The 144,179-nt window shown below is 43.3% G+C and overlaps 5 protein-coding genes and 1 long non-coding RNA gene across 12 annotated transcripts in view; 3 read left to right on the forward strand and 3 right to left on the reverse strand.

The window, feature by feature from the left end:
• Nucleotides 1-38,070: 38,070 nt before the first annotated feature.
• irf8 (interferon regulatory factor 8) lies at nt 38,071-96,458 on the reverse strand. The gene is made up of 14 exons (XM_065011981.1): nt 96,209-96,458; nt 92,271-92,304; nt 91,408-91,490; nt 90,766-90,815; nt 77,813-77,887; nt 77,552-77,723; nt 45,214-45,387; nt 43,073-43,256; nt 42,176-42,279; nt 41,830-41,938; nt 41,076-41,123; nt 40,559-40,963; nt 40,263-40,378; nt 38,071-39,419 (listed from the first exon to the last, which is right to left on the reverse strand). Exons 1-14 carry the CDS (start codon nt 96,227-96,229, stop codon nt 39,222-39,224), a joined length of 1,773 nt encoding a protein of 590 aa, XP_064868053.1. The 5' UTR covers nt 96,230-96,458; the 3' UTR covers nt 38,071-39,221.
• A 464-nt stretch (nt 96,459-96,922) lies between these two features.
• Nucleotides 96,923-106,831, reverse strand: LOC115120964 (cytochrome c oxidase subunit 4 isoform 1, mitochondrial-like). The gene is made up of 5 exons (XM_029649952.2): nt 106,739-106,831; nt 101,376-101,452; nt 100,841-101,005; nt 98,418-98,549; nt 96,923-97,238 (listed from the first exon to the last, which is right to left on the reverse strand). Exons 2-5 carry the CDS (start codon nt 101,449-101,451, stop codon nt 97,102-97,104), a joined length of 510 nt encoding a protein of 169 aa, XP_029505812.1. The 5' UTR covers nt 101,452; nt 106,739-106,831; the 3' UTR covers nt 96,923-97,101.
• Nucleotides 102,967-104,905, forward strand: LOC135565370 (uncharacterized). Its single transcript, XR_010461582.1, has 2 exons — nt 102,967-103,088; nt 104,037-104,905. It is a non-coding gene; the product is annotated as an uncharacterized LOC135565370 (long non-coding RNA).
• A 1,621-nt stretch (nt 106,832-108,452) lies between the features above and the next one.
• On the forward strand, nt 108,453-111,234 carry LOC115120965 (ER membrane protein complex subunit 8-like). Its single transcript, XM_029649953.2, has 5 exons — nt 108,453-108,975; nt 109,319-109,395; nt 109,491-109,560; nt 109,659-109,753; nt 110,209-111,234. Exons 1-5 carry the CDS (start codon nt 108,757-108,759, stop codon nt 110,366-110,368), a joined length of 621 nt encoding a protein of 206 aa, XP_029505813.1. The 5' UTR covers nt 108,453-108,756; the 3' UTR covers nt 110,369-111,234.
• Nucleotides 111,235-129,754: 18,520 nt separating this feature from the next.
• LOC115117391 (uncharacterized) lies at nt 129,755-139,346 on the forward strand. 7 transcript variants are annotated; one of them, XR_010461583.1, is made up of 6 exons: nt 129,758-129,941; nt 134,062-134,246; nt 134,344-134,413; nt 134,577-134,727; nt 135,303-136,683; nt 136,815-139,346. XR_010461583.1 is itself a non-coding variant. In XM_065011987.1 (5 exons), the coding sequence occupies exons 2-5, from the start codon at nt 134,081-134,083 to the stop codon at nt 135,798-135,800; spliced, it is 882 nt and encodes a 293-aa protein (XP_064868059.1). In that variant the 5' UTR covers nt 129,755-129,941; nt 134,062-134,080; the 3' UTR covers nt 135,801-139,346. The 7 variants fall into 7 exon arrangements, 6 of the variants coding, with proteins under 6 accessions (XP_064868059.1, XP_064868060.1, XP_064868056.1 ...); XM_065011987.1 differs by having other exon boundaries at nt 129,755-129,941; nt 135,306-139,346; XM_065011988.1 differs by having other exon boundaries at nt 129,755-129,941; nt 135,309-139,346.
• Nucleotides 139,347-139,506: 160 nt separating this feature from the next.
• LOC115124129 (genetic suppressor element 1-like) overlaps nt 139,507-144,179 on the reverse strand; it is a 464,233-nt gene continuing 459,560 nt past the window's right edge. Inside the window, 3 exon segments of the mRNA XM_065011982.1 lie at nt 139,507-142,307; nt 142,760-142,863; nt 143,780-144,100. Coding sequence (XP_064868054.1) covers nt 142,167-142,307; nt 142,760-142,863; nt 143,780-144,100 — 566 coding nt within the window. The 3' untranslated portion in view covers nt 139,507-142,166.

The following is a 144,179-nucleotide window of genomic DNA, read 5'->3' on the forward strand; positions in this document are numbered from 1 at the left end:
AGGGAATTCTCACACTCCAAAAGCTGAGGGAACTCTCACACTCCAAAAGCTGAGGGATTCTCACACTCCAAAAGCTGAGGGATTCTCACACTCCAAAAGCTGAGGGATTCTCACACTCCAAAAGCTGAGGGATTTCTCAACTCCAAAAGCTGAGGGATTCTCACACTCCAAAAGCTGAGGGATTCTCACACTCCAAAAGCTGAGGGAACTCTCACACTCCAAAAGCTGAGGGAACTCTCACACTCCAAAAGCTGAGGGAACTCTCACACTCCAAAAGCTGAGGGAACTCTCACACTCCAAAAGCTGAGGGAACTCTCACACTCCAAAAGCTGAGGGAAGTCTCACACTCCAAAAGCTGAGGGATTCTCCCACTCCAAAAGCTGAGGGATTCTCACACTCCAAAAGCTGAGGATTCTCACACTCCAAAAGCTGAGGGGATTCTCACACTCCAAAAGCTGAGGGATTCTCACACTCCAAAAAGCTCCAAAAGCTGAGGAACTCTCACACTCCAAAAGCTGAGGGATTCTCACACTCCAAAAGCTGAGGGATTCTCACACTCCAAAAGCTGAGGGAATTCTCACACTCCAAAAGCTGAGGGAACTCTCACACTCCAAAAGCTGAGGGAACTCTCACACTCCAAAAGCTGAGGGAACTCTCACACTCCAAAAGCTGAGGGAACTCTCACACTCCAAAAGCTGAGGGAACTCTCACACTCCAAAAGCTGAGGGATTCTCACACTCCAAAAGCTGAGGGATTCTCACACTCCAAAAGCTGAGGGATTCTCACACTCCAAAAGCTGAGGGATTCTCACACTCCAAAAGCTGAGGGATTCTCACACTCCAAAAGCTGAGGGATTCTCACACTCCAAAAGCTGAGGGATTCTCACACTCCAAAAGCTGAGGGATTCTCACACTCCAAAAGCTGAGGGATTCTCACACTCCAAAAGCTGAGGGAACTCTCACACTCCAAAAGCTGAGGGAACTCTCACACTCCAAAAGCTGAGGGAACTCTCACACTCCAAAAGCTGAGGGAACTCTCACACTCCAAAAGCTGAGGGAACTCTCACACTCCAAAAGCTGAGGGAACTCTCACACTCCAAAAGCTGAGGGAATTCTCACACTCCAAAAGCTGAGGGAAGTCTCACACTCCAAAAGCTGAGGGATTCTCACACTCCAAAAGCTGAGGGATTCTCACACTCCAAAACTGAGGGACCCTCACACTCCAAAAGCTGAGGGATTCTCACACTCCAAAAGCTGAGGGATTCTCACACTCCAAAAGCTGAGGGATTCTCACACTCCAAAAGCTGAGGGATTCTCACACTCCAAAAGCTGAGGGACTCTCACACTCCAAAAGGAATTCTCACACTCCAAAAGCTGAGGGGGAACTCTCACACTCCAAAAGCTGAGGGAATTCTCACACTCCAAAAGCTGAGGGATTCTCACACTCCAAAAGCTGAGGGACTCTCACACTCCAAAAGCTGAGGGAATTCTCACACTCCAAAAGCTGAGGGAACTCTCACACTCCAAAAGCTGAGGGACTCTCACACTCCAAAAGCTGAGGGATTCTCACACTCCAAAAGCTGAGGGATTCTCACACTCCAAAAGCTGAGGGATTCTCACACTCCAAAAGCTGAGGGATTCTCACACTCCAAAAGCTGAGGGATTCTCACACTCCAAAAGCTGAGGGATTCTCACACTCCAAAAGCTGAGGGAACTCTCACACTCCAAAAGCTGAGGGATTCTCACACTCCAAAAGCTGAGGGATTCTCACACTCCAAAAGCTGAGGGATTCTCACACTCCAAAAGCTGAGGGATTCTCACACTCCAAAAGCTGAGGGATTCTCAAAAGCACTCCAAAAGCTGAGGGATTCTCACACTCCAAAAGCTGAGGGATTCTCACACTCACACTCCAAAAGCTGAGGGATTCTCACACTCCAAAAGCTGAGGGATTCTCACACTCCAAAAGCTGAGGGAACTCTCACACTCCAAAAGCTGAGGGATTCTCACACTCCAAAAGCTGAGGGATTCTCACACTCCAAAAGCTGAGGGAACTCTCACACTCCAAAAGCTGAGGGAACTCTCACACTCCAAAAGCTGAGGGAACTCTCACACTCCAAAAGCTGAGGGAACTCTCACACTCCAAAAGCTGAGGGAACTCTCACAGCCCCAAAAGCTGAGGGATTCTCACACTCCAAAAGCTGAGGGATTCTCACACTCCAAAAGCTGAGGGAACTCTCACACTCCAAAAGCTGAGGGATTCTCACACTCCAAAAGCTGAGGGATTCTCACACTCCAAAAGCTGAGGGATTCTCACACTCCAAAAGCTGAGGGATTCTCACACTCCAAAAGCTGAGGGATTCTCACACTCCAAAAGCTGAGGGACTCTCACACTCCAAAAGCTGAGGGAACTCTCACACTCCAAAAGCTGAGGGAACTCACACTCCAAAAGCTGAGGGAACTCTCACACTCCAAAAGCTGAGGGAACTCTCACACTCCAAAAGCTGAGGGATTCTCACACTCCAAAAGCTGAGGGATTCTCACACTCCAAAAGCTGAGGGATCTCTCAAAAGCACTCACACCAAAAGCTGAGGGATTCTCACACTCCAAAAGCTGAGGGATTCTCACACTCCAAAAGCTGAGGGATTCTCACACTCCAAAAGCTGAGGGATTCTCACACTCCAAAAGCTGAGGGATTCTCACACTCCAAAAGCTGAGGGAACTCTCACACTCAAAGCTGAGGGATTCTCACACTCCAAAAGCTGAGGGATTCTCACACTCCAAAAGCTGAGGGATTCTCACACTCCAAAAGCTGAGGGAATTCTCACACTCCAAAAGCTGAGGGATTCTCACACTCCAAAAGCTGAGGGATTCTCACACTCCAAAAGCTGAGGGAACTCTCACACTCCAAAAGCTGAGGGATTCTCACACTCCAAAAGCTGAGGGAACTCTCACACTCCAAAAGCTGAGGGAACTCTCACACTCCAAAAGCTGAGGGAACTCTCACACTCCAAAAGCTGAGGGAACTCTCACACTCCAAAAGCTGAGGGAACTCTCACACTCCAAAAGCTGAGGGACTCTCACACTCCAAAAGCACTCCAAAAGCTGAGGGATTCTCACACTCCAAAAGCTGAGGGATTCTCACACTCCAAAAGCTGAGGGATTCTCACACTCCAAAAGCTGAGGGAACTCTCACACTCCAAAAGCTGAGGGATTCTCACACTCCAAAAGCTGAGGGATTCTCACACTCCAAAAGCTGAGGGATTCTCACACTCCAAAAGCTGAGGGATTCTCACACTCCAAAAGCTGAGGGAACTCTCACACTCCAAAAGCTGAGGGAACTCTCACACTCCAAAAGCTGAGGGAACTCTCACACTCCAAAAGCTGAGGGAACTCTCACACTCCAAAAGCTGAGGGAACTCTCCACTCCAAAAGCTGAGGGAATTCTCACACTCCAAAAGCTGAGGGATTCTCACACTCCAAAAGCTGAGGGATTCTCACACTCCAAAAGCTGAGGGATTCTCACACTCCAAAAGCTGAGGGATTCTCACACTCCAAAAGCTGAGGGATTCTCACACTCCAAAAGCTGAGGGATTCTCACACTCCAAAAGCTGAGGGATTCTCACACTCCAAAAGCTGAGGGATTCTCACACTCCAAAAGCTGAGGGGATTCTCACACTCCAAAAGCTGAGGGAACTCTCACACTCCAAAAGCTGGGAACTCTCACACTCCAAAAGCTGAGGGACTCTCACACTCCAAAAGCTGAGGGATTCTCTCCAAAAGCTGAGGGATTCTCCAAAAGCTGAGGGATTCTCACTCTCACACTCCAAAAGCTGAGGGATTCTCACACTCCAAAAGCTGAGGGAACTCTCTCAAAACACTCCAAAAGCTGAGGGAACTCTCACACTCCAAAAGCTGAGGGAACTCTCACACTCCAAAAGCTGAGGGATTCTCACACTCCAAAAGCTGAGGGATTCTCACACTCCAAAAGCTGAGGGATTCTCACACTCCAAAAGCTGAGGGATTCTCACACTCCAAAAGCTGAGGGATTCTCACACTCCAAAAGCTGAGGGATTCTCACACTCCAAAAGCTGAGGGATTCTCACACTCCAAAAGCTGAGGGATTCTCACACTCCAAAAGCTGAGGGATTCTCACACTCCAAAAGCTGAGGGATTCTCACACTCCAAAAGCTGAGGGAACTCTCACACTCCAAAAGCTGAGGGAACTCTCACACTCCAAAAGCTGAGGGAACTCTCACACTCCAAAAGCTGAGGGATTCTCACACTCCAAAAGCTGAGGGATTCTCACACTCCAAAAGCTGAGGGAACTCTCACACTCCAAAAGCTGAGGGAACTCTCACACTCCAAAAGCTGAGGGATTCTCACACTCCAAAAGCTGAGGGAACTCTCACACTCCAAAAGCTGAGGGATTCTCACACTCCAAAAGCTGAGGGAACTCTCACACTCCAAAAGCTGAGGGAACTCTCACACTCCAAAAGGATTCTCACACTCCAAAAGCTGAGGGATTCTCACACTCCAAAAGCTGAGGGATTCTTCCAAAAGCTGAGGGATTCTCACACTCCAAAAGCTGAGGGATTCTCACACTCCAAAAGCTGAGGGATTCTCACACTCCAAAAGCTGAGGGATTCTCACTCCAAAACTCCAAAAGCTGAGGGAACTCTCACACTCCAAAAGCTGAGGGATTCTCACACTCCAAAAGCTGGGATTCTCACACTCCAAAAGCTGAGGAACTCACACTCCAAAAGCTGAGGGAACTCTCACACTCCAAAAGCTGAGGGAACTCTCACACTCCAAAAGCTGAGGGAACTCTCACACTCCAAAAGCTGAGGGAACTCTCACACTCCAAAAGCTGAGGGAACTCTCACACTCCAAAAGCTGAGGGATTCTCACACTCCAAAAGCTGAGGGATTCTCACACTCCAAAAGCTGAGGGATTCTCACACTCCAAAAGCTGAGGGATTCTCACACTCCAAAAGCTGAGGGATTCTCACACTCCAAAAGCTGAGGGATTCTCACACTCCAAAAGCTGAGGGATTCTCACACTCCAAAAGCTGAGGGATTCTCACACTCCAAAAGCTGAGGGATTCTCACACTCCAAAAGCTGAGGGAACTCTCACACTCCAAAAGCTGAGGGATCTCTCCAAAAGCACTCTCACACTCCAAAAGCTGAGGGAATTCTCACACTCCAAAAGCTGAGGGATTCTCACACTCCAAAAGCTGAGGGATTCTCACACTCCAAAAGCTGAGGGATTCTCACACTCCAAAAGCTGAGGGATTCTCACACTCCAAAAGCTGAGGGATTCTCACACTCCAAAAGCTGAGGGATTCTCACACTCCAAAAGCTGAGGGATTCTCACACTCCAAAAGCTGAGGGATTCTCACACTCCAAAAGCTGAGGGAACTCTCACACTCCAAAAGCTGAGGGAACTCTCACACTCCAAAAGCTGAGGGAACTCTCACACTCCAAAAGCTGAGGGAACTCTCACACTCCAAAAGCTGAGGGAATTCTCACACTCCAAAAGCTGAGGGAATTCTCACACTCCAAAAGCTGAGGGATTCTCACACTCCAAAAGCTGAGGGATTCTCACACTCCAAAAGCTGAGGGATTCTCACACTCCAAAAGCTGAGGGATTCTCACACTCCAAAAGCTGAGGGAACTCTCACACTCCAAAAGCTGAGGGATTCTCACACTCCAAAAGCTGAGGGATTCTCACACTCCAAAAGCTGAGGGAACTCTCACACTCCAAAAGCTGAGGGAACTCTCACACTCCAAAAGCTGAGGGAACTCTCACACTCCAAAAGCTGAGGGATTCTCACACTCCAAAAGCTGAGGGATTCTCACACTCCAAAAGCTGAGGGATTCTCACACTCCAAAAGCTGAGGGATTCTCACACTCCAAAAGCTGAGGGAACTCTCACACTCCAAAAGCTGAGGGATTCTCACACTCCAAAAGCTGAGGGATTCTCACACTCCAAAAGCTGAGGGATTCTCACACTCCAAAAGCTGAGGGACTCCAAAAGCTGAGGGAACTCTCACACTCCAAAAGCTGAGGGAACTCTCACACTCCAAAAGCTGAGGGAACTCTCACACTCCAAAAGCTGAGCTGGGAACTCTCACACTCCAAAAGCTGAGGGATTCTCACACTCCAAAAGCTGAGGGATTCTCACACTCCAAAAGCTGAGGGATTCTCACACTCCAAAAGCTGAGGGATTCTCACACTCCAAAAGCTGAGGGATTCTCACACTCCAAAAGCTGAGGGATTCTCACACTCCAAAAGCTGAGGGATCTCTCCAAAAGCTGAGGGATTCTCACACTCCAAAAGCTGAGGGATTCTCACACTCCAAAAGCTGAGGGATTCTCACACTCCAAAAGCTGAGGGAACTCTCACACTCCAAAAGCTGAGGGAACTCTCACACTCCAAAAGCTGAGGGAACTCTCACACTCCAAAAGCTGAGGGAACTCTCACACTCCAAAAGCTGAGGGAACTCTCACACTCCAAAAAAAGCTGAGGAACTCTCACACTCCAAAAGCTGAGGGAACTCTCACACTCCAAAAGCTGAGCTGGGAATTCTCACACTCCAAAAGCTGAGGGATTCTCTCCAAAAGCATTCTCACACTCCAAAAGCTGAGGGATTCTCACACTCCAAAAGCTGAGGGAACTCTCACACTCCAAAAGCTGAGGGATTCTCACACTCCAAAAGCTGAGGGAACTCTCACACTCCAAAAGCTGAGGGATTCTCACACTCCAAAAGCTGAGGGAATTCTCACACTCCAAAAGCTGAGGGATTCTCACACTCCAAAAGCTGAGGGATTCTCACACTCCAAAAGCTGAGGGAATTCTCACACTCCAAAAGCTGAGGAGGGATTCTCACACTCCAAAAGCTGAGGGATTCTCACACTCCAAAAGCTGAGGGATTCTCACACTCCAAAAGCTGAGGGACTCTCACACTCCAAAAGCTGAGGGAACTCTCACACTCCAAAAGCTGAGGGGAAGCTCTCACACTCCAAAAGCTGAGGGAACTCTCACACTCCAAAAGCTGAGGGAACTCTCACACTCCAAAAGCTGAGGGAACTCTCACACTCCAAAAGCTGAGGGATTCTCACACTCCAAAAGCTGAGGGATTCTCACACTCCAAAAGCTGAGGATTCTCACACTCCAAAAGCTGAGGGATTCTCACACTCCAAAAAAGCTGAGGGACTCTCACACTCCAAAAGCTGAGGGATTCTTCTCCAAAAGCATTCTCACTCCAAAAGCTGAGGGATTCTCAAAACACTCCAAAAGCTGAGGGATTCTCACACTCCAAAAGCTGAGGGATTCTCACACTCCAAAAGCTGAGGGAACTCTCACACTCCAAAAGCTGAGGGAACTCTCACACTCCAAAAGCTGAGGGAACTCTCACACTCCAAAAGCTGAGGGAACTCTCTCACACTCCAAAAGCTGAGGGAATTCTCACACTCCAAAAGCTGAGGGACTCTCACTCCAAAAGCTGAGGGATTCTCACACTCCAAAAGCTGAGGGATTCTCACACTCCAAAAGCTGAGGGATTCTCACTCCAAAAGCTGAGGGATTCTCACACTCCAAAAGCTGAGGGATTCTCACACTCCAAAAGCTGAGGGATTCTCACACTCCAAAAGCTGAGGGATTCTCACACTCCAAAAGCTGAGGAACTTCACACTCCAAAAGCTGAGGGATTCTCACACTCCAAAAGCTGAGGGATTCTCACACTCCAAAAGCTGAGGGATTCTCACACTCCAAAAGCTGAGGGATTCTCACACTCCAAAAGCTGAGGGAACTCTCACACTCCAAAAGCTGAGGGAACTCTCACACTCCAAAAGCTGAGGGAACTCTCACACTCCAAAAGCTGAGGGAACTCTCACACTCCAAAAGCTGAGGGATTCTCACACTCCAAAAGCTGAGGGATTCTCACACTCCAAAAGCTGAGGGATTCTCATTCTCACACTCAAAAGCTCCAAAAGCTGAGGGATTCTCACACTCCAAAAGCTGGGATTCTCACACTCCAAAAGCTGAGGGATTCTCACACTCCAAAAGCTGAGGGATTCTCACACTCCAAAAGCTGAGGGATTCTCACACTCCAAAAGCTGAGGGATTCTCACACTCCAAAAGCTGAGGGATTCTCACACTCCAAAAGCTGAGGGAACTCTCACACTCCAAAAGCTGAGGGAACTCTCACACTCCAAAAGCTGAGGGAACTCTCACACTCCAAAAGCTGAGGGAGCTGAGGAACTCTCACTCCAAAAAAAGCTGAGGGAACTCTCACACTCCAAAAGCTGAGGGATTCTCACACTCCAAAAGCTGAGGGATTCTCTCCAAAAGCTGAGGGATTCTCACACTCCAAAAGCTGAGGGATTCTCACACTCCAAAAGCTGAGGGAACTCTCACACTCCAAAAGCTGAGGGAACTCTCACACTCCAAAAGCTGAGGGATTCTCACACTCCAAAAGCTGAGGGAACTCTCACACTCCAAAAGCTGAGGGAACTCTCACACTCCAAAAGCTGAGGGATTCTCACACTCCAAAAGCTGAGGGATTCTCACACTCCAAAAGCTGAACACTCCAAAAGCTGAGGGATTCTCACACTCCAAAAGCTGAGGGAACTCTCACACTCCAAAAGCTGAGGGATTCTCACACTCCAAAAGCTGAGGGATTCTCACACTCCAAAAGCTGAGGGATTCTCACACTCCAAAAGCTGAGGGATTCTCACACTCCAAAAGCTGAGGGATTCTCACACTCCAAAAGCTGAGGGATTCTCACACTCCAAAAGCTGAGGGAACTCTCACACTCCAAAAGCTGAGGGAACTCTCACACTCCAAAAGCTGAGGGAACTCTCACACTCCAAAAGCTGAGGGAACTCTCACACTCCAAAAGCTGAGGGATTCTCACACTCCAAAAGCTGAGGGATTCTCACACTCCAAAAGCTCTCCAAAAGCTGAGGGATTCTCACACTCCAAAAGCTGAGGGATTCTCACACTCCAAAAGCTGAGGGATTCTCACACTCCAAAAGCTGAGGGATTCTCACACTCCAAAAGCTGAGGGATTCTCACACTCCAAAAGCTGAGGGATTCTCACACTCCAAAACACTCCAAAAGCTGAGGGAACTCTCACACTCCAAAAGCTGAGGGAATTCTCACACTCCAAAAACTCTCACACTCCAAAAGCTGAGGGAACTCTCACACTCCAAAAGCTGAGGGAACTCTCACAGCCCCAAAAGCTGAGGGAACTCTCACACTCCAAAAGCTGAGGGATTCTCACACTCCAAAAGCTGAGGGATTCTCACACTCCAAAAGCTGAGGGATTCTCACACTCCAAAAGCTGAGGGATTCTCACACTCCAAAAGCTGAGGGATTCTCACACTCCAAAAGCTGAGGGATTCTCACACTCCAAAAGCTGAGGGACTCTCACACTCCAAAAGCTGAGGGAACTCACTCCAAAAGCACTCTCCACTCCAAAAGCTGAGGGATTCTCACACTCCAAAAGCTGAGGGATTCTCACACTCCAAAAGCTGAGGGATTCTCACACTCCAAAAGCTGAGGGAACTCTCACACTCCAAAAGCTGAGGGAACTCTCACACTCCAAAAGCTGAGGGAACTCTCACACTCCAAAAGCTGAGGGATTCTCACACTCCAAAAGCTGAGGGATTCTCACACTCCAAAAGCTGATTCTCACACTCCAAAAGCTGAGGGATTCTGACACTCCTCCAAAAAGCTGAGGGAACTTCTCACACTCCAAAAGCTGAGGGATTCTCACACTCCAAAAGCTGAGGGAACTCTCACACTCCAAAAGCTGAGGGAACTCTCACACTCCAAAAGCTGAGGGAACTCTCACACTCCAAAAGCTGAGGGAACTCTCACACTCCAAAAGCTGAGGGAACTCTCACTCCAAAAGCTCCAAAAGCTGAGGGACTCTCTCCAAAAGCAGGGAACTCTCACTCCAAAAGCTGAGGGATTCTCACACTCCAAAAGCTGAGGGATTCTCACACTCCAAAAGCTGAGGGATTCTCTCCAAAAGCTGAGGGAACTCTCACACTCCAAAAGCTGAGGGAACTCTCACCTCCAAAAGCTGAGGGAATTCTCACACTCCAAAAGCTGAGGGATTCTCACACTCCAAAAGCTGAGGGATTCTCACACTCCAAAAGCTGAGGGATTCTCACACTCCAAAAGCTGAGGGAATTCTCACACTCCAAAAGCTGAGGGAACTCTCACACTCCAAAAGCTGAGGAATTCTCACACTCCAAAAGCTGAGGGAACTCTCACACTCCAAAAGCTGAGGGATTCTCACACTCCAAAAGCTGAGGGATTCTCACACTCCAAAAAAGCTGAGGGATTCTCACACTCCAAAAGCTGAGGGATTCTCACACTCCAAAAGCTGAGGGATTCTCACACTCCAAAAGCTGAGGGATTCTCTCCAAAAGCTGAGGAATTCTCACACTCCAAAAGCTGAGGGAACTCTCACACTCCAAAAGCTGAGGGATTCTCACACTCCAAAAAAGCTGAGGGATTCTCACACTCCAAAAGCTCTCACACTCCAAAAGCTGAGGGACTCTCACACTCCAAAAGCTGAGGGATTCTCACACTCCAAAGCTGAGGGGATTCTCACACTCCAAAAGCTGAGGGATTCTCACACTCCAAAAGCTGAGGGATTCTCACACTCCAAAAGCTGAGGGATTCTCACACTCCAAAAGCTGAGGGATTCTCACACTCCAAAAGCTGAGGGATTCTCTCCAAAAGCACTCCAAAAGCTGAGGGACTCTCACACTCCAAAAGCTGAGGGAATTCTCACACTCCAAAAGCTGAGGGAACTCTCACACTCCAAAAGCTGAGGAACTCTCACACTCCAAAAGCTGAGGGATTCTCTCACACTCCAAAAGCTGAGGGATTCTCACACTCCAAAAGCTGAGGGATTCTCACACTCCAAAAGCTGAGGGATCTCACACTCCAAAAGCTGAGGGATTCTCACACTCCAAAAGCTGAGGGATTCTCACACTCCAAAAGCTGAGGGATTCTCACACTCCAAAAGCTGAGGGATTCTCACCTCCAAAAGCTGAGGGATTCTCACACTCCAAAAGCTGAGGGATTCTCACACTCCAAAAGCTGAGGGATTCTCACACTCCAAAAGCTGAGGGAACTCTCACACTCCAAAAGCTGAGGGAACTCTCACACTCCAAAAGCTGAGGGAACTCTCACACTCCAAAAGCTGAGGGGATTCTCACACTCCAAAAGCTGAGGGAATTCTCACACTCCAAAAGCTGAGGGAATTCTCACACTCCAAAAGCTGAGGGGGATTCTCATTCTCACACTCCAAAAGCTGAGGGATTCTCACACTCCAAAAGCTGAGGGATTCTCACACTCCAAAAGCTGAGGGAATTCTCACACTCCAAAAGCTGAGGGAATTCTCACTCCAAAAGCTCCAAAAGCTGAGGGATTCTCACACTCCAAAAGCTGAGGGAATTCTCACACTCCAAAAGCTGAGGGAACTCTCACACTCCAAAAGCTGACACTCCAAAAGCTCTCACACTCCAAAAGCTGAGGGAACTCTCACACTCCAAAAGCTGAGGGAATTCTCACACTCAAAAGCTGAGGGATTCTCACACTCCAAAAGCTGAGGGATTCTCACACTCCAAAAGCTGAGGGATTCTCACACTCCAAAAGCTGAGGGATTCTCACACTCCAAAAGCTGAGGGATTCTCACACTCCAAAAGCTGAGGGATTCTCACACTCCAAAAGCTGAGGGAATTCTCACACTCCAAAAGCTGAGGGAACTCTCACACTCCAAAAGCTGAGGGAACTCTCACACTCCAAAAGCTGAGGGAACTCTCACACTCCAAAAGCTGAGGGAACTCTCACACTCCAAAAGCTGAGGGATTCTCACACTCCAAAAGCTGAGGGATTCTCACACTCCAAAAGCTGAGGGATTCTCACACTCCAAAAGCTGAGGGATTCTCACACTCCAAAAGCTGAGGGATTCTCACACTCCAAAAGCTGAGGGATTCTCACACTCCAAAAGCTGAGGGATTCTCACACTCCAAAAGCTGAGGGATTCTCACACTCCAAAAGCTGAGGGATTCTCACACTCCAAAAGCTGAGGGATTCTCAACTCCAAAAGCTGAGGGATTCTCACACTCCAAAAGCTGAGGGACTCTCACACTCCAAAAGCTGAGGGAACTCTCACACTCCAAAAGCTGAGGGAACTCTCCAAAAGCTGAGGGATTCTCACACTCCAAAAGCTGAGGGATTCTCACACTCCAAAAGCTGAGGGAATTCTCACACTCCAAAAGCTGAGGGAACTCTCACACTCCAAAAGCTGAGGGAACTCTCACACTCCAAAAAAGCTGAGGGACTCTCACACTCCAAAAGCTGAGGGATTCTCACACTCCAAAAGCTGAGGGATTCTCACACTCCAAAAGCTGAGGGAACTCTCACACTCCAAAAGCTGAGGGAACTCTCACACTCCAAAAGCTGAGGGAACTCTCACACTCCAAAAGCTGAGGGATTCTCACACTCCAAAAGCTGAGGGAATTCTCACACTCCAAAAGCTGAGGGAGCTGAGGGATTCTCACACTCCAAAAGCTGAGGGAATTCTCACACTCCAAAAGCTGAGGGACTCTCACACTCCAAAAGCTGAGGGAACTCTCACACTCCAAAAGCTGAGGGATTCTCACACTCCTCTCACACTCCAAAAGCTGAGGGAACTCTCACACTCCAAAAGCTGAGGGATTCTCACACTCCAAAAGCTGAGGGATTCTCACACTCCAAAAGCTGAGGGATTCTCACACTCCAAAAGCTGAGGGATTCTCACACTCCAAAAGCTGAGGGATTCTCACACTCCAAAAGCTGAGGGAACTCTCACACTCCAAAAGCTGAGGGATTCTCACACTCCAAAAGCTGAGGGATTCTCACACTCCAAAAGCTGAGGGATTCTCACACTCCAAAAGCTGAGGGATTCTCCAAAAGCATTCTCACACTCCAAAAGCTGAGGGATTCTCACACTCCAAAAGCTGAGGGATTCTCACACTCCAAAAGCTGAGGATTCTCACACTCCAAAAGCTCTCACACTCCAAAAGCTGAGGGAATTCTCACACTCCAAAAGCTGAGGGAACTCTCAACTCCAAAAGCTGAGGGAACTCTCACACTCCAAAAGCTGAGGGAACTCTCACACTCCAAAAGCTGAGGGAACTCTCACACTCCAAAAGCTGAGGGATTCTCACACTCCAAAAGCTGAGGGATTCTCACACTCCAAAAGCTGAAAGGAGGAACTCTCACACTCCAAAAGCTGAGGGATTCTCACACTCCAAAAGCTGAGGGATTCTCACACTCCAAAAGCTGAGGGATTCTCACACTCCAAAAGCTGAGGGATTCTCACACTCCAAAAGCTGAGGGAACTCTCACACTCCAAAAGCTGAGGGAACTCTCACACTCCAAAAGCTGAGGAACTCTCACACTCCAAAAGCACTCCAAAAGCTGAGGGATTCTCACACTCCAAAAAAGCTCCAAAAGCTGAGGGATTCTCACACTCCAAAAGCTGAGGGATTCTCACACTCCAAAAGCTGAGGGAACTCTCACACTCCAAAAGCTGAGGGATTCTCACACTCCAAAAGCTGAGGGATTCTCACACTCCAAAAGCTGAGGGATTCTCACACTCCAAAAGCTGAGGGATTCTCACACTCCAAAAGCTGAGGGATTCTCACACTCCAAAAGCTGAGGGATTCTCACACTCCAAAAGCTGAGGGAACTCTCACACTCCAAAAGCTGAGGGGGAACTCTCACACTCCAAAAGCTGAGGGAACTCTCACACTCCAAAAGCTGAGGGAACTCTCACACTCCAAAAGCTGAGGGATTCTCACACTCCAAAAGCTGAGGGATTCTCACACTCCAAAAGCTGAGGGATTCTCACACTCCAAAAGCTGAGGGATTCTCACACTCCAAAAGCTGAGGGATTCTCACACTCCAAAAGCTGAGGGATTCTCACACTCCAAAAGCTGAGGGATTCTCACACTCCAAAAGCTGAGGGAACTCTCACACTCCAAAAGCTGAGGGAACTCTCACACTCCAAAAGCTGAGGGAACTCTCACACTCCAAAAGCTGAGGGAACTCTCACACTCCAAAAGCTGAGGGAACTCTCACACTCCAAAAGCTGAGGGAACTCTCACACTCCAAAAGCTGAGGGATTCTCACACTCCAAAAGCTGAGGGATTCTCACACTCCAAAAGCTGAGGGATTCTCACACTCCAAAAGCTGAGGGATTCTCACACTCCAAAAGCTGAGGGATTCTCACACTCCAAAAGCTGAGGGATTCTCACACTCCAAAAGCTGAGGGATTCTCACACTCCAAAAGCTGAGGGATTCTCACACTCCAAAAGCTGAGGGAACTCTCACACTCCAAAAGCTGAGGGATTCTCACACTCCAAAAGCTGAGGGAACTCTCACACTCCAAAAGCTGAGGGAACTCTCACACTCCAAAAGCTGAGGGAACTCTCACACTCCAAAAGCTGAGGGATTCTCACACTCCAAAAGCTGAGGGATTCTCACACTCCAAAAGCTGAGGGATTCTCACACTCCAAAAGCTGAGGGATTCTCACACTCCAAAAGCTGAGGGATTCTCACACTCCAAAAGCTGAGGGATTCTCACACTCCAAAAGCTGAGGGATTCTCACACTCCAAAAGCTGAGGGATTCTCACACTTCTCACACTCCAAAAGCTGGGAACTCTCACACTCCAAAAGCTGAGGGACTCTCACACTCCAAAAGCTGAGGGATTCTCACACTCCAAAAGCTGAGGGACTCTCACACTCCAAAAGCTGAGGGAACTCTCACACTCCAAAAGCTGAGGGAACTCTCACACTCCACACTCCAAAAGCTGAGGGAACTCTCACACTCCAAAAGCTGAGGGAATTCTCACACTCCAAAAAGCTCCAAAAGGGATTCTCACACTCCAAAAGCTGAGGGATTCTCACACTCCAAAAGCTGAGGGATTCTCACACTCCAAAAGCTGAGGGATTCTCACACTCCAAAAGCTGAGGGATTCTCACACTCCAAAAGCTGAGGGAACTCTCACACTCCAAAAGCTGAGGGAACTCTCACACTCCAAAAGCTGAGGGAACTCTCACACTCCAAAAGCTGAGGGAACTCTCAGCACTCTCCAAAAGCTGAGGGAATTCTCACACTCCAAAAGCTGAGGGAACTCTCACAGCTCCAAAAGCTGAGGAATTCTCACACTCCAAAAGCTGAGGGATTCTCACACTCCAAAAGCTGAGGGATTCTCACACTCCAAAAGCTGAGGGATTCTCACACTCCAAAAGCTGAGGAACTCTCACACTCAAAAGCTGACACTCCAAAAGCTGAGGGATTCTCACACTCCAAAAGCTGAGGGATTCTCACACTCCAAAAGCTGAGGGATTCTCACACTCCAAAAGCTGAGGGATTCTCACACTCCAAAAGCTGAGGGAACTCTCACACTCCAAAAGCTGAGGGAACTCTCACACTCCAAAAGCTGAGGGATTCTCACACTCCAAAAGCTGAGGGATTCTCACACTCCAAAAGCTGAGGGATTCTCACACTCCAAAAGCTGAGGGATTCTCACACTCCAAAAGCTGAGGGATTCTCACACTCCAAAAGCTGAGGGAACTCTCACACTCCAAAAGCTGAGGGAACTCTCACACTCCAAAAGCTGAGGGAACTCTCACACTCCAAAAGCTGAGGGAACTCTCACACTCCAAAAGCTGAGGGATTCTCACACTCCAAAAGCTGAGGGATTCTTCTCCAAAAGCTGAGGGATTCTCACACTCCAAAAGCTGAGGGATTCTCACACTCCAAAAGCTGAGGGATTCTCACACTCCAAAAGCTGAGGGATTCTCACACTCCAAAAGCTGAGGGATTCTCACACTCCAAAAGCTGAGGGATTCTCACACTCCAAAAGCTGAGGAACTCTCACACTCCAAAAGCTGAGGGAACTCTCACACTCCAAAAGCTGAGGGAACTCTCACACTCCAAAAGCTGAGGGAAGTCTCACACTCCAAAAGCTGAGGGATTCTCACACTCCAAAAGCTGAGGGATTCTCACACTCCAAAAGCTGAGGGATTCTCACACTCCAAAAGCTGAGGGATTCTCACACTCCAAAAGCTGAGGGATTCTCACACTCCAAAAGCTGAGGGATTCTCACACTCCAAAAGCTGAGGGATTCTCACACTCCAAAAGCTGAGGGATTCTCACACTCCAAAAGCTGAGGGAACTCTCACACTCCAAAAGCTGAGGGAACTCTCACACTCCAAAAGCTGAGGGAACTCTCACACTCCAAAAGCTGAGGGATTCTCACACTCCAAAAGCTGAGGGATTCTCACACTCCAAAAGCTGAGGGATTCTCACACTCCAAAAGCTGAGGGAACTCTCACACTCCAAAAGCTGAGGGATTCTCACACTCCAAAAGCTGAGGGAACTCTCACACTCCAAAAGCTGAGGGAACTCTCACACTCCAAAAGCTGAGGGAACTCTCACACTCCAAAAGCTGAGGGAACTCTCACACTCCAAAAGCTGAGGGAACTCTCACACTCCAAAAGCTGAGGGAACTCTCACACTCCAAAAGCTGAGGGAACTCTCACACTCCAAAAGCTGAGGGAACTCTCACACTCCAAAAGCTGAGGGAACTCTCACACTCCAAAAGCTGAGGGAACTCTCACACTCCAAAAGCTGAGGGATTCTCACACTCCAAAAGCTGAGGGATTCTCACACTCCAAAAGCTGAGGGAACTCTCACACTCCAAAAGCTGAGGGAACTCTCACACTCCAAAAGCTGAGGGATTCTCACACTCCAAAAGCTGAGGGATTCTCACACTCCAAAAGCTGAGGGAACTCTCACACTCCAAAAGCTGAGGGAACTCTCACACTCCAAAAGCTGAGGGATTCTCACACTCCAAAAGCTGAGGGATTCTCACACTCCAAAAGCTGAGGGATTCTCACACTCCAAAAGCTGAGGGAACTCTCACACTCCAAAAGCTGAGGGATTCTCACACTCCAAAAGCTGAGGGAACTCTCACACTCCAAAAGCTGAGGGAACTCTCACAGCCCCAAAAGCTGAGGGAACTCTCACACTCCAAAAGCTGAGGGAACTCTCACACTCCAAAAGCTGAGGGATTCTCACACTCCAAAAGCTGAGGGATTCTCACACTCCAAAAGCTGAGGGAACTCTCACACTCCAAAAGCTGAGGGAACTCTCACACTCCAAAAGCTGAGGGAACTCTCACACTCCAAAAGCTGAGGGATTCTCACACTCCAAAAGCTGAGGGAACTCTCACACTCCAAAAGCTGAGGGAACTCTCACAGCCCCAAAAGCTGAGGGAACTCTCACAGCCCCAAAAGCTGAGGGAACTCTCACAGCCCCAAAAGCTGAGGGAACTCTCACAGCCCCAAAAGCTGAGGGAACTCTCACACTCCAAAAGCTGAGGGAACTCTCACACTCCAAAAGCTGAGGGAACTCTCACAGCCCCAAAAGCTGAGGGAACTCTCACACTCCAAAAGCTGAGGGAACTCTCACAGCCCCAAAAGCTGAGGGAACTCTCACAGCCCCAAAAGCTGAGGGAACTCTCACACTCCAAAAGCTGAGGGAACTCTCACAGCCCCAAAAGCTGAGGGAACTCTCACACTCCAAAAGCTGAGGGATTCTCACACTCAAATAAAACTAGAAAATAACTTTCTCTATTTCACAAAAAGAGGAATAGGACTTATGACCACAAAGCACTAAACATTTGTTTTTCCTCAATGATATTATGATATTTCTAAGATTTATGTTCAGGATTCATCTTTCTGCTTTCTTCGCAAGCCATGTTGGCATACGGTCAATGTGTCCTGGTGTCAAGGTATGAGCATTCATCCCAGTGCCAACTAGCTCCCTCTCATGGCTGAGCCTCATACTACAGTTGAGATATTCAGTCAACAGGATTTTTTAATTTTCCAAACAATATTATCTCTGTGGGCACCAATGCCCATCTTTGACACAAAATGTAACATCAATACATTTTTATTAGACTTGTATTGTGGATGTATATCCTGGGAACCTCTTGTACCCCATTAGACCCAATTTGCCAGCAGCATACCACACTGCATCCCACTGCTGGCTTGCCTCTGAAGCTAAGCAGGGTTGGTCCTGGTCAGTCCCTGGATGGGAAACCAGATGCTGCTGGAAGTGGTGTTGGAGGGCCAGTAGGAGGCACTCTTTCCACTGGTCTAAAAAAACAATATCCCAATGCCTCAGGGCAGTGATTAGGGACATTACTTTATGTAGGGTGCTGTCTTTCAGATGGGATGTTAAACGGCTGTCCTGGCACTCTGTGGTCACTAAAGATCCCATGGCACTTATTGTAAGAGTAGGGGGTGTTAACCCTGGTGTCCTAGCTAAATTCCCAATCTGGCCCTCATACTGTCATCTAATCATCCCCTGCTTACAATTGGCTCATTCATCCACACTCCTCTCCCCTGTAACTATTCCCCAGGTTTTAAGTTCCTCGGTGTACACATCACAGACAAACTGAATTGGTCCACCCACACAGACAGCATCGTGAAGAAGGCGCAACAGCGCCTCTTCAACCTCAGGAGGCTGAAGAAATTCAGCTTGTCACCAAAAGCACTCACAAACTTCTACAGATGCACATTCGAGAGCATCCTGTCGGGCTGTATCACCGCCTGGTACGGCAACTGCTCCGCCCACAACCGTAAGGCTCTCCAGAGGGTAGTGAGGTCTGCACAACGCATCACCGGGGGCAAACTACCTGCCCTCCAGGACACCTACACCACCCGATGTCACAGGAAGGCCATAAAGATCATCAAGGACAACAACCACCCGAGCCACTGCCTGTTCACCCCGCTATCATCCAGAAGGCGAGGTCAGTACAGGTGCATCAAAGCTGGGACCGAGAGACTGAAAAACAGCTTCTATCTCAAGGCCATCAGACTGTTAAACAGCCACCACTAACATTGAGTGGCTGCTGCCAACACACTGACTCAACTCCAGCCACTTTAATAATGGGAATTGATGGGAAATGATGTAAAATATATCACTAGCCACTTTAAACAATGCTACCTAATATAATGTTTACATACCCTACATTATTCATCTCATATGTATACGTATATACTGTACTCTATATCATCTACTGCATCTTTATGTAATACATGTATCACTAGCCACTTTAACTATGCCACTCTGTTTACATACTCATCTCATATGTATATACTGTACTCAATACCATCTACTGTATCTTGCCTATGCCGCTCTGTACCATCACTCATTCATATATCTTTATGTACATATTCTTTATCCCCTTACACTTGTGTCTATAAGGTAGTAGTTTTAGAATTGTTAGCTAGATTACTTGTTGGTTATTACTGCATTGTCGGAACTAGAAGCACAAGCATTTCGCTACACTCGCATTAACATCTGCTAACCATGTGTATGTGACAAATACATTTTGATTTGATTTGATTTGTTTTGAGGTTGTTGCTGTAAATGAGAATGTGTTCTGAGTCAACTTACCTAGTAACATAAAGGTAAAAGACAATGACATCATAGGTCACTACAGTTGCCCAATGTGGCCTGAAGACCAAGACAGATGCTCTGGACCCAGGCATGCAATCCTCTCTCCTTCATACATGCACATTCTCTTACTTTACTTCCTCCTCCCTCAGTCTGCCAAGTCTTCAATTTGGTGGCCCAGTGAGTAATTGTGTGTTGTTGATGAGTAAGTGAGAGTTGGTCATTGGAAAATGGAAAGTCTCTGCATGGGAAAGCCTTGTTTCCTCTGTCATGTCCAGGGTGACAGTCTGAGAGAGGGTTTCTAAACACATGCCATTGTAAACACACTCTGAAGAGGCATGCAAGCAGTCCACCTAGCCTGTACAGTATACGTCTCCCTGGGTTTTCATCCCCTCTGGTTGCATGGTGCTTTAATGGAACCAAAGATAATGGAAGATGCCAGAGAGCTGAGGGAGTCCTAGGTAGGGCCAAAGACCCCTTAAGCCCTTAGAGACTAGGTGGGAAGAAATTGAAATTGAAGTAATTCAGATGTTTATATCGTTGTCATCTCAACGTTAATAACACAGTAATCAAGACGCTGACCTCATTGTACAGGGTCACATTGATATTGGAACACCTGCCAATTCATTTGAGGTCTCTCCCTCTGCATGCAAGCAGTAAAATTATATTTTTAAAAACAGATTCAAAAAACACCTTATGGAACAGCGTGGACTGTGAAGCAACACAAACATAGGCACACACACACACACACACACACACACACACACACACACACACACACACACACACACGATAACATACGCACTATACGTACACGTGGATTTACTACTGTAGATATGTGGTAGTGGTGGAGTAGGAGACAGAGGGCACACAGTGTGTTGTGAAATATGTGAATGTATTGTAATGTTTTTAAATTGTACAAACTGCCTTAATTTTGCTGGACCCCAGGAAGTGTAGCTGCTGCTTTGGCAGCAGCTAATGGGATCCATAATAAATACAAGTGGAATTACAGAGAGCGAGAGACTGACAGACAGGGGACTGTACAGTAGGGAATGCCCAGATACATGCCACAGCTATATTGGTGGAAACATGCAAACGTGTGCAGTTCTGATTTGACAGTTCTGATTTGACAGTTCTGATTTGACAGTTCTGATTTGAAGGTTTAAGGGAAACTGCCCGTCAATCTACTAAACTGTTCCATCATTATATTAGTGAACTTGATACATGAGCTTAGGGTTTATTATTGAGTTATCAAATGAATTATGAAAGAGATCGTTTTTTTGTTTTTTTACTATCTAATGGTATGGGGTTGTTCAATGACAGACATGTATTTGTTTAAAATCAATAATTTTAGAGTGACAAATAATCATGTTTTTTTTGCAAAACGCTGTATATCTGCCTGACTCTCAGAGAAATAAATAGTACTGCTAGGTGTACACAGTTAAATGGAAGAAATAAGTTTAAAAATGTATTAAGAACTGTACAAATGATACATTTGTGACATCAATATTAATAATATATATATATATATTCAATAAAGTAATATGAGATCTGTGTGTAAAACATTTACATTTGTCATTTTAGTAATTTAGCAGATGCTGTTATCCAGAGCAACTTACAGTTAATGAATTCCTCTTAAGACTGCTACAGTACATGAGACAAGCACATATCAGAGTCAAATATACAGGATAAAATGGATATATAGCGTTTTGCAAAAGAACACATTTGAATTCAATCTCAAATCTGTGAATTAAAACATCAGAGAAATTGGTGGATATAGTGTTGTGGAAATAAACTCCTCAAATACGGAGTTGTATTTTAGTTTGACCCTATGCCACTAATCCTGTATGTTTTGGGATATAAATAATCATTTTCTGATATTAAAATGAAAACACATTTGCTCTGTAAATATGCAACTTGAAAACATGGAAGTAAAAAACAGAAGTGAAAGCAGAAAATCCCTCCGTATTTCAACATAGGTAAATAACCATGGCTAATGCTGTGCAATGGTTATTTTCATTTTAGTCACATGATTTGTCTCACATAATATTTCATTTGTCATTGCAACAAAGTCCATTACCGAGGACTACTGTACATTTCCGGGAGGTTTCCTGCACACAGATTAAGCCTAATTCTGGACTGAAAAGCATGTTCAATGGAAATCCTCCACTGTGTTAGCTTTTTAGTCAAAGACTCGTCCTAATAGGTGTCTGGGAAACTGGCCCTTAGTGTTTCATGTCTGGACTCAATAAGGAGTAGTCCTGAGTAGCACCACTAGAGGGTGATGTGGTAACATAAAGTCTGATGGTGGATTCGCTGGACTGGCTCGTGGTTTAATACAGAGTTGAATAGGGCAGAGAATTACCAAGGTCACTTAGGCTTTACCAAGGTGTATGGAAATAGCATTCGTACTGTACCCCATTCACTTGTTTTCCTCTTTCACAAGCTATCCTTAGCTTGTTTCGTGTCTTTGAAAGATTCCCCATAGCATTAAGGTAGTACTTCTTGGTTCTTCTTGGTTACATAACAATGTTTATCCTCTACAGCTAGTGTAGCCTTCACTAGCATGGTTAGCCAGCCATAGGGGATGTGCTTCAGTGAGCTCTACAGCTCTGTGTTACCTTCCCCTCAAGCCCCAGTGTGGTGCATGTTAGACTTACATGCAAACGAGCAGACAGGAATACACTTTCCCCGCTCACCTGGCTGCTGTTTATAACCATGCAAATGACTGCATGTTACCCTGCCAGGCTGTCGATGAGACTGTGTTTACTGGGAGATTATTTTAGCTCAGTGTTTGTTACGTTTGTGAACCATGACGTTGATATTCTTCATGGGTGGCAGGCTGAATGGTGGCTGTCAAGATCTTGTTAGCATGAAAACCTTCCAGATTGTTATCATGTGTGGTTCTTCTTTCATTCATATCAGAAAAGTTCCCAGGTCCCTTTTTTATTTTCTCGTAATGATCGTTGATTACAGAAAATTGTCCTTCATACTAAATAGTAGCCAAAATGTATTTACATCTACAACAGAATATTTTGCAACCATTAATTATCTAGTGATGTGTTTACATTATATTCAACCAATTCTTACTTTTCAATCAAAATACATCAGGATATTACAGATTGCAAGATATACAACCTTTGTTCAAATGTGTTTACATAATAGGTGGCTCATGTTCAGGTTCCGGTCGACCTCAGAGAGGGAAGCGTGTCCTACACACAGGCATTCCGCAGTCAACAGACAACCCTGTAGCCCTGTAGCTGAGGTTGGACCACACGCTCCTCCAGCTGCACTCCAACCGTTATAGACCGACTTTTATTCATATCCATCCCAGCAGCACCTGTGGCCTGGGCAGGCGGTTTTTCCTCAGTAAGAGGTTGTGTAATCACGGTAACATATCTGGGGTCTGACGTGGTGGTTTCACCTCCAATAATCTTGTTCCTCTATCATATATGACAGGGTTGGATCATTCCATTTTGAAGAAAACATATATATCAACATTAGTTTCAGGGGGTATAATGTGCATAACTTATGTTTATAAATGTTTCCTTTATGTTTTAGATTTCTTGGAATTGTGCTAAATGTGCTAAAGTCTTTAAGTGCAGGTCTGCAGGAAGTTATTTCCACCTCCTTGTTACCAACTAGCTTTTAATTCCTTCACAAAGCTGTGACCTCAGTCACCAAGCTTGTGATTCACACATCGTAATACTGCTTGTTTACAACCTATTCTATAGAGAGAAATATGAATGGCCTCTTTTTGTAGGCACTAACTCCGCCCTGGTTCGTTGGACAAAACCTATGGGAAATATGAATGGCCTCTTTTTGTAGGCACTAACTCCGCCCTGGTTCGTTGGACAAAACCTATGGGAAAATGAATGGCGTTTTTGTAGGGGTTTTTGATAAACGCCGAAAATAAGGTCTGTGGTAAACACAGGTTTAGGAAATGGTATATATTTTGCTCTATGAGATCATCTTCATCAGCTAACGTCACATTCTGTGAATTTTGAAGCATTTATGTAATAAAAAAAAGCATTTATGTTAACTGACTGATATTATGTGATTGAACAAAATCTCCTACGCCTGTGTTAACCTCAGACCTTATTTTTAGGATTTTAACCCTAAACTCTATTCCTTCCCTATTAATTTTCCCCATAGGAATGGATGAACAAACCAGAGTCAACTAATTTACGTTTTTTAGGACTACAAGCTATGAGAGCAATATACATATCATATACAGTACCAGTCAAAAGTTTGGACGCACATACTCATTCAAGGGATTTTACTGTTTTCTACATTGTAGAAAATAGTGAAGACATCAAAACTATGAAATAACACATATGGAATCATGTAGTAAGCAAAAAGGTGTTAAACAAATTAAAATATATTTGAGATTTGAGATTCTTCAAAGTAGCCACCATTTGCCTTGATGACAGCTTTGCATAATCTTGGCATTCTCTCAACCAGCTTCACCTGGAATGTTTTTCCAACAGTCTTGAAGGAGTTCCCACATATACTAAGTACTTGTTGGCTGCTTTTCCTTCACTCTGCGGTCCAACTCATCCCAAACAATCTCAATTGGGTTGAGGTTGGGTGATTGTTGATTCCAGGTCATCTGATGCGGCACTCCATCACTCTAATTATTGGTAAAATAGCCCTTACACAGGGTGTGTTGGGTCATTGTCCTGTTGAAAAACAAATGATAGTCCCAAACCAGATGGGATGGCGTATCGCTGCAGAATGCTGTGGTAGCCATGCTGGTTAAGTGTGCCATGAATTCAAAATAAATCACAGACAGCGTCACCAGCAAGACACCCCCACATCATCACACCTCCTCCTCCATGCTTCACAGTGGGAACCACACATGCAGAGATCATCCGTTCACCTTCTCTGCATCTCACAAAGACATGGAGGTTGGAACCAAAAATCTAAAATTTGCACTCATTAGACCAAAGGACGGATTTCCACTGGTCTAATGTTCATTGCTCGTGTTTCAGGGCTCAAGCAAGTCTCTTCTTCTTATTGGTGTCTTTTAGCAAATCGACCATGAAGGCCTGATTCACGCAGTCTCCTCTGAACAGTTGATGTTGAGATGTGTCTGTTACTTGAACTCTGTGAAGCATTTATTTGGGCTGCAATTTCTGAGACTGGTAACTCTAATTAACTTATCCTCTGCAGCAAAGGAAACTCTGGGTCTTCCTTTCCTGAGGCGATCCTCATGAGAGCTAGTTTCATTATAGAGCTTGATGGTTTTTGCGACTGATTGACTGACCTTCATGTCTTAAAGTAATGATGGACTGTCTTTGCTTATTTGAGCTGTTCTTGCCATAATATGGACTATCTTCTGTATACCTCCCCTACCTTGACACAACACAACTGATTAGCTCAAACGCATTCAGAAAGAAAGAAATTCCACAAATTAACCTGTTAACTGAAATGCATTCCAGGTGACTGCCTCATGAAGCTGGTTGAGCGAATGCCAAGAGTGTGCAAAGCTGTCATCAAGGCAAAGGGTGGCTACTTTGAAGAATCTCAAATATAAAATATATTTTGATTTGTTTAAAACTATTTTGGTTACTACATGATTCCATATATGTTATTTCATAGTTTTGATGTCTTCACTATTATTCTACAATGTAGAAAATAGTAAAAATAAAGAAAAACCCTTGAATGAGTAGGTGTGTCCAAACTTTTGACAGGTACGGTATACTTCAGCTATTCTCATCTCAGGTGCTTTTCTGTGTCTTTCACCTATCGGAACCCTATGACTGTCACCTGTCTTTGAGCTGGCCAACCACATCCTGTCCCCTGACACACACACACACACACACACACACAAACACACACACACACACACACACACACACACACACACACACAGAATCCAGTGAGCACTGAGCCGTTTGAGATGGCCTGGGTCAGAGCGGCAGGTTGGAGCAGAAATCCCCTGTACTGTGACCCTGTGATCACTGTGGCAGCCCCCATACTCTCCCTTGGGACTGGCACCCCACCCCACTCTACATCACCACCACCCACCCCCTATTATCCTGCTGACACTGTAAGTTTTGTTTCATCCGAATTCACCCGAATGCGAACAGAAGAGAAAAGGGTCAACCTAGGACTCAAGTTTTTTTTTTAACTATTTAAAAGTTGTCTATATTTCAATGGAGAACAATTCCTGTTCAGCAATGTCCTCTCGATATGTACAGACACCTCCCCGACACACAATTTCCCCTTTCACTTCTATATGTAGTATTTTCTATATGAGTATAATCTATGTGCTCCAGCCAGGGTCTTTGACTCCTTGACCACTGTCTGTCTCTGGCTCCAATGCTCTGTGTCTTCTTCCTCTTTTCTATAGGGAAGTTGCATACTGCTCAGTCGGATCCTCTCCGGTCCACATGCTCTTCCTGTCCAGGCCAGGGCCAGATGAGGAGGTCACAGATCACTCCTCCGGACAGGGACACCAGATGCTGCAACTCTCAACTGACTTTACACACTGAGAGCTCTATGTATTTTATGTTCTATGGACTTTAAACTGGGATCTGTACGTGCATGTTAGCTAGTAGGAGATGGATACAGTGTGTTATATGTACTGTATACCTTTAGGGCTTTTCAGTTAAAAAAAGGTTCAAACAAAATAAATACAATTAATACCTTTAGACAGCCTACTGTATAGATTTCTCACTCATATTAAAGGATGTTCAACACACGCACAGTATGTGTCTTCAGCTGGTCTTATCTAACTCTTATTTCTGACATTAAAGCTTGCTAATAAACTTCCTATGGGTACAGCCCCCTGTCGAGGCTGGTTACTCATGGGCTCAGACACACTGGCTTATAGCAGATCACCATGCGCAATGCCAAGCGTTGGCTGGAGTGGTGTAAACTCGCCGCCATTGGATTCTGGAGCAGAGGAAACACGTTATCTGGAGTGATGAATCACACTTCACCATCTGGCAGACGGACAGACGATTCTGGATTTGGCGGATGGCATAAGAACGCTACCTGCCCCAATGGATAGTGCCAACTGTAAAGTTTGGTGGAGGAGGAATAATGGTCTGGGGCTGTTTTTCATGGTCCAGGCTAGGCCCCTTAGTTCCAGTGAAGGGAATATTAATGCTACCGCATACAATGACATTCTAAACAATTCTGTGCTTCCAACTTTGTGGCAACAGTTTGGGGAAGACCCTTTTCCTGTTTCAGCATGACAATGCCCCGGCGCACAAAGCGAGGTCCATACAGAAATGGTTTGTCAAAATCAGTGTGGAAGAACTTGACTGGCCTGCACAGAGCCCTGACCTCAACCCCATCAAACACCTTTGGGATGAATTGGAACGCCAACTGCCGGCAAGGCCTAATTTCCCAACATCAGTGCCCGACCTCACAAATGCTCTTGTGGCTGAATTGAAGACCACGTGTAACCACGCCAACCCAGGACCTCCACATCCGGCTTCATCACCTGCGGGATCGTCTGACACCAGCCACTCGGACAGCTGTTTGCACAACCGAAGAATTTCTGCACGAACTCTTATAAACCGTCTCAGGGAAGCTCATCTGTCCCAGTTCTTCCATGTATACACACCAGACATGTCAACCATTGAGCATGTTTGGGATGCTCTGGATCGAAGTACAGTACCAGTCAAAAGTTTGGACACACCTACTCATTCAAGCGTTTTTCTTAATTTTTACTATTTTTTAAATTGTAGAATAATAGTGAAGACATTACAACTATAAAATAACACATGGAATCAAAATATATTTTACATTTGAGATTCTTCAAAGTAGCCACCCTTTGTTTGATGACAGCTTTGCACACTCTTGGCATTCTCTCAACCAGCTTCATGAGGAATGCATTTCAATTAACAGGTGTGCCTTGTTAAAGGTTCATTTGTGGAATTTCTTTCCTTCTGAATGCTTTTCAGCATCAGAAGATAGCCATATTTGGTCCATATTATGGCAGGAACAGCTCAAATAAGCAAAGAGAAACAACAGTCCATCATTACTTTAAGACATGAAGGTCAGTCAATGCGGGACATTTCAATAACATTGAACGTTTCTTCAAGTGCAGTCACAAAAAACGTCCAGCGCTATGATGAAACTGGCTCTCATGAGGATCTCCACAGGATAAGAAGACCCTGCTGCTCAGATTGCAGCCCAAATAAATGCTTCACAGAGTTCAAGTAACAGACACATCTCAACATCAACTGTTCAGAGGAGACTGTGTGAATCAGGCCTTCATGGTTGAATTGCTGCAAAGAAACCACTACTAAAGGACATCAATAAGAAGAAGATACTTACTTGGGCCAAGAAAGACGAGCAAAGGACATTAGACCAGTGGAAATCTATCCTTTGGTCTGATGAGTCCAAATGTGAGATTTTTGGTTCCAACTGCCATGTCTTTATGAGACACACCTCCAAGTTGTGTAAGGGCTATTTTACCAATAATTAGAGTGATGGAATGCTGCATCAGATGACCTGGCCTCCACAATCACCCAATCTCAACCCAATTGAGATGGTTTGGGATGAGTTGGCCCACAGAGTGAAGGAAAAGCAGCCAAAAAGTGCTCAGCATATGTGGGAACTCCTTCAAGATTGTTGGAAAAGCATTCCAGGTGAAGATGTTTGAAAGAATGCCAAGAGTGTGCAAAGCTGTCATCAAGGCAAATGGTGGCTACTTTGAAGAATCTCAAATATAAAATATATTTGGATTTGTTTAACACCATTTTTACACATTAGTAAAAATAAAGAAAAACCTGTGAATGAGTAGGTGTGTCCAAACTTCTGACTAGTACTGTATGTGTTCCAGTTCCCTCCAATATCCTGCACCTTTGCACAGCCATTGAAGAGAAGTGGGACAACATTCCACAGGCCACAATCAACAGCCTGATAAACTCGAAGGAGGAGATGTGTCGCGCTGCGTGAGGCAAATGGTGTTTACTCCAGATACTGACTGGTTTTCGGATCCACGTCCCTACCTTTTAAAAAAAGCTATCTGTGACCAATAGATGCACATCTTTATTCCCTGTCATTTGAAATTCATAAATTACGACCTAATGAATTTATTTAAATTGACTGATTTCCTTATATGAACTGTAACTCATTCATAAAATGTAGAGATAGGTGTGACTTAAAGGACGCATTGACCCCCAGAACTTGTGGCTCCTCCGTCTTGCAGGGACCCCTCCCAGAGGGGCTTGGTGGTGGGTTTGGGGTCAGAGGGACCTAAGTGAACCGATACTGATTAGAGGAAACAAACCTGGACTGCCGGCCAATGTGTGTGTGTGTGTTTGTGGTTTGTGTGCATGCATGTGGGTGTGTGTGTGTGTTTGAGTGGGTGCGGTCAGGTGTCTATCCTCCAGGTTCCAGGAAGTGGGTTCCCTCTCCACCTGTCTCTCCACCCCTCAGTGTTCTCGCTGCTCTCCCAGTTCCTCTCTTGTTGACTATTCTCATCTCACACATGCATGTCTCTAACCCCACTCCTCCCCAGAGACACAAGAGACTCCCAGCTCACTCTGATTGCATAATAAAGATCCTTTTCTTAGGAAATCACAGGTTCTAGCATAATAGTACATTCTGTTGTTTTGTGTATGTCTTGGTTATGCTTCTGCTTCTCACTTAGTATTTACTTTGCCAAATGTTTTTTTTATACCTCTATTGTAACATGAAGTGATGATGAGACCATCCTCTCTTTCACTGATTAGCCTTGTATACATATCAATACACATCTATATACTCCCGAGAGGCGCAGCGGTCTAAGACACTGCATCTAAGTGCTAGAGGCATAACTACAGACACTGGTTTGATTCCAGGCTGTATCACAACCGGCCGTGATCCGGAGTTCCATAGGGCAGCGCACAATTGGCCCAGCGTCGTTAGGGTTTTGCCGGGTTAGGCCGTTGTTGTAAATAATAATTTGTTCTTAACTGACTTGCCTAATTAAATAAAGGTTAAATAAATAAACATCAATACACGAAAAGCAAAACACAATCATAGAATCATTCTTCAGTAAAAAGGTTCCATAATCATCCTTTTGAAATGCCCCAAAGGCACCAATTCATCCTCCTTTAGAGAGCCTTGGAGATCATTCCACAAGTAATGCGCAAAAACACTAAAAGCAGATTTAGCTAAATCAGTAGAGATGGAATGGATCTCCAGATTTAGCCATCCCTGAAACTGGGTCTGATACCTGTACATCTGGAAGTAAAAAATGAAGTAATGTATGTAGGAAGTTTATAAAGGAGGGCTTTAAATGAGTGCTATATAAACAAAATAATCACATAACAATTGAACAAAACAATGATATAATTGAAACAAGCAGTAGAAAATACAATTTAGCAAAAAGGTTAAGTGGGAAGGCACCTGTAGATCTCACCAAGACCTTTGAACTTTAAGTCATCATCTATTTGGGTGGGGCAGCTAAAGCATCATCAACAACAACTGTCAATCTTTAATCTGGTTTGTATTTACTGTATGTCCCTTATTTATGGAAATTCACACAGTCTTTCTCCACATCCTTCTGTCCCGGGTTTCTGTTGCCTGCAGGATTCAGATGATACAGTATCGTCCAATCATCAGGGGCGGCAGGGTAGCCTAGTGTTTAGAACGTTGGACTAGGAACCGGAAGGTTGCAAGTTCAAACCCCCACGCTGACAAGGTACAAATCTGTCGTTCTGCCCCTGAACAGTTAACCCATTGTTCCTAGGCCATCATTGAAAATAAGAATTTGTTCTTAACTGACTTGCCTAGTTATTTAAAAAATCAGCACTAACTTAATAACATTTACATCATTTACATTTAAGTCATTTAGCAGACGCTCTTATCCAGAGCGACTTACAAATTGGTGCATTCACCTTATGACATCCAGTGGAACAGTAGTGCATCTAAATCTTTTAAGGGGGGTGAGAGGGATTACTTTATCCTATCCTAGGTATTCCTTAAAGAGGTGGGGTTTCAGGTGTCTCCGGAAGGTGGTGATTGACTCCGCTGTCCTGGCGTCGTGAGGGAGTTTGTTCCACCATTGGGGGCCAGAGCAGCGAACAGTTTTGACTGGGCTGAGCGGGAACTGTACTTCCTCAGTGGTAGGGAGGCGAGCAGGCCAGAGGTGGATGAACGCAGTGCCCTTGTTTGGGTGTAGGGCCTGATCAGAGCCTGGAGGTACTGAGGTGCCGTTCCCCTCACAGCTCCGTAGGCAAGCACCATGGTCTTGTAGCGGATGCGAGCTTCAACTGGAAGCCAGTGGAGAGAACGGAGGAGCGGGGTGACGTGAGAGAACTTGGGAAGGTTGAACACCAGACGGGCTGCGGCGTTCTGGATGAGTTGTAGGGGTTTAATGGCACAGGCAGGGAGCCCAGCCAACAGCGAGTTGCAGTAATCCAGACGGGAGATGACAAGTGCCTGGATTAGGACCTGCGCCGCTTCCTGTGTGAGGCAGGGTCGTACTCTGCGGATGTTGTAGAGCATGAACCTACAGGAACGGGCCACCGCCTTGATGTTAGTTGAGAACGACAGGGTGTTGTCCAGGATCACGCCAAGGTTCTTAGCGCTCTGGGAGGAGGACACAGTGGAGTTGTCAACCGTGATGGCGAGATCATGGAACGGGCAGTCCTTCCCCGGGAGGAAGAGCAGCTCCGTCTTGCCGAGGTTCAGCTTGAGGTGGTGATCCGTCATCCACACTGATATGTCTGCCAGACATGCAGAGATGCGATTCGCCACCTGGTCATCAGAAGGGGGAAAGGAGAAGATTAATTGTGTGTCGTCTGCATAGCAATGATAGGAGAGACCATGTGAGGTTATGACAGAGCCAAGTGACTTGGTGTATAGCGAGAATAGGAGAGGGCCTAGAACAGAGCCCTGGGGACACCAGTGGTGAGAGCACGTGGTGTGGAGACGGATTCTCGCCACGCCACCTGGTAGGAGCGACCTGTCAGGTAGAACGCAATCCAAGCGTGGGCCGCGCCGGAGATGCCCAACTCGGAGAGGGTGGAGAGGAGGATCTGATGGTTCACAGTATCGAAGGCAGCCGATAGGTCTAGAAGGATGAGAGCAGAGGAGAGAGAGTTAGCTTTAGCAGTGCGGAGCGCCTCCGTGATACAGAGAAGAGCAGTCTCAGTTGAATGACTAGTCTTGAAACCTGACTGATATGGATCAAGAAGGTCATTCTGAGCGAGATAGCGGGAGAGCTGGCCAAGGACGGCACGTTCAAGAGTTTTGGAGAGAAAAGAAAGAAGGGATACTGGTCTGTAGTTGTTGACATCGGAGGGATCGAGTGTAGGTTTTTCAGAAGGGGTGCAACTCTCGCTCTCTTGAAGACGGAAGGGACGTAGCTAGCGGTCAGGGATGAGTTGATGAGCGAGGTGAGGTAAGGGAGAAGGTCTCCGGAAATGGTCTGGAGAAGAGAGGAGGGGATAGGGTCAAGCGGGCAGGTTGTTGGGCGGCCGGCCGTCACAAGACGCGAGATTTCATCTGGAGAGAGAGGGGAGAAAGAGGTCAGAGCACAGGGTAGGGCAGTGTGAGCAGAACCAGCGGTGTCGTTTGACTTAGCAAACGAGGATCGGATGTCGTCGACCTTCTTTTCAAAATGGTTGACGAAGTCATCTGCAGAGAGGGAGGAGGGGGGAGGAGGATTCAGGAGGGAGGAGAAGGTGGCAAAGAGCTTCCTAGGGTTAGAGGCAGATGCTTGGAATTTAGAGTGGTAGAAAGTGGCTTTAGCAGCAGAGAGAGAAGAGGAAAATGTAGAGAGGAGGCAGTGAAAGGATGCCAGGTCCGCAGGGAGGCGAGTTTTCCTCCATTTCCGCTCGGCTGCCCGGAGCCCTGTTCTGTGAGCTCGCAATGAGTCGTCGAGCCACGGAGCGGGAGGGGAGGACCGAGCCGGCCTGGAGGATAGGGGACATAGAGAGTCAAAGGATGCAGAAAGGGAGGAGAGGAGGGTTGAGGAGGCAGAATCAGGAGATAGGTTGGAGAAGGTTTGAGCAGAGGGAAGAGATGATAGGATGGAAGAGGAGAGAGTAGCGGGGGAGAGAGAGCGAAGGTTGGGATGGCGCGATACCATCCGAGTAGGGGCAGTGTGGGAAGTGTTGGATGAGAGCGAGAGGGAAAAGGATACAAGGTAGTGGTCGGAGGCTTGGAGGGGAGTTGCAATGAGGTTAGTGGAAGAACAGCATCTAGTAAAGATGAGGTCGAGCGTATTTCCTGCCTTGTGAGTAGGGGGGGAAGGTGAGAGGGTGAGGTCAAAAGAGGAGAGGAGTGGAAAGAAGGAGGCAGAGAGGAATGAGTCAAAGGTAGACGTGGGGAGGTTAAAGTCGCCCAGAACTGTGAGAGGTGAGCCGTCCTCAGGAAAGGAGCTTATCAAGGCATCAAGCTCATTGATGAACTCTCAGAGGGAACCTGGAGGGCAATAAATGATAAGGATGTTAAGCTTGAAAGGGCTGGTAACTGTGACAGCATGGAATTCAAAGGAGGCGATAGACAGATGGGTAAGGGGAGAAAGAGAGAATGACCACTTGGGAGAGATGAGGATTCCGGTGCCACCACCCCGCTGACCAGAAGCTCTCGGGGTGTGCGAGAACACGTGGGCAGACGAAGAGAGAGCAGTAGGAGTAGCAGTGTTGTCTGTGGTGATCCATGTTTCCGTCAGTGCCAAGAAGTCGAGGGACTGGAGGGAGGCATAGGCTGAGATGAACTCTGCCTTGTTGGCCGCAGATCGGCAGTTCCAGAGGCTACCGGAGACCTGGAACTTCACGTGGGTCGTGCGCGCTGGGACCACCAGATTAGGGTGGCCGCGGCCACGCGGTGTGGAGCGTTTGTATGGTCTGTGCAGAGAGGAGAGAACAGGGATAGACAGACACATAGTTGACAGGCTACACAAGAGGCTACGCTAATGCAAAGGAGATTGGAATGACAAGTGGACTACACGTCTCGAGTGTTCAGAAAGTTAAGCTTACGTAGCAAGAATCTTATTGACTAAAATGATTAAAATGATACAGTACTGCTGAAGTAGGCTAGCTGGCAGAGGCTGCGTTGTTGACTATGTAGGCTAGCTGGCAGTGGCTGCGTTGTTGACACTACACTAATCAAGTCGGTCCGTTGAGTGTAATAGTTTCTACTGTGCTGCTATTCGGGGCTAGCTGGCTAGCTAGCAGTGTTGATTACGTTACGTTGCGTTAAAAGAACGACAATAGCTGGCTAGCTAACCTAGGAAATCGCTCTAGACTACACAATTATCTTTGATACAAAGACGGCTATGTAGCTAGCTATGTAGCTAGCTACGATCAAACAAATCAAGCCGTTGTACTGTAATGAAATGAAATGAAAAATGTGATACTACCTGTGGAGCGAAGCGAAATGCGACCGGGTTGTTGAGTGCGGAAGTTCTGTTCGGTAGACGTTGGCTAGCTGTTGGCTAGCTAGCAGTGTCTCCTACGTTAAGGACGACAAATAGCTGGCTAGCTAACCTCGGTAAATTAAGATAATCACTCTAAAACTACACAATCTAAACTACACAATTATCTTGGATACGAAGACAGCAAAGACAACTATGTAGCTAGCTAACACTACACTAATCAAGTCGTTCAGTTGAGTGTAATAGTTGTGCTGCTAATCGGTAGACGGTGGACGTTAGCTAGCTGGCTAGCTGCAGGGCAGATAGCAGTGTAGACTGCGTTAGGACGACGAAATACGATAATTACGCAATTATCTATGATACAAAGACGGCTATGTAGCTAGCTAAGAAGAAATTGCTAAGATTAGACAAATCAAACCGTTGTACTATAATGAAATGTAATGAAATGTAATACTACCTGCGGACCGAGTGCGGATGCGACCGCTCGCTCCAACCCGGAAGTTGGATAATAACAGTAGTCACAATACAGTATTCAAAATACATCTCAATACAGTTTAGAAAGTGAAATACATACAGTGGGGCAAAAAAGTATTTAGTCAGCCACCAATTGTGCAAGTTCTCCCACTTAAAAAGATGAGAGAGGCCTGTAATTTTCATCATAGGTACACTTCAACTATGACAGACAAAATGAGAAAAGAAATCCAGAAAATCACATTGTAGGATTTTTAATTAATTTATTTGCAAATTATGGTGGAAAATAAGTATTTGGTCACCTACAAACAAGCAAGATTTCTGGCTCTCACAGACCTGTAACTCCTTCTTTAAGAGGCTCCTCTGTCCTCCACTCGTTACCTGTATTAATGGCACCTGTTTGAACTTGTTATTAGTATAAAAGACACCTGTCCACAACCTCAAACAGTCACACTCCAAACTCCACTATGGCCAAGACCAAAGAGCTGTCAAAGGACACCAGAAACAAAATTGTAGACCTGCACCAGGCTGGGAAGACTGAATCTGCAATAGGTAAGCAGCTTGGTTTGAAGAAATCAACTGTGGGAGCAATTATTAGGAAATGGAAGACATACAAGACCACTGATAATCTCCCTCGGTCTGGGGTTCCACGCAAGATCTCACCCCGTGGGGTCTAAATGATCACAAGAATGGTGAGCAAAAATCCCAGAACCACACGGGGGACCTAGTGAATGACCTGCAGAGAGCTGGGACCAAAGTAACAAAGCCTACCATCAGTAACACACAACGCTGCCAGGGACTCAAATACTGCAGTGCCAGACGTGTCCCCCTGCTTAAGCCATTACATGTCCAGGCCCGTCTGAAGTTTGCTAGAGAGCATTTGGATGATCCGGAAGAAGATTGGGAGAATGTCATATGGTCAGATGAAACCAAAATATAACTTTTTGGTAAAAACTCAACTCGTCATGTTTGGAGGACAAAGAATGCTGAGTTGCATCCAAAGAACACCATACCTACTGTGAAGCATGGGGGTGGAAACATCATGCTTTGGGGCTGTTTTTCTGCAAAGGGACCAGGACGATTGATCTGTGTAAAGGAAAGAATGAATGGGGCCATGTATCATGAGATTTTGAGTGAAAACCTCCTTCCATCAGCAAGGGCATTGAAGATGAAACGTGGCTGGGTCTTTCATCATGACAATGATCCCAAACACACCGGAGTGGCTTTGTAAGAAGCATTTCGAGGTCCTGGAGTGGCCTAGCCAGTCTCCAGATCTCAACCCCATAGAACATCTTTGGAGGGAGTTGAAAGTCCGTGTTGCCCAGCAACAGCCCCAAACCATCACTGCTCTAGAGGAGATCTGCATAGAGGAATGGGCCAAAATACCAGCAACAGTGTGTGAAAACCTTGTGAAGACTTACAGAAAACGTTTGACCTCTGTCATTGCCAACAAAGGGTATAAAACAAAGTATTGAGATAAACTTTTGTTATTGACCAAATACTTATTTTCCTCCATAATTTGCAAATAAATTCATTAAAAATCCTACAATGTGATTTTCTGGATTTTCTCCCCTCATTTTGTCTGTCATAGTTGAAGTGTACCTATGATGAAAATTACAGGCCTCTCTCATCTTTTTTAAGTGGGAGAACCTGCACAATTGGTGGCTGACTAAATACTTTTTTGCCCCACTGTATACAGATAGTAAGACTATACAAACATGTATAATATTGAACACAAGTGAGAGAAGAAACAAAGTGTTTGCCACTAGATATGACTCCACCCATGGCTTTATCATGCATTGTTTCCTGTAAATGTTGTCTTTGTCCAAAGAAAGACAAACAATAATGATGTTTCAGAGTCTCATATGTGGCCTAGTTACGTATAACTGAATGAATGCAATTCTTGTTTCACATCAAAATTAAATAAATGGAAAACATAGCAGTACAGAAAATCCTACTTTCATGTTCTGCTTTTACATACAACTGGGCTCACATAGGAAAAAGGGCATATTTTTATCTCCTGTGTTTTATTTCCTGTGTTTTCGAGTGTCAATGGTGAATGTGATGAAAGAAGATGAGGGGATTCACAGACCAAAACATTGTGAGGGAAGAGGAGGGGGGGGGGTCATTGCTGACTATACAGCCCAGTTCAGAGACATCTTTCCATTCTAGGAGAAGTCAGCAACAAATCCAGCCACAAAACCAGAAACAGAAAAAGCAGATTTTCAAGGAAATACTTTGGAGAATAGTAATTCCTCTTTATTTAATATTTCATTTCTTTGATGGTTCTAGTTAGTTCGTGCGAGGCTGAAGTGTATGTCAGTGTCTCTATATCTGGCATAATGCATGTGTAGAGACCATTACATTCAATTACTACTCTAGTGTCTGTATGCTACTACCACAGCCGCTGATGTTGAATGTAAGTCTTGCTTTTTTATGATCATTTATTGTGGGAAACCTCAGACGCCACAAGGCAGTGTTGCAACAGGAGACACCACACTGCAGACACTGCAACTATAGACAGAAAATCGAAGCCTGTGCTTTGTGCATAAGTGCTCTCCAACACCCCCATACCCAACTTTTCTCATTATAATAACTAGGGACAGCAGTTTTTCCTGACCACTTCATCTTACCAGGAAGTCTGAGTTATTAGGCCTAGAGTTTGTCCTGCTCAGATCACATAAGTAGAGGCAATAGACCCAATTCTATTCTTCTGAATATTAGAGACACAGGGGGTTAAATTAGCCTAGTCTCAGACAGATCTTATTTGGGGGGTAGACATGGTTTCCTGTGAAAGATTCTGACGGCTTGCAGTCAGTTCCTGCTTGTTGAAAGCCTGTAGAGGGGTTCTGACAGATGTGTAACACCTCTACATGTCTCTGGGCAACAACGCGCACACACACACACACACACACGCACACGCACACACACACGCACACACACACACACACACACACACACACACACACACACACACACACACACACACACACACACACACACACACACACACACACACACACACACACACACACACACACACACACACACACACACACACATCCGAGCCAGCCCAGTACAGTTCTTGTCAGCCCTGTCGTGTTAATCAGGCACAAGTCAAGTGAAAAATATTACCTAGACTATTTGTAATGAGAGTGTGCATGTGCAGCTTGTTAGCAATGTTTTGTAGCTGAATTTCAAATAAATAACTGCTGTGTGACCTGAGAACTCTAATCTGTGTGGGTGTGAAGTGGGCATGTTTGTGTAGGTTGTTCTTCTGTAATTTAGCAGTTTCTCGTGATTTGAGATGGGAGAATAGCCCATTCTCTAGAAGTTACCAGAAATGAGATGAACAATAAATGAATCCCCCACAGAGGGAATGGGGAGATCACAGACCTTTGTCTCTCTTCTTCTGTCCTTGTCCTCCTTTCTCCATCAGCCATGTCTTACTCACTGGGGATGTCCTAGACACTAGTTTCCCTCCTCTATGGTCCGTCCTCTCTATGGTTTCTGAAAATGTTGACTGTTGTTCCATCACTAATAAACTCATTCTCAGACACACGTGATTTCACTTGTGGGATGTATGGTGACGAGTGCTACTACCATGGAACTGAGAGTCTATGGTGGCTAGTATGGGTACACCTCTGGATAAATGATTTTTTAGGCCGCCTGCGTCTTTCAAAGTATTAAATGAAATACACACACAGGAAAATTATGTAATTTTACAATTTATTCTGGTTTATTGTGTGCTGAATAGTTTTAGCTGTGGTTTTCAAGCCATCATCAAATAGTCAATCAATGATATGTTCAGTAAGTGACTTCATAGATATAGTTGTATAACAGCTCATAAATAAAATACAAGCCAAATGAACAGATTCACTGAAAAGTTTGATATTCATTTCAAAGTTTGAAAAATGAATTCAGAGAGAGTAAAACAGTGGGCAGAATAGGATAGTAAAACCTATCTATATCAAATACAATCCAAGCAATCATGTTGCTGTTAAAATCTCTCATACAGTATAAGAAAAACAATTCTACAGTACAAATTGAAAAAATATAAAAGTTTTAAGGAGGTTATACATTTAAAGAAAATAAGTAATCTGGTGTACTGGTAGCTAAATGTCCTGCTATAGTGGCCCTTGATTTAACATGTATACATGTATATACACTTTGACATGATGACTAGTATGGACTATTGGATTGAATATCAATCACATTTTCCATCATAAAAAATACATTAAAAGCAGGTGAGAAATCTGACAAACAAAAGCTAGTCAATAGATAGACACAAATTCTAATATAACATTCAATACTTCAGGGTTTATTGAATCACATTTACTGCTGTAGTAAACTCACCACGTTGTTTAAAAATGAATAGTGATAACCTTGATGATAGTAGGTTTACAAGACAGAATAGTTAAAACCCCTATTTATTCAGAATTCTATTAATTAAATTTGTACTGTGTTTTATTTCTGGATTGGTATATGTGGTATACTTCCTGGGGTGGTATATTTGATGAGTAAACCCTTTAATACCGTTACAGCACCATTTGTAATATAGTTGTATAGTAGTTCCCTTTCTTGACACACAGTGTCTCTGTAACACCCAAGCTGCATAGCGTTGGGTCCTATCAGTTCACACCTTGCAAGTGTTGGCTTTGTTCCGATCCCCTATCCCATCTCTTTCTCCATTCATCAAAGTATGCCCTCGCTCATTGGCTCTGAAGAATTGAAAAGCATTGCTGTAAGCAAGGGCTAAAAGGTGTGAGAGGCTGAAGTGTATGTTACTGACACATTTCTCCATATGTCATGTCAGTCCTTTCTTGTTATATCAATGAGGGGGAGTGAAGGAAGGTGCTCTGTTCAGGCGGTGATGGGCATGTTGTCCCTGTAGCAGGCTGCCCTCTGGGGGGCGGTGTAGCTACACAGGTCCTGGTAGATCCGGGCCATCTGCTCCCCGGCCTGCAGCTCGTCTGACTGGATCTCCAGGTTAGGACTGCTGTACTGGGAACGACGCATGCTCACTGCATCCAACAGCTGCTGGCAGTTCACTGGAGTGACCTGTGGCCGAGCACAGACAGAGAAAGAAGAAGAGGAGGGGAGAGTGAGAGAAGGAGAGGGGCAACTGTAATGTCAGTCTGCCAGCTTCTGACAGTAGACTGGAGTGATCTGAACACAACCAGACAGGGAGAGAAGAAGAGAGGTAACTGTTAGCTCAGTCTGCCAGCTTCTGACAGTAGACTGGAGTGATCTGAACACAACCAGACAGGGAGAGAAGAAGAGAGGCAACTGTAATGTCAGTCTGCCAGCTTCTGACAGTAGACTGGAGTGATCTGAACACAACCAGACAGGGAGAGAAGAAGAGAGGTAACTGTTAGCTCAGTCTGCCAGCTTCTGACAGTAGACTGGAGTGATCTGAACACAACCAGACAGGGAGAGAAGAAGAGAGGTAACTGTTAGCTCAGTCTGCCAGCTTCTGACAGTAGACTGGAGTGATCTGAACACAACCAGACAGGGAGAGAAGAGAGGTAACTGTTAGCTCAGTTTGTATTTTTATGGTACACTCTTAGAAAAAAAGGTGCTAATCTAAAACCTTAAAGGGTTCTTTGACTGTCCCCATAGGAGAACCCTTTGAAGAACCATTTCTAGTTGCAGGTTCCATGTAGAAACTTTTTCTACAGAGGGTTCTACATGGAACCCAGAAGGGTTCTACCTGGAAGCAAAAAGGTTTGGGGAGAGCCCAAAGAACCCCTTTGAAACCCTTTTTTCTAAGAGTGTAGTGGTGCCCTTTTGACCAAGTCACCTTGAAGACTAAAGTTACCTCTATTTACTCAAACACATTCTGGGACTGTGCTGGGGGGATACCACATGTTTCAGTGATCCAGGGGATATAACCTCTGTTACCTGGACGATGATAAGTTTGGTCTTGGCTGTGCTGAGGTCATGAAGCTCCTCCCCGAAACACAGGGTCACCATGGGGTCAGGGGCAGGAATCTGGCCCTCCTGGTACAGCTGGAGAGCTGGGACAAACAAAGCAGACAGAGAAGAGTTTATTACACAGACTGCTTCATCATAACTGCACACTGATGAGTAAAGGCATGTACTCCAAAGAGTCTGTCAGTCAAGAGTACATGAATTCCTGTCCTCTTCAGAGCACAACATCCTAAATCAAAAAACAACATGAGTTCCTTCCTCCTCACCTTCGAAGAACCTTCCTGTGTCAAAAATCTTGACCACAGCGTCTCTCTCCAGTTTGCATGGCCCCCCAGGGCTGTAGTGGGGGCCCAATCCCCCCTGCCCGCTCCAGAACACACGACTCTGGCACAGCCTCTTGATGAAGATGCCCTCGCGGTTGGCACGGACCAGCACACCCCTCTCCAGGTGGCCCAGGAGCTTGCGAGTGACATGGCGTTGGCGCTCAACCTCGATGAGCTCAGCAGGAGGGAAACGGACGTTCTGCAGGCTGTCTGGGAGACAGTAGGGGGACCTGTGCTGGACCAAGGGAGACTGACCCGGAGAGATACGACAGCCATCAGCATGAGATGTCACCACGCTGTCCATCAGCTTCCCACCATAGAAGAAGTTAATGATCATCTGGGAGAAGGCTGGAAACAGAGGGAGGGAAGTGTTGAGTAAGCCACCGCATTGTCTTCTATTAAGTCTCGCAGAGGAATGCAAATAAATACATCTGTATTTAGAAATAGTGAGGAAACATACCGGCATTAAAAGAACCCATCGGCGAGGGATCTTGATGCCCCGGGAAGACTGCAGGGTAATAAAAAGAAAAAGATAACTGACTGTGGTATAGATTTTTTATATCATTTTATATTACATCTATCATGAAATTCAAATGTTACCTTCCTCTTACATATGCAATATGCTCGTTAAGATGCAATGATCTTGAGTGACCGTGAAAAACATCTGACCCCTCTATCATGTCATGATTTGTCATTTCATCAAAAAATACAGCCCGTCAAGCACAACAGACTCACAGGCGGTGTGACCAAGAAAAAACCACCTTAGTCAGCAAAGTGCTAAAGGAAATGAGCAAATCCTTCCCCCTCTAGGATTCTAGAATCATGTAAACAAGCTTGTGTTAGAAGCCATAACTGCAAGGTAGTGTCGCAGAGTTTTGCGAGGCTACAGTTATTTTTAAATGAATAAATCGCAACTCTCACAAAGGAGGAACCGTAGCCTCATAGAACATACCACAATAACGCCCATTTTGATACAGGAGTCATAAACATGCAGGTTTCTCTGCACATCTTAAAAAATGTTCTCATGGAAAACAGCTAGACAGATACTTTTAACAAAGGACAATATGATGTATAGGCATTTGCTAACTAATTAAATAGATCAGATAATTCACATAATATATATGTTCCAGTTGCCACTGTATGAAAGTGTTTAAATAGACATGACACCACTGCATGTTGGAGACACTCCACTAGATTGGATGAAAGACCCTTACCACTGGCGCTGCCCTGGGACCAGTACTCTGGGCTGGGCTGCATCCTACAGCCATCCTCCTGGGGAGAGTGGCTCCTCTTGACGATGCCAAGGTACTCATCACTGGAAGACTGACAATGGAATGACACACCATGCAATTAGTCTCTAATAACCATACATCAACAATCATACATCTAATCACACATATTTAGAAACAGAAGAGGTAAGATAGTTGATAGTGGAGGATAGAGACAGAAAAGGAGAGAACTTGAGCGACAGTAAAACAAGAAAACAGAGAGAGTGAAGTTGGTGAGAAATATAGATAGAGAGAGGAAGGGAAGAAATGGATGGAAAAAAGAAAAGCATACCTGCTTCACCTCTTTGATGAGCTCCTCCAGGTGTGCAGAGCTGCAGTCCATGTCAGTAATGTCACCAGGGCTAGATGTCAAAGCTGCTGCTGCACTTTTACCTGCTGGAGCAGAGGGGACCGCATGGTTGTTAGTCTTATTATCACAGCTATTTTTTATATTTACTATGGAAAAGGCTGATGGTCAAATGTAAATCAAGTCTCAGCAGCAAGCTGTCTTTGTCCAGGTGTCTATGTTTTCAACTCTGATCAAGGCAACGTCCTGCTGCTGAAACATTAGTGACTTTTAATAGATCATTTGGGCATGGACGCAATTTATTATTATTATTATTTATTTTTTTTACCCCTTTTTCTCCCCAATTTCGTGGTATCCAATTGTTTTAGTAGCTACTATCTTGTCTCATCGCTACAACTCCCGTAAGGCCTCGGGAGAGACGAAGGTCGAAAGCCATGCGTCCTCCGATACACAACCCAACTAAGCAGCACTGCTTCTTAACACAGCGTGCATCCAACCCGGAATCCAGCTGCACCAATGTGTCGGAGGAAACACCGTGCACCTGGCAACCTTGGTTAGCGTGCACTGCTCCCGGCCCGCCACAGGAGTCGCTGGTGCGCGATGAGACAAGGATATCCCTACCGGCCAAACCCTCCCCAACCCGGACAACGCTAGGCCAATTGTGCGTCATCCCACGGACCTCCCGGTCGCAGCCGGTTGTGACAGAGCCTGGGCGCGAACCCAGAGTCTCTGGTGGCACAGCTGGCGCTGCAGTACAGCGCCCGTAACCACTGTGCCACCCGGGAGGCCCTGCATGGGCGCAATTTGACTCTACATCCATTCAATGCAGGTGTTTATAATGTTCATTATTCTAATGTCTCCATAGTGTAAATATGAACTCACTCTTCTGCTCCTCCTCGGGGACAATGCGATACACCTTGTAGGGCTCAGAGATGTCCAGCTGGGACCTGTCTCCCACCTCCTCGAAGTCAGGGCTCTTATTGAGGGCACACCGCAGCCTGGTCTTCCATGTAGCAGGCTCAGCCTTCTCCCCCTCCTTAAACTTCCCCTTAAACACCGCCCAGGCCTGCAGGGAGGGAGCAGGTGCATTAGAACGAGAGCCATAGTAACATACATCCAAGCATAACACATACCTGCTGGTGCTGTCAACAACTTGTTATATTGAAAAAGGTCTGGAACTGAACGAAAGGGATTAGAAAAGTCCACGATGAAGCCATGCATAGAAGTAATTAATACAATTAATCACATGATAAATACAGGTAGGATACATGAAACAAAAGGTTGAATTGTAATGACATGAAACTGGACAGGTTCTGGTTTAAATTATTTGTTAACTATTAAGTTATAATTACACAAAGATATTAGATTTTCAATGTAATCTCTCTCTGCTTGACTTCTTATGGCCATAGGCTCTAATTTAGCTGGCTCCAAGGAGGCACAAGTGTCAAACGCAGATTAGTTTGCAATTTCAGCATGTAAAAACTGGTGCACTGGCATTTTCCAGCCATTATGCCAGGTTCGGCAATATACCTGTCTAACATCAGCTCGCTTGCACTGAGGGGGGAAGGGTGGCAAGCGCAAAAGTGACAATTTCATGGAGCGCTAATGGAGAGTTTAAAGAGCCACAAAAAGCAGGTCTTAACGGTAACACAGTTGATAATGGCATGGCTTTTGAGAGGTAGCCTATCCAGGCATGGTGCACAGTGCCCATGGAAGAGAGATGAGCCTTTCGTGCCAGTGAATCTCGTATTTAGAAACATAAAAAAACTATGTTTAATTCAGAAAATGTTTTTTAAATAATCATAGCCTCCCCTTATTCAAGGCCGATTTAGCAGCATTGCATAGATGCATCTTCTTATCCGGGCCATTAGCCAAGTAGCCTAATAAAGGGGTTTTAAACGGTATGCTGAGAATGCTTGGAAATATTTTGCCCTCATGCTTTCTCACAATTCACATACCTGCATAGTTAATATCGCTTGTTCAAGTATCCATCATCTCCACAGAGTGCATTTAATCTGGTTACCAAAGATACGCTCCTCCAAAGGTATTAAAATTATTCAATTAATCAGCGGTAGGCCTACGCTATATTTTGCTTATTGATAACGTGCCTCACACATACATTGCGATTTGTGGGAGCCTAGTGTTTTTTATTTTAGATGAAGTGCGATGCGTAAAGACATGTAGGCTATAGGCTATGCTCGTTGAAGCCAATTACAACACTGTTGACTGACACCATTCCAAACATAGACTATTGAGCTAACTCATATGTTTTTTTTTTTACTGTTGCTATTACTTATTACTGTAGAATATGCTATTTAATAAGCTGTAGTATAAATCCACAATGGACCAGGACGAGAATAGTCCATGGCCCCAGTCGAATTGGAGTTGATGACAATACAAAGATCATCAATAACCTAGAGAACTCGAGACAAATGCATGCATTATTAAGCCATGCAATATGTTGAGGGGTCAAGCCCTTGTCACACCTACAACTTGTTTATTTATCAAATCCCAACCCTTTAGCGCCACCGCCAGCTATCGTGCTTATAATTCTGGCTGTGAAAACAGCACAAATGTTTCTGACACACCCCCAGACCAAGAGTTACTGCCAGCACTTAGATTTAGCATTGTGTTAGGTTTGTTAAAATAGAGCCTCATGGCTCATAGATCAACGTATTGTCAATTAGGTCATCATACTCTGTCGCCTATTTATGTGCGTTACAGGTGGTGAGAATGTGTTAATAAACCAACAACACGTAATGCACACCTGCTTTATTTGTAGGCGCATACTAAACAATTAATGTGTAGCCTATTTATGCGCGTTACAGGTGGTGAGAATGTTTTAGTAAAACCAACAAAACGTAATTCACACCTGCTCTATTTGTAGGTGCGAAAGAAAAGTTGGTGCTATATGTCTCTCCATAAGTGGTGCGGAAGGCTAAACATATCGGTGATCTAAATATGCTCTCAAATCCACCGCTATCAACACAATCCTCGTTTGAAATGTATGCCAATGAACCTACCTTGAAGATAGAGGCGTCGACCTCCTGGTTGTAATCCTGCTTCCCAGCATGTTTCCAGGGGATGCGGAACATAGTGCGACTGTCGTCCTCCCAGAGCAGCCCCGGGTACTGGCCGCTCTGGATCTGCTCAACTAGCCACTGTTTCAGCCTCCGACCGCCCGGGTTTACTGACATCTGTCATAAACATTCACAAGACATGTCACTGTATGGGCTGAACGTTTGTTTTAATTTGATACTTGTTTGTGATAATTATGAACTTATTTCAAGAGAGAGAGAGTAAAAAGTAAAACAAGATAATATTGGTTTATTATTTCAAAACAACTATCTTTTTATATAGCTAACAAGGGACCACTCTTGAAGAGTTTAAACAAAGACAACTAAACCTTACCTTTTATTTTTGTATTGATAGGTCCTTTAGATATCCTTGTGATATCCTTCAAATATCTTATTGAAGACTATTAAAGCCTAACACCAAATCGATGTCTCAGAGTCAATAGAATAAATCTTTACTCGCATAACAGTTTAATCTCTTCTTTCAGATGAATGAAGCATTGACTGCAAGCTGATTGGACAGATGCGTTTCACGTGTATCCAATCGGGTTTAGGAAATACTTATAGATATACCAATTCGGAAGTCTTGTTCTTGGAAGCATGGGCATTTACAAGAAATCATCTGACAGGAGATATCGTAGTAGGGTTTATGCCACAGTTGGCTACAGACGGCGGGGTATGGAACAATCCTGGATAATAATTAGTAAAGGATAAAGGGAATTTCACCGCGTCATAAAATGACATTTTACTGTAAAGGTCGGTCCAACAGGTATTGTTCCTTCGTCACCCCACTGGTGCAGGTTTTACTACAGCCTATGCTGCATTCAAACATACTGTAGGTGTAGGCAGAGTGACTTTCATGTTGGCTATGTTGGACAGATATGTACTCTGAAATAGATGCAATTATAAAGTTTTTATCATGTTACCATGTGAATTAGTTTTTATTTCGTGGGAATAAGAGTGTAAAAAAAGAAGACAAAGTCTCTAATGCCAACATGCGTATTCATAGCCCTTATACTGAAAGGACTATACACAAAACATTAGGAACACCTGCTCTTTCCATGACATAGACTGACCAGGTGAAAGCTATGACCCAATTATGATTTCACCTGTTAAATCCACTTCAATCAGTATAGATGAAGGGGAGGAGACAGGTTGAAGAAGGATTTTTAAGCCTTGAGATATGGATTGTGTATGTATGCCATTCAGAGGGTGAATGGGCAAGCAAAAGATGTACAGAACACCATACAAAGAACACCATACCTACTGTGAAGCATGGGGGTGGAAACATCATGCTTTGGGGCTGTTTTTCTGCAAAGGGTCCAGGACGACTGATCCGTGTAAAGGAAAGAATGAATGGGGCCATGTATCGTGAGATTTTGAGTGAAAACCTCCTTCCATCAGCAAGGGCATTGTAGATGAAACGTGGCTGGGTCTTTCAGCATGACAATGATCCCAAACACATCGCCCGGGCAACGAAGGAGTGGATTCGTAAGAAGCATTTCAAGGTCCTGGAGTGGCCTAGCCAGTCTCCAGATCTCAATCCCATAGAAAATCTTTGGAGGGAGTTGAAAGTCCGTGTTGCCCAGCAACAGCCCCAAAACATCACTGCTCTAGAGGAGATCTGCATGGAGGAATGGGCCAAAATACCAGCAACAGTGTGTGAAAACCTTGTGAAGACTTACAGAAAACGTTTGACCTCTGTCATTGCCAACAAAGGGTATATAACAAAGTATTGAGATAAACTTTTGTTATTGACCAAATACTTATTTTCCTCCATAATGTGATTTTCTGGATTTTTTTTCTCATTTTGTCTGTCATAGTTGAAGTGTACCTATGATGAAAATTACAGGCCTCTCTCATATTTTTAAGTGGGAGAACTTGCACAATTGGTGGCTGACTAAATACTTTTTTGCCCCACTGTACATGCAACTTAAAAGTTAGATCTCACAAAATGTATATTTGAAAACGCTTGGACATCACAGCAACCTTGAGGGAATCTTATTTGTCAGAAAAGGGATGTTCATATGATCGGGAAGATATACAAAACCTTGCAGAGAGCATATCCAACTGACAATCTCTTAGAAAAAAAGATAAACTATTGAAACAAAGACTTTAAAAAACTGATGTTGGCACAAGATGGAAGGAATGTAACTAATGAAATTACAGCTAACAAAAGAGTATGCTTAATCCAGTGTAAGATAATGTATAGAATTTATTATGCAAGAGACAAAATTCACAAATTATACAGTACAACGGCAGAATCATGTCTTCAGTGTTAAACAAATAATGACTTAATAATCAATGCTTTTTATGAAGTCCGGAAGTTGTGGATGGAGCTAGAAAGTTGGCTGTCAGAAGTATTGCAATGTAAACTTAATTTGAATCTATTCTGTCTGCATATTTCAAGACATTGCATATGGGGGTGTAATGAGATGGACGATTCTCTTCTCATCACTCATCTTGAAAAAATGGATACAAAAAACGTGGAAATCAATCAATTCGCCATCATTAACACAATGGAAAAATGATTTATTATTTAAATATTGAAAGTGCGTGGGCTATGGAGAGAAACAAAATGGTGCAGTTTCAGGCCATGTGGAGGAAAATGAGGTGGGCCCTGGAGATGGGGGTTTGTGCTAGTGGGTCTAGCCAGGTGGGATGTAGTTATTGTTTGTATGATGTTGTCATTTGTGTGTATGTTTTGTATTGTTTATAAAATCTTATAAAAAAATAATGGTTCACCACCCAATGGACATCCAGACAACTGTGGGAAGCATTGGAGTCAACATGGGCCAGCATCCCTGTGGAACGCTTTCGACACCTTGTAGTCCATGCCCAGACGAATTGAGGTTGTTCTGAGGGCAAAAGGGATGCAACTCAGTAATAGGAAGGCGTTCCTAATGTTTTGTAAACTCTGTGTATATGCTAAAAATAGCCTGCCCTACAGCAGAGAGCTGATTTCATCTGACTAATATTAAAACTACACAGGAATGGTTCAGTGGTTTCAACAGATACTGCAGGACTGAATGTTGGCGGAGGGGGTTAACTTGTTGTGCCCCATCCTCAGTACTGTATTCAGACAGCCTTTGTATGTATCATTTCGAAACTGAGAAAAGCAGTTGTGGTGAAGGTAAGGTCACATGTCCAGGGTGCGTTTTGAGGATTTGAGCCATGTCGTGGTCTGGCCTCACCTGTATGGCGGGGGTGGAGTCTGTATAGGGGGACTGTTTGGGGAAGCTGGGGGTGGCATGGTCTCTGGGTCAAAGAAGGACTTCTCACTGAGGGGAACAGAACACTCATTGTTACTACTGTGTCCATGCCAGTCTGGGGTGGCACTGCCAAGGCACTCTTGTCTCTGACCAACCCTCCATCTCTGGGTCTTTCCCTAACACATACACAAATAACATTTTATTTGTCACATGTGCTGAATACAGTAGGTATAGACTGAATCGTGAAATTCTTATTTACGTGGCCTTCCCAACGATGCAGAGTAAAAACATATATATTTTTTAAATGGTAACACTAGGAAAAAATACACAAGAATGGAGCTACACTACATGACCAATAGTATGTGGACAGCTGATCGTCGAACATCTCATTCCAAAATCATGGGCATTAATATGGAGTGGTTCCACCATGTGCTGCCTCCACTCTTCTGGGATGGCTTTCCACTAGATGTTGGGACATTGCTGCGGGGGACATTAGTGAGGCTGGGCACTGATGTTTGGCGATTAGGCCTAGCTTGCAGTCAGTGTTCCAATTCCTCCCAAAAGGGTTTGATGGGGTTGAGGACAGGGCTCTTGGCAGGCCAGTCAAGTTATTCCACACCGATCTCGACAAACCATTTCTGTATGGACCGAGCTTTGTGCACAGGGGCATTGTCATGCTGAAACAGGAAAGGGCCTTCCCCAAACTGTTGCCACAAAGTTGGAAACACAGAATCACTAGAATGTCATTGTATGCTGTAGTGTTAAGATTTTTCTTCACTGGAACTAATGGGCCTAGACCAAGCAATGAAAAACAGCCCCAGACCATTATTCCTCCTCCACCAAACTTTACAGTTGGCACTAAGCATTGGGGCGGGTAGTGTTCTCCTGGCATCTGCCAAATCCAGATTTTTCTGTTTCTGTCATCACTCCAGAGAAAGAGTTTCCACTGCTACAGAGTCCAATGGCGGCGAGCTTTACACCACTCCAGCCGACGCTTGGCATAGTGCATGGGGATCTTATTAAGCTTGTGTGCGGCTGCTCGGCCATGGAAACCCATGTCATAAAGCTCCAGACAAACAGTTATTGTGCTGATGTTGCTTCCAGAGGCAGTTTGGAACTCTGTAATGAGTGTTGCAACTGAGGACAGATGATTTTTATGTGCTATGTGCTTCAGCACTCGGCAATCCTCTCCTGTGAGTTTGCATGGTCTACCACCTCGTGGCTGAGCCTTTGTTGTTCCTAGATGTTTCCACTTCACAATAACAGCACTTACAGTTGACCGGGGCAGCTCTAGCAGTGCAGAAATTTGAAGAACTGACTTGTTGGAAAGTTGGCATCCCATGATGGTGCCACATTGAAAGTCACTGAGCCCTTCAGTAAGGCCAATGTTTGTGTATGGAGATTGCATGGCTGTGTGCTCAAGTTTATACATCTGTCAGCAACAGGTGTGGCTGAAATAGCTGAATCCACTCATTTGAAGGGGTGTCCACATATTGTATACAGGTCCTGTGTAGCTCATTTGGTAGAGCAGGTCACTTGCAATGCCAGGGTTGTGGGTTCGATTCCCAAGGGGGACCAGTATGTATGCACTCTACTGTAAATCACTCTGGATTAGAGCGTATGCTAAATGACAAAAATCTCAAATGTAAACATATACTGTATATACAGGAAGTACCAGGTCAATGTGCAGTGGTATGAGGTATTTGAGGTAGATATAGAAAGTCTACTCCCCCTTTCAACATTTTTGGCTCATAGACTGGAATTAAAATGACATTTCTCCCCATTGATTTACATATCCTACCCCACAACTACCAATTTAAAAAAATATTCTGGAATTTTTTATTAAATCTATTTAAAAAATTGGACTGAAAAGCTTGGTAAGATAAGTGATAACAATCCTGAATTACCTCAGGTGTAACCAATCACCTTCAAAATCACACACTAAGTTTATTGGCATCCATCTGTGTTAAATTGTAGTGATTCGCATGATTTCAGGATAAATTAAGCAGTTCAAATCAAATTGTATTTGTCACATGCACCGTTTTCAACAGGTGTAGGTAGACCTTACAGTGAAATGCTTAATTACAAGCCCTTAACCAACAATGCAGTTAAGAAAAATACCTAAAAAAAATAAATAAAAGTAACAAATAATTAAAGAAATAACAATAGTGAGGCTATATACAGTGGGTACTGGTACAGAGTTAATGTGCGGGGGCACCGGTTAGTTGAGTTAATTGAGGTAATATGTACATGTAGGTAGAGTTATTAAAGTGACTATGCATAGATAATAATAACAGAGAGTAGCAGCAGCGTAAGAGGGGGGCAATGCAAATAGTCTGGGGAGCCATTTGATTAGATTTTCAGGATTCTTATGGATTCGGGGTAGCAGCTGTTTAGAAGTCTCTTGGACCTAGACTTGGCGCTCCAGTACCGCTTGCCATGCGGTAGCAGAGAGAACAGTCTATGACTAGGGTGGCTGGAGTCTTTGACAATTTTTAGGGCCTTCCTCTGACACAGCCTGGTATAGAGGTCCTGGATGGCAGTAAGCTTGGCCCCAGTGATGTACTGTACACACTACCCTCTGTAGTGTCTTGCAGTCGGAGGCCGAGCAGCTGTCATACCAGGCAGTGATGCAACCTGTCAGGACACTTTTGATGGTGCAGCAGTAGAACCTTTTGAGGATCTGAGGACCCATGACAAATCTTTTCCGTCTCCTGAAGGGGAATAGGTTTTGTCATGCCCTCTTCACGACTGTCTTGGTGTGCTTGGACAATGTTGGTTTGTTGGTGATGTGGACACCAAGGAACTTGAAGCTCTCAACCTGCTCCACTGCAGCCCTGTCAATGAGAATGGGGGCGTGCTTGGTCCTCCTTTTCCTGTAGTCCACAATCATCTCCTTTGTCTTGATTACGTTGAGGGAGAGGTTGTTGTCCTGGCAACACACGGCCAGGTCTCTGACCTCTTTCCTGTAGGTTCCCTCTGCTGGGTAGTGAATTGCAAAGCAAACACTCAACCATAAGCACCAGGGAGCTTTCAAAAGAACTCTGGGACAAAGTTGTGGAAAGGCACAGATCAGGGGATGGGTATAACAATATTTTAAATGCCTTGAATACCCCTTGAAGCACTTGGGAGATTCTATAACCATGTGGTCAAAATGCCCTGAAGTAAATACAATCAAAACTTTGCAGCATGACTTGAAGATTGCTGTCCATCAGCACTCCCCAAGGAACTTGAAAGAGCTTGAACAGTTTTGCAAAGAAGAATAGTCAAATATTGCCAAATGTAGGTGCGCAAAGTTGGTAGAGACCTATCCCAACAAACTCACACCTGTAATTTCTGTCAAAGGTGCTTCCACCAACTCAGGGGGGTGGAGAGGTATACAATTATGACATTTCAGTTTTGTATTTAATATATATATTTTTAGCGCTTTGGTACTATTTTCACAAGTATGTGGTACATTTTCAAAACTGGTCACACTTGTAAAGCAGTCAGTCTTTCATTCAAAACCTGTCATTGTGCATTCATTTGGAATGTAAACATCTCTCACTGCACAACCAACCATTGATTCAATATATACATTTGTGAAATGTAATGAGAACATTGGTTTAATCCCCAAAACACAACATTGATATTGTTTCAATCTGGTCGTTTTAACTACCAGTTAATCCAATACCAAACAATGCAAGATACATGTTTCGAATCACCCTTAGAAGTGATGAAAGTAATATGCTACAGTACAGTAAATTACAGTAGATTACAGTTTTCACATTAGGCAATACACTTAAAGTACCCAACAAAATGGATAGAAAATCTATAATTTCCATAATATCTATCCAATGTGTAATCAAAGGTGTGATCAATGAAGATATCCTCTATAACCATTCATGCAACATAAAAAAAAAAATGCAATATAGGTGTACTGTCTAATAAAATGTAAGAAATTAAATGAAACAAATTAAATTGATGAAAATAAAACATTTAGCACACATTCATTTGTATCAAGACTGTCTTGAGCATTTGGCCATAAATTCATCCACATCACAGTGAATGTCCTTATTGTTCATGCACCACGGGAAAAATCTTTTGGCATGGCGAATCCAAGCTTGACATTTGGTCGTCATTGATGTCATAACATGCCTCATCCATGGCCAGAAGGAGGGTGGCAAGCTCATGGGGATGGCGATCGTACAGCTTTGACCTTCAACCCTATTGGAAATCCTCAATAGGGTTGAAAGAATAGAGAGTATGGGGCAGATATAGCATCATGAATTGGGGATGGGCCCGAAACCATGCCTGAACCACCTCTGCATGGTGGAACCTAGCATTGTCCCACACAATGACCCTTCACCTTGACAGGCCCTCTCAATTTGATTGAGAAACACAATGAGCTGTGCAAGTCGATGTCCGACCACAACATCTTCAGAGATAGCTGTTTCCCCCATGTTGTCCAGGCACTTGGATGGTCGCCAGTTGGCCGATGTCCGACCACAACATCTTCAGAGATAGCTGTTTCCCCCACGTTGTCCAGGCACTTGGATGGTCGCCAGTTGGCCGATGTCCGACCACAACATCTTCAGAGATAGCCGTTTCCCCCACGTTGTCCAGGCATTTGGATGGCTGCCAGTTGGCCGATGTTCCGCCCACGGAGACGAGTTTTGGCCAGGTTGAAGTCCGCTTCATCAACAAAGATATACTTGTGATTGTTCACAGCAGCATCAAGCACCCTCTTAAAATATATTTTGGTTAGTTACTTTTACAGTATAGTTCCAATATGATATTGTGATTCTGAAGATAGAACAGAGTATACTGTCAATAGATCATACTGTAAGAATATTGTAACATGTTTTGTGAATTTAAATGCATTACAATGTCATTTACTGTACATGTAATGGTAATATGCATCGTTCATATCCTCTAGACTTACAGGTTTTCTTGGTGAAATGTTCTCATTATCAAATTGACAGTTGATTTTTTAGGGGTCGGGGTGAACTAATTTGGCAGCCTCTGCCCTGGTAAGGCCTCTGTTTGCCACGAGGTCAATGACGATGACCCGGGCTTCATTAGACACAACAGTTTCCTGACGGGGCCTGTGCCCACATCTTTGACCTCTTAATGTTTTAAATTTGAGGATATGTTTTGAGTTTGTACTAAGAGTTGTGATATTTTACCACATACCTGCGAAAATAGTACCAAAGCGATTAAAAAGCAGCGTTTCCCAATCTCGGCTCTGCCCCCCTGGGTACACATTTGATTTGGATTCAAATCATCAAAGCTTGATGATGAGTTGGTTATTTGAATCAGCTGTGTAGTGCTGGGGCAAGAAACTAAATGTGCACCCGAGGAGGGAGGGGTGCAGAACCAAGTTTGGGAAACCCTGCTCTAAAGCACTGACACAACAAAGTGTGAAAAATGTTCAAGGGGGTGTAGACTTTCTATAGGCACTGTACATGAAGGCAGGGTAAAGTGACTAGACATCAGCATAGATAATAAGAACATAAACAACATAGTGGCAGCAGCATATGATGTGTAGAAGTGTGTGTGTGTTTGTGTTATGTCGGTATGAGTGTGTGTGTGTGTGTGTGTGTGTGTGTGTGTGTATACACTACCGGTCAAAAGTTTTAGAACACCTACTCATTCAAGGGTTTTTCTTTATTTTTACTATTTTCTACATTGTAGAATAATAATAATAGTGAAGACATCAAAACTATGAAATAACACATATGGAATCATGTAGTAACCAAAAAGTGTTAAACAAATCCAAATATATGTATATTCTTCAAATAGCCACCTTTTGCCTTGACAGCTTTGCACACGCTTGGCATTCTCTCAACAATCTTCATGAGGTAGTCACCTGGAATGCATTTCAATTAACAGGTGTGCATTCTTAAAAGTACATTTGTGGAATTTCTTTCCTTCTTAATGTGTTTGAGCCAATCAGTTGTGTTGTGACAGTGACAAGGTGTGTGTGTGTGTGTGTGTGGGGGGGGGGGGGGGGTAGTATACAAAAGATAGACGTATTTGGTAGAAGACCAGGTCCATAGGAATGGAAGACCCAGGGTTAAGGATAAGGATAAGTTAATTAGAGTTACCAGCCTCAGAAATTGCAGCCCAAATAAATGTTTCACAGAGTTCAAGTAACAACTGGTCAGAGGAGACTGTGTGAATCAGGCCTTCATGGTCGAATCAATAAGAAGAAGATACTTGCTTGGGCCAAGAAACACGAGCAATGGACATCAGACCGGTGGAAATCTGTCCTTTGGAGATTGAAGATTTAAAAAAAAGATTTTTAGTTCCAACCACCGTGTCTTTGTGAGACGCTGTGTGGGTGAGTGGACAATCTCCACATGTGTATTTCCCACCGTAAAGCATGGAGGAGGAGGCCTATGGTGTGGGGGTGCTTTGCTGTGATTTATTTAGAATTCAAGGCACACTTAACCAGCATGGCTACCACAGCATTCTACAGCGATACGTCATCCCATCTGTTTTGGGCTTAGTGGGACTATCATTTGTTTTTAAAACAGGACAATGACAAAACACACCTCCAGGCTGTGTAAGGGCTATCTGACCAAGAAGGAGAGTGATGGAGTGCTGCATCAGATGACCTGGCCTCCACAACCCCCCAACCTCAACCAAATTGAGATGGTTTGGGATGAGTCTGACCGCAGAGTGAAGGAAAAGCAGCCAACAAGTGATCAGCATATGTGGGAACTCCTTCAAGACTGTTGGAAAAGCATTCCAGGTGAAGCTGGTTGAGAGAATACCAAGAGTGTGCCATGAAGGCAAAGGGTGGCTTTTTGAAGAATCTCAAATATAAAATATATTTTGATTTGTTTAACACTTTTTTGGTTATTACAGGTAGGATTTTGTGTGAGAGTGTCAGTGTAGTGTGAGTGTGAGAGAGTGTGTATATATAGTCATGTGAGTGTGCATAGAATTAGTGCAAGATAGGGTCAGCGTGGATAGTCTGGGTAACAATTAATAATTTAGCAGTCTTATGGCTATTTAGCAATATTATGGCATGGGGATAGAAGCTGTTGCAGAGCCTGTTGGTCCAAGAGCTGATGCTCTGGTACCATACACTTTCAAGCACAAGCTCTCTCTATCTCTGCACATACACACACACACATATTAGTTTAGTTATGATTTGATAATACTTTGGTTTGTAGCCAGCCTTATACAATTGCTGTAAGGTTGTTTCAGTCTCAATATGCTGCTTTGGCTTCATAATAGTATTTATTAGCATATATGTTTTGGCAAACAATGAAAGTGTACATTTGAACATACACTATGATACAACATCATTTGTACCACTAAACATTTAACAAAGATCTTAAAACTCCCTAAAACTAAAATAATATTTAGAACTTCTGATAAATTGACAAGCAAATTTCCAAAGAAGATTTACGGTAGATTTTTAGGAAGACCCCATATTATGACTTTGGGCTGTGATGATCCTTCATTTTACTAGCTGGAACGAGGCATTCATTTTCTATGGCAAAGCTGCTGTTATTTAAAGCTTTATCACATGCAGGTATACAGTAGCTGGATCAGTTTAAATTAGGGCGGAGAGCATCTTATGTTCATTCATATGTCCATTCAACCCTCAACACCAATCAGATCTTCCATCTAACCAGCGGACTGCATTTAACATGATGTAATCATGGTACCATGTAATAACATATTGATAAACATATTAATAATAATGAATTATAATGTAATGTTAGGTGTAGGACTTTTTCCTGATCATGTGACCTAACCAGGTCCTCATTATAGGTCTTAGGCAGATGATAAAAAAAAGAAAATGCTAGTCTGTTTGGCCTTAAAAGTTGACATGTTGGATTTAGAAATGAGTTGAGGCGACGTTATAGGACAGGTGAAGCCTCATGGTAGTATGTGGCTGTAAGGTCAAGGTGTTGAGGTGTGGAGGTGTTTGGATTAAGGCTTCAGTGACCATCAGAGCTCCTGATCAGGCTGTACTAAGGTCAGTTTAGTGGCGAGGGACATGGGAGGTAGTGCAGTGGTGAGAGAGTCAGTTAGACAATACCCCTATGCACTTGGGACCTGCAAGTACTAAATAGTTACACGCAATAAGGTGACAATTCCACCTAGTCTATCAGAGGGCAGGGTGGAGCTATTCCCATATTGCGTAGGAGGACTTGGTTCTGGAGAATGTCTTGGTCAAGAGAAACCCCTGGCCCCACTTACACCCATCAGATCCTTTCAGATCTAAGTGCCTAGGGATTGGGAAATTGTCTCACTCTACAGGCAAGCCTGAGCTGGAGGTTGGTGGGACCAGGGAGACTCGCGGCCCCTTGGCTCATCTGTTTCCCCCAGAGCCGTTGTAGGCATTGTAGGGAAGAGGGTAGACACTGGAGACCTGGTTCATCCAGCCCTGGTCCCCTCCTCTCCTCTGGTTCTCCTGCTGCTGCTGCTCTATGTACTGGTTCAGCAGCACTCCCACCTGCTCCTGGTCCTTGAAGGGACTGTGGCGGAAACTGGCCCGCAGCCACGCCCGGTACTGGAGAGAAGACAGACAGAAAAGACCATGTTTGATGGTTCAGATCAATTAGTGTTCTATGGTCCCCCAAGGGTGGGATGTCAGAGCAGAGTGTTCTGGAGTCAGAGCAGAGTGTTCTGGCGTCGGAGCGTTGTTCTGGAGTCAGAGCAGAGTGTTCTGGAGTCAGAGCAGAGTGTTCAGGCGTCAGAGCGGTGTTCTGGCATCAGAGCAGAGTGTTCTGGAGTCAGAGCAGAGTGTTCTGGAGTCAGAGCAGAGTGTTCTGGAGTCAGAGCAGAGCGTTCTGGAGTCAGAGCAGAGTGTTCTGGAGTCAGAGCAGAGTGTTCGGGCGTCAGAGCGGTGTTCTGGAGTCAGAGCAGAGTGTTCTGGAGTCAGAGCAGTGTGTTCTGGCATCAGAGAAGACGTTCTGGAGTCAGAGCAGTGTTCTGGAGTCAGAGCAGAGTGTTCTGGAGTCAGAGCAGAGTGTTCTGGAGTCAGAGCAGAGTGTTCTCGCGTCAGAGCAGTGTTCTCGCGTCAGAGCAGAGTGTTCTGGCGTCAGAGCAGAGTGTTCTGGCGTCAGAGCAGAGTGTTCTGGCGTCAGAGCAGAGTGTTCTGGCGTCAGAGCAGAGTGTTCTGGAGTCAGAGCAGAGTGTTCTGGAGTCTGAGCAGAGTGTTCTGGAGTCTGAGCAGAGCGTTCTGGAGTCAGAGCAGAGCGTTCTGGAGTCAGAGCAGAGCGTTCTGGAGTCAGAGCAGAGCGTTCGGGCGTCAGAGCAGAGCGTTCGGGCGTCAGAGCAGAGCGTTCTGGCGTCAGAGCAGAGCGTTCGGGCGTCAGAGCAGAGCGTTCGGGCGTCAGAGCAGAGCGTTCTGGCGTCAGAGCAGAGCGTTCGGGCGTCAGAGCAGAACGTTCGGGCGTCAGAGCAGAGCGTTCTGGCGTCAGAGCAGAGCGTTCTGGCGTCAGAGGAGCGCGTTCGGGCGCCAGAGCAGAGTGTTCTGGAGTCAGAGCAGAGTGTTCTGGAGTCAGATCAGAGTGTTCTGGAGTCAGAGCAGAGTGTTCAGGCGTCAGAGCGGTGTTCTGGCATCAGAGCAGAGTGTTCTGGAGTCAGAGCAGAGTGTTCTGGAGTCAGAGCAGAGCGTTCTGGAGTCAGAGCAGAGCGTTCTGGAGTCAGAGCAGAGCGTTCTGGAGTCAGAGCAGAGCGTTCTGGCGTCAGAGCAGAGCGTGTTCTGGCGTCAGAGCAGAGCGTTTCAGAGCAGAGAGTGTTCTGGCATCAGAGCAGAGTGTTCTGTCAGAGCAGAACGTCAGAGCAGAGTGTTCTGGTGTCAGAGCAGAGTGTTCTGGAGTCAGAGCAGAGTGTTCTGGAGTCAGAGCAGAGTGTTCTGGAGTCAGATCAGAGTGTTCTGGAGTCAGAGCAGAGTGTTCAGGCGTCAGAGCGGTGTTCTGGCATCAGAGCAGAGTGTTCTGGAGTCAGAGCAGAGTGTTCTGGTGTCAGAGCAGAGTGTTCTGGAGTCAGAGCAGAGCGTTCTGGAGTCAGAGCAGAGTGTTCTGGAGTCAGAGCAGAGTGTTCGGGCGTCAGAGCGGTGTTCTGGAGTCAGAGCAGAGTGTTCTGGAGTCAGAGCAGTGTGTTCTGGCATCAGAGAAGACGTTCTGGAGTCAGAGCAGAGTGTTCTGGAGTCAGAGCGGTGTTCTGGAGTCAGAGCAGAGTGTTCTGGAGTCAGAGCAGAGCGTTCGGGCGTCAGAGCAGAGCGTTCTGGCGTCAGAGCAGAGCGTTCTGGCGTCAGAGGAGCGCGTTCGGGCGCCAGAGCAGAGTGTTCTGGAGTCAGAGCAGAGTGTTCTAGCGTCAGAGCAGAGTGTTCTCGCGTCAGAGCAGAGTGTTCTGGCGTCAGAGCAGAGTGTTCTGGCGTCAGAGCAGAGTGTGTGGGTGAGAAGTTATTTTTCTATTACCACACTTTCACTTGGTTTATTTTCCTTCCCAGTAGACGGTGATAGATGTAGATAGAGTTAGCTACAATCTAAGCAATTTATCTCTAGATCAATCTCTGTGTGTGGTTGGCAAACGGACAGCAGACATTCCTGAAAACAAGGGACTTTTTTCAGCAGCTCAGAGAGCCATAAGAGGTCCAACAGCTGTGCCCCCAACGCACTCACTCTGGCTTTAACAACATTGCTTCTGGGCTTGATCCCAACTTGAAATCTGTGCACGTAAATCATGCATTGATGTCATTGCATGTGTAACTTGTGAAAATTCAAGTTACACATGCTGATCTCAAGATGAAATGTGACCTATGAGGACTGAAAGTAACATATATTTACATAGACAATGTCCTCTAAAATGCCCCAGTGTCTGGGTTTAACGGTACACAGGGATTAGTCCTGGTGAGAGGGCCTCGAGGAGGCAGCAGGGATTGGGTGGGAAACCCCTGGCAGAAGTCCCAGGTATTTAGCCCAGCAGTCAGTGGGCCCACATAGGGACCAGTGAGAGCTGAGGAAGGGGTGGGGAAAGCTAGCTCTGAATCAGACCTTTACCAGGAACCTGCCTCCACTTCCGTGACTCCTCCTCTGACGTTCCTGCTCACACATTAGCTACGGGCTCTCAAACAAAAACAGATCTAGGACCAACCTCGATTGTAGTGACTGTGTAAGTGACGTCACCCAATTCCATTGAAGCTTGTAGAAAAGTACACTTTACAAAAAGGACTTAGGAAAATTGCAATTGGTTCAGAACAGTGCAGCACAGCTGGCCCTTGGATGTACACAGAGAGATAATATTAATAATATGCAATATCACAATACTTATTTTCCACCATAATTTGCAAATAAATTAATAAACAATCCTACAATGTGATTTTCTGGATTTTTTCCCCTCATTTTGTCCGTCATAGTTGAAGTGTACCTTTGAGGAAAATTACAGGCCTCTCTCATCTTTTTAAGTGGGAGAACTTGCACAATTGGTGGCTGACTAAATACTTTTTTGCCCCCCTGTACATACACACACACACACAAACGGTAGCATATGCACTATATACACACGTACACATGGATTTTGTACTGTAAATACGTGGTAGTGGTGGAGTAGGGGCCTGAGGGCACACAGTCTGTGAATGTATTGTAATATTTTAAAAGTTGTGTCACGACTTCCGCCGAAGTTGGTCCCTCTCCTTGTTCGGGCGGCGTTCGGCGGTCGACGTCACCAGCTTTCTAGTCACCACCGATCCATGTTTAATTTTCGTTTGTCTTTATTATTACACACCTGGTTTCCATTCCATAATCAAATGTTCCTTATTTAACCCTCTGTCTTCCCTTTCTGTTTTGTGCGTGGTTGTCATTGTCATGTGGTTTCGTTATTTTGTGCTCTGGATATTTGTGATTTTCCTTGTTGGAACATTGCTTAATTATTGAGTAAATTCTCTGATTATTACTCATACCTGTGTCCTGCGCCTGACTAATCCATTCACCTAATCGTTGACAGAATCACGCACCATAGAATGGAGTTAGCAGGTGCAACCAGCCCTCCTCTCCCAGTGGAGGAGCGAGTCCAGCAGCACGCAACTATGTTACAGAGTCTCGGTACAACCGTGGATCGCGTGCTGCAAACCATTGACCGATGGGAGAAAGGGGGTTTTCCGGTTAACCCATCATCATCACCCCAGCTCCCACAACAACCTACACTGATGTCCACCCCTCCTTCATCAGGATCCAGTGGGATTCGGCTCTCGCTCCCGGGAGCGTATGATGGAATGGCTGCCGGGTGCCAGGGTATCCTACTCCAGCTGGAGCTCTACCTGGCAGCCGTTCAGCCGGCCCCTTCGGGATGCGAGAGAGTGAGCGCCCTCATCTCTTGTCTGACTGGTAAAGCACTGGAATGGGCCAACCTCATCTGGAGAAGGTAAGGCCCGACGTTGGACAATTACGAGGATTTCACCTGCCGCTTCCGGGCGGTTTTCGATCATCCACCTGAAGGGAGAGTGGCGGAAGAAAGCTTGTATCATCTAAGACAGGGGATGAGGAGCACTCAAGAGTTCGCGCTGGACTTTAGAACTCTGGCCGCCGGTGCGGAATGGAATGAGCGGGCCCTGATCGACCACTACAAGTGTAGTTTACGCGAGGACGTTCATAGGGAGCTAGCCTGCAGGGACACCACCCTTAACCTTGACCAGCTGGTGGATCTACCCATCTGGCTGGATAACCTGTTGGCCTCCCGCAGACGTCCGGATCGGGGTCCGTCAGTTCCATCCCCCAGCACCTCTGATCCAACACCGATGGAGCTGGGAGGTGCTGCTATGAGGGGGACCAGAGGAGGGACCATTCCCTGCACCACCTTTGGCCGCAGAGGGCACACTGCTGGTCGATGCTGGGGAGGTTCGCCAGGGGGTCGATGTAGCAGGCGGAGCACTGGTGGATCATCCCAGGTGACTCACTCAGAGCTCCCTGTTGCACACACGTGGTTGTATATAGAATTTCCTGAGCTTTCCCCGCGTTCCCAGCATAAGGTGCTAGTAGATTTAGGCGCAGCTGGGAACTTTATTGACCGTTCCTTCGCACTTAGATTAGGGATCTCTATTGTTCCTGTTGATGTTCCCTTCCCTGAACATGCTCTCCTGCGTTTCCTGTTGTGTTGGGCATTCCCTGGTTGGCCTCTCATGACCCCACTATTTCGTGGCAACAGAGGGCTCTCAAGGGATGGTCCCGTCAATGCTCAGGGAGGTGTGTAGGTGTTTCTTTAGGTGCAACTACGGTGGAGAGTCCAAACCAGGTCTCCACCATGCACATTCCCCCTGAATATGCTGATTTGGCACTCACCTTCTGTAAAAAGAAGGCGACTCAATTACCACCCCATCGACAGGGGGATTGTGCGATAAATCTCCTGGTAGACGCTTCACTTCCCAGGAGTCACGTGTATCCTCTGTCACGGGAGGAGACGGCGGCTATGGAAACATATGTCACCGAACCTCTGGGACAGGGATACATTCGGCCTTCCACTTCACCTATCTAGTTTCTTTTTTGTGAAGAAGAAGGATGGAGATTTACGCCCGTGTATTGACTATCGAGGTTTAAATCAGATCACGGTAAAATACAGTTACCCGCTACCTCTCATAGCCAGTATGACAGTCATTGCACGGGGCGCGCTTCTTCACAAAATTGGACCTCTTACAACCTGGTGCGTATCTGGGCGGGGGATGAGTGGAAGACTGCATTTAGCACCACTTCTGGCACTATGAGTACCTCATCATGCCATACGGGAGAGGTTAATCCTCTTGGTACTAGGGGGCAGTATTTTCATTTTTGGAAAAAAAACGTTCCCGTTTTAAATGGGATATTTTGTCAGGAAAAGATGCTACAATATGCATATAATTGACAGCTTTCGATAGAAAACACTCTAACGTTTCCAAAACTGTAAAGATATTGTCTGTGAGTATAACCGAACTGATGTTGCAGGCGAAAGCCTGAGAAAAATCCAATCCGGAAGTGCCCCAGGCTTTGAAAGCGCTGCGTTCCAATGACTCCCTATTCAGCTGTGAATGTACCATCAACGAGCTTACGTTTTCTACCTATTCCCCAATGTGTCTACAGCATTGTGACGTAGTTTTACGCATTTCTGTTGAAGAATAGCCGTAGGCGGCCACATGGCGTAAGTGGTCACATGGTGGCTCCGAGAGAGATTCTCGCGTAAAATACAGAGGTAGCCATTACTCCAATCGGTCCTAGAAACAACTTGAGGATGGATTCTAAACAACGTTTGCAATGTTTCTGTCGATATTATGCAGCTAATTTTGAATATTTTTCGGAGTTGTGGTGACCGCAATTTCCCGGCGATTTCTCAGCCAAACGGGAAGAACAAACGGAGCTATTTCGCCTACAAAAATAATATTTTGGGAAAAAATGAACTTTGGCTGTCTACCTGGGAGTCTCGTGAGTGAAAACATCCAAAGTTCATCAAAGGTAAACGATTTAATTTGATTGCTTTTCTGATTTCCGTGACAAGGTTGCCTGCTGCTAGCAAGGCATAATGCTATGCTAGGCTATCGATAAACTTACACAAATGCTTGTCTAGCGTTGGTTGTAAAGCATATTTTGAAAATCTGAGATGACAGGGTGATTAACAAAAGGCTAAGCTGTGTCTCAATATATTTCATTTGTGATTTTCAGGAATAGGAATATTTTCTAGGGATATTTATGTCCGTTGCGTTATGCTAATTGGTTTCAGGCGATGATTACGCTCCAGCATGTGGGTTTTGGAGTAACAAAAGGTTTTAATGAATGCTCCATCAGTCTTCCAATCCTTTGTATATGAGATTTTCAGTGACCTGCATGGGCAGGGTGTAGTGGTGTATATAGATGACATTCTAATATACTCTGCTACAAGTGCCGAGCATGTGTCCCTTGTACGCAGGGTGCTTGGTCGACTGTTGGAGCATGACCTGTACGTCAAGGCTGAGAAATGTCTGTTCTTCCAACAGTCCGTCTCCTTCCTAGGGTATCGCCTTTCTGCGTCAGGGGTGGAGATGGAAAATGACCACATTTCAGCCGTGCGTAATTGGCCGACTCCAACCACGGTAAAGGAGGTGCAGCGGTTCTTAGGGTTTGCCAACTACTACCGGAGGTTTATCTGGGGTTTGGTCAGGTAGCGGCTCCCATTACCTCCTTGCTGAAGGGGGGACCGGTGCGACTGCAGTGGTCAGCTGGGGCGGACAGGGCTTTTAGTCACCTGAAGGCTCTGTCTACCTCGGCTCCCGTGCTGGCTCATCCTGATCCCTCCTTAGCGTTCATAATTGAGGTGGACGCGTCCGAGGCTGGGATAGGGGCTGTGCTGTCTCAGCGCTCGGGTACGCCACTTAAGCTCCGCCCCTGTGCTTTCTTTTCAAAGAAGCTCAGCCCGGTGGAGCGAAACTGTGATGTGGGGGACTGGGAGCTGTTGGCTGTTGTCGGGGCTCTTAAGGCATGGAGACATTGGCTTGAGGGGGCTAGACACCCTTTTCTCATTTGGACTGACCACCGCAATCTGGAGTACATTCAGACAGCGAGGAGACTGAACCCTCGCCAGGCAAGGTGGGCCATGTTTTTCACCCGCTTTGTTTTCACCCTATCCTACAGACCAGGTTCCCAGAAAGTGAAGGCAGACGCACTGTCCCGGATGTATGATACAGAGGAGTGGTCCGCGGTTCCCACTCCCATACTTCCAGCTTCTTACCTGGTGGCACCGGTGGTATGGGAGGTGGACGCGGACATCGAGCGGGCGTCACGTGCAAAGCCCACTCCCACACAGTGTCCAGTTGGGCATCTGTACGTTCCGTTTGATGTCCGCGATCGTTTGATCTGTTGGGCCCACACGTCACCCTCCTCTGGTCATCCTGGCATCGGTCGGACAGTGGGCTGTCTTGCTGGGAAGTACTGGTGGCCCACGTTAGCTAAGGATATGAGGGTTTATGTTTCCTCCTGCTTGGTGTGCACACAGTGCAAGGCCCCTAGACACCTGCCCAGAGGGAAATTACAATCCCTTCCCGTTCAACAACGACCGTGGACACACCTATCGGTGGATTTCCCCGTTTTCCTTGTTGGGCGGCGTTCGGCAGTCGATGTCACCAGCTTTCTAGTCACCACCGATCCATGTTTCATTTTCGTTTTGTTTTGTCTTCATTATTACACACCTGGTTTCAATTCCATAATCAATGTTCCTTATTTAACCCTCTGGCGTCCCTTTCTGTTTTGTGCGTTATTGCCGTTGTCATGTGGTTTCGTTATTTTGTGCTCTGGATATTTGTGTTTTTCCTTGTTGGAACATTGCTTAATTTTTGAGTAAATTCTCTGATTATTACTCATACCTGTGTCCTGCACCTGACTTCGCCTTATCGATTCACCTAATCGTTGACAAATTGTATAAACTGCTTTAATTTTTCTGGATGCCAGGATGAGTTAATCAAATCAAATCAAATATTTGTCACATGCTGAATACAACAGGTAGACCTTACAGTGAAATGCTTACTTACAAGCCCTTAACCAACAATGCAGTTTTAAGAAAATCCCTAAAAAAGTAAGAGATAAGAATAACAAATATTTAAAGAGCAGCAGTACAGTACCTTGCGAAAGTTATCACCCCCTTCGCATTTTTCCTATTTTGTTGCCATAAAACCTGTTATTAAAATATATATTTTGGGGGGGGGGTTTGTATCATTCGATTTACACCACATGCCTACCATTTTGAAGATGCAACATATTTTTATTGTGAAACAAACAAGAAATAAGACAAAAAAACTGAAAAATTGAGCATGCATAAATATTCACCCCCCCCCCCCCCCAAAGTCAATACCAGAGCCACCTTTTGCAACAATTACAGCTGCAAGTCTCTTGGGATATGTCTCTATAAGCTTGGCACATCTAGCCACTGGGATTTTTTGCCCATTCTTCAAGGCAAAACTGCTCCAGCTCCTTCAAGTTGGATGGGTTCCAGCTGGTGTACAGCCATCTTTAAGTCATACCACAGATTCTCAATTGGATTGAGGTCTGGGCTTTGACTAGGTAAACAGTTTTGCTTCCGTCCCTCTCCTCGCCCCTACCTGGGCTCGAACCAGGGACCCTCTGCACACATCAACAACTGACACCCACAAAGCATCGTTACCCATTGCTCCACAAAAGCCACGGCCCTTGCAGAGCACGGGGAACAACTACTTCAATGTCTCAGAGCGAGTGACGTCACCGATTGAAACGCTATTAGCGTGCACCCCGTTAACTAGCTAGCCATTTCACATCAGTTACATAGGCCATTCCACGACATTTAAATGTTCCCCTTAAACTACTCAAGTGTTGCTTTAGCAGTATGCTTAGGGTCATTGTCCTGCTGGACAGTGAACCTCCATCCCAGTCTCAAATCTCTGGAAGACAAACCGGTTTCCCTCACGAATTTCCCTGTATTTAGCACCATCCATCATTCCTTCAATTCTGACCAGTTTCCCAGTCCCTGCCGATGAAAAACACCCCCACAGCATGATGCTGCCACCACCATGCTTCACTGTGGGGATGGTGTTCTCAGCGTGATGAGAGGTTTTGGGTTTGTGCCAGACATTGCGTTTTCCTTGATGGCCAAAAAACTCAACTTTTAGTCTCATCTGACCAGAGTACTTTCTTGCATATGTTTGGGGAGTCTCCCACATGCCTTTTGGAGAACACCAAATGTGTTTGCTTATTTTCTCTTTAAGCAATGGCTTTTTTCTGGCCACTCTTCCGTAAAGCCCAGCTCTTCCGTAAAGCCTAGGTCCTGGATGACAGGAAACTTGGCCCCCAGTGATGTACTGGGCCGGACACACTACCCTCTGTAGTGCCTTGCGGTTGGAGGCCGAGCAGTTGCCATACCAGGCAGTGATGCAACCCGTCAGGATGCTCTCAATGGTGCAGCTGTCAAACCTTTTGAGGATCTGAGGACCCATGTCAAATCTTTTCAGTCTCCTGAGGGGGAATAGGTTTTGTCGTGCCCTCTTCACGACTGTCTTGGTGTGCTTGGACCACATTAGTTTGTTGGTGATGTGGGTGCCAAGGAACTCTCAACCTGCTCCACTACAGCCCCGTCATTGAGAATGGGGGCATGCTCGGTCATGTAGTCCACAATCATCTTCTTTGTCTTGATCATGTTGATGGAATGATTGTTGTCCTTGCACCACACGGTCAGGTCTCTGACCTCCTCCCTATAGGCTGTCTCATCGTTGTCAGTGATCAGGCCTACCACTGTTGTGTCATCGGTAAACTTAATGATGGTGTTGGAGTCGTGCCTGGCCGTGCAGTCATGAGTGAACAGGGAGTATAGGAGGGGACTGAGCATGTACCACTGATGGTTCCCCATGTTGAGGATCAGCGTGGCGGATGTGTTGTTACCTACCCTTACCACCTGGGGGGTGGCCTGTCAGGAAGTCCAAGATCCAATTGCAGAGGGAGGTGTTTAGTCCCAGGGTCCTTAGCTTAGTGATGAGCTTTGAGGGCACTATGGTGTTGAACGCTGAGCTGTAGTGAATGAATAGCATTCTCACATAGGTGTTAATTTTATCCAGGTGGGAAAGGGCAGTGTAGAGTGCAATAGAGATTGCATCATCTGTGGATTTGTTGGTGCGGTATGCAAATTGGAGTGTGTTATGTTTGTTCCTTATATAATGACAAACCGGGGCGTAGGTTTAACTACTTTTAATGAACATATACTTCAGCTAGAAAACTCCATGTTTAGCCATGCAAGACATTCTTCAACCACCTGCATAGCCTGTTGGGTAACATAGCCTAAATGTTATTGAAACATAACAACACATCTTCTTACCTTTAAAATAAAACTACTTTTCAATGTAACTACACATCACATTTGTTTACTCAACCTGCATAACATGCCATTTTCAATAACACACATTTCTTTCCCCCAATTTTTTTTATTTTTATATAATCTTTTTCAACTAACTATAGTCTGTCCAACAATACTCTATTGTGGCTCTATTTCCTTTCACATAAACAAAACAGTCCAGGTGCCCCTTTTTTAAATATTTTTTTTATAGCAATTCTCAATAAGCCTTTCAGGGGCTCTGATAGTCCTTTTTGGTTGTTCTGCCGAAGTGCTTCCTGAAACAGTTGGACAGCGTTCATTGTCAGTCAGGGTGTTCTGACTGAATTGTCCATTTCTAAAGGCATTTGACGCTTCAGCAGTATCCTCCAGGTGATCCTCAGTCCCTTGAGTGAATGGCTGAAGCCTTAGATCCACTCGGTTTCATCTCAGTTGTTATCCATGCTTTGTTTGGATCTCATAGGATCGCGGTGCACACACCCTTGCTGCATCCAGGTTCTTGTAGTGATGTCTCTGAGTCGTACATGATCTCCAGGTTTCAGTTCAGGTTTTGCACTTTTGTCGTGTCGCTGTTTTTGTCTTTCTGTTTTTCCTTCACGAGTTTGACTTTGTGAGCACCTCTGACTGTTAGCAAGTCCTCATGGATGGGTAGGTTGGTTCTGATGCGACGTCCCATTAACATTTGTTCAGGTGAAAGTCCGTTCTGCAGCGGTGCGCTGCGGTAGATCATCAGATTTTAAAAGAAATCCTCCTTTACATTGTGTGCCTTTTTCATCAGACCTTTGACGATTTTGACTGAACTCTCTGCTAAGCCGTTGGATCTCGAGTAGTTGAGGCTGGAGGTGTTGTGTCGGAATGCCCAATCGTTAGCGAACAATCGGAATTCGGAACTTGAGAACTGCGGGCCATTGTCCGAGTACAGTTCAGACGCAACCCCATGTCTTGCAACGACTGATTTCAGGTAGGTGATTACAGCTTTGCTGGAGGTAGTTGGCAGTGTTGCTACTTCAGGGTAATTCCGAGTAGTCGCCGGTAACAACAATGTGACTTTTGCCATTGCAGTCAAAAAGGTCAACTCCAACTTTGTAGTAGGGTCTGTTGGGTACTGGATGAGGCATTAGCGGCTCTGCTTGCTGCTTTGGCCTGTAGGTCAAACACAGTTCACATGAAACAGTGGTCTGGCTGATTTCCTGGTTCATTCTTGGCCAGTACATTACTTCGCATGCTCGTCGTTTGCATTTTTCCTCACCCAAGTGGCCGTTGTGTATTTTCTGTAGCATTTCTTTGCGTAGTGTCATGGGAATGACAATTTTGTTGCCTTTGAACACTATGTCATCCACAACTGTGAGCTCTGCTCTGCACATCCAATAATCCTGTATTCTCCTTGTACAGTTGTTTTTCTGTGCGGGCAATCCTATCGGTGTTGTTTCTTTCGACTCTGTCATTGTCTGGTCATCTGTGATCTCTCTTTTGATCTGCTCCATTCTCTCAGAAGACACAGGAAGTGATGCTACAATCATGTTGACGTAGGCCTGAATCTGTGTTTTTCTGTGTGTCGAAGCTCTCCTTCTTGTCGACTGCTCGAGAAAGAGTGTCGGCGGCGAACATGAACTTTCCCGGGGTATAGATCATCTTCACATCATATTTTTGCAGTCTGATCAACATTCTCTGGATTCTCATTGGACAATCATTCAGTGGCTTAGACATGATTGACACCAATGTTTTGTGGTTGGTTTCTACTTCAAAATCTCGTCCGTAGATGTGTTGGTGAAACCTTTCGCAAGCGTATGTGCTCGCCTGTAGTTCTTTCTCTATTTGTGCATACCTTGTCTCTGCGCCTGTCAAGGCTCTGGACGCATAAGCGATGGCTTGCCATGTGTCGTCATGCTGTTGCAGAAGAACTGCTCCCAGGCCAAACTGTGACGCGTCTGCAGAAATCCTTGTTCTTTTCTCTGGATCATAGAACCTGAGCACTGGCTCTTCTGTGATTGTCTTCTTTAGGTTTTTGAAGCAGTTTTCTTGTTCATGGGACCATTCCTATTCATTTTTTCTGTTCTAGAAGACATCTGAGTGGAGCGGACTGTGCTGACAGTTGAGGTATTAACTTTGCAAGTTAGGTGATCATGCCCATTAAGCGTCTCACGTCGTCTTTGTTCTTTGGGCGCTCCATGTTGTTGATGGCTGATGTTTTCCTTGGGTCTGGTTTGACTCCATCCTCTGAAAGTACGTCTCCCACGAAGGTAAGTGTTTTCACACCAAACTCGGATTTGTCCATGTTTAGTTTTAGGTTGACTTTCCGTGTCAGATCCAGCACTTGTCTCCCTCTCGCATCGTGTTCTTCTTTTGACCCCCAGACGATGATGTCATCCATCATAGTCTCCACTCCTGGGATGCGCACGAAGATCGTGTGGATTGTCTTGTGGTAGACCTCTGGTGCTGAGAGAATCCCATATGGTAGACGAAGAAATCTGTACCTGCCCTCAGGTGTGTTGAATGTGCATAGCCTTGACCTTGCATCATCTAGCTTCATTTGCCAGAATCCTGATGAGGCATCAAGCTTACTGAACCCCTTTGCTCCAGCAAACTGTGACATTATCTCTTCTCTGGTTGGCAACTTGAAATGCTCTCTCTTGATTGCTTTTTTGAGATCTCTCGGGTCTAGACATATCCTGAGATCGCCGTTCTTTTTCACCACAATAACCATTGAGCTTACCCAGTCTGTAGGTTCATCCATTTTTGTGATGACGTCTAACTTTTCCATGAGATACATGTCAAAGAGTTCCTCTTTGAGCTTTTCCCTCAGTGCAAATGGAACTTTTCTGCATGCATGCACAACTGGAGTCATTTTGTCATCAGTACATATTTTGTGTTCTCCTGGTAAACATCCAAGACCCTCAAACACATCCTCATACTCACCCAGTAGTGATTCTTGGTCATTTTCAATCTGTCACTACATATACTCTTTTCAACAAATTGAGCTTTTCACATGCATTGATTCCTAGAATAGGCTGTACACTCTTTTCCACAATAAGCAGCTGTGCTCTGAACTGTTTTCCTTTGACTGGTACGTTCTCCCCAGTATAACCAGTAACCTTCATTTTCACCGGGTGTATTTTGCTCTTCACCTTCGGTGTTTTGTAGTCATCCAGAGACAACAGGTTTACCTGTGCTCCAGTTTCAAGCTTGAATGGTATTATAGTTTCATTCACCTTCAATGGCACAATCCATTCAGCATTTACTGCATTGCATATTTCCAAAGAATAATCAATGAAGAATTCTATCTCCTCGATTTTTCCCACAGTTGTTACATGATTTGCCATGTGCAGGGCATTTTTTGGCTTGTGGATAAATCCACATTTTCCACATGTAGTGTTTTGAATTCTCTCTCTTGCTTGTTTTTGTTTTGTAAGGCCTTGTGTGTGTGTGATGCTCCTCTCTTTTTATTGTATACACTGATGTCTCATCCCTGCACAGCCCTTTAGCTTGTGCTCTGGTGGTTTCAGCTGCTCGACACATATTCACTGCTTTATCCACAGTTAAATCTTGATCCGCAGTAATCTCTCCTTGAGTCCTTTATCAAGTATGCCACAGACTATCCTGTCTTTCACTAGTGAGTCTTTCAGATTTTCAAATTCACACGTTTTGCTCAGTGTGTTCAGCTCAGCCAAATACTGGTCAAAACTGGCTCATCTTACCACTTTTTTTATTGACAGAGTCACTGGTGCTTCCTGTTTTAATTGTAGCTTATAAGCAGGAATCAAGAGGATAGAGTTATGGTCAGATTTGCCAAATGGAGGGTGAGGGAGAGCTTTGTACGCGTCTCTGTGTGTGGAGTAAAGGTGGTCTAGATTTTTTCCCCTCTGGTTGCACATTTAACATGCGGATAGAAATTAGGTACAACTGATTTAAGTTTCCCTGCATTAAAGTCCCCGGCCACTAGAAGCGCAGCCTCTGGATGAGCTTTTCCTCTTTGCTTTTTGGCAGAATACAGCTAATTGAGTGCGGTTTGAGTGCCAGCCTCGGTCTGTAGATAGCTACGAAAAATACAGATGAAATCTCTCAAGGTAGATAGTGTAGTCTACAGCTTATCATGAGATACTCTACCTCAGGCGAGCAAAACCCTGAGACTTCCTTAGATATCGTGCACCAGCTATTGTTTACAAATATGCACAGGCCCCTGCCCATGTCTTACCAGAGGCTGCGGTTCTGTCCTGCCAATAGAGTGTATAACCCGCCAGCAGTATGTTCTTAATGTCGGCGTTCAGCCACAACTCTGTGAAACATAAGATATTACAGTTTTTAATGTCCTGTTGGTAGGATATATGTGCTTTCAGTTCATCTAATTTATTTTCCAGCGATTGAACGTTAGCTAGCTAGCAGAATGGAAGGCAAGGGCAGATTAGCCACTCGTCACCTGATCCTCACAAGGCATTCTGATCTCTTTCCGCGAAACCTACGTTTCCTTTTCCAGCGAATCACGGGGATTTGGGCCTGGTCGGGTGTCCGTTGTATATCCCTCGCGTCCGACTCATTGAAGAAAAACTCCTCGTCCAATTTTAGGTGAGTAATCCCAGTTTTGATGTCGAGAAGCTCTTTTCGGTCATAGGAGAAGGTAGCAGCAGCTTTATGTACAAAACAAGTAAAGAACAACGCATTAAAAAAATAGCATGGTTGTTTAAGAGCCGATAAGACGGCAGCCCTCCGGCGCCATCTTCATTAGCTGCCTTGGTAGCAGCTAATGGGGATCCATAATAAATACAAATACACAAGAAATTGTATTTGACCGATATTGTTTTTCATTCCTTCTATTCATGTGTTCCATTTCTATGTCAGTCCTGGTGATTCTGTAAGTGTAACACACCATACATTAATTGAACACTGCCCAGCCCTCCTCTTGCCATAGAGGAACCACAGCCTGTGGGACATGCTCCATCTTGCCTTTACAATAAATCTCTAACCATTTAGGTCAACAAGTCCAACAGACCATCCAGATCTGCGGTTTCTGGAGGGAATCCAGGAAATAACCATCTAATCATTTGTTGTGTAACACCATATATATTGCGAAATAGGACGAACTGAAAGTGTCTCTGAAAGTAATATATGGAATTATGTTCCATTTCAGTAACGCAATATGAATACAAAGAGGGAACTGTAGATTATAAAGAGACAAATAAAATGTTCACACTAGTGTGAACCTAATGAACCTAAACGTTCGTTTCGCTTCAGTTGTCATATTCTTTTGCCACCTGTGTGTTCACTAATCAAGGTTATGCAGCTTAGATGTGCTCCACACTGGATCTATAGACATAATTTATGAACATTTTGGAAATGCAGTGAGAAATTAAAACAACAAGGTGGACATATTATTGTTCTGACATGAACATTGCTACCCCTCACTGAACACATCAAACATGGATGTCCTTGTAAGACCAGCCGTGTATAGTGCAGTTTATGCTCTTTTGGGTTAGACTTCCACACAGGACAGTGGGATTGATCAGTGTAGTTCTCAGCTGTGCTGTGGGAAGACATGGCTGACATTTTAAACAACGGAACATCACATCATGGGCTTCTGGTAGACAGGTGTTGGATATCACATCATGGGCTTCTGGTAGATAGGTGTTGGATATCACATCATGGGCTTCTGGTAGATAGGTGATGAACATCACATCATGGGCTTCTGGTAGACAGGTGTTGGATATCACATCATGGGCTTCTGGTAGATAGGTGATGAACATCACATCATGGGCTTCTGGTAGATAGGTGTTGGATATCACATCATGGGCTTCTGGTAGATAGGTGATGAACATCACATCATGGGCTTCTGGTAGATAGGTGTTGAACATCACATCATGGGCTTCTGGTAGATAGGTGTTGAACATCACATCATGGGCTTCTGGTAGATAGGTGTTGAACATCACATCATGGGCTTCTGGTAGATAGGTGTTGAACATCACATCATGGGCTTCTGGTAGATAGGTGATGAACATCACATCATGGGCTTCTGGTAGACAGGTGTTGAACATCACATCATGGGCTTCTGGTAGATAGGTGTTGGATATCACATCATGGGCTTCTGGTAGATAGGTGTTGAACATCATATCATGGGCTTCTGGTAGACAGGTGTTGAACATCATATCATGGGCTTCTGGTAGACAGGTGTTGAACATCACATCATGGGCTTCTGGTAGATAGGTGTTGAACATCACATCATGGGCTTCTGGTAGACAGGTGTTGAACATCATATCATGGGCTTCTGGTAGACAGGTGTTGGATATCACATCATGGGCTTCTGGTAGATAGGTGATGAACATCATATCATGGGCTTCTGGTAGACAGGTGTTGGATATCACATCATGGGCTTCTGGTAGACAGGTGATGAACATCATATCATGGGCTTCTGGTAGACAGGTGTTGGATGGAGTGGTGGGTGGCTACTAGTACCAATGCATAGCCACCAATGTGATAGTTCAACAAAAGATTGCAATGTGTATTTATTTAGTGATTTTCTTATAAATGACCTATAATTTATTACAGTAGTGTAAAGGTTAACAAACTTGTGGTACATTATTTAAATTAGTTGAGTAATCATGAAATACAGTATAATTTTAATGTTATATACAAAATATATGCAGGAGTTCCAGATGAACCAAGACAGTTCCCATGTCAGGTAAAAGAGAAGAGTTGTGTTCAGGTGTTACGTGCCTCCTGACGGAGGGAGGTGCAGGAATCAGGAGCAGGAGAGCAAGGAATTCCCAGTGCAAAATAGTTTAATGAGTAGTCCAAAACACAACTACAACATGGGACTGAAACACGCCCAAACGAGGTTGCCACACACACAGGGAAATAAAGTGCTACACACAGAGGAGAAACCTCTAGTCCTAAACTCAATACCTAAATGGCACAACTACCGTGAAAAACCCTGTGGTGCAGACACGCACCCCTCAATAACATAACCACAGAAAACAATCCCGCACAAAGACTAGCAGGCAGCGGAGGTAAATATACCCACCGAAATCAACTAATCAGACACAGGTGTAAACAATACAGACAGACACAAAGGAAAAATGGATCGGTGGCAGCTAGTAGGCCGGCGACGACGACCGCCGAGCGCCACACGAACAGGGAGAGGAGCCACCTTCGGTGGAAGTCGTAACATCAGGTGTGTCACTGTGTATGTTTCCTCCCACACAACCGTCAGGTGTCCCAGCGACTCCCACACATTACCACCATCCATAACCAGCCATACAACATACTCAAACCTCTTTACAAGAAAATGGACTGTGTTACAAAAATACACAGGTAGGTACAATGTACAGTTAGACTACACACGATAAGGACAGATGGGAGACTTGAGTCCCAAACCCAGCTTTGAGTCAGACTCTCCACCATTCCTTTACCAGTTTTCACTTCCAGATCAACTATTCATGAGAAAAGGATTACTCAAAATTGGAACAAATTATGTAAATTTCAGTTTTGTTTGTTTGAAAACATCTCCCTGCTTTGAATCCATTTAAAGTAAGTCAAAGTCCAAACTAAGGAACAGTGACCTGGACACAACCCCTAAGACACTATCACACTTACTGAACCTTACCTTACGTACAACAAAACACCCACATAATAATGCATTTATAATCATTTTTAACAACAGACATGCCTTAGTTGTATCAGTGTTTTAGGCAAAGTGTTGTGAAATTTAAAAAATTTACAATTGATCACCTCTATATACAGTCTAACACTATAGATAAAACTATTGGGATGACAAGAGCAAATTCTCTCTAAGACACAGTCGTGGGAAAAACATGAAGAAAGGAATTCCATTTCCCCTTTGATCCTCAAAATCACTGCCAACTCAACCAAACAATAAGAAAATAAATGTTTTTTTATTCAGTGAAGACATGTTGCAAGCCTCTGACAGTAATTACAGTCACGTGATGGTTAGTACCAGGCTAATGCAATTTCAGCAAGCCCCTCCAGTTCCCCTTCTGTGTACAACACACACGTACTGAGTACCACTGGCTGGGTGCATGTCATCAGCTAGAGAGACAAAGCCCTTCTCAGCAACCTCCATACACAGCTCTTTTTGCAGAATGGTCTAGAAACATGTGTGTGTGTGTGTGTCTATGCGTGTGCATGTCACACATCATTTCACAGGTTTGAAGTCTGATGTGTGTGGAAATAGCTGCCCCACAACAGGAAAGCCATTTTCTCACCTCACTACATCTTGTGTGAATAATTTGCAGATGGGTATAAATAAACTGACAACACAGATACTCACTTTGAAACCAGCAAACACTTTAGTGTAGGTCTAGTGACATGAGAGTGAAGTCACGGTTCATATGCATGATGGTGGCACTTCTAATTAAATAACTCGTGTATTTCTGGTGGCCCAGATGAAAGTCACATAGTAACAGTTTACACACGATCTAGTGGTCTTCTGTTTGCCTAGATACATTGAGGGTTCATAACCCACCTCGGTCATAACAGCAAGTCGAGAGAAAGCCATCAGCCATCACAAAGATCATCTCGCAGATTGCTAATGAGCAGTATGATGAGTTTAGGAAGATCCCTGGTAGGCCATATAAAGTTGAGAAAGGCAGCCAGGAAGGATGGGCTCCAGGTTTACTGTCAGAGACCCACCTCCATCTACAGAAGTGAAAGTAAACCAAAAGTATGAACCTGACAGGGCAGGAGTGGCCTTGTAAAAAAACGGCTGCATCATTAACTGATAGCGGCTGAATGATGACACATTCCTGTGACTCTGTACTATGAGTGGGAGTAAGCTAACAGTTTGGCTTCCGAGTGGGTGTTAGAGAAGAGGTGGGCCTTAACCGGCATTCTTCTTACTCACTGAAATTGTTTACCTGAACTATTCAAGTCTAAATATTACACTTGAGCTGTGTTACAGGGTGTTTTTCTGCTCACATTGAATTGCGGGAAGCTGTAGAATAATAACAACAATTTGAGGGGTGCTTATATTTGTCCTGTTTATTTGTTGCATATCCCAACTCCCCGTGAGACACCCGCAGGGAGTGGGTTCACGGACTGGGTCACCATTGTACAGCGCCCCTGGAGCATTAAGGGACCCCCCCCAGGTGGTAAGAGTAGGCAACAATACATCTGCCACGCTGATCCTCAACACTGGGGCGCCTCAGGGGTGTGTAATTAGTCCCCTCCTTGTATTCCCTGTTCACCCACGACTGCATGGCCAAACACGACTCCAACACCATCATTAAGTTTGCTGACGACATAACAGTGGTAGGCCTGATCACCAACAACGGTGAGACGGCCTATAGGGAGGAGGTCAGAGAACTACAACCTCTCCCTCGATGTGAGCAAGACAAAGGAGCTGATCGTGGACTACAGTAAAAAGCAGGCCGAACAGGCCCCCATTAACATTGACGGGGCTGTAGTGGAGGGGGTCTAGAGTTTCAAGATCCTTGGTTTCCACATCACCAACGAACTATCATGGTCCAAACATACCAAGACAGTCGTGATGAGGGCACAACAAAACCTTTTTCCCCTCAGAAGACTGAAAGACTTAGCATGGGCCCCCAGATCCTCAAAAAGTTCTACAGCTGCACCATCGAGAGCATCCTGACCAGTTGCAAAACTGCCTGGTTTGACAACTGTCGGCATCTGATTGTAAGGCGCTACAGAGGGTAGTGCAAACGGCCCAGTACATCACTGGGGCCAAGCTTCCTGCCATCCAGGACCGATATAATAGGCTGTGTCAGAGGAAAGCCCATAAAATTGTCAGGGACTCCAGTCACCCAAGTTATAGATTGTTTTCTCTGCTACCGCACAGCCACCCATACCGGAGCACCAAGTCTAGGACCAAAAGGCTCCTCAAAAGCTTCTACCCCCAAGCCATTAGACTGCTGAACAATTTATAAAAATCGCCACCGGACAATTTACATTGTACACCGGACATCCCCCCTTGCACACTGCTGCTACTCGCTGTTTGTTTGTTACCTATGCACAGTCACTTCACCCCCACCTACATGTACAGATTACCTCAACTTACCTGTACCCCTGCACACTGACTCAGTACTGGTGCCCCCTGTATATAGCCTCGTTATTCTTATTGTTATTGTGTTACCTTTTATTCTTACTTTTTATTTTAGTCTACTTGGTAAATACTTTCTTCTTCTTGATCTGCACTGTTGGTTAAGGGCTTGTAAGTAAGCATTTCACGGTAAAGTCTACACTTGTTGTATTCGGCGCATGTGGCATGTGATTTGATATACAGGGTGTGTGTGTTTCAATGTGTGTGCACCTACCTCTGTGACTTGGTTCATCTGGTACTCCTGTAGTTGCTGTTGGAAGCCATAGTTCGGGCCTACGAAGGAACGCACGGCCTTAACAGCTGACAGACACTCCTCCCAGCTGTAGGTGGTGACGGTCATCAGGTAGGCCACCACCATGGTGGTACTACGGGACACACCGGCCAGGCTGCATTATGGGACAGGGACAGCATAGTCATGAGGGGTCAGGTACGGTCAACAGAAAGTTAGTGGTTTATGGTTAGGTGGTGTACGTACCAGTGCACCAGACAGGCCCCTCCATTTAGACGACATTCGTGGATGAACCTGATGCTCTCTTTGAAATGCTTTGACCTGCAAAGACACAAACACATGGCCTTATAAGTACAGAATAAACTGTGTAGTGTAAAAGTGTATCACTGATCATATCAGGATGTGGATTGTCATAGGTGAGACTAGGGCTGTTAAGATGACCATATTACTGCCACACGAGCGGTCACGAGTCATGATGGCAATCAAATTCCACGTGACCATTTAGTCACGTTAATTGGTCACGTGGAATTTGATTGCCGTCATGACTCGTGACCGCTGGTGTGGCAGTAATATGGTCATCTTAACAGCCCTAGTCTCACCTATGACAATCCACATCCTGATATGATCAGTGATACACTTTTTAGGCTTCTCCAAGCCTAATTATTTTGCTCCAAAATGGAGGACAATAATCTGTTTTACAACGGGTGTAGAGACTAACTGGCATACATATGAAGCATGTGAGTTTCAAGTATGGGGAAGATCATTTTCACCATAAAAATGCACATTTACAGTGGGGAGAAAAAGTATTTGATACACTGCTGATTTTTCAGGTGTTCCTTCTTACAAAGCATGTAGAGGTCTGTAATTTTTATCATAGGTACACTTCAACTATGAGAGACGGAATCTAATACAAAAATCCAGAAAATCACATTGTAAGATTTTTAAGTAATTAATTTGCATTTTTATTGCATGACATAAGTATTTGATACATCAGAAAAGCAGAACTTAATATTCAGTACAGAAACCTTTGTTTGCAATTACAGAGATCATACGTTTCCTGTAGTTCTTGACCAGGTTTGCATACACTGCAGCAGAGATTTTGGCCCACTCCTCCATACAGACCTTCTCCAGATCCTTCAGGTTTCGGGGCTGTCACTGGCAATACGGACTTTCAGCTCCCTCCAAAGAAATTGTATTGGGTTCAGGTCTGGAGACTGGCTAGGCCACTCCAGGACCTTGAGATGCTTCTTACGGAGCCACTCCTTAGTTGCCCTGGCTGTGTGTTTCGGGTCGTTATCATGCTGGAAGACCCAGCCAAGACCCATCTTCAATGCCCTTACTGAGGGAAGGAGGTTGTTGGCAAAGATCTCGCGATACATGGCCCCATCCACACAGTGCAGTCGTCATGTCCCCTTTGCAGAAAAGCATCCCCAAAGAATGATGTTTCCACCTCCATGCTTCACGGTTGGGATGGTGTTCTTGGGGTTGTACTCATCCTTCTTCTTCCTCCAAACACGGCGAGTGGAGTTTAGACCAAAACCTCAATTTTTGTCTCATCAGACCACATGACCTTCTCCCATTCCTCCTCTGGATCATCCAGATGGTCATTGGCAAACTTCAGACGGGCCTGGACATGCGCTGGCTTGAGCAGGGGGACCTTGCGTGCGCTGCAGGATTTTAATCCATGATGGCGTAGTGTGTTACTAATGGTTTTCTTTGAGACTGTGGTCCCAGCTCTCTTCAGGTCATTGACCAGGTTCTGCTGTGTAGTTCTGGGCTGATCCCTCACCTTCCTCATGATCATGATGCCCCACGAGGTGAGATCTTGCATGGAGCCCCAGACCGAGGGTGATTGACTGTCATCTTGAACTTCTTCCATTTTCTAATAATTGCGCCAACAGTTGTTGCCTTCTCACCAAGCTGCTTACCTATTGTCCTGTAGCCCATCCCAGCCTTGTGCAGGTCTACAATTGTATCCCTGATGTCCTTACACCCTCTCTGGTCTTGGCCATTTTGTAGAGGTTGGAGTCTGTTTGATTGAGTGTGTGGACAGGTGTCTTTTATACAGGTAACGAGTTCAACCAGGTGCAGTTAATACAGGTAATGAGTGGAGAACAGTAGGGCTTCTTAAAGAAAAACTAACAGGTCTGTGAGAGCCGGAATTCTTACTGGTTGGTAGGTGGTCAAATACTTATGTCATGCAATAAAATGCAAATTAATTACTTAAAAATCATACAATGTGATTTTCTCGATTTTTGTTTTGGATTCCGTCTCTCACAGTTGAAGTGCACCTATGATAAAAATGACAGACCTCTACATGCTTTGTAAGTAGGAAAACCTGCAAAATCAGCAGTGTATCAAATACTTGTTCTCCCCACTGTATAATAAAAGCATTACATTCATAATTGCCTTTGCGGTCACTTTTGAGAATTGTGTTTTCCTGCTAATGGAAGATTTGTGCTTATAGCTTACTACAGTGTGCACATTGCTGCACTTATAATGTGAAGAAATATCCTAATACTTTATCAACATTTTAAGCTAAACGTTCTGATCTGTTGCTTCAGGCTCATTGCTTAAAAAAGTTGTTTTGATGCTAGTGGTTGGATTAATTTGGAATCTATCACATCCCACAACTGTCCTACACTATATTTGGAATATTTATTTCTCGCACAGAATATGTAGACTTTTGTACTATGGGGGAAAGTAGATTGACATAGGATAGTGCTTTCGCTGTTCATTAGGCCTACTCAACTTGTTGGCTGACGAAAAGTAAATGTGGACAGTTCTTCCTCTGAATTGGATAAGGACGCACACAGTTGCCTCCCCGATGTGTCTGTCTTCACTTGTAGCCTGTGAGAAAGACCCGTCACATGATGGAGAGCCATGTGAGTGAGAGGTGCTTCAGAGCGTGCAAACAGGAGAAGGGAATTATAATAATTATATTCAGCCCAAGAGCACAATGGCCACTGGCCGCAAAATACATAGATTATTTTTGGGATGCCACCGGAAAATTCGAGGCATTATCAAGAGCTTGTCAAAGTGTGTACAGCCTTTGCAAAAAACAAAGCAGAGCTCATGACTTTCATGCAACTTTTTTCAAAACATCATTAGAGTCACATCATTAGAGTCACATCATGCAGCCTTATTGTATTAAAAATCAGAAGATATAGCCCGATGTTTGTATCACAACCAAAGATACATAAATAACTTGAAATTAAGTATTTTAGGAGTACCTTTGTTAAGCGCTCAACACAGAATAGCTGCTTATGCACTCCTTTAAAATGTTTGGAGAAAATATCCTTTCTATTTTATTCAGCTATGTTCAATTGTATTCTTCATTCTATACAATCATGTAAAATAATGTCACATAATTCTAAGCAAATCTTGTCTGCTTAATGAACTAGTGTACAGTTCCACAGCCATATGGCATAGCCAGATCAGGGCCTAACACAAGGACAACTCAGAGTGTGCTATTCTGTTCTTCTGAAATAGACTACATTTTCTTCATATCATGTTTATTTAGACCGGTCTAACAGATTTATTGTGATGATGTAGGCTCTTACATGGATATATTCAACTTTTTAAAATGTAGATATACCAAAGATCTGCATCAGTGGCAATGTGTGAAAGCCAGGAGAAGCTAAATGTGTTCATGTTAATTAATGGTCAATTACCGTGAAACTGGCAGTTATTTGCTTGACAATCACCGGCTGACAAAATGTCATGACCGCGACAGCCTTCGGTGAGACCAGATCTATAAATATATAAATAGATTTCAGGTCACATTTTATGGGATATGAGAAAGAACAGGAAGAAGTGAAACTAAGGTGTAAAAGTCATCTGGACCCCATCTCTGCACAGCACAAGTTCCTTCAATCCGTTTCATCTTAGTCATGATGTCCAGATAGATACCTGTCCTGTCTTATACCCAAGTATCTGTGTCCAAACATCACACCACTGGGAAGTCCCAGGACATATTTTACAGTCTAGTCATTTAGCAGACGGTCTTATCCAGAGTGACTTACATTAGTGCATTCATCTTAAGATAGCTTTGCGGACGACACAACAGCTTTGCGGACGACACAACAGTGGTAGGCTTGATTACCAACAACGACGAGACGGCCTACAGGGAGGAGGTGAGGGCCCTCGGAGTGTGGTGTCAGGAAAATAACCTCACACTCAACGTCAACAAAACTAAGGAGATGATTGTGGACTTCAGGAAACAGCAGAGGGAACACCCCCCTATCCACATCGATGGATCAGTAGTGGAGAGGGTAGCAAGTTTTAAGTTCCTCGGCATACACATCACAGACAAACTGAATTGGTCCACTCACACTGACAGCGTCGTGAAGAAGGCGCAGCAGCGCCTCTTCAACCTCAGGAGGCTGAAGAAATTCGGCTTGTCACCAAAAGCACTCACAAACTTCTACAGATGCACAATCGAGAGCATCCTGGCGGGCTGTATCACCGCCTGGTACGGCAACTGCTCCGCCCCTCAACCGTAAGGCTCTCCAGAGGGTAGTGAGGTCTGCACAACGCATCACCGGGGCAAACTACCTGCCCTCCAGGACACCTACACCACCCGATGTTACAGGAAGGCCATAAAGATCATCAAGGACATCAACCACCCGAACCACTGCCTGTTCACCCCGCTATCATCCAGAAGGCGAGGTCAGTACAGGTGCATCAAAGCTGGGACCGAGAGACTGAAAACAGCTTCTATCTCAAGGCCATCAGACTGTTAAACAGCCACCACTAACATTGAGTGGCTGCTGCCAACACACTGTCATTGACACTGACCCAACTCCAGCCACTTTAATAATGGGAATTGATGGGAAATTATGTAAATATATCACTAGCCACTTTAAACAATGCTACCTTATATAATGTTACTTACCCTACATTATTCATCTCATATGCATATGTATATACTGTACTCTAGATCATCGACTGCATCCTTATGTCACTAGCCACTTTAACTATGCCACTTTGTTTACTTTGTCTACATACTCATCTCATATGTATATACTGTACTCGATACCATCTACTGTATGCTGCTCTGTACCATCACTCATTCATATATCCTTATGTACATATTCCTTATCCCCTTACACTGTGTATAAGACAGTAGTTTTGGAATTGTTAGTTAGATTACTTGTTGGTTATCACTGCATTGTCGGAACTAGAAGCACAAGCATTTCGCTACACTCGCATTAACATCTGCTAACCATGTGTATGTGACAAATAAAATTTGATTTGATTTTTTAAAATTTGATTTAGGTGAGACAACAACACACCACAATCCTATCAATACATTTTCCCTGAACAAAGTGGTTATCAGCAAAGTCAGTGCTAGTAGGAAAAGACTCATAACGATGTTATGGAGGGGGAAGGGATGGGTAGCTTACTCTCAAGATGGTGGTGGAAGTGATCTTGTCTTGTTTAGTAGAACTCTCCACTGGACACTACCAGGAGAACCTAGAACTATTTGCTATTCAACTTCCATTGTCATCCAAGAAAGTCTTAATCTCTCCCACACAACCCGTTGGTTTGTCAATTCATGCACCTTTGTAGGACTGAGGAAATGAGAGTATAGGGGACTCCTGTACTGCTTCCCCTCCCAGACTTTACAACCACTATCATTCCATCTTTAGAGATCATCTTTTCATGTAGATCAATACAGCATATACCCCAACTAACATTCTCCTTCAGTCTACCCTAAACTGTAATGTAGATCAATACAGCATATACCCCAATTAACATTCTCCTTCCTGTCTACCCTAAACTGTAATGTAGATCAATACAGCATATACCCCAATTAACATTCTCCTTCAGTCTACCCTAAACTGTAATGTAGATCAATACAGCATATACCCCAATTAACATTCTCCTTCCTGTCTACCCTAAACTGCAATGTAGATCAATACAGCATATACCCCAATTAACATTCTCCTTCAGTCTACCCTAAACTGTAATGTAGATCAATACAGCATATACCCCAATTAACATTCTCCTTCCTGTCTACCCTAAACTGTAATGTAGATCAATACAGCATATACCCCAACTAACATTATCCTTCAGTCTACCCTAAACTGTAATGTAGATCAATACAGCATATACCCCAACTAACATTCTCCTTCAGTCTACCCTAAACTGCAATGTAGATCAATACAGCATATACCCCAACTAACATTCTCCTTCAGTCTACCCTAAACTGTAATGTAGATCAATACAGCATATACCCCAACTAACATTCTCCTTCCTGTCTACCCTAAACTGTAATGTAGATCAATACAGCATATACCCCAACTAACATTCTCCTTCAGTCTACCCTAAACTGCAATGTAGATCAATACAGCATATACCCCAACTAACATTCTCCTTCAGTCTACCCTAAACTGTAATGTAGATCAATACAGCATATACCCCAACTAACATTCTCCTTCCTGTCTACCCTAAACTGTAATGTAGATCAATACAGCATATACCCCAACTAACATTCTCCTTCAGTCTACCCAACTGTTTTTTGGTGTTGGTCTATGACTACCACTCCAAACACTATTAGGAAATAGTAGTGAAGTGTTGTGCAATAGGAGAGTCATATGGTGTGGAGCATTGTCCTATAACAGCAAAGGCTGCTTGGTTACCCAACCAACTCAACAGCCAGGGGCTAAAATAGATGGATTGCACGTTCCCTCCTTCTCATTTGGAGTCAAACTCTTGCTGAAGGAAGTCTCCTCAGCACTTTTCTAATTATTTCTGGTCCAGAGGTTTCCGGCTATCTTGTTAAATGTGCAGATATGTATTGTGTGGTGATTGTTTTGTGTTTTGAGAGGCTGAACTCCAAATGAAAACAAAAACAATTAGGATCTTACACTGAGTATACAAAACATTAAGAACACCTGCTCTTTCCATGACAGACTGCCCCGGTGAATCCAGGTGAAAGCTATGAACCCTTATTAAATCCGTTTCAATCACTGTAGATGAAGGGGCGGAGACAGGCTAAAGAAAAATTAAGCCTTGAGACATGGATTGTGTCTGTGTGCCATTCAGAGAGTGAATAGGCAAGACAAAATATTTCAGCGTCTTTGAAACAGATATGGTTGTAGGTGCCAGGCACACCAGTTTGTGTCAATAACTGCAATGAGGGAGGGGAGGGGTGTTTGGTATACTCAGTGTATATTTATGCAATAAGCCACAAGGAGGAGTGGTATATAGCCAATATTCCATGGCTAAGGGCTGTTCTTACGCACAACCCATCGCGGAGTGTCTGGATACAGCCCTTAGGCGTGGTATATTGGCCATATATCACAAACCCCTGACGTGCCTTATTGCTATTATAAACTGGTTACCAACTTAGTTAGAGCAGTAAAAATACATGTTTTGTCAAACCCGTGGTATACGGTCTGATATACCACGGCTGTCAGCCAATCAGCATTCAGGGCTGATTAGCATTCAACCACCCATATTATAATCACAAATGAAGGACAGTGGCAAATTGTATGGTTGAATCCAAACAAAGACTCTGTAGTGCTTTAGTTTGTGATATCTGGTAACTGAAGATATAGGACATGTCCACCTGAATCTCTTGTTTCTTAAGTTTTTAATAAAACAACATGAAGTGGGGGTCAGGTCAGCATCCTACCACAATAATAACATACTCTCAGAGACTCATCAGGAGAGAGGCCCCCAGTCCTAGCCCCTGGGGCCCCTAGCCATGTCAGTCCCTGGCCTGGTCTCTAAAAGCGGGGAACAGGGGGACGTGTTGAAACCAGCGGGACGACCGTTAGCCCTGTTTTCCCAGCCTAGGGATTGTGACAGAGAGGGACTATAATAGGCCTGGTGACTGAGGCACAGCAGGATGTCACAGCAAGGCTTCCTTCCTGCTGCCTGCAGACCAGTTGGTTGCGACAGGGGGGTCAGAGGCCCCCCAACCCAACAACATCCCCTCCTCCCCTCATCCGCAACCTCCAACCACCCTCATCATCATCTCTCTCCTTATTTTCCTCTGAGAAGACAAGTGATTGACAGACTGACTGAGTTATGCTCTGCTTACGGGAGGTTAAAAAAAATACTTACTAGTCGCCAAAGTTACGGAGCATGTCTTTAACACTAGTGTCTGTCTTTTTCTGACTGACTGGCAGACAGGGTGTTTCTGTCCAGGTATGAAAAGCAGGGTAGGATATTCCACCCTGGTAGTTATACTTACTGCGCTACACAGCGTTCTACAATACTAATGTAATGAGCCATAATTAACATGGACAGTGGACACAGAACAAACTCAACAGATGGTGCAGGTCATAGGTACCAGGGAAGTAGCTCTCTCTTTTATAGGATCTCTAAAAGTGGTGCGTGGCCAGTGTAATGTGTGGCTATGTATTGGAAAATGACACAATAATTTGTGCTTTTTTGGGCTTCGGCTCATAAAATGTCTTTAATGTATGGCTCATCAGGCTTCAGGCTTGAATTTTCATGCCAATCAAAGCTCTAATCAAATCCAGACATACAGTTGAAGTCGGAAGATTACATACACTTAGGTTGGAGTCAATAAAACTCATTTTTCAACCACTCCACAAATTTCTTGTTAACAAACTATAGTTTTGGCATGTCGGATAGGACATCTACTTTGTGCATGACACAGGTAATTTTTCCAACAATTGTTTACAGACAGATTATTTAAATTATAATTTACTGTATCACAATTCCAGTGGGTCAGAAGTTCACATACACTAAGTTGAGAAATGTCCTCTGGTCTGCTGAATCAAAAATAGAACTGTTTGGCCATAATGACCATTGTTATGTTTGGAGGAATAAGGGGGAGGCTTGCAAGCCGAAGAACACCATCCCAACCGCGAAGCACGGGGGTGGCAGGATCATGTTGTGGGGGTGCTTTGCTGCAGGAGGGACTGGTGCACTTCACAAAATAGATGGCATCATGAGGCAGGGAAATGATGTGGATATATTGAAGCAACACCTCAAGACATCAGTCAGGAAGTTAACCTCTTGAACCTCTGGGGGCAGTATTTCATTTTTGGATGAAAAACGTTCCCGTTTTAAACAAGATATTTTGTCACGAAAAGATGCTCGACTATGCATATAATTGACAGCTTTGGAAAGAAATCACTCTGATGTTTCCAAAACTGCAAAGATATTGTCTGTGAGTGCCACAGAACTAATGCTACAGGTGAAACCAAGATGAAACTTCAAACAGGAAGTGAGACAGATTTTTGAGGCGCTGTGTTCCAATGTCTCCTTATATGGCTGTGAATGCGCCAGGAACGAGCCTACACTTTCTGTCGTTTCCCCAAGGTGTCTGCAGCATTGTGATGTATTTGTAGGCATATCATTGGAAGATTGACCATAAGAGACTACATTTACCAGGTGTCCGCCTGGTGTCCTCCGTCGAAATTGGTGCGTAATCTCCAGCTGCATGTATTTTTCCATGTGATTCAGAGGAGAAACCAAACTTCCACGAATGATATATCATTGAATAGATATGTGAAAAACACCTTGAGGATTGATTCTAAACAACGTTTGCCATGTTTCTGTCGATATTATGGAGTTAATTTGGAAAAAAGTTCGGCGTTTTGATGACTGAATGTTCTTTTTTTTTTTCTTAGCCAAACGTGATGAACAAAACGGAGCGATTTCTCCTACACAAATAATATTTTTGGAAAAACTAAACATTTGCTATCTAACTGAGAGTCTCCCCATTGAAAACATCCAAAGTTCTTCAAAGGTAAATTATTTTATTTGAATGCTTTTCTTGTTTTTGTGAAAATGTTGCCTGCTGAATGCTAGGCTTAATGCTATGCTAGCTATCAATACTCTTACACAAATGCTTGTGTAGCTATAGTTGAAAAGCATTTTTGGAAAATCTGAGATGACAGTGTTGTTAACAAAAGGCTAAGCTTGTGAGCCAATATATTTATTTCATTTCATTTGCGATTTTCATGAATAGTTGGTAATGAGCTTGAGGCTATAATTACGCTCCCGGATACGGGATTGCTCGTCGCAACAGGTTAAAGCTTGGTTGCAAATGGTTCTTCCAAATGGACAATGACCCCAAGCATACTTCCAAAGTTGTGGCAAAATGGCTTACGAACAACAAAGGTATTGGAGTGGCCATCAGAAAGCCCCGACCTCAATCCTATAGAAAATCTGTGGGCAGAACTGAAAAAGCGTGTGCGAGCAAGGAGGCCAACAAACCTGACTCAGTTACACCAGCTCTGTCAGGAGGAATGCGCCAAAATTCCCCAAACTTATTGTGGGAAGCTTGTGGAAGGCTATCCGAAACGTTTGACCCAAGTTAAACAATTTAAAGGCAATGCTACCATGCAGCGTAGCCTAGTGGTTAGAGCGTTGGACTAGTAACCGGAAGGTTGCGAGTTCAAACCCCCGAGCTGACAAGGTACAAATCTGTCGTTCTGCCCCTGAACAGGCAGTTAACCCACTGTTCCCAGGCCGTCATTGAAAATAAGAATGTGTTCTTAACTGACTTGCCTGGTTAAATAAAGGTTAAAAAAAAAAAAATACTAATTGAATGCATGTAAACTTCTGACCCACTGGGAATGTGATGAAAGAAATAAAAACTTAAATAAATCATTCTCTCTACTATTATTCTGACATTTCACATTCTTAAAATAAAGTGGTGATCCTAACTGACCTAAGACTAGGATTAAATGTCAGGAATTGTGAAAAACTGAGTTTAAATGTATTTGGCTAAGGTGTATGGAAACTTCCGACTTCAACTGTACTTACCCAGCGTACAAAACATTGCACTTTCTATGACAGACTGACCAGGTGAAAGCTATCATCCCTTAATGATGTCGCTGGTTAAATCCACTTCAAATCAGTGTACATGAAGGGGAGGAGACAGGTTGAAGAAGGATTTTTAAGCCTTGAGACAAGTGAGACATGGATTGTGTATGTGTACCATTCATAGGGTGAATGGACAAGACAACAGATTTAAGTGCCTTTGAACGGGGTATGGTAGTAGGTGCCAGGTGCACTGGCTTGAGAATGTCAAGAAGTGCAACGCTGCTGGTATTTTTCACACTCAACAATATTCCGTGTGTATCAAGAATGGTCCACCACCAAATGGACATCCAGCCAACTGTGGGAAGCATTGGAGTCAACATGTGCCAGCATCACTGTGGAACGCTTTCGACACCCTGTGGAGTCCATGCTCCGATGAATTGAGGCTGTTTTGAGGGCAAAAGGGGGAGCAACTCAATATTAGGAAGGTGTTCCTAATGTTTGGTACACTCAGTGTATATGTTTTATATGCTTTGGAATGACACTTCCGGTTTTGGCGGGAAATACCTGGTGCCTGAGAGAAAAGTGATTTATTCTCAGGATGGAACATTTTTTAAATCCGGGGAAAATATTCAACTCTACTAAAGACTGAATGTGTGGAAGGAAGGACACCCACACAGAGCAGAGCAGAGCTGAGGAGAACGCTCTCAGTGCTACAGGGACTCTACCCTCAGCTGTTAAGTCACTTGGAGAGACATCACATGGTTACCATGTGATGCTAGGGGGACTATTCTTTTCAAATAACCACAATGTGTAATCAAGTGACATGAAAGACCTGCCTCCAATGACCACCACAACACTAGAGTCGGACTCCCTTACTACTGAAATTATTCTCGTCTCACACTGTTACAGCATTTGTATTATCATTTTCAGGGGTTGGAACCGGTTCAAGGAACAGAACCGAAAACCGGAAAATAACAGCATTTTTCAAGGAACAGAAATGGAACCGGGAATGAAAGTGATCCATACCGTTCCGGAACAGAAGCGTTATTTTGAAAAGAAAGGAAACCCGGTTAATAACGTTATTTTACATTCCAGGCATTTTTTTCTAGTTCCACAAAAAATGCAACAAAGCGCCATTGCAAAGCCCTCACTCTGTCACTCAGAAACTTATTCCAGCGTCTGCCTGCCAGCTGAAAATCTTTGCCAGTGTGTGTGCATGTTTAAGTTACCTGCCTCTTCCCCTTCCGAAGCATAGGCTACTGTACTGACGTTAAAAGCGTGAGAAGATGGGGAGAGATATTTTTCATTAGCTAAAGAAAAATGTATTAACTTTTTCAATGCTAGTTAAGAATATTATAGGCCTAGTTACTGTATAACTCTGTGGACCTAATTCATATAATAACAAGATGCCTAGTGCTTCAAGCCTGCTCCTTAACCCACTCTCGTTCTCTCCCCACTCGTAACATTTCAGTCACATCTTGCGCAATAGACTACACTTGTCTGTCCATCATGCATGTAAACAACTAGCTTGCCTGCTCTATCTGTACTGATTGGTGAAGTAATATAATGAGCAAAATGTAAAAAATTGAAGATTTCACAGGTTAAAAAAGAAACAGAAAGGAATTATATAAACTGGTACTTTTTTGCGATTCGAACCGGTTCAGAACTTTATTTTGCTGGTCGGAACAGTGGAACGGAACAAAATAAATAGTGGTTCTGTTCAGAACGAAATGATTGGGAAATGATTTCGGTTCCAAGCCCTGATTATTCTTTATTTTCAACTGTTACATTTCTGCAACTTCTTTTATAACAGTATTTATACTAAATGGTAGTATGCCAATGGAGACCCACCAAACATGAGAGCAGCTTAGAGACAGAGAAGTAAATGTTTTGGTCTGCTGCTATAATGACAGAGGGGGACTTGATAACACACGTGAAGCAGCAGTCTATCTAGCTCATTTCACACAGTGGTGATGGGGTCTATATAAAACTACAGCCATTTAAAATACTGCACCATCTCCACACTCTTTCCTGCTCTGATACCAAAGCCAGACAAGTCAAACTGAGATGTCTTTCTCTCAGTCCTTTAGATGATCAGGTCTTGGTGTTTTTTTTTTTTACTGTTTTGGTCTCTGACTTGATAATGTTTATCTCTACCTGATACATACTGTATGAACCTTTAAAAGACTTCCAGGCTTATTTCAGTCGTTTCAAAGACAAAGTGACAAATCTACTTTTCCTGCCTGCATGTCACCCTGGAGACACAGACTGAAGAGTTACGTTCAACTGATGTTGTTGAAACAATATGACACATGAGTCATGTCTTGTTCACAGGAAGAAAAGAGGGACCTTTGACGATGGTACACAGCGGAGTGGCTTGTGTTGGTGGATTTGTTTGACAATGAATGGTGTGTGTGTGAGTGTGTGTGGTAACTCACAGGTTCTGGCTAGACACATCAGCTGCGTGGATACACAGGTAGGTCATGTCCTGTGAGAGGTAAACAGATAGGAGTACAAACACAACACGAGGGTCAGTTTTGTTCTGCACACAACACATACCATCTACATGTGGTCACAGTACAGTTTATCAGCGGTATATCATTCACTTTCTGCCAATTAGCATTCTTGTAATGTTTTCTATTGTTTGAAACAGTAATTAGTAGATAAGGTGTGTGGTCATCAACTGCACATTGCTGTTGGATGAGTCAAGTAAATACATACACATACTCAACTGAGTTTTATAAATGAACCACATAGGTCAAATAAAACTAAAATATGATGCTTCAAGAGTGAAGTGCTTTATTGAATAGTTAAAGCTTTGTCTGAAGTTCTTCAGCCCAATGTCACTGGTATGTATTAAACTGAGACAACACTACCCCCAGCAGGCTTCAACTATGTACTACAAAATCTCTGTTTTACACTTCTACAAAATGATGTCATACTGTACGGATTTCATTACACTACACAATTCCCATGAATCAAATCAAGGAACTGAATACTGACCCAAAAAGTTATTAGACGTCTTTCTAGAATTTGAGACAACATCCCATATTCACTGACTAAGTATGAGCTCCACTCACCTCCAGCACGGGTTTAGCATTGTTATACACAGACAGGATGTGGGTGATGTTGTTCTGGGACAAACTTTCTCTGTTCTCCGAGTCTGGCAAAAGACGAAGGGAGGGAGAAAATGTTGATCCGTGATTCTTCTCAGTGAATTTCTATGAGACCCTCAGTAGACAAAGCAATGCCATAAGGAGAGAGAGAGGAAATGCATCATTTGAAGTGTTTAAAACCCAGGAGTGGCTTGCCCAGAAGCAGCATCTGTGACTGTGTGGCTGTAATTTGGGTAGCAATCATTTGGCCTTGGCTATTTTCAGTGTGTGAGCAGTACTTGGACCATCTAGTGAAGCCATCATTAGTATGGCTAAAATTATAGCAGGGTAGATGTCACATTAAGCTGGTAGGGCAGAAACCCCCTTGGATGAGGAGCAGATAAATCACCAACACTACCAGAGGGAGTAAATGTGCCATATTCTACTGATGGATACAGTATGATGCATGCAGCAGCCTTAATTCAGGCCATGCCTTAGTTCATTGAGCTACAGTACACATATAACCTTCTGCTACTCTATTTTGATCTATACATAACTATAGTCCACTCACTAGATATTCTTGTTATCTCTTCCCTTGTAAGATTTGACCATACCGTACAGGTAACGTATCAACAACATTATAACAACAGAAGGACAGAGAAAGTAAAGCTTGTGTGCATCAATAACAGAAGAAAATGCCTGAGTCTCTTTGAAAGCTGCCCTGGATTCAAGCAAGCTGCTGCTGGTGCCTCACCTAGGGAATTAGTGAGTGTTGTCTCTTGGGTGGGATGCCTGACTGTGCAACATATAAAACAACTGAATGGATTTCAACAGAATCCTGTTCTCACCTCTGATATTTCCCAGGTAGAGCCCATCGACAACCTGCAAATAGGAAAACAAAGATACATTTCACTAGTTAGATATTCACAATTTGAGCATGGCCTTAACCTTAGTGATGCTCCTTATCTATGGTCGTAGGACGTATTCAGGTGTCCAGTTTGGTCAAACAGTATTTTCCCAATTTAGAAAACAAACAGGAACCATTCTCATAGCTAAATCAAGCCTTATAGGGTCTGTAATAAATAGTATTGCCTGGCAAGACTGGGAGTGAGGAGCACTGAACCAACGCTGATGGTTAAGGCCATGTTGACACAAAGCTGTGCAATAAAGCTGTAGTGATCCGATCATGATCTCATCTAGACATTACAAGACTCATGCATTATTTAAGACGTCAAAATAAAAAGTATATGCCTGCCTATGATGTTCGTGTCCTCTGAAATTCAGAAAAGCTTAGAGCTTCAGTCAGGGTGGAATTACAGTGGTGCCCAGAGGTGCTTCTGGACACTCCCATCACCATTAACGGGACACGATGATGTGTAATATATACAGTACCAGTCAAAAGTTTGGACACACCTACTCATTCCAGGATTTTTCTTTATTTGTACTACACTGCTCAAAAAAATAAAGGGAACACTAAAATAACACATCCTAGATCTGAATGAATGAAATATTCTTATTAAATACTTTTTTCTTTACATAGTTGAATGTGCTGACAACAAAATCACACAAAAATGACCAATGGAAATCAAATTTATCAACCCATGGAGGTCTGGATTTGGAGTCACACTCAAAATTAAAGTGGAAAACCACACTACAGGCTGATCCAACTTTGATGTAATGTCCTTAAAACAAGTCAAAATGAGGCTCAGTAGTGTGTGTGGCCTCCACGTGCCTGTATGACCTCTCTACAACGCCTGGGCATGCTCCTGATGAGGTGGCGGATGGTCTCCTGAGGGATCTCCTCCCAGACCTGGACTAAAGCATCCGCCAACTCCTGGACAGTCTATGGTGCAACGTGACGTTGGTGGATGGAGCGAGACATGATGTCCCAGATGTGCTCAATTGGATTCAGGTCTGGGGAATGGGCGGGCCAGTCCATAGCATCAATGCCTTCCTCTTGCAGGAACTGCTGACACACTCCAGCCACATGAGGTCTAGCATTGTCTTGCATTAGGAGGAACCCAGGGCCAACCGCACCAGCATATGGTCTCACAAGGGGTCTGAGGATCTCATCTCGGTACCTAATGGCAGTCAGGCTACCACTGGCAAGCACATGGAGGGCTGTGCGGCCCCCCAAAGAAATGCCACCCCACACCATGACTGACCCACCGCCAAACCGGTCATGCTGGAGGATGTTGCAGGCAGCAGAACGTTCTCCACGGTGTCTCCAGACTGTAACATGTGCTCAGTGTGAACCTGCTTTCATCTGTGAAGAGCACAGGGCGCCAGTGGCGAATTTCCCAATCTTGGTGTTCTCTGGCAAATGCCAAACGTCCTGCACGGTGTTGGGCTGTAAGCACAACCCCCACCTGTGGACGTCGGGCCCTCATTACCACCCTCATGGAGTCTGTTTCTGACCGTTTGAGCAGACACATGCACATTTGTGGCCTGCTAGAGGTCATTTTGCAGGGCTCTGGCAGTGCTCCTCCTGTTCCTCCTTGCACAAAGGCGGAGGTAGCGGTCCTGCTGCTGGGTTGTTGCCCTCCTACGGCCTCCTCCACGTCTCCTGATGTACTGGCCTGTCTCCTGGTAGCACCTCCATGCTCTGGACACTACGCTGACAGACACAGCTAACCTTCTTGCCACAGCTCGCATTGATGTGCCATCCTGGATGAGCTGCACTACCTGAGCCACTTGTGTGGGTTGTAGACTCCGTCTCATGCTACCACTAGAGTGAAAGCACTGCCAGCATTCAAAAGTGACCAAAACATCAGCCAGGAAGCATAGGAACTGAGAAGTGGTCTGTGGTTATCACCTGCAGAAACACTCCTTTATTGGGGGTGTCTTGCTAATTTCCTATAATTTCCACCTGTTGTCTATTCCATTTGCACAACAGCATGTGCAATTTATTGTCAGTCAGTGTTGCTTCCTAAGTGGACAGTTTGATTTCACAGAAGTGTGATTGACTTGGAGTTACATTGTGTTGTTTAAGTGTTCCCTTTATTTTTTTGTATTTTCTACATCGTAGAATAATAGTGAAGACATCAAAACTATGTAATAACACACATGGAATCATGTAGTAACCCAAAAAAGTATTAAAACAAAACATATTTTTGATTTTAGATTCTTCAAAGTAGCCACCCTTTGCACACTCTTGGCATTCTCTCAACCAGCTTCACCTGGAATGCTTTTCCAACAGTCTTGAAGGAGTTCCCACATATGTACTTGTTGGCTGCTTTTCCTTCACTCTGAGGTCCAACTCATCCCAAACCATATCAATTGGGTTGAGGTTGGGTGATTGTGGAGGCCAGGTCATCTGATGCAGCACTCCATCACTCTAATTATTGGTCAAATAGCCCTTACACAGCCTGGAGGTGTGTTGGGTCATTGTCCTGTTGAAAAACAAATGATAGCCCCACTAAGTGTAAACTAGATGTGCTGGGGTAGCCATGCTGGTTAAGTGTGCCTTGATTTCTAAATAAATCACTGACAATGACACCAGCAAAGCACTCCCACACCATCACACCTCCTCCTCCATGCTTCATGGTGGGAACCACACACGCAGAGATGATCCATTCACCTACTCTGTCTCACAAAGACACAGCGGTTGGAAACAAAAATCTCAAATTTGGACTCATCAGACCAAAGGACAGATTTCCACAGGTCCAATGGCCATTGCTTGAGTTTCTTGGCCAAGCAAGTATCTTCTTATTATTGGTGTCCTTGAGTAATGGTTTCTTTACAACAATTCGACCATGAGGGCCTGATTCAACACAGTCTCCTCTGAACAGTGGATGTTGAGATGTGTCTGTTACTTGAACTCTGTGAAGCATTTATTTGGGCTGCAATTTCTGAGGCTCGTAACTCTAATGAACTTATCCTCTGCAGCAGAGGTAACTCTGGGTCTTCCTTTCCTGTGGCAGTCTTCATGAGGGCCAGTTTCATCACAGGGCTTGATGGTTTTTGAGATGTTCTGCATTGACTGACCTTCATGTCTTAAAGTAATGATGGATTGTCGTTTTTTTTTTGCTTATTTAAGCTGTTCCTGCCATAATATGGACTTTGTCATTTGACAAATAGGGCTATCTTCTGTATACCACCCCTACCTTGTCACAACACAACTGATTGGCTCAAATGCATTAAGAAGGAAAGAAATTCCAAAAATTAACAAGGCACACCTGTTAATTGAAATGCATTCCAGGTGATTACCTCATGAAGCTGATTGAGTGAATGCCAAGAGTGTATAAAGCTGTCATCAAGGCAAAGGGTGACTACTTTGAAGAATCTCAAATATTTAGATTTGTTTAACACGTTTTTAAATTACTACATGATTCCATGTGTTATTTCATAGTTTTGGTGTCTTCACTATTAAAATAAAGAAAAGCCCTTGAATGAATATGTGTGTACAAACTTTGACTGGTACTGTATGTACAAAACATTTAAACACCCAACTATTGACAGATAACAATAAGGGCTTTAAAACAGTCAAAATAGTAGGGCTAGGTGTTTTTCTCCATTTGAAACCCTAAATCCAAACCTACGAGTTTTCACGTTATTATATTAAGTGGCAGTGTGTGATGAGTAGCCTACCCTTTGGTTTTATTCAGGGGACTATAGGAACGTTCAGTGTTGTAGATGACTGATGTAAATACCATGACATAATATTCCCCGCGCATATCTATGTGCAACGTTTACGCCCCTCTGAGGAAGTGCCTTGCTACAAAATAACAATCAAGCCATTGAACAGAACAGATACATTGATAACAAAAACACAAAGGCCCCCTACCTTGTTCATTCCATTTCCCATGTCTCTCGCAGACGACAAAAATTACGTATTTTACGTCTCAATGCAACGCAAAATATTGGACAATAACACGAAGGGGTGCGAGTGATTGCGAAATGGTCGGGCGGTCACTTGTGAGACCACTTTGCTCCCCTGTAGTTCAACAACATGGGTGTATTTTGACCGCTTTGTCTACATTGCCTCAAGACTATCGCCACAATGCTGCTCTGTATAACCTTCGCTCCATAATCCTCTTCCGGGTTTCCCCCTAGAAATGATATCATTGGTACATGGGATCGTAATGCAGCCCAGTCCGCGCGGATTTCGTGACATTAGACCCGTTAAGAATTATCATCAATTCATCCAGTACTACTTATTTGTACTATGTCTTAAATAAATGCATTTGAAGTATCGAATAGCCTATGCTTTTTAATTCCTGTAAACCCACACATGCCTGCCATAGCCTAATCCAGGACTACAGCGTGGATTCTTTAAAAATGTCAACTAAAAACATGGTGCTCGATATTCACACAATTAGATAAGAGGCAGGAAAAGTCTTGCCAGGTTTCAAAATAGGGTAAATCCATGGATGTGGATATATCACACCTATGCTCTGTACTAGTAAACCCTACATATTATTGACATGTAGGGCCTACTCCTCCAGTGGCATTTAACCCTCCACAACATGGTAGATATAACAGCAAAGGGGAGACATACTATTGGGTAAACATAGGAACTTTTATTTTGCTCTATAATACATGACCTTAAGAGGAAGAGACCTTCCAAAACGTATTGACTGAGGTAATGTGGACAATAGATAAATACAGACAAGTAATTGGTATGTTTGTACGTTTGTTGGTGTCATGGTATGTAATGTGGTCCTCTGGATGGTTGGTTTACTTCTTCCATTCCTTATTCTCATAGTCCCATTTGGCTGAGAAGCCCTCCACCGGGTTGATCCTCATGTCCAGCATCCTCTGCACCTCCTTCTCTTTCCATTCTGACTCAAAGGTGGGGGGGACAGGTCCGTACACTGCAGCGAGACAGACAGCTTGTTAGGCTCTGCCTCAAAGTTCACCCATGAACATATATTCTTTAATAGTCTGTATTGAACATTTATCTACCAAGGTAATCATTATTGAGAACATTGTTTCACAAAAGCAACCTGGTTGCTTGTCTGTTATAACAATTATGGTTGAGGCAATACAATGGGAGAGAAGACACGTAACCTATTTATTTGAAGGGGCACTGATGGCCAAATACAATATTTGAATTATGTCATAAATAACATCTTGTATATCTATCTCATTGAGAAAGAATGCTGCCTTATGGCTTTTAACAGGTGGGTGGAAAAACCATGAACATCAATGTACACCAAACAAACATATAAACACAGCATGTAAACAGTTTGGTTCCATGTTTCATGAGCTGAAATAAAAGATCACAGAAATGTTGTACAAAAAGATTTTTTGCTCAAATCTTGTGCATAAATTTGTTAACAACCCTATTAGTGAGTATTTCTCCTTTGCCAAGATCATCCCTCCACTTGACAGGTGTGGCATATCAAGAAGCTGATCAAAGAGCATGATCATTGTGCTGGGGCACAATAAAAGGCCACTAAAATGTGCAGTTGTGTCACACAACATAATGCCACAGATGTCTCAAGTTGAGGGAGCCTGCAATTGGCATGCTGACTGTAGGAAGGTCCACCAGAGCTGTTGCTAGAGAATGGAATGTTAATTTCTCCACCATAAGCTGCCTCCAACGTTGTTTTAGAGAATTTGTCAGTACGTCCAACCGGCCTCACAACCGCAGACCATGTGTTACCACGCCAGCCCAGGACCTCCACATGTGGCTTCTTCACCTGCAGGATCATCTGAGGGTGGGTGGGGGATGCTGAGGAGTAATTCTGTCTGGAATAAAGCTCTTTTCTGGGGAAAAACTCATTCTGATTGGCTGGGCCTGGGTCCCCAGTGAGTGGGCCTATGCCCTCCAAGGCCCACCCATGGCTGCACCCCTACCCAGTCATGCGAAATCCATAGATTAGGGCCCAAGTTATTTATTTCAATTGACTAATTTCCTTATTTGAACTGTAACTCAGTAAAATCTTTGAAATTGTTGCATTGATATTTTTTCAGGATATTACAACGGAATGATCACAGACTCCCTCCACAATAAATGTTCCCATTCCTTTTCTTATTAGAAGACATACCAAACTTCCTCTGCCATAGGACAACCAGTCCTGTCATGCCAATAAAGAAGAACATTCCTGCGATAACCGATTTCCACTCCTTTGTGCCCTCGTTCATCTCTGCGAAGCTCTGCTTGAAGCTAATACGGTACACTGTTGGAAAAGAGAAAATGCAAGACCTTGGTTAAATAACAATTTAACACAGCCTAACTAACGGGTAGGGATGTGCATCTCTCCTTACAAGCACGATTCAATATGCATCTAGATACATGGGCTCCGATACAGGAATGATATTTTTAGTTTGAAACGATTTGACGCGATTCAATTTAATTAGTGGAATGAATCAATGCGATTAACAATTGATGGCATGAACACATTCATTTTCCATTCTAAATTAATATCTGATAGTGATGGAGCTCAGGAGCTGAGTTGGATCTGTCTGAGCTGACTTCTCTGAGCTGAGTGAATGAACCATGGCTTGTCGTTGCTGTATGATAGAAAAGTATTTCTGCCGTGTGTGTGTGTAATGTAATGTGTGAGTTGATCCATAGGGCAGACTGAGCATCTACCACTAACAGATTAGGGGGCGCAATTTATGTTTTGTCCCCACACTGCTATAACTTGTCATATACATTGAGCTAGTAAAATGTATATATTTATTTTAAGAAATTAGCTTTGACATACATAGCCAATTAATATAAAACACAGCTTTGGATTTCACCTGCCTCAAAAGTGAATGGTTTTGACCATTTGGAACCAGAGGTGATCTATTCTCCCATTCTGACCAGTGCGGCTGGAGAAAATGATTGCGGTCCTTGTTATGAAATTACACCTTTACCCTGTTCATGTAAAAATGACCAAATCCAAACAGAACTAACAAAAATATTTTTTACGGTGAACCTGGCAATCAAAAAAACCCAAATCAGCAGTTAGATGTGCAATCAGCAAGATGTGAGTTATGTCCACTCCGGTAGCCCACAGAGCTACACCAGTAAAATTATTTTATACAGCGCATTTGGTAACACAAACCAGGTTTCCATCCAACCTGTTAATGCAAGTAAAGTACCTGTTGGAACCCAATAAAATGTATGCCATTCCTGATGGAAAATTTGTCAGTAAACTTTCCAAATGTCAACAAAACACGCTAGACAAGGTGGGATCCTTTAGTGTCTGTAAACTAATTATGCTTGACACGTCGGTGGAAACGCTTTAATGAGCAAATATTGATATAATAACCATCATATCGAAGTAAACTTGGAGTCACGCGATGACGTGTGATCCTCCCACATTAGGAAAACCAGCAGTTTATTAGGGTACAGATGAAATAAGTTCTGATGAACTTCACAGGGTGGTGAAAGTGCAGGTGATGAGCGTGATGCTCTTTTCCAATAAATAAAGGGTCTTATTCTGGTGACATGATCGTAGACGCTTGGCTGCCGTACCAAGAATAATCCCTCTTTTGTCCATAATAATCTAATGTAGGCTATACCCACACTGTGTCTGTGACCTGATGGCTACAGCGCACGTGCCAATACCAGAGTGGGCACACTATATAACGCAAATTTTTTTTGTGAGAAAACCATCAGTAGAGATGCAGTGGAAACCCACTTAACTTGTATTTTCTATTTGGGAACATGGGAATTGAACCGCCTTTAATCCTCAACAAGTCAATTTAATGTAAAAATTTAAGAAAATGTGCATATTGTTTTTATGCAGATTTGAGAATATTCGCATGACAATCTGTCACCAATTGGACGGAAGCCTAGCTAAATGACATTGGTTGTCCCTCAATAAAACCTATTTAATATTGCGAAAGCCAGTTTAAAAACATCTTAATGCTGAAGTTTCTGTGCAGATGTTGCCTACGAATATTAGAACAGGGATATGGTAGCCCTAGCTCTCGTTGGCGCGAGCAGCTGCGTCTCCTGCACTGCACAGTTATCTGACTTGTAGATCAATATCACATGCAGATACATGAAAAGAAGTTTGATAGGCTGAAGGAGAGGACGCATCAATTCAAACAGATGAGGTATTTTCAGAATAAGGCAACAAAAAAAATAGCATAATAAACATTAGTGAACCGGCGATTTGTAACATTTTCATTGGTTCTTACCGATGCATGCTACATATGGATCGGTTTGGGCTCCCACGGACAGATGCACTCACATCTTAAACATTTGAACCGGGGACTGACGCGTATCGCTGAATTGTGTAACTCTGTGTTGTTGTCTGTGTCATACTGCTTTGCTTTATCTTGGCCAGGTCACAGTTGCAAATGAGAACTTGTTCTCAACTAGCCTACCTGGTTAAATAAAGTTTAAAAAATATATATATATATCCCTACTAACAGAACAGATAGGCAAACAATACCTCTGTCTTGTTTTGAGTAAGCAACAAAACTGACAAATGTCAAGTATTCAACAACAAAGGTGAAAACCACTTACATGCAATCTTCTCCTCATTGGAGAGTGTGGCCCAGGAGCCCTTCTCCTTCTCCTTTAAGGACTTCTGCACTGCACTCAGCTCTGTCACAAACTGGACGTCTGGGAGGGGGTTCTCCCGCCTGTCAAAGTAGGCTGGGAGAGCGTAGTCGTCTACCTTGGCAACACCTGCAGGAAACTCACCATGTTACTACATAGGACTGACACACACAACCAGTAAATCCGTGTATTCAAAGCTGCATGGGACCTACATAGCAAATATGTGCATACGCGAATACATACTGTGTGCCTTTGGGAGCCGCATAACTGCTTTTTCAGTTTACCTAAAAAAACTTAAATATCTTATTCTACAATAAGCGGGTATTGTCTGATTACTGTACATCTCCAAACCATGCTGGTGGTGGTATATTTTATCCATTGTTTACATTTGTTTGTGTGCCAACTTTTTAGTGGTAGGTACAATTTACAGAGGATGGTTTTAAAGGTCCATACCATGAAGGTCAAGTATGTGGTGTGTACTGCCAACATAGTCACTCACCATGTCCCCCACGTACACAGATTGATGTGGAAATGGCACGTTTGCCAACAAGGCTAAGGGCTCTGGTGGCCAGCATTCTGAAAAAAAAAATAACATGTATGAGAAACCCCTCGATGAAAAATGAATACAGCTAGTTACTACTGTAACAAAACATTACTGACCAACGAATCACAAAGAAGTTATTCTGATGACATGAAACTATAGCCTTAGGATAGCCATTGGATCTTTGTAAAATAGTGTGGTTAGTTTTATTCTTAGTCAATTAAAATTTATAGAAAAATAGCAACTGTTCAACAAGAATTTATGAAACTGCACGCATCACTAATCTGACATTTAGCAACTAGTTATGGTCACTGCTCAAGCACACGTAACTAGCAAGCAGTTTTTGTAACAAATAAAAGCTAGTTAACAGAACTGTCAAAAAAGAGGAAAAACTAGCTAGCTACGTTAACCTAGATAAAGTTACCCAGCCAAAATGTCTATGCTAAAAAGTTGCCTAGCAAACTAAATATAGCTTGCCATCTTTCGATTTAGCCATCCATCTGCAAATGACGTTTCAATGGTAACAAACAGGCTAATAGATAGCTAGCGTCTATGTTGAAAATATTGAGTTATATTCAAAACTAGGCTAACGTAAACTAAACTAGTACCTGGGTTTGTGGAGGGGATGAATATGATGAGATTTCCTCCGACACTCAGGATCCTTCAGTTCATAGTCCTATTAGCCAGCTCTGCAAACTTGAATTATGTCAAAATGCGTTCCGGACTCATCAAAATATGTAGTTTCGCAGAACTACTATCGTTATTACTGATGTTATGCATGGCACGCACTTTCAAAAAAAGGTCAACAAAAACAGTTATTTTACTTGGACCTTTTTTGGAAGTACAAACCATGCGTAACGACAGTAATGACAATAGTTTTTGACATAACATTTGCAGAACTGGCTAATGGGACTTTGAATTGAGGGATCTGATCATCTCAAGCCCAGGTACTGGTTTAAACCAATGACATATATAAACTATGGATTGCTGATTCTATGGCTGCAGTCCAAAAACTTCAAATCAAATGTATTTATAAAGCCCTTTTTACATCAGCCGATGTCAAAGTGCTATATAGAAACCAAGCTTAAAACCCCAAACAGCAAGCAACGCAGATGTAAAAGACACACACTATCCCCTCAAATATTAAGTGGAGACGTATCATGATGTCCGACGAGTATACACTTGCAGGGCAAGGAATGATTTTTAAATCAACCACCTTTGCCCGGATATCGTCACTCGTTCATCCTGCAATGATTGTGTTTTCAGCCACCGGTAGCTTTATATGCACTACAGTCAATTATGATTGCATGTCTACTAATATTAACTATATAAGTACTCATATACACCTATTGTATGATAGCTTGCAAATTAATAAGCTAACTAACGTTAGCCTGCCTAGCTGGAACTTCTGAAGGAAAATGTTTTATTTCTCCAATTTCCAAAAGCTAACCAAACAAAAATATATGCACTTTTATGCGACGTGTTTGTGCATTAGTAGCACAATTTCTAACCTTTTTACAATAATTTTTACTTACACTTGTATGTTCACTTCTCCATTGGTTATTCATTTTTGGCGGACTTTTCTTAGCGGATGTACAACCGCAGCGTAAGCCCATCCGCTAAGAGTCCGCCAAAACGTAAAAACATGAATGGAGAAGTGAACATACAAGTGTAAGTAAAAATAATTGTAAAAAGGTTAGAAATTGTGCTACTAATGCACATGACGGCACAAACACGCCTCGTAAAAGTAATGATGTTTTTGTTTGGTTAGCTTTTGGAAATTGTAGAAATGTTCCTTTATCAGAAGTTCCAGCTAGGCAGGCTAACGTTAGTTATCTAATTAATTTGCTAGCTACCATACAGTAGGCGTATATAACATGATATAGTTAATATAAGTAAACATGCAATCATAATTGACGTAGCGCATATAAAGCACCCACAAACTACCGGTGGCTGAAAACAATCATCGCAGGACGAACGAGTGACGAATTTTCGGGGAAAGGCGGTACATTTAAAAATCATTATTTACCAAATAACATATAAATAATTATTTTTAAATGGACCGCCCTTGCCCGAAAATTCGTTTTCGTACCCTACAAAAAGAAATTGAACTGTATTTTAAGACGGTTAAATGCTCTACTAACAAAAAAGCTGTTAGAATTTTAAGTATCTGCATGTCCCTTAAGGTCCTTGTGTAATTGTAATGTGATATTGTACCCCCTAGCTCGATTGTCCATTGTTTGTAATCAATGTATGCTTGTGTTCCCTCATGTGCTTTATGTATTGATTTGTTGTTAATAATACAATTTAAATAATTTTTAAAAAATCATTATTTTATTTTTTATGAACAACAAATCAATACAGGAAGTACATGTGGGAAGAAAAGTATATATCAATAATATACAAAGGACAATTGAGCTAGGGGGTACAATATCACATTACACAAGGACCTTAAGGGACTATTCTAACAGCTTTTTTGTTAGAGTATTTAATTGTCTTAAAATACAGTTCAATTTATTTTTGTAAGGTAATAGAATGTGGTGTTTGTTTGTAAATTTCCATTTGTGAATATGAAACTTGGCCAAAAAAAATGAAATTAATTACATAAAAATGTTTCAGCTTATTTCTATCGTAGGTAAAGAATCCAAGCAGTACATCTCTCCACAATAGTGTAAGATCTTCATAAATGTGTCAACTGCTCCGCCCTCAACCGTAAGGCTCTCCAGAGGGTAGTGAGGTCTGCACAACGCATCACCGGGGGCAAACTACCTGCCCTCCAGGACACCTACACCACCCGATGTTACAGGAAGGCCATAAAGATCATCAAGGACATCAACACCCGAACCACTGCCTGTTCACCCCGCTATCATCCAGAAGGCGAGGTCAGTACAAGGTGCATCAAAGCTGGGACCGAGAGACTGAAAAACAGCTTCTATCTCAAGGCCATCAGACTGTTAAACAGCCACCACTAACATTGAGTGGCTGCTGCCAACACACTGTCATTGACACTGACCCAACTCCAGCCACTTTAATAATGGGAATTGATGGGAAATGATATAAATATATCACTAGCCACTTTAAACAATGCTACCTTATATAATGTTACTTACCCTACATTATTCATCTCATATGCATATGTATATACTGTACTCTAGATCATCGACTGCATTCTTATGTCACTAGCCACTTTAACTATGCCACTTTGTTTACTTTGTCTACATACTCATCTCATATGTATATACTGTACTCGATACCATCTACTGTATGCTGCTCTGTACCATCACTCATTCATATATCCTTATGTACATATTCCTTATCCCCTTACACTGTGTATAAGACAGTAGTTTTGGAATTGTTAGTTAGATTACTTGTTGGTTATCACTGCATTGTCGGAACTAGAAGCACAAGCATTTCGCTACACTCGCATTAACATCTGCTAACCATGTGTATGCATGTGTATGTGACAAATAAAATTTGATTTGAATTAATATACATGAATACATTGCCAAAAAAAGATGCAACACTGTTTCTGGGTGGTCATTACAAAAGGAACAATTTGAGTTGATGTTTTCCTTAAAGTTTCACTGGAACTTCATCAATATTATAATTGCAAACCAACATGAAGTTAAGGCCACCAAAAGAAGAGAAGACATGATGAGGAATACAATTCCACATAGAACTTCTTAGGAATTGTTTTATCCAATTGATCTTAAAAGTATTATTTAAGGTAGTAAAGTTGAAAATTCAGCCCACCATTCTCATAAGTGAATTACAACAGTTTTCCTCATTTAATGGGTACGGTTTCTCCATAAAGTTGAAAAGCATCTGGTCTATCTCCTTGCTTATTTTACCGTCAAGATAGAGCGTCATATGTTAGTCTAGAGATACCTTCAGCCTTGGTTATTAGGGCACATCCTTTTAAAGATAAGTCCCTCTGTAGCTATTGATTTAGCTCCTTCTGTTTTTTTTTAAACAAGAGGGTTAAAATTGAGTAAGCCTCTAGACTTCTGATCCTTTGTAATGGTTATGCCTAAATATGTAAGTTCTTCTTTTACTGGAATACCAAAATATGAAGGTGTCACACAATCTGACACAATCAGCCATGAGTTCACATTTATTAATGTTACAATATAGACCAGAAGCTTTGGAAAAGGATTGGATCACATTGATCGATATGGGAATTTGTTTAGCATCTTTCAGAAAAAGTGTAGTATTGTCAGCCAGCTGGCTTATAATAATTTCTTTACCAGCTATTGAAATACCTTGTACAGGACTATTATTGAAAGAATTTGTATGAAGTTGGGTGATTAATAAAAACAGGTACGGGAGATAAGACAACCTTTCCTATTTCCTCTCTTTAACTCAAATCTAGGTGAGGTGCCATATTTCAATTTGATAGAGCAGTTACCATTTGTATAGTCTTAATAGCATTACAGGAAAAAAATATCTAATTTAAAAATCATTCCTTCCTCATCCTGCAAGTGTATACTCGTCAGACAGCATGATACGTCATCGAAAGTGTCCACTTAATATTTGAGGGCTGAGGGAATAGTGTGCCTTTTAAGTGTTTGGACTGCAACCTATGTATTGGTCATTGAGAGACAAAAATGTTATGTATTTAAGTATATTTGTTGTTGGACAGTAACATTAGTACTAAACAAATATAATATTAGGAAATTGTTTGCTTCGCTCTCAATGTAAACGTATGCATGAAGGTGTCTAATAGAATTAACGTGTCAAAAACGAATGGCGAAATTAATAAATGCATTTCTATTGCATCCAAAAATATGTTTTACAATTGAGGAGTACCAAGATGACGACTGCGCAGTGATCTCAATACAGTCAGGCATCCGGGGTTTATACACATCATTGGTTCAAACTTTAGCTTGCGTGTGAGCCTTCCTGCTACTATCATCGCTAACTGGTACAAGGTCAAATACATAGCAGACACCCAACATGTTATTCCTTGTGTAATATTCCTGCTCCGGACTAACCTCCACGGTAACATTACAAATGACTATGAGGAGGAATACCCACTAAATATTATACTACATACAGGAAAAGGGCACCTTAACTAACGTTAGCTAGGATGCTAGCCTAGCCAACCATTGCATATTTGCCCCTTGTCTTGTCTGCCTCTTTTCAATGTCAATGTCAATCTCTTCACTCGGCTCGTTCGGAAACATTGACAAATCCATTTCTGATAACACAGCAGACATGTAGCATGTTTGTCTTAATTAATATATATATATATCATATGTTCTACGATAGCTGAATATCAGACGTCTAATAATTTAGAAAATTCACCCGCCATCTCTTACTTTTTCTCCTTTCGCCGACGCTCCAAACACCATAAAGGAAGTGTGAATAACCGGAAATACGTAGCTGGTGAGGGAAACTGTGGTCGGTGCAAATGTAGTCACACTATTATATACATATTAAAATATGTTTGTAAAATAATGTGAGTGGTGATTCATTTAGCTGTGCAATTGAATTCGAACTTTTACGATATTAATGTAGAAAACTAGTGTTCATTTGCTACCATGTTGCGCAGCATTGGCATTCTTCCTGTCACGCGGTGTGCCCTGAGATGAACCAAAATGGTGTTTGTGGCCTGCCATATGGTGTGGGATTCATCCCGGGTGTGTGTTACCTTCGTCCCGCCAGCAAGAATAAGCCAGACCTAGCAAGAACAAGGCCGTGACCTCGGTGATTTTACTTTAAAATAAAAGTTTCGCAATGAAGATGGTGAAAAATTATACAAATGGTCGAAATTCGTAACATTTTATGAGGAAATGTTAGCAGACTTAGAATTTTGTGAAAAAGCAATACAGTTAATCGCCATTATAGCACAAATAATATTATAGCATTGACATTATTAACAGCATTCAAATTAATTTTATTGAACCTTTATTTAAACTAGGTAAGTCAGTTAAGAGCCAATTATCTACAATGACGGCCTACCAAAATACAAAAGGCCTCCTGCTGGTCACGGGTGCTGGGATTAAAAATAAATTAAATTAAAAAATATAGGACAAAACACACGTAACAAGAAGACAGACAACAAAACACTACATAAAGAGAGACCTAAAGACAACAACATAGCACGGTAGCAACACAACATGACAAAAACATGGCTGCAGCACAAAACAGGGTACAAACATTATTGGGCACAGACAACAGCACAAAGGGCAAGAAGGAAGAAACAACAATACATAACTTAAAGCAGCCACCACTGTCAGTAAGAGTGTCCATGACTGAGTCTTTGAATGAAGAGATTGTGACAAAACTAGTGATGACTAAATAGTTATCATGGTAAGATAACAAATAACAAAACATGATTTATAATTCTACCATTAATACTAATAGTAATAACAATATGAATAATATTATAATAATTATAATAATCAACTTTCGAAAATACTTGTAAATACCATTCTTAATTAACCCATTCATATTGAACACTGTTCAGTACGTTTTCTTTTTGCACAGTAGTACACAATCTATTCTACTTAGGAGAACTCAAAGTTTCCAAATCCATAGAGTTTACACCCAGAGGAGTGTCGCTGCTCATTTGGTTGGGCCTTATAGGGTGGCCCATCAATTGAAATAAAACAGATTTTTCATATTGGACATTGGATTTAAATTGATGGGCCACTCTTTAAAGTCCACCAAATCAGCAGTGATGCTCTTGGTGTAAACTCTGGATTTGGAAACTAGAAGTGCTCCTGAGTAGAGTGGAACTCCCTTTTACTGTGACACAATGTACAGATACTTTTATAATGTGCAATAAATGACTACTCACACAAAAAATCATTGATGACCATTTGGGCTTTAAAAAATAAACATCAACAAATAAATGACATGTCTTATATAATTACTTTGAATTATTCTTTGTATGATAAGTAGTATACAATGTATCGATAATTGTGCACATTTTCCATAATTTTCGCCCTAGTTATTCATTCTACAGGGCTGAATTTTATTATGAATTATTCAAAAAATCCGTGACCCGGAAGTACTTAGTTATTCTTGCCTATTTCACAGCGGGGCGTGTGTGTGTAATATGGTGCCGGTGCAAACCACCAGAGAGAAGCCAAGCAGCGTTCATTTGTAGTAGGATATAACGTTACCAACATACAACAGTAATGCACTGTAACATTCACGAAGAGTTGCCTTTATGTAGGTAGCTAGTTATAAGAGACTCGATTACCGTAGTCAACCTGGCAGAGCTGTCACTGTCTCTGTTGTATCGGGTATGATATCCGTTGGCTAGCTGTCAAGCTAGCAGTCTCCAGACCATCCTTGTACAATTAGCTAGTTTAGTGTTTATCTCGAAATGAGAATGAGTATTAAATTGACAACTCAGGCTTATTGCAAGATGCTTTTGCATGCTGCTAAATATCCCCATTGCGCCGTGAACGGATTACTGGTTGCTGAGAAACAGAAGGAGAAGAAAAAAGACAGCCACTCCACTCCAATCCTCTGTGTGGATTGTATACCACTATTCCACGGCACACTTGCATTGGCACCTATGCTGGAAGTGGCACTTACATTGGTGAGTGAATTGATCGTCTTTATCTTCTATTCACATGTCATGTTTCAAAAATGTTCATGTTACTCCACTGCATGTTCACCACTGCATGTTCACCACTGCATGTTCACCACTGCATGTTCACCACTGCATGTTACTGGGCCTGTTGAAGTAGAAGTGCATTAACAGCTGTCAGTCCTGCTGACTTGTCAAGCTGAACTCAACATCATGGTGAAAGAAGTTTCTGATGTTTCAACTTGTTTCAACTTGTACATTGGTGGAGTTTATCAGAAACGTCCTTCACAATGGTGTTGAGTTTAGTCAGCTAGTCAAACAAGCGAATATATTTTTCTTTCCCCACATCCAGATTGACACGTGGTGTAAAGAGAACAAATATGTCATAGCTGGGTATTACCAAGCCAACGAGCGCACAAGGGACTTCAGGTAACAAGATTTTGATACAGGATCCCTTTCAAGCTCTGTGGAGAGTTGTGTTGATATGATACACAATGTACTCTGTCTTCTTTTGACTCCCACAGACCTAACCAGGTTGCTGAAAAAGTTGGGGCCAGGATTGCAGAGAACTTCAGCGAAGCAGCAATGATTATGGTAATCCTCTATTAGCTGTCCAGTATCAGAACTGCCACATTACTGAATTCACACATAAGATCTACACTGACCACTGTATCTCTAATAATGTTCCTCAGGTGGACAGCACCAGATTCACCATGGGCTGCTATGAGCCCATATTAGCCATCTATGACCACCATGAAAACAAGTGGAAATGCAGGGACTGTAATGTGTAAGTGTTCCTGAGCTGACCAAATATGTCATGTGGGATAGATATATCACAGCTACTGAACAGCCATTTATCCAAAAAGATTTGGAACGACATGGTATATTATGCCAATATCTGTTAGTGAAATAGAACCCAGTGTGGTAGATATTTATTTTACTCTTATCTATCCCGATGCCTACTTACTTTACCCTGCCTCCATGTACATATCTACCTCAAATACCTCATACCCCTGCACATTGATCTGGTACTGGTACTTCCTGTATATAGCTCCATTCTTGTGTATTCCTCTTGTGTTACTATTTTATTTTTAAACTGAATTATTGGGAAGGGTTCGTAAGCAAGCATTTCAAGGTGAAGTTTACACCAGTTATATTCGGTGCATGTAACAAATACGATTCGATTTGTGATTCCCGAATGTGGAGCTGAGGTTCTGGAGTGTTGGTTTGTGTGTGTTCCAGGGACAGCTTTGAGGACTGGTGTGAGGCTCAGAAGATCACGTCGGCTCTGCTGGAGGGCAGGTCCTACGAGAGCCTGATCGACTTCGACAATCACCTAGACGACCTCAGGAATGACTGGACCAACCCTGAGATCAACAAGTCTGTCCTGCACCTGTGCTAAGCCTCCCAGCTGAGTGACTGCACTGCACCAGACAAAGACATTGCGGCCAAAACGGCGTTGGACGTGCTAATACTACTGTAGCGCAGGAATGCTGAATGCTAAGGCTTTGTTCCCAGTGAATTGCTCTCACAGGGAAGAGAGCTTTCAGAGCACTGGTCAGTCTATTTTCATGGGCAAGAAGAGGACCGGTACCATTGGGATCTTTGTTCCCGTAGTAGGGAGGATAAATGTGATCAAGACCTAGGTGTCATTCAATGCAACGTGTTAATTTTTTCTCATTTTTTGAGTACGGTTTTTGTATGCTAATAGTTAATGAAGATGTATGCGAAATTCTGAATGGTAGGGAAACATGAATATCATTTATTTAGACTTATATTGAATACTTTAGGTTCTTCAGAAATAGTAGTGTTTCAGAGATGATAGACATTATAAATTATTGGTCTGAGATTTGATTTATTGAAATATTACAGAATTGTAATCAACAAGAGATGTTATGTTTTTTATTTTACTACCTTAATATTTATATTCTCAGAGAACGGTTTCACTCCTGTTTTCTTATAGGAGATAGCGTAGTATTTATTTGTTAAAGGATGATCTGATTATTCTTTACTTTATTTGCTGAAATAAATCTTGTTATTGCATAAGTAGTAAACTGTAAATCACTTGGGATTAAAGCATTTGCTAAATGTCCATATTATTATTGTTGATTCATGAATTATATATTTCGGGTTGGATTAAGATCTAAAAGCCTAAATAAAATAATTTGAGGTTTTGATATATTAAACCTTTTTGTAAAAAATTTTAAAAAATGGACTGAATGGACTGAAAAAATTGGACTGAATGTACAAATAAAATGTAACTTTTCAGATGTGCATGTTTTTTATGCCTTTTTCTAAAATCACTCTCTTACCCTAGCGCTGCCCTACATACTTGACGAATCCATAGATCAGAATGAGTTGGGTGTTCAATTTACTTTGGGTTGAGACAGTTCCATCACTTTGGGTTGAGACAGCATACAGTGGATATTAATGGAAAATACTTTCTACCCCCCCTTTTTCAATCTTGTCTCATTGCTGCAACTCCCCAACTGGCTCGGGAGAGGCAAAGGTCGAGTCATGTGTCCTCCGTAACATGACCCGCAAAACTGCGCTTCTTAACACCCACCTGCTTAACCAATTTGTTGGAGAAAACACCATTCAACTGACGACTGTAGTCAGCCTGCAGGCGCCCGGCCCACCACAAGGAGTCGCTAGAGTAATGAACCAAGTAAAACCACCCCGGCCAAACCCTCCCCTAACCCGGACAATTGTGCGCCACCTTATGGGACTCCCGGTCACAGCCAAACCATCTCTGGTAGAAGTAAGGGGCCATGACAAATGGTGTGGTAAAAAAATTATTCCTGAAAGAGTCCCTACCCCAAAGAACTTTCAGAATCAGAATATGATGGAACTACTACCATAGGGCCCAATTCCGACAGGAAATGTACGCCTTTCTTACACATACCTTTCCTAAGTACTTCTCAGTAGTTCGTAGTCTAACTTATCCAGAGCTTGGATTGAAATAGGTGTCGGTACTCATTTTTGGTGCCGTTACTATTTACATTTAGGTGCAGGAGCTCCACAATACTTTAGAGCTAATATTTTATAAGCGGAAACAGGAGCTCAAGCAGTAGAACATTTGAGGTGGTTCCCTTGCATGAGCTGATTACATTGAATTCAACATTGAAAACATTCTCACTTGCTGGCCAACAGAGTTTTCATTCAATAGGATTTATAGTACATTTATCTTAAGCCATCCCTTTAAATATGGTGTGCCTTTAATTCGATTTTTGTAGACAGACTAGGAAACATAGCGAGACGGGGCTCAGAATATAGGATCAATGAAAGAAAGATATCTAAATATATGGATATTCATCTCTGTTTCAGCACCAACTGGTAGACTATAAAATGCACTGATATTTTAGATACATTTTAGGGTTAAGAAAGTATATATGAGTCATTTAAAAAAACAGGTTTGGAGAGCAGTTTGATTCATCCTGAAGGTTGTCAAATTCGAGTTCCAACCATTAAATATTGGAAGGTGGAAAAAAGCGGACAATAAGGGTTAACAGTTCTATTAATCTACCCTAATCCTCACCAATCATGGAACTGTATGACAATGTGTATGTGGGGTCTGAGTTCCATAATGATTCAAATAGGCTACATGTCCCACACTATTGCACAACATTACCCTTACATGATCCACTAATGCTAGCGACCCTCAGGAATAACTACACAGGCGTGACAGGAAAGACAGGAAAACGGAATGATGCAAAATTAAGAAAACGAACACTAACGTGACAGTTATAAATGTATGTGAGTATTACTGATGGTGGGTCCTGATATTAGCCAATATTTAACATGGTACAAATGGTAAAATAAAATGGAGAAAAGCCCAGGTATATACACTACCGTTCAAAAGTTTGGGGTCACTTAGAAATGTCTTTGTTTTTGAAACAAAAGCACTTTTTTTGTCCATTAATGTAGTGGGATGTCCCTTGGGGGCGGGCATCCGTACCTATGTAGGACATGCAAGGGTTAGGTTAATAAACAGGCTGGAGCTAGAACCTCGTGGTTGCGCGTCTTTATTTTAGATCATACTACAATTAAAATAGCATCAAACAATAAGAAATACAGTGTAGACATTATTAATTTTGTAAATGACTATTGTAGCTGGAAACTTAATATATTTGATGGAATATCTACATAGGCGTACAGAGGCCCATTATCAGCAACCATCACTCCTATGTTCCAATGGCACGTTGTGTTAGCTTATCCAAGTTTATCATTTTAAAAGGCATTAGAAAACCCTTTTCAATTATGTTAGCACAGCTGAAAACTGTTGTTCTGATTAAAGAAGCAATAAAACTGGCCTTTAGACTAGTTGAGTATCTGGAACATCAGCATTTGTGGGTTTGATTACAGGCTCAAAATGGCCATAAACATATAACTTTCTTCTGAAACTCGTCAGTCTATTCTTGTTCTGAGAAATGAAGGTTATTCCCTGTGAGAAATTGCCAAGAAACTGAAGATCTCGTACAACGCTGTGTACTACTCCCTTCACAGAACAGCACAAACTGTCTCTAACCAGAATAGAAAGAGGAGTGGGAGGCCCTGGTAAACAACTGAGCAAGAGGACACATACATTAGAGTGTCTAGTTTGAGAAACAGATGCCTCACAAGTCCTCATCTGGCAGCTTCATTAAATAGTACCCGCAAAACACCAGTCTCAACATCAACAGTGAAGAGGCGACAGAAGCCTATAGCTTGGGTCTCCAAATTTCATCCACTTAAATTGTGAAGGCACACAATTGCAATTCTGAATAACGGCACAGCTATTTGTAGCCTATTTAACTGTTAGTGTTTATATGATTTTCTGTTTGCGTCCACATGACTGGTTTCACATTAGTCTCCAGGGATCATAAGGGAAAATCATATAAAACAAATTGCTGTCTAGTTACCATCCCTTTCACCAAACGGATTACTCAGTTACCTAGATCTTAACAATTGCTCTTATCAGTTGATGAATTACAGTGCTTGGAGAATGCTGTAATTTCTATGGGGGAAAAATGAAGTAGATGCTTTTTCCACTAGGAAAGGGCAGGTTCACTTGACCTTATTCATGGTTTCCTAGGGTATAAAGGCTGTGGAATAATAAGGGAATTATAGAGCATATCTGTAGACAAAAAGGAATAAAGGGATTTGCCATTATAGCACAACATTTTTTTGTATTTATTTATTTGTATTTTATTGAACCTTTATTTAACTAGGCAAGTCAGTTAAGAACAAATTATTATTTACAATGACGGCTTATCAAAAGGCAAAAGGCCTCCTGCGGGGATGGGGGCTGGGATTAAAAATAAAAAATAAAATATATAAATATAGGACAAAACACACATCACGACAAGAGAGACAACACAACACTACATAAAGAGAGACCTAAAGACAACAACATAACATGGCGGCAACACATGACAACACAGCATGGTAGCAACACAACATGACAACAACATGGTAGCAGCACAAAACATGATACAAACATTATTGGGAAAAGTCAACAGCACAAAGGACAAGAAGATAGAGACAACAATACATCACAAAGCAGCCACAACTCTCAGTAAGTGTGTCCATGATTGAGTCTTTGAATGAAGAGATTGAGATAAAACTGTCCAGTTTGAGTGTTTGTTGCAGCTCGTTCCAGTCGCTAGCTGCAGTGAACTGAAAAGAGAAGTGACCCAGGGATGTGTGTGCTTTGGGGACCTTAAACAGAATGTGACTGGCAGAACGGGTGTTGTATGTGGAGGATGAGGGCTGCAGTAGATATCTCAGATAGGGGGGAGTGAAGCCTAAGAGGGTTTTATAAATAAGCATCAACCAGTGGGTCTTGCGATGGGTATACAGAGATGACCAGTTTACAGAGGAGTATAGAGTGCCGTGATGTGTCCTATAAGGAGCATTGGGGGCAAATCTGATGGCCGAATGGTAAAAAAACATCTAGCCGCTCGAGACCACCCTTACCTGCCGATCCATAAATGATGTCTCCGTAATCTAGCATGGGTAGGATGGTCATCTGAATCAGGGTTAGTTTGGCAGCTGGGGTGAAAGAGGAGCAATTACGATAGAGGAAACCAAGCCTAGATTTAACATTAGCCATACTCCCAAGTACTTGTATGAGGTGACTACCTCAAGCTCTAAACCCTCAGAGGTAGTAATCACACCCGTGGGGAGAGGGGCATTCTTCTTACCAAACCACATGACCTTTGTTTTGGAGGTGTTCAGAACAAGGTGTTAGAAAAAGCTTGTTGGACACAAACAAAGCTTTGTTGTAGAGCATTTAACACAAACTCCGGGGAGGGGCCAGCTGAGTATAATACTGTATCATCTGCATATAAATGGATGCGAGAGCTTCCTACTGCCTGAGCTACGTTGTTGATGTAAATTGAGAAGAGCATGGGGCCTAGGATCGAGCCTTGGGGTACTCCCTTGGTGACAGGCAGTGGCTGAGATAGCAGATTCTCTGACTTTATACACTGCACTCTCCTCAGAGACACCAATACTCCTTAGCCGGCTCACAAGAATGGAATGATCTACCGTATAAAAAGCTTTGGCTAAGTCAATAAAAATAGCAGCACAACATTGCTTATAATCAAGGGCAATGGTAACATCATTGAGGACCTTTAAGGTTGCAGTGACACATCCATAACCTGAGCAGAAACCAGATTGCATACCAGAGAGAATACTATAGACATCAAGAAAGCCAGTCAGTTGATTATTGACAAATGTTTCCAACACTTTTGATCAAAAGATAAAAATAGAAATAGGTCAGTTAGAATCAGCTTGATCTCCCCCTTTAAATCAAGGACAATCCGTGGCTGCCTTCCAAGCAATGGGAACCACCCCAGAAAGGAGAGACAGGTTAAAAAGGTTGGAGATAGACTTGGCGATGATAAGGGCAGCAACATTAAAGAAAGAAGGTCTAAACCATCTGACCCAGATGTTTTTTGGGGGTCAAGTTTCAGGAGCTCCTTTAGCACCTTGGACTCAGTGACTGCCTGCAGGGAGAACCTTTGTAGATGGGCAGGGGGAAAAGAGGGATAACCATCGGGGATAGACGCATTAGAAGGGGTGGGAGATGAGGAAATGTTGGACGGGCAAGGAGGCATGGCGGAGTCAAATAGGAATCCTGACTTAATGAAGTGGTGATTAAAGAGCTCAGCCATGTGCTTCTTGTCAGTAACAACCACATCATCAACATTAAGGGACATGGGCAGCTGTGAGGAGGAGGGTTTATTCTCCAGGTCTTAATCGTTTTCCAGAACTTCTTGGGGTTAGACCCACAGAGAGAGAACTGCTCCTTAAAGTAACTAACTTTGGCCTTCCGGATAGCCTGAGTGCACTTATTTCTCATTTGCCTGAACGAGAGCCAGTCAGCCTGATTTTTTATTTTTTTTCACCTTTATTTAACCAGGTAGGCCAGTTGAGAGCACGTTCTCATTTACAACTGCGACCTTGCCAAGATAAAGCAAAGCAGTGTGACACAAACAATAACACAGAGTTACACATGGAATAAAGAAACGTACAGTCAATAACACAATAGAAAAAGTCTATATACAGTGTGATTATAACATGCTGACCGGTCAAGGACACATCGCGTGCGCGAGCGTTGCAAAATGCATTTTGAAATCCATGTTATTAAATTATTGCACCCACACTGCTCATGCGCGCATGAGCAGTGTGGGTGCAATAATTTAATAACATGGATTTCAAAATGCATTTTGCAACGCTCGCGCACGCGATGTGTCCTTGACCGGTCAGCATGTTATAATCACACTGTATATAAAGAGCATCTGCATTGCCAAGGGCTAAAATAGAACTCCTGTCTATTTCTGACGCAGATCGCCCTGCTAGTCCTGCCTCTCCCATCTCCTCATTGGTTACACCTACGTGCTATCTCCTCATTGGTTATACCCACGTGAGTGATTGAAAGACAAACTGTTTTGCCGGTTGTCGTGGTAATACTATGAAAGTGTAGATGCCAATCACCATATAAATTCAAAGATGAAAAAGCCTGGAAGGAGGAGAGATGACTAGAAATGATTCGGTTGACCATTTTATGTGTGGATTAATTGTCGGAATAGAGGACCTTGTGCATTTCAGGTAAAATAACAACTCATTGTTTATATCTCAGGACAAATTAGCTAGCAACAGCAAGCTAGCTAAATTGGACAAATTAGCCAGCATGTGCAGGCTAACTACCTAAATTGCCATACATGTTTAATGCTTTTCGACCTGTCCCCAAATGAATGTCATTGGTTCAGAGTTTGTTTTGATATTTTAACCTGTGTGTCGTAATCGCATTTTGTGTAGGGGGACAAAAGAAATTTATGCACGATAGCGCACGATGGCGCACACGCGCAGGTGGTTTGGGTTCCGTGTAACATTGACATTATTGTTAACAGCATTAAAAGTAATGATTACTAAATAGTTATCATGGTAAGAGCAGTTCAAAGTAAAAAACATTATTTATAATGCTACTATTAATAATAATAGTAATAACAATATGAATAATAATACTTTAATAATAATTATAATGATCCATTTTAGAAAACACTTTTTAAATCCCGTTGTTAATTACCCGATTCCTATTGAACACTGTTCAGTACGTTTTTCTTATTGGACATATCTCTGTCACACCTTCATTTATTAGCTCTCCAGCCTGAACGAATAGCGGGTTGAATAGAATCAAGGTCATCTACACATAGAGAGAAAAGTGCATAAAAAGGGAATTAGCCTATGTTCCATTTACGCGTGCTTAACTCGGGTCGGAATCGACCCCATATTGCTTATCCAATTATTTCAGGGTGGCAATATGAAGTGTAGTTTGGATACAGCTATTGATTTATAATTTGACTGGAATTAGAAGGTGGCTCCTAATTGTGTGTTCAGTGTGTTGTTATATATCCCTGTTTCTCTGCAGTGCATCTGATAACATTCCCAAAGCGGGTGAGATCCGCACACTGGTCAAGGACATCTGGGACAAGCGCATCGCCATGTTTCGCCTCTCCGCTGACCGCTTCATCAGCCAGCAGGAAGCACACACCAAGGTATCAATCAATCACTGAGGAAGTTCGATTAGAACCAGGTTGTGGCCCTTCATGTGACCGAGCAAAACCGATGAGGGCGGACTGCCATGCTCAAATAAAACAGTAGTCGGCGCCACCGGGTCATATTGTCAACAAGGCAGCATGATAGACTGTTCAGAAACATAGGCTAGTCTGGAAAGGCAGATAAAGTGATACATGGGTTTATATCAAGAGCAAACTGTTTTGCATGTGAAAACAAGAAATTAAAGCAAGACAAACTCACTCAATCCAACTTTATTTCACATACATTTACACAACGGTCCCAACACACACAAGAAAAGACACCTGGCATTAATAAGATGATAGAAGTAAAGCATAGTTAGATGAATGCATCTGTATATGTTGTTAAATGTGTGAACTTTGTGTAGAAACATTATTTTTCTTCTTATTTACATTCTCTTCTCTTTTTATCCCCATCTCCATCTTTCCCTCTCCAGCTGGATAACCTAACTCTGATGGAGATTAACACGACACAGTCGTTCCGGCTGGACACTCTCAACTGCATGTATAAACTGAGCTCCAACCTCCAGCTCGGTTCCAGTGGGGGCAAAGCCCAGCACCACTGATCTGTATTTACGGACTAGAACTGGACCTGGGCCGCAGCCTCTCCTCTCCAAAGCAAGATGGAGCAGACTTAGGCCCAGCTATACTAAACATTTGCACCAGCTGCAAATTAAAATAACGGAATCACGGAATCCAGACATTAAAACAGAATTCAACAAAATTCAAAAAATGCATTGAACTTAGTAGGGAATATTATGAACAGAATGCATCAGTGATTTGTATTTCCTGTAACTTTTCTATTAAAAAATGATTTTTTTTGGTGAAAACCTGAAACCTGAAAAACAAAATGAAAATTTAAATAAAATCGAATGGAATCAGGCAAAAAATAAACTTCCTGTGACATCGGGTGCTGTAGGTGTCATGGAGGGCAGGTAGTTTGCCCCCTGGTGAGGCGTTGTGCAGACTCTGGAGATCCTTGCGGTTGAGGGTGGTGCAGTTGCCGTACCAGGTTATGATACAGCCCGACAGGATGCTCTCCATTGTGCATCTGTAAAAGTTTGTCAGGGTTTTGGGTGACAAGCCAGATTTCTTCAGCCTCCTGAGGTTGAAGAGGCACTGTTGCGCCTTCTTTACCACACTGTCTGTGTGGGTGGACCATTTCTGTATGTCTGTGTTGTGTACGCCGAGGAACTTATAACTTTCCACTGTCTCCACTGCTGTCCCTTCGATGTGGATAAAGGGGTGCTCCCTCTGCTGTTTGCTGAAGTCCACGATCATCTCCTTTGTTTTGTTGACGTTGAGTGAGCAGTTGTTTTACTGACACCACACTCCGAGTGCACTCACCTCCTCCTTGTAGGCTGTCTCGTTGTTGTTGGTAATCAAGCCCACTACTGTTGTCATCTGCAAACTTGATGATTGAGTTGGAGGTGCGCATGGTCACGCAGTCTTAGGGTGAACAAGGAGTACAGACGGGGGCTGAGCACGCACCCTTGTGGGGCCCCAGTGTTGAGGGTCAGCGAAGTGGAGATGTTGTTTCCTACCTTCACCACCTGGAGGCGACCCATCAGAAAGTCCAGGACCCAATTGCACAGGGCGGGGTTGAGACCCAGGGCCTCCAGCTTGATGATAAGCTTGGAGGGTACTATGTTGTTGAATGCTCAGCTGTAGGTATTCCTCTTGTCCAGATGGGATAGGGCAGTGTGCAGTGCGATGGCAATTGCGTCGTCTGTGGACCTGTTGTGGCGGTATGCAAACTGAAGTGGGTCTAGGGTGGCCGGTAAGCTGGAGGTGATACGATCCTTGACCAGTCTCTTAAAGCAGTTCATGATGACAGAAGTGCGTGCTAGGGATGCTGTCTGGGCCAGCAGCCTTGCGAGGGTTAACACGTTTAAATGTTTTATTCACGTCGGCCACAGAGAAGGAGAGGGGGAGGCGCAGTCCTTGTTAGTGGGCCGTGACATTGGCCCTTTATTATCCTCAAAGCGGGCAAAGATGGTGTTTAGTTTGTCTGGAAGCGTGACGTCAGTGTCTGTGACGTGGCTGGTTTTCTTTTTGTAGTCTGTGATTTCCTACAGACCCTGCCACATACGTCTCGTGTGTGAGCCATTGAATTGCGACTCCACCTTGTCCCTGTACCAGCATTTAGCTTGTTTGATTGCCTTGCGGCGGGAATAACTACACTGTTTATATTCAGCCATATTCCCCAACATCTTTCCATGGTTAAATGCAGTGGTTTGCGCTTTCAGTTTGCGCGAATGCCGCCATCCTGGTTAGGGTTTCTGGTTAGGGTAGGTTTTAATAGTCACAGTGGGTACAACATCTCCAATGCAGTTCTTTATAAACTCGCTCACAGAGCCCGCCTATAGGTCGATGTTGTTTTCTGAGGCTGACTGGGACATATTCCAGTCTGGGTGATCAAAACAATCTTGAAGCGTGGCTTCCGATTGGTCAGACCAGTGTTGAATGTTTCTAGTAACTGGTACATCCTGTTTGCGTTTCTGCCTATAAGACGGTAGGAACAATATGGCATCGTGGTCAGATTTGCCGAAGGGAGGGCGGGGGATGACTTTGTGTGCATCGCGGAAGTTAGAGTAGCAGTGATCCAGTGTATTACCCCTGCATGTAGTGTATTCAATATGCTGATAGAATTTAGGTAGCCTTGTTCTCAAATTCGCTTTGTTAAAATCACCAGCTACAATAAATGCATCCTCAGGATATATGGTTTCCAGTTTACATAGAATCCAATGAAGTTCATTTAGGGCTGTCTTGGTGTCTGCTTGAGGGGGAATGTACACAGCTGTGACTATAACTGATGAGAATTCTCTTGGGGGGTAAAATGGCCGACATTTGATTGTAAGGAATTCCAAGTCAGGTGAGCAGAAGGACTTGAGTTCCTGTGTGTTGTTATAATTACACCATGAGTTGTTAATCATGAAGCATACCCTCCCGTCCTTCCTCTTCCCAGAGAGGTGTTTATATCTGTTTGCGTGATGCATGGAGAAGCCCGGTGGCCGGACCGATTCCGACAACATATCCGAGAGATCCATGTTTCCGTGAAAAAGAGAATGTTTCAATCTCTGATGTCTCTCTGGAAGGCAACCCTTGCTTGAATTTCGTCTACCGTGTCAAGAGACTGTACATTGGAGAGTAGTATACTCGGGAGCGGTGGTCGGTGTACACGTCTACGGAGCCTGACCAGGAGGCTGCTCCATCTGCCCCTTCTATGGCGCCGTTGTTTTGGGTCGGCTTCTGGGATTAGATCCATTGTCCTGGGTGGTGGTCCAAACAGAGGATCCGCTTTCAGGAAAGTTGTATTCCTGGTCGTAATGTTGACGTCGCTCTCCAATAGTTCCTCCAGGCTGTATGTAATAAGACATATGTTAGAGGAGAAATTGCAAGATTATGTTATAATACTTTTATTACATCAAATGGTTGTTTTATTCAACATAATAGAGTATTTTGTTAACTATTCTGTGTGTGTTCTACTGAGGATGGGCCTCTGGGAGATAACACTGACAGGAGATTTACAATGTCTTTTGGGTGATAAAACCTAGAGAGCATTCCAGAGCATGAGTTAATGTTTCTGTCCTATACCGTACCAGGGAGAGATGGTTCCAGTTTGGAGTCGGAGGGCCAGACACTGGTCTCTATACATTGAAAACTGTTGACACAGCAGATACTGTCTGCTATGTATAATAGGTATCTTTCATAAAGATCTGAACCTTGTGACCCATTCCATATATCTGTTGATCGTCATGTAGGTTGAAAGGGATGTATCTTGGTTATAAAAGACCTTTGTACTTTTGTCTCGGCGCTTTCAACGAATCATCAAAGAGACGGTGATTCGTTGACAAGCCATCGCTATTGCAAAGCTCTCACTATTAAAGATTTGCTTTAAGTATAACTCTGACTTGTGTGATAAGTTAGTCTCTCCTCTTTTGATAGTAAAGAAATGAACCACCACACATAAGATTTATGTGGGGGTAGCAATGTGAGAAATAATACATAAAAAAACAAAATACTGCATAGTTTCCGAAGAACTCGAAGTGAGGCGACCATCTCTGTCAGCGCCATCTTGCAACTTTGAGGTTTGAGGTGGAGATGAAAGGAATGCAAGTGTGGTGGAGGTGTGTCTAAAGATACTCTGTATTCTACGCTGTTTTTTAAAACGTAATTCCCTCATAATTCCACCCCCATTATGCATGAAAAAACTAATAAGGTAGAGCAACTTGTCGGTTCCAAGTGGAACAACATCTACTTTATTTTTTCAGACAGAAATAATACCATTCTCAATGCACTGTAATTTACAACTTGATAAGAGCTAGGTAAATGAGTAATCTGTTTGGATAATGGGATTGTAATTATAAATGACAATGGTTTAGAATCTCTTACCTTGTGATTGCTGGAGACAAAATGAAGTTTATGAAATGCTGGCAGAGATGACATTTGGAGACCCAAGTTATAGGCTTCTGTAACCAAGCACAAATGACAATGTAGTGCCAAACCTACCAAGTTGATTTATGATTTCTAGAATGTTGTAATTATAAATTTGTCTAATCTTCAAATATTTCATAGATTGAACATTTGAATATGGCAACATTCAGGATGAATCAAACCACTGTATTTTTTATTCACCAATATATTTAGTGTGTAAAGGCTCTCTTAACATATTTTTTATGATTATTTATGAATACTTTCCTAACCCTAAATAATATACAATATTAGAACAAAAATGTTATTGACAAATTGGGGTTGAAAAAGAGACGAAAATGCGTGTATTGACATGGCTTTCTTTCATTGATCCCTAATATTCTGAACCGTTCTGTCCATACATTCTGTTAAGTCTGACGAAAATTCGAATTAAAGTTGAGCTGACAGCCATTTGCACTGTTTTTCTATGTCTGTAGTCAATAATCTAGCAAAAGGGCAATGTTTTATTAATCTTGCTATGACCTTTGACTTACCTGGAATTGTTTATTTATGTCTGAGGAAAAAAACACTTTTCAACACACATGATCTAGTACACAGCAAAAGTATAATAAAACATACAGATTTTTTTTGGGGGGGGGAATAAAGTATTTCTGTCTGTAATAAAGCCCCTTTGTGCTGAAAAAAAGAATACTGGTTGAATGGGCATGGCTCACAAGTGGGTGGGCCTATGCCCTCCAAGGCCCACCCAATGCTGCACCCCTGCCCAATCATGTGAAATCCATAGTATATTTAGATCCACCTGCTCTAGATAAATTCAGCGATTGCTTTGCCATGTCTGCTATGAAGCAGTCCAGCTGGATACATGTTTTACTAAGGACTGCTCCATTGACATGACGCAGTCAGTAAGTAAAAGTAAGTAAAAGTAAAGATAACTCAAGAAAAGTGAAAGTTACCCAGTAAAATACTACTTCAGTAAAAGTCTAAATGTATTTGGTTTTAAATATACTTAAGTATCAAAAGTAAATGTAATTGCTAAAACATACTTAAGTATTGAAAGTAAAAGTATAAATCATTTCAAATTCCCTATATTAAACATACCAGATGGCACAATTTGTTTTGATTTATTACGGATAACCAGGAGCACACTCCAACACAGATATCATTTACAAACAAAGCATTTGTGTTTAGTGACTCTGCCAGTTCAGAGGCAGTAGCGATGTCCAGGGATGTTCTCTTGATAAGTGCGTGAACTGGACCATTTTCCTGTCATACTAGCCATTCAAAATGTAACGAGTACTTTTGAGTTTCAGGGAAAGTGTGTAGAGTAAAAAGTACATTATTTTCTTTAGGAATGTAGTGAAGTAAAAGTACAAGTTGTCAAAAATATAAATAGTAAAGTAAAGTACAGATACCCCCAAAAACGACTTAAGTAGTACTTTAAAGTATTTTTACCTAAAGTACTTTACACCATTGGTCGCAGTGAAGTGATATAAATCGATGTGATGATGCAGCCGACCACCAGAGGGAGGTCTGTCTCCTGACTTATAAAACGGAGGAAATCAATAAAATAAGTAATTGTTGGGAAAATTATGATTAAATGACTGAGAAATAATTTTAAATAGAACTGTAACTAAGTAAAACTTAAACTCTGTTTTGTTATATCTGATTAACAATATGAGTTCATAAGAAGGGATTGTGAGACACGGACAAGGAGTAATTAAAGTTAATGAACACCATTCCAAATAGGAAGAAAATAATGGGTTGTGGATTAAGTAAACAGTTAAGGTAGTTAACCTATGGTTGAACCAACGAAACTGAGCTCTGGGGTTTTTAGATAAGGAAGTGAGTGCATTCCTAGGTTCTCTGTTAATTAGAACTGTCAGCTAAGTGGTGATCGATAATGTTGGGGGGGGGGGTAAAAAGTGAATTCAGTTATGTTGTGTGACCTGTGTGTGTGTTAGTAAGTTAGAATGAACTATTAACCTCACTTTGTCCCGGTCGAGAGGAGGGGATTCTGTTAAGCAATGAAATGACGTCATGTTATTGTATATAAACTGTTGCTCGTGGTGAAGTGGCAGCGCGCTCCGAGAATATATTCTGTTACCTATTATTGAAATGGCTGGTCTCCGTCTATTTTATGCAAACAAGAATCTTACAAATTCTCATAAAATAGATTAAGGGTTTTCAATTAATGAAAACACATTGGCATAATTAAATTACAGTATCAGTAATGTAAACATATACACATTTTTGGAAGTAATTCTAATGCCTGATTTCAGGGACTGTCAGTTTAAGAGGTACACCAATTTAAAGGAATAGCTTTAGATAAATTAAAATCCAATTGAATGAAAACTCCACGAGAAAATCTGTTGGCCAGCAAGTGGGAGGGTTTTTGAGCATATGTCTGAATACCAACTACTGAGAAGTGCTTAGGAAAGGCGTGAGTAGGAAAGTCTGCATGGGGCCCTTAGAGTGTTTTAAATGTAGTATTTGGTCCCATATTCCTAGCACACAATGACTACATCAAGCTTGTGACTATTAACTTGTTGGATGTATTTGTTTCGGATGTTGTGCCAAATAGAAATGAATGGTAAATAATATCACTTTTATTGTAAAGTTACATTTATTGTAAATAAGAATATAATATGTTTCTGAACACTTCTATGGTAATGTGGAAGCTACCATGAATACGGATAATCATGAATTAATCGTGAATAATGATGAGTGAAAAAGTTAGAGGGTCAAAGATCATACCCTCAAAACATGCTAACCTGTGATCATGATATGTATGCCTCTGTAGCTTTCTCACTTATATTTATTCACAATTCATTCATGATTGTCCATAATCATAGTAGCATCCACATGAATATAGAAATGTTCAGAATCACATTCTATTCTTATTTACAATGAAAGTGACTCCAAAAGGACACAATATTATTTACCATTCATTTCTATTAGGCACCACATAATCCAAAACACAACCAAAACAAACTGAAAATGCAGCCAACAAGTTTGTAGAGTCACAAGCTTGATGTAGTCATTGTGTGCTAGGAATATGGGACCAAATACTAAACTTGACGAAATTGAATACACCGTAAGTGAATTTCTCAGAATACATATGATGCCTTCAAATGGGTGGACTAGATACATAAAGTTTAATATCTAAACGGTAAAACAGATATGTATGAAAATACCCTCAAATAAAAGGCATCATTCTGTACTGTCACCTTGATCTAAAATCCAAAATGCTGGAGTATACAACCAAATGAAAAGTTTTAGCTTAAGTCTATGTCCAAATAACTATGCACAGAACTTTGCCACAGCGTATGCATTCTTCATAAAATGTCTAGTGTTGCAGTGTTGTCGGTGTAAACTGACATGATTTCATGTAATAATGTCCTCACAAGAATATGGTTTGCTGCAGGAGAATTACAGCCCTAGATAGCGCTAGTAAGAACAACACACCTGTCCAACTACAGCTAACTAGTATGAGTCTTCCTCCCTGGTAAGACCATGGAATAGAATCATACAGGTTTTATTATGAACAATGTTGTGTAGCCTTTCTATTTACTGATAGAATAGAAGTTACACCTCAGGAAGTGCTTTCCATGTGGGAGTGGTCAACCCTGCTGCATGTTGCACAGTTCCTAAGAAACGATTATAGGAGTGGTCAACCCTGCCGCATGTTGCACAGTTCCTAAGAAACGATTATAGGAGTGGTTTCTTGCTGATTTTGCATTTTACTGGTAGGTATCTATTTACTGTAGATGAGAAGTTACACCTCAGGAAGTGTTTTTCATGGGTAGCCCTGCCGCATGTTGCACAGTTCCTAAGAAACGATAGGGTGGAGAATTAGATCTCAGCATACTTGAGAAATGTCATCCACCCACACAAAAGTCCTTCCTCTTCCATCTCTGGTTAACCCATGCCATGACTACTGTTGTTCTGGTTGAATTAATCCTATTAAATATGAATTAATGTACAATATATCTTGTCACATTATAGCCTATATAGGGGTTAATATTTAAGTGCGTAGCCTGAATGGTCCCAGAAGCATAGCAATGACTATGTATCCGGGACCATCCCGGACGAGACCATTGTGGCTATGCTTCCGGGCCATTCTGGCTACGCTTCCGGGCTATTCTGGCTACGCTTCCGGGCCATTCTGGCTACGCTTCCGGGCCATTCTGGCTACGCTTCCGGGCCATTCTGGTTATGCTTCCGGGCCATTCTGGCTACGCTTCTGGGCCATTCTGGTTATGCTTCCGGGCCATTCTGACCCACCCCAACCCCCCATGCTCTAACAGAACACACACATATCCCCTACCAAGTCAAACCCACCCCAACCCCCATGCTCTAACAGAACACACACGGATCCCCTACCAAGTCAACCCCCCCCATGCTCTAACAGAACACACACGGATCCCCTACCAAGTCAAACCTACCCCAACCCCCATGCTCTAACAGAACACACACGGATCCCCTACCAAGTCAAACCCACCCCAACCCCCCATGCTCTAACAGAACACACACGGACCCCCTACCAAGTCAAACCCACCCCTCTATTAGAGCCCCACCTCAAAACTAGACTTAAAGCAGGCATGATGATATACAATGAGTAATATAATCAAATAGTTTTAAAAAAATACAACAATGTTATAAAACACAAAGTTAAAAAATTGTAAAAATAATTATACAAATTCTAATTTGGGTTGGTTTATGGAGTTATGAAATTTGTTGGGTCCATGCCTTCTACAAAGGATAGGAAAGGTTGTCAGATATTATAAAATGTAATTGCAGATCCCCTAACGGAGTAGCGTATTTTCTCTAGCTTGAGATGTTGCATAACTTCCTTCCTTCTTCCTAAAAGTAAGATAAAACCAATCCTTCCACTTAAATAGTATGCCAGCATGTTGCCCATAGAACTGTTTAGAGGGACCTCCTGTGGTGCCACTCCATAGAACTGTTTAGAGGGACCTCCTGTGGTGCCATTACATAGAACTGTTTAGAGGGACCTCCTGTGGTGCCACTCCATAGAACTGTTTAGAAGGACCTCCTGTGGTGCCACTCCATAGAACTGTTTAGATGGACCTCCTGTGGTGCCACTCCATAGAACTGTTTAGAGGGACCTCCTGTGGTGCCATTCCATATAACTGTTTAGAGGGGCCTCCTGTGATACCATTCCATAAAACTGTTTAGAGGGTCCTCCTGTGATACCATTCCATAGCTAGCAAATGTTTTGCCATATTAGCATAGATGTGGCAACCTCAAAACAAGTTATGGTATCAAAGAACAAGATAAAACTAGCTGAAACAAGACACCTACGATTCCCCACAAGGCAGCTTCTTGTCATTGTTGCGAACAATCACTCAACAACACATTGACTTCTGCCCCATTGAAGCGTGCACATCGTTTTCGTGACATTGTCAGCTAACCTTATATCGACACAGGGCTAGACCCAGATGCAGACACAGGAGGCAGATGGTTCGAGTCTCTGATGTTTATTGAAATAAAAGGGGCAGGCAATAGGCAGGTCAGGGACAGGCAGAAGTTCATAAACCAGGTTAGAGTCTGAAAGTTACAGTGGGGGCAGGCAGGCTCGAGGTCAAGGCAGGGTGAACGGTCAGGCAGGCGGGCTCAGTGTCAGGGCAGGCGGAACGGGTCAGGCAGGCGGGCTCAGTGTCAGGGAGGCGGGCTCAGTGTCAGGGCAGGTGGAACGGGTCAGGCAGGCGGGCTCAGTGTCAGGGAGGTGGGCTCAGTGTCAGGGCAGGCAGAACGGGTCAGGCAGGCGGGCTCAGTGTCAGGGCAGGCAGAACGGGTCAGGCACGCGGGCTCAGTGTCAGGACAGGGTGAACGGTCAGGCAGGCGGGCTCAGTGTCAGGGAGGTGGGCTCAGTGTCAGGGCAGGCAGAACGGGTCAGGCAGGCGGGCTCAGTGTCAGGGCAGGCAGAACGGGTCAGGCAGGCGGGCTCAGTGTCAGGGCAGGCAGAACGGGTCAGGCAGGTGGGCTCAGTGTCAAGGCAGGGTGAACGGTCAGGCAGGCGGGCTCAGTGTCAGGACAGGGTGAACGGTCAGGCAGGCGGGCTCAGTGTCAGGGCAGGCGGAACGGGTCAGGCAGGCGGCTCAGTGTCAGGGCAGGCGGAACGGGTCAGGCAGGCGGGCTCAGTGTCAGGGCAGGCAGAACGGGTCAGGCAGGCGGGCTCAGTGTCAGGGCAGGCAGAACGGGTCAGGCAGGCGGGCTCAGTGTCAGGGCAGGGTGAACGGTCAGCCAGGCGGGCTCAGTGTCAGGGCAGGCGGAACGGGTCAGGCAGGCGGGCTCAGTGTCAGGGCAGGCGGAACGGGTCAGGCAGGCGGGCTCAGTGTCAGGGCAGGCAGAACGGGTCAGGCAGGCGGGCTCAGTGTCAGGGCAGGCAGAACGGGTCAGGCAGGCGGGCTCAGTGTCAGGGCAGGGTGAACGGTCAGGCAGGCGGGCTCAGTGTCAGGGCAGGCGGAACGGGTCAGGCAGGCGGGCTCAGTGTCAGGGCAGGCGGAACGGGTCAGAACCGGGAAGGCTAGAAAAACAGAGACTTGGAAAACAGGACCACGGAAAAACACGCTGGTAAGCTTGACAAGACAAGACAAACTGGTAACAGAGAGGGGTAGAGACAAGCACAAAGACAGGTGAAACAGGTCAGGGTGTGCCAAACCTGGCTATAGAGATATCTGTAGGCCTACACTACTGCCTCATTAAAACTAAATGTATTCATTAAAATAACCAGTCACACTTTACTGTATTGTTTTCCACAAATGCATGTACTACAGTTACGTATGAAGACAGACTACTGTGTAATGAGGTATGATGTTTTGGTAATAGGAAGTACCAAGAACGAGAAGTAGAACCTTGTCTTAGAGAGCAAACTGAACGATAATTTATAGCTAATGCTATCTGGCTATAGGATACTCCTCTTTCAAGTAAAAGGCCCTTTGTGAAGTTTCTAAGATCTGTGCTTCGTCATTCTGAGTTGAGAAGGGTGTATCTTGGCTATAAAAGATTAAGTATTCTATTGTAAGGACTCTCAGAATTAATTTATAGACCCTGAATTGATCTGAGAGTCACAGTGCTATGGTGAAGCTCATATTATTAAAAGATGAAGTTTAAGTATAACTCTGACTTGTGTGTGGTTTGTAAACTCTCCTTATTTAGTAATACAGGAAATGACCACGACAGATGACTGCAGGGAAGGCTATACAGTATGCCTCTCCCTCTCAGATGCTTCCCTCCACCTATTACAAAAGGAGCACAATATGCAGATAACTTCATTCTTCAGACGTATAAGAGGCCACATCCTATTCTGGGCTTCATAAAGAGGAACCTTCAACAGCTCACATACAGAGCTTCTGCCTCAGAGGACCACTCATTGAAGCATACATTTAAAAAGGTCATGCAAAGACAGTGGAGTGATCAGAAGACGATTAGTGGGTAAGACTTTGTTTCAGGTTTGATTGTATATTTACGTATTTGTCTAAATTGACATGATTGACTATCAGAAACAGGGAAAAAGCCTATGACAATTTAGCAAAGTATTTTTGTTATGTAATTCAATTGACACTAAAGGACTAGGGTGGGGATTCAGTACAAGACTCAAGTGTAAATTGCCTTTAAATCCTCTTAAGGCCACTGAGACGCTAGCGTCTCACCCTAGCCACTAGCCTTGGGAAATGCGTAGCGCCAAATTCATATAGTACTCGTTAAAACTCAAACTTTCATTAAATCACACATGCAGGGTACTCAATTAAAGCTACACTCGTTGTGAATCAAGCCAACATGTCAGATTTTAAAAATGCTTTTCGGCAAAAGCATGAGAAGCTATTATCTGATAGCATGCACCCCCCGAAATACCTGAAGGAGACGTAAACAAAAGAATTAGCGTAGCCGGCGCTACACAAAACACAGAAATAAAATATAAAACATGCATTACCTTTAACGAGCTTCTTTGTTGGCACTCCAATATGTCCATTTATATAGCCCGTCTGATCCAGAAAAAAACAGCTTTCCAAAACGCAACGTCATTTTTTAAATGAAAAATGTTGCCTATAAACTTTGACAAAATACTTCAAACTACTTTTGTAATCCAACTTTAGGTATTTGTAAACGTTAATAATCAATCAAATTGATGGGGCGATCTGTATTCAATAGCAGCAAGTCAAGAAATCATGGACGATTTTCTCTCTGTCAAAACTTTCCACCGTGTACCCTCTGACAGGAAGTGCCTATTCTTCATTTCACCAAAGATGAACTTCAACCCAATTCCCAAGACTGGCGACATCGTGTGGAAGCTGTAGGAACTGTAAACTGGGCGCTATCTAATTTCCCTTGCCATAGACAATACAGGGAACTGGCGGAGGGATATATATATATTTTTTTGTGAACAGTTTTTCCTTGGGGTTTTGCCTGCTACACACGTTTTGTTATAGTCACAGACATGATTTAACCAGTTTTATAAACTTCAGAGTGTTTTCTATCCACACATACTAATCATATGCATATACTATATTCCTGGCATGAGTAGCAGGACGTTGAAATTTTGCACACTTTTTTATCAAAAAGTTGAAAAAAATGACCCTAACCTCTAAGAGGTGCCTTTAAATTACCTTTACTGTAAATTATCAACTCAACTATCTTGCTATGCAATTGGGAAAATGCAATGTTAATAAAATGTTAGTGCTATTACAGCGGCATAAGTGTTAACAGTAATATTAACAAAACTAAATATAAGACTAAGTATCTACGGGAATATCTAAACACTGCCTTGTTGAATCGACTACAGCCAAGGTACTGGAAAATAATGTTAATTTGTATTCTGATGAAAATATCCCATTAAAGTTGGTATGATGTGTATATTTGAAACTTATTTGTATTTGAGCTCAAGCAGTAGAAAATGTTAAGTGCTGGTACTCAGCTCTGGTGAGCTCCTACACAAGTCAAGCACTGTGAATTTTGACAGTGAAACTACATTTTACATTTTGGATATACAGTGCCTCTAGAAAGTCTACAACCCCCTTGGATTTATTCAAATTTTATTGCATTACAAAGTGGGATTAAAATGGATTTGATTGCCATTTTTCTGTCAATGAGCTACACTAAATATTCTGTAATCACAAAGTGGAAAAAAGTCTAACATTTTTTAAAGATTCATGAAAATGTTATATCTAAAATATAGTAGTTTCATAACAGGGGCTAGATACATAAAATGCTTTTATTTCTAAATGGAAAAACAGATACAGTGCATTCAGAAAGTATTCAGACCCCTTGACTCTTCCACATTTTGTTACATTACATCCTTATTCTAAATTGATAAAAACGTTTTTTACTGTGTGTAGATTGATGAGGGAAAAAACACATTTAATCAATTTTAGAATAATACCCCATAATGACAAAGCAAAAACAGTTGTTTTTTGTGTGTGCAAATGTATTAAAAATAAATAATGGAAATATCACAGTATATACGTATTCAGACCGTTTAAACTGCCGCCTCAAGTCTTCTTGGGTATGACGCTACAAGTTTGGCACATCTGTATTTGGGGAGTTTCTCCCATTCTCTGCAGATCCTCTCAAGCTCTGTCAGGTTGGATGGGGAGTGTCGCTGCACAGGTATTCTCAGGTCTCTCCAGAGATGTAAGAAAGGGTTCAAGTCCAGGCTCTGGCTGGGCCACTCAAGGACATTCAGAGACTTGTGCCGAAGCCACTCCTGCGTTGTTTTGGCTGTGTGTTTAGGGCCGTTGTCCTGTTGGAAGGTGAACCTTCGGCCCTGTCTGAGGTTCTGAGCGCTCTTGAGCAGGTTTTCATCAAGGACCTGTCTGTACTTTGCTCCGTTCATTTTCCCCTCGATTCTGTCTCCCAGTCCCTGCCGCTGAAAAACATCCCCACAGCATGATGCTGCCACCACCATGCTTCACAGTAGGTATGGTGCTAGGTTTCCTCCAGACGTGACGCTTGACATTCAGGCCAAAGAGTTCAATCTTGCTTTCATCAGACCAGAGATTCTGAGAGTCCTTTAGGTGCCTTTTGGTCAAACTCCAAGCAGGCTGTCATGTGCCTTTTACTTTTGACCATCGGGTTCTTGGTCACCTCCCTGACCAAGGCCCTTCTCCCCCGATTGCTCAGTTTGGCCAGGTGGCCAGCTCTAGGAAGGGTCTTGGTGGTTCCAAACTTATGTAATTGAAGAATGATGGAGACCACAGTGTTCTTGAGGACCTTCAATGCTGCAGAAATGTCTTGGTACTCTTCACTTAAATCTGTGCCTCAACACAATCCTGTCTCGGAGCTCTACGGACAATTACTTTGACATCATGGCTTGGTTATTGCTCTGACATGCACTGTCAACTGTGGTACCTTATATAGACAGGTGTGTGCCTTTCCAAATCATGGTCAATCAATTGAATTTACCACAAGTGGAATCCAATCAAGTTGTGGAAACATCTCAAGGATGATCATTGGAAACAGATTGCATCTGAGCTCAATTTCGAGTCTCATAGCAAAGGGTCTGAATGCTTAAGTAAATAAGGTATTTCTGTTTTTTATATTTAATACATTTTCGCCTTGTCATTGTGTGGTATTGTGTGTAGATTGATGAGGATATTTTTGTATTTGATCCATTTTAGAATAAGGCTGTAATGTAACAAAATGTGGAAAAAGTGAAGTGGTCTGAATACTTTCTGAATGCACTGAATTTATCATGATGTCTGTATGTGCTGTTCAAGGAGTAACATCTGATTGGTTGATTGGTTTGTTCATTTACACTAGTTCAACTAATCTGCCATTAGTGAAAGGTTGCCAATCTAATTGTTTCTGAAAATAATCCCTTTCTGATATCTGTATTTAAATATGTTATTTTATTTGAAGTAGTCCCTTATTGCTGTCTGTATTACAATGCAGTATTAGTAATCACCCCAAATGATAGTCAACTTTTGTAGTTCCACAAATAATATTTGGAACCATAGTTATCCAAAATGTGCTCACAACAATACTTCCTCATGTTGTACAGTAAATAACAAACCACAGCAGTGATGCAGGTGTTTTCTTGCGAACATATCCGAAAAGGAAGATGGGTCTCTAATGAAATATTCAACATGGTGGAGGAATGTTGGTGACCTGCAACACAACACACGTCCCACAGGGAAACTACTGGGGTAGATTGCTGAGAACATCAACAGATATGTATTTTTTAGACAGGCCTAATCTCATCTCCGTCTTTAGAGGCATTAGGAAAAACCTTCATCTGAATTATTTTGTTTCACTAAGAAACAAGGAAATAGTGAATGCGTTGATCGATATCTTCATCAAATGTAGTATGCTATTCTAAGCTCTAGTATATTCTCTATCAACATTCAAGTATCAATGAAGTATGGTTGGATTTATCAAATGTCAATAGCCAGTAATGAAATGAGAATCCATTCTCGGTAACAGGACAGTGCATTAAAATATTACTATTTACAATTATTTAGCAAATTAAGAAGATTTATGAAATGGAGATGTATTGCACATATCATTTGATTTGAAATAGATCCTTTCCTCCTCTGAGTCTTGTGCTTTCATACAGTAGGTCTGTCTGAGACATCATGGAGGGTAACAACAGACAACAGAGAGAAAGATCACGAGAAAGATCCCCAGAGACGTCTCCTATGATGGTTCCGGTAACCCAGCCACGCTCCTCAATGTTCTCCTGCTGTTTGGGGATGGCATCTGATGAACCTGTAGGCGTCCCAGCTAGTAATTTAACACAAGGTTAGAAGAGAATGGTTTATCACTACACATTCAATCTAACTAACTCTACCTCTTTCCCAAAATGCTCTGTCTCTGAATAGCCTGTTTCTCCCCTCAGACTCTATTATGAAGCAGCCCACCAGACAGTCTTATGTCGACAACCCAGACACCAGCGAACGCATAATACGGTAGGGAGAAAAAAACTCATGAAGGATGTTTTGGAGGAAAACATTTGGGTGATGTGGGTGACACAGACCTCTCAAAGTATGTTTTCCTATTACTGGTAGCTATGTTATAACTTGTTATAACATTTTGTTTTAAACCATGATTTATTTCCGTTTTGTTCTGCAGATTGGAGAATACTGAGCTGCAAATGTTGCCCACTGGTGCCAAGAGGTCGATCAACACCCCACAACCAGGGCAGCCAGAGCCTTCTAATAAGATGAAGAATAAAAGAGGGGACCAAGATGGAAGGAACGAGCTCAACCAGGGGTCCAGTCAGGTGAGCCAACAACAGTGTCATTGTAATAGAAAAACATCAGGGATCAAATATATGAAATACAGTGAGAGGTCAATGATCTTCAGAGTTTAAATCGGTCCTCTCCAAGGGATACTGCACATTTCTAACAGTGACCTTTTGTAAGGTACTGGGTGTCGTGAGTGTGAAGTCAGGCGCAGGAAAACAGAGAGTTCAATATAGTGCTCTTTTAATGCACACACAGTGAACCACGGCCACCCCACTAAACACTGGGTGCTCACAATCAAAATGCCCCAGACACGGGGAAGGAAACAGTCCAGCACTATATACGAACACACACCAACACGTTCGTCTGTAACAAACACCAGGGTTACAATAATCAATCCCGCACAAAGAAACGGGCGGGCCGGCTGACTAATAAAGCCCAACTAATTACAACCAACTCAAAACAGGTGTATCAGTGGCAGCTAGTAGGCCGGCGACGAGGACCGCCGAGCGCCACCCGAACGGGAAGGGGAGTTGTGACACCTTTAACCAAAAGTATTATCATTTTTTAACCTGACATGGTTTGTTTTTGTTGTTTCTCCTGACAAACCCAGAAGCAGAACCAGGATCAAAAGATCAAGTTTCTGATCAATGTGCCCATGTGGGTCCCACTACCTGACAACAACCGATCACTGGACCAAATCCAGTCACAGGTTCAAAGGTTACTGAAGTTGTTGAAGGATACAGGATTTAAGGAGGAAGATGAGGAGCACCTGAAAGATGTGGCCATCATCATTGGCCTAAATGGCAAAGATTCTCCTGAGCTCAGGGAGCAGCTGACAATGCTGATGAACATGAAGGAGAATACGGTATTGAAGTTTAAAAAGATTTCATTTACCTGGGGACCCAATGGTGACATTAAATATGTAGACAGTATAAATCAAATAAAAGGTATACCATATACGGATATCAGAGAATATCTAAAAGATCACGAAGAAACTAAACAGCTTGTTAGAGAGTTGAGAGGAGAGGATCCTGACGCTCTGATCTATTTCAGTTTTATTGACGCTGATACTGTAAGCTTTTTAACCAAGTGTACAGCTCTTATTTAGAGATAGTTAGAAAGCACTCTAACACTCACTCTGGCATCCCACCAACGGTGATGTCAACAGGCTATGAGTTTCCGGACGGGGCTTTAAAGAGGTCAAGCCAGGTTGACAGAGCGATTCGAGTTGAGACAGCAAAACACTTTCCTCTAGGCACATACTATCCAGAGCCCAACTTCTGTGTTTTACTCCTAAAGGGGGAGGACACACTAACAGAGAGCTTTCTTGGAAAAGGCAAAACAATGGAGTCGCCAAAATGTATCAAAAAAGTTAAGGAGCGTGAACAATTCACAGCAGTCTTTACCGCTGACAATCCCATAATTACCTCTGTTCCAGCAAGGAGTAAAATAAATAAGGATGGCCTGACAACTGCTCAATCACATTTTAATCCTAGAGTTTGGGCAACAAGTGCATACATCAATGGTGAGATAAAGAGTGAACTAAAGGGCCAAGGAAGTTTTGGTAAAACAAGACGATTATTGATGGAACTGTTGACTTGTCCAGATGAGAAATTTGAGGACAAGTGTAAAGAACTTCCTGTGGTAAATAATGATGCATTTCTGAGCCTGTGTAAGGCAGCTGGTGAGGTCCGAAAATACAGAAAGAAAGTGAGGGGGTCTGAGAACCAACAGGATAAGAGGAGTCCAGCAGAGAGCAGAGCAAAACAACCAGAGATGTAACGCATACCAATTCATGGCACTTCTAAAGCCTAGACTTATGTTGACATAAAAATCTGTAGCCTTACTTTTGTTATGACTTTTATTTTGCCGTAATGTATTGAGACACTGTTTGTACCCTGGGGACTTTTATTTTGAAAGCGATAATATTCCCAGAGGCACCTTTGAGAGAGTGTGGAGAAAAAGACAGAGTGGATGTTGATGACTGCTTGGCTGTATGTCTTGGACCAGAGTAATTCAACTACACCTAACAGTTTTCCATTGTAGCCCGCGTGTTATTTTTACTGCCAATCCACAAGTCCTCTGTTGGAGGTAGTGTTTAATACCTACAAGCAGAAATAAGGGTTATACAAATCTATCCAATCCACAAGTCCTCTGTTGGAGGTAGTGTTTAATACCTACAAGCAGAAATAAGGGTTATACAAATCTATCCAATCCACAAGTCCTCTGTTGGAGGTAGTGTTTAATACCTACAAGTAGAAATAAGAGTTATACAAATCTATCCAATCCACAAGTCCTCTGTTGGAGGTAGTGTTTAATACCTACAAGCAGAAATAAGAGTTATACAAATCTATCCAATCCACAAGTTCTCTGTTGGAGGTAGTGTTTAATACCTACAAGTAGAAATAAGGGTTATACAAATCTATCCAATCCACAAGTCCTCTGTTGGAGGTAGTGTTTAATACCTACAAGCAGAAATAAGAGTTATACAAATCTATCCAATCCACAAGTCCTCTGTTGGAGGTAGTGTTTAATACCTACAAGTAGAAATAAGGGTTATACAAATCTATCCAATCCACAAGTCCTCTGTTGGAGGTAGTGTTTAATACCTACAAGTAGAAATAAGAGTTATACAAATCTATCCAATCCACAAGTCCTCTGTTGGAGGTAGTGTTTAATACCTACAAGTAGAAATAAGAGTTATACAAATCTATCCAATCCACAAGTCCTCTGTTGGAGGTAGTGTTTAATACCTACAAGTAGAAATAAGAGTTATACAAATCTATCCAATCCACAAGTTCTCTGTTGGAGGTAGTGTTTAATACCTACAAGTAGAAATACGAGTTATACAAATCTATCCAATCCAGAATGAGAATGTCATGTCCAAACAAGACATAAACTCAAATGTTGCTAAATAACCTGGATGAATCTCTAGTCGTACACAACTATGGGTGTAACCATTTGTGCCAGAATACTGACCAGACATCAGCTTTAATGGTGTAGAGGTGAGGATACAGTATAAAACAATTAGGAATTGACGGGTATAATAAGTTATTCACGAAACAAAGGTTAAATCACTTACAGTTACAATAAGTGCCATGTAATTTCAATGACCACAGTCAGGACATCTGTTTAATGTCCCATCTGAAAGGCTGCACCTAACGCAGTGCAATGTCCCCGTCACTGCCCCTGGGCATTGGGAACTCCTTAGACCATAGGGAAGAGTGCCCCCTACTGGCCCTCCAACACCACATCCAGCCAACTGTATACATATTTGTTGTGTCCTATATAATTGCTCCATTCAACACATAGCACTAAAGAGCTGCGCTACAGTGTGATTGAAATGTACATTTCTAATTGAGTCGATATATGCAGCCTTTACCGTGAACGCAGTCTCCACAAACATGGGAACATGGCTGTTTTCCATTTGAACATGCATGTAGGGTAGATAGGGTTTGATGGAGGAGTAGAGAAAATTGTCTGACTGTGACTGCATGACTGCTCTTCAGGCTGTGATGAGATTCATATGTACTTTATCACTGAATACTTTGTTGTGAACCTTTTCATTTTAATCATAAGTAATATTAATAAAGAGTTGTTGATATAATACAGTGATATATAGCATGAATAGAAAACACCTTTTAGTTTGAACTAATCATAATGCCAGAACTAACCATTTTATAAAACTATAGAAAGATATGCTATGTAATGGTAACACTTGTGGTTAAGTAACAATATGTACCTACACTGTCATTTTATAACCATCACATGTATGTTCTAACTATCATTATAACCATCACATGTATGTTCTATCATTATAACCATCACATGTATGTTCTATCATTATAACCATCACATGTATGTTCTATCATTATAACCATCACATGTATGTTCTATCATTATAACCATCACATGTATGTTCTATCATTATAACCATCACATGTATGTTCCTACTATCATTATAACCATCACATGTATGTTCCTACTATCATTATAACCATCACATGTATGTTCCTACTATCATTATAACCATCACATGTATGTTCTATCATTATAACCATCACATGTATGTTCCTACTATCATTATAACCATCACATGTATGTTCCTACTATCATTATAACCATCACATGTATGTTCCTACTATCATTATAACCATCACATGTATGTTCCTACTATCATTATAACCATCACATGTATGTTCTATCATTATAACCATCACATGTATGTTCTAACTATCATTATAACCATCACATGTATGTTCTATCATTATAACCATCACATGTATGTTCCTACTATCATTATAACCATCACATGTATGTTCTATCATTATAACCATCACATGTATGTTCTATCATTATAACCATCACATGTATGTTCTATCATTATAACCATCACATGTATGTTCTATCATTATAACCATCACATGTATGTTCTAACTATCATTATAACCATCACATGTATGTTCTATCATTATAACCATCACATGTATATTCTATCATTATAACCATCACATGTATGTTCTAACTATCATTATAACCATCACATATTATGATCAGTAATCACATAATTAAGTTTTGACATTTGATTTGATGATTTCACTATATGTGTCTGTCAGTTTTTGCCTGCCTCATAATAAACAGATGGTAAATCCAATGTAGTAGAAACACTTAATTGACAACCCCCATCTCTTATCAGATGCACTCCCACTCTCACTGTTAAACAAACATCAATGTTCCAATTTTACTCAGACACTGAAAATAGATGGTGAACCTGCAGGAAGAAATGGTGCCAAGAGAAGACTTGACTATTCATGTACATTTTTCAAATATTTTATTTAATTTTTTGTCTGAAATTACAGCAATATATTCATAAATACCTAATTACTACATTCAACAAATAATATATTACATTACAATTAATTCAAACAAGTACATTTTAAAATCAGAGTTTCACAGCATCTAGAGTCTAGACATCCTCCATAGAGTCAGGGGGCTATTGCGTGTGCATGGTAGAGTAAGGAGGCTCTGGGGAAGGGCCTAGGGTCCTCCCGCTAACTCATTGGCTGCTTAACTCAGTGGTAGCGCTTGCTGTCTGATTGACAGGTGGTGCTCCTATTGTAGCTCTGCTCTGTAAACATGCTTCCGCCTCCCTAACTAGGTGTTCCTCTGAAAGCTCACCAGGAGTGGAGCAAAGAGGGATGTTGGGACCAGACCTGCAGCCACCCTCCCCTCCCTGTCATCTCACATCCACAGCATCAGACTGGAGTTCAAACAGAACCCCTTTAGGACTACATACTCAAAGCCTTGTCAAGTCTGACTGAGCACTACAATACCCACGCTGCATTGCGATCTATGCTGCCGGAGGTCCTCTTGTAAGGGTAAACGTTTTATTTTACAAAACTACCGGCCAGACACTCCCACAGAAGGAAGGTAGGGGAATAGAGAGACTGGGGAACAGAGGTACTGAGGCACAGGAGACAGCTATGGCCAGCAGCAAGGTGGACTGATGTAGGCATGAAAACACACACTATAGATGCACAGTGCAGAGCAGGACAATGATTCATATACTTGGCAAAAGAGAACCTTTAATAGACTTTGGATTTGAGGGCCCTCAAGTGGAGAAAACAATCGTCCATTATCCAATTGTTGGCAAGGGCTTTGACATTTATAATAAGTGGGATCAATGTAGTAATATAACAAGTTTTGAAGTGGGTTGGCCATTTAAATTCAGGGAGTTCGCTTAATTACTCTATTTTGAGGTTTAAAAAAGCCTCATGATATTTTGTGAGAGGGAGGGCTACTTTTTGGCACTATTTCCTTTTATGACAAACACAAAGGAGAAGAATCTCGCAAGATCTCCCTCGGTGCATTGTCACATGGTACTGTCTGCATTGTTTCCTCTCTCTGGGTTTAGTGATGATATGAATGTCTCATTATAATGGGTGTTGTGTCCCTTGTGCTTAATGATAAGGTCCAGAGAGATGGGTCTAGTTACCAGACAACAGTTCTACTAAGGGCTCATCCCTGGACTAGGGCTGAAGGGGAATATATATATATGAGAGAGAGAGAGAGAGAGAGAGAGAGAGAGAGAGAGAGAGAGAGAGAGAGAGAGAGAGAGAGAGAGAGAGAGAAATAAAGAATGACATTGTAACTGTAGCTGTCACTCACTCTTTCCCATGGGTAACTACTCACACAGGGGATTGGTAAAATATGCTGTTCCTGACAGGAGGGGTTCTATGTGGGGCTGGTGTTCTGATGGAGTGCATGGATCTGGGAGGCCTGTGGGGCCTGGAGTTAGGTCTTAACCCCATCTCAGTGAGCCTTACGGGGCCTGGAGGCCAGGGGAGGGAGGGCTGTGGCTGGAGCTCAGGCTGCTGCTACTGCAGCACACATGGCTGGGTCAAAGGGGGAGAGGAGAAGAGCATGTTCTCTCTCCTTTTCTCCTTCCATCTACACCTCTGAACAGGGCAGTCCTGACCAGCAGCAGAACAAACACTAAAAGCAAAGCTTTCTGTTTCACCCAAAAAAGCATGAACATATAAAAAAATGGCAGGCTTATTTTCTTCTTCTTAAAAGAACAATGATTAAAGTAATAAAAACATACAAAATTATTTTTCGGCATAATAGTATTTACAATACAAGGCTGAAGCACCTTTTAAATTCTTATTCTCATCTCGAAATAAAACATTTCCTTTATTCATGCCAAAATGTGCATTTTGTAAGTTCTTCCCTAATTTGAACAGTTCTTTGTCGTAACACAGTACCACCAGGCAGTTCTTCAGGTCTTTCTCTTTAAGTGCATTTCAAGTTTGAAAGCTGGCCTGACCTGCCACCAGGAGAGATGCTGGGAGGTTCAGTCCTGTCCGATTGGCCAGAGGTAGGGGCATTGGATTGGTGGTAGATGGCGCTCTGTCACGTGACCACACCCATTCCAGGGCTGAGCTGCTCTCCGATTGCAGGATTGTCCGTGTGGGCGTGGCTGTGAGGGGAGCCTAGGATGGGTCTGGGACAGCAATGTAAGAGAGTAACTGGTGCCTGCTGAAGAGAATGGTGTGAGCGTGTGCCTCTTTGTATGTTTGTGTGTGTGTTGACCATACCGTCCTAGAGCTTTGCCCCATGTGTGACGTGCCCGTTGCACCCTCTGACCCCAGGGTCAGCACAGACCACTGGCTGGTGGCACCGTCCCTGGCAGGCTGGCAGCAGCCCCAGTCAGTGCTTCACTGCTTGGCCCTGCTGCCCCATCCATCTATCAATTAATCCTTTATCCCTCTCCTGTGGAGCTGTCCATCCCTCTCTCCTGTGGAGCTGTCCATCCCTCTCTCCTGTGGAGCTGTCCATCCCTCTCTCCTGTGGAGCTGTCCATCCCTCTCTCCTGTGGAGCTGTCCATCCGGGTCCAGATCCAGGCTGGGTCATAAAAATAAACTCTGTTTGGGCAGGGAGGGATGGGGCCGGGCCTGGGGATCAGTGGAGCTGTCACCTGGGGGGGTAACCCTTATAGTGCCCTCCCCTGCCCCAGTGGGGCTGCGGCAGCGTCAGACACTTCCTGAAGTGCTCCAACTCGGCCTGTAACTTCTCCCTCTCCACCGCCAGCTTCTGTCTCTGAGACATCAACTCCTATAAAGAGAGAAGAAGAGAGAGAGAGAGAGAGAGAGAGAGAGAGAGAGAGAGAGAGAGAGAGAGAGAGAGAGAGAGAGAGAGAGAGAGAGAGAGAGAGAGAGAGAGAGAGAGAGAGAGAGAGAGAGAGGGAGAGAGAGAGAGAGAGAGAGGGAGAGCGAGAGAGGGAGGAGGAGTAGAGTCAATAAAACCACATTAACAAAATGTAACAACTCCATAAAGAGAAAGTAACAAAAGCGCACACACAGACACACACACACACACACACACACACACACACACACACACACACACACACACACACACTTACTTAGAATTCTGTGGCATTATTCAATATTATTGTACAGTATGAAGACTATAATTGAACATAGCTGATTAAAATAGAAAGAATATTTTCTCCAAACGATTTGCAGGAAGCTCAGTGATGATAGATGTAGCAGACAGGGTCTTACCCCCATGCTGTGGGAGAGCTGCTCTGCTGTCAGGCTCAGGTTGTAGTGCTGGTTCTCCAGTCTCCGACACTGGCTCTGCAGCACCTGGCGCTCCACACCTTGCTCTGGAAGAGGGAGGGAGGACAGGGGAAGGCAGGGGAAGAGAAGGAGGGGAGTGGAGAATGAGGAGGAGAGGATGGGGGCAGAGGAGGAGAGGGAGAGAGGAAGGAGAAGATAATAACAATGAGCCTGAGGGATGTGACCTGGGTTCTCATTAGCATCCACGCTAACACTCCCTGCCTGTCTGTCTCCCCATGTACCAATAACCAGAGAACAGCACACAGCTAGAGCTACAACAGACCATACTGCCACAGGCAAGCAGCATACAGCACACAACTCACTACACAACTCATTACAGATAGTGTGTGTATGTATGTTTGACTGTTTACATCATATTTGTTGGACCAACAGAGAGTAGTAGAAAATGATAAATACTACCCTCTAGTGTTGGGAATACGCTACAACTACTCTTAACCAAAGTCATAAATGTTCATTGGTCTCCAGATTTCAACCATACATGAATCATTCCAAAACCAAGGACAATAGACATTAAAGGTCCAATGCAGCCATTTTTATCTCAATATCAAATAATTTCTGGGTAACAATTAAGTACCTTATTGTGATTGTTTTCAATTAAAATGGTCAACATCAAAAAATATTAGTGCTCTATATAATATTAGTGCTCTATAGTGCTCTATATAATATTAGTGCTCTATATAATATTAGTGCTCTAAGTGGGAAGGGGAAAACTGAAAACTATATTTTATTGGCAGAGAGGTTTGGAACTCTCTTTCTTATTGGTCTATTAACTAAATCCCTGACTGGGGATGTCACCAGGCAGGACAAAACTTCACCCCACTAAAATAGCCCCCCAAAAATAATAATAACAATAATATATATATATTTTTTAAATTACAGGCTGAAATGACGTTTTGACTGCACTGGGCCTTTAAATAAACAGACAAGTGACTGACTGCTTACCTTCAATGTATTCCTGATAGGCTTCAAAGATCGCTTCAATCCCCTGCCACCTGGGTACTGGGGCCTCCTCTTCCTCCTCTTCCTCCTCTTCTTCTGAGTCCTCTGGTGCAGACTGCTCCTCCCTCACTCCTGGGGGCTCACGGTGGGGGTGCGGGGGACAGTGCTGCCCATTGGGCTGGGGGTGCGGGTGTGAGTGCGGGTGTGTGTGAGGGTGTGTGTGTGGCGGGGGCGGCCGGCTGGGGGCGCTCTGCAGCTCTGGAATGTTGTAGTGCACTGAGGAGTCCTGGAGGTGAGAGGGCGCTGAGATCACTGTGGCTCCACCTAGAGAGAGAGAGAGAGAGAGAATAGAGAGAGAGAATAGAGAGAGAGAATAGAGAGAGAGAGAGAGAGAGAATAGAGA

Source organism: Oncorhynchus nerka, linkage group LG27 (genome assembly GCF_034236695.1).
Source record: "Oncorhynchus nerka isolate Pitt River linkage group LG27, Oner_Uvic_2.0, whole genome shotgun sequence".
Classification (NCBI taxonomy): Eukaryota; Metazoa; Chordata; class Actinopteri; order Salmoniformes; family Salmonidae; genus Oncorhynchus; species Oncorhynchus nerka.

Coding starts and splice junctions, on each gene's coding strand:
- irf8 (XM_065011981.1), bottom strand. CDS start 96,229: ATGGGAAATGGAATGAACAAG. Junction 91,491..92,270: donor CTACCTGGGAAATATCAGAG/GTGAGAACAGGA, acceptor GTCTTTTGCCAG/ACTCGGAGAACAGAGAAAGT. Junction 43,257..45,213: donor TCGACGCCTCTATCTTCAAG/GTAGGTTCATTG, acceptor CCCTCCCTGCAG/GCCTGGGCGGTGTTTAAGGG.
- LOC115120964 (XM_029649952.2), bottom strand. CDS start 101,451: ATGCTGGCCACCAGAGCCCTTAGCCTTGTTGGCAAACGTGCCATTTCC. Junction 98,550..100,840: donor CAATGAGGAGAAGATTGCAT/GTAAGTGGTTTT, acceptor CTTTTCCAACAG/TGTACCGTATTAGCTTCAAG. Junction 97,239..98,417: donor CCTATGGCAGAGGAAGTTTG/GTATGTCTTCTA, acceptor GTCTCGCTGCAG/TGTACGGACCTGTCCCCCCC.
- LOC115120965 (XM_029649953.2), top strand. CDS start 108,757: ATGAGAATGAGTATTAAATTGACAACTCAGGCTTATTGCAAGATGCTT. Junction 109,396..109,490: donor GAGCGCACAAGGGACTTCAG/GTAACAAGATTT, acceptor TGACTCCCACAG/ACCTAACCAGGTTGCTGAAA. Junction 109,561..109,658: donor GCGAAGCAGCAATGATTATG/GTAATCCTCTAT, acceptor AATGTTCCTCAG/GTGGACAGCACCAGATTCAC.
- LOC115117391 (XM_065011984.1), top strand. CDS start 134,081: ATGGAGGGTAACAACAGACAACAGAGAGAAAGATCACGAGAAAGATCC. Junction 134,247..134,343: donor AGCTAGTAATTTAACACAAG/GTTAGAAGAGAA, acceptor TTCTCCCCTCAG/ACTCTATTATGAAGCAGCCC. Junction 134,414..134,576: donor ACCAGCGAACGCATAATACG/GTAGGGAGAAAA, acceptor TTTGTTCTGCAG/ATTGGAGAATACTGAGCTGC.